General features: G+C 55.1%; 1 protein-coding gene across 4 annotated transcripts; it reads left to right on the top strand.

Moving 5' to 3' along the window:
• Positions 1–49726: 49726 nt before the first annotated feature.
• On the top strand, positions 49727–121837 carry PLEKHG5 (pleckstrin homology and RhoGEF domain containing G5). Of its 4 annotated transcripts, none has more exons than XM_077837357.1 (22): positions 49727–49877; positions 55538–55614; positions 97565–97694; positions 98178–98280; positions 99015–99075; positions 99684–99775; positions 100743–100879; positions 101793–101956; positions 112776–112961; positions 113702–113872; positions 114336–114431; positions 114921–114971; positions 116579–116728; positions 116825–116935; positions 117015–117164; positions 117544–117681; positions 117769–117888; positions 118154–118286; positions 118916–119031; positions 119773–119930; positions 120209–121147; positions 121484–121837. In XM_077837357.1, the coding sequence occupies exons 3-22, from the start codon at positions 97652–97654 to the stop codon at positions 121491–121493; spliced, it is 3129 nt and encodes a 1042-aa protein (XP_077693483.1). In that variant the 5' UTR covers positions 49727–49877; positions 55538–55614; positions 97565–97651; the 3' UTR covers positions 121494–121837. The 4 variants fall into 4 exon arrangements, with proteins under 4 accessions (XP_077693483.1, XP_077693484.1, XP_077693485.1 ...); XM_077837358.1 differs by lacking the exon at positions 49727–49877 and adding an exon at positions 50064–50254; XM_077837359.1 differs by lacking the exons at positions 49727–49877; positions 55538–55614; positions 99015–99075 and having other exon boundaries at positions 97596–97694.
• The last annotated feature ends 246 nt before the right edge of the window (positions 121838–122083 follow it).

The raw sequence follows: 122083 nt of genomic DNA, 5'->3' as shown, positions 1-122083 counted from the left end.
CCAAGTTAAAGGTATAGCCAAGGCTTGCTAGCAAAACAAGGGCGGGCAGGGGAGCAGAAAGGAAACAAACTTGCAGTTGTGAAAGGGACGTCTGCTCTGTGTCTATGATGTCAGAGCTGACAGAGCCTCATGTCTGAATGGAGGGAGGGTGGAACAAGGGGCACTATGCTGCTTCTCTGCCTCTGAGCAGCTGGGTTGCTGTGGCAACTCATCCTACTGCTGTTGTGATGCTCAGTGGTCTGTGGTTTGGGTTTTTGAAAGGGGCTGGGGCTCCGCTTCAGTGGAGGATGAAAATATCTGGGGGGAGCAGGTTTGGCGAAGTTCAGCTGTGAAATGTCAAATCCTCCCTACCTGGCAAGTGGTGGGAGGCTGTGCGGTCTGGAGGCTGATGGTGGCTGAACTGCAGAGGGGGAGAGAACGGTGGGGGGAGGGGGCGTTACAACTGGTGGAGAAGGGAAGTCAGGAAACCCAAATGAGAAGGCAAGTGAAGTGCGTGGCTCTGAGAAGCCGACACTAAAATATACAGCACCCGAGGGGCTCCAGGTCTGGGAAGAAACGAACTGGCAGAGGCCAAACACATGTTGCTTTTCGTGTCAGTGGAGCAGCTCAAGAAAGCAAGCTCTCTCCAGTGTGGGTTGGGGAGGAGAGCAGTGGAGTGAACTCTTCCTGCAGTGAGCAGATCCCTGAGCAGCTCTCTGGGCATCCGCTCTGCTTTGAGGAGTCTATTGTGTGCAGTACCCCTTACTGTGTTAACGGGGGTCCTTTCTCCTGCTGGAACTGCAGGAGCGTGCAGCCAGGGTCCCTTGCTGCCCCGCCACACACTGAAGACTATGAACTCGGTCTTGACCAAGTATGGTTCCCCACCTCGGAGCTGGCTCAATCTACGCCTGGGGATGAGTGAGTAAATTCTCTTCTGCACCAAAACCCAAAGCTCCACATATGCTCCGTGTGAGCAGCACAAGGCAGGGAGCTGCCATTCTCAGTAATACTCAGCTTGGACAGAGGTGAACTAATCAGTGAGCTGCTAATAGCTCAGTTTTCTCCAAAGGTGTGCTTGTTAATCAGTGTGGTAATGAGTTAATGGTGTAGGAGCTGAGAGCTTTGCAGGGCTTCAGAGGACTGTGAGAGGGAATTAGCAGTGATGTGCTAATGAGAAGGTCTGGCTCTAAATTATGGAGAACTTTTCCAGTAGGAAGGAGGGAAGCAGAGACCGCTGGTTTTGTTGCCGTTCTTAGGGAGAGAACAAAGCAAACCATAATTGTTAGTGCTTAAAGGCAGGCGCTGCCTTGTCAATGAGTAGTGCTATACAGTTCAGTGGAAGAGCTGAATTCCCAGCCTCCCAGTATATGGCCCCATGTCCGCACGCCAAGGGAAATCCATACAAAGGAACAAGGGGGAAAGCTGTGAGATTTGGGAGCCTTTGTAATATAGAACATCTTTCAAAAATGTTTCAAATTCTCTTGGCTCATCTCCTGAATGACCTTGGACTAAGATGCAACAACCTTCTCAGATAATGCATGCGCAGTGCATAAGGGAGAACTGGGCCTTATCCTGCATGAGCACAAGCCAAAATGGTTGCCCTTAAGGAAAGGCTGGGGCTGGTATATCACTTTTACTGATGATATATCTTGTTGGAGAGTCTCTTTCTTTGCATGGGTGGCAGTTGCATCTGCCTTTAGCAGGTCAGTAACTTCGACGTTCTTTGGATTCAGGGCAGGGATAGCGATTCAGAGAGAATCAGAATAGCAGTAGGGTGAATAACTGACAGAAGCTCACTTTTGTTGTTCAGATGGCCTGGTTAGTTCTATCCTTGCGTGCACTTTACCAACTTGTTTTGTGCTTAAAAGTTCTAGGAAAGCACAGACTATTCAGATCTTCATGTGCAAAAGTTGCAAGTGGCATTCTGATCAGTGAAGTGGGGGGGGGGGAAGGGAGCAAAGCTTTGCTTACACCCTCACGAACCCACTGCATGTGAATGTTTCCTTGATGAAAGGGCTACCTGGGGCAAACCTGTTTGAACAGACCTACAGATCACTCTTACTTACCCATTCATTGGGACGTTCATCCTAGCCCATCTAACTGGGAACACAAATGAAATGTGACCTACAAATGGACTGAGCAGTATCCTGAAGCCATGTAGCAACTGGGGCAGCACTAAGGTTAGTTATTTGACTTGTCATACCAAGGGTTTCTTCTGCACAGCCTGGAGAGCGGTGTACAATGCAATACTTCTCCACAAAGGCCTTTGGATAGAGGTCTTTGAGTCATGGTGGGGTTTTCTCTACAACCCAGGCCTGACCATAGATTTGGGATACACAAGCTTTTGGCTAAGCTAATGGTGTGGGATCTAATTGTGTATATGAAATGTTTTCCTGCACTAAGAACAGGCGGGCCCCTTTTCATCCTACTGCTTCCCCCTTGATAGCCTTTTTATTGAGGCCATTGTTCCAGATTTGGTGCCTAGTGACTAAGGGACAGATGGAGCCACATACATACTTTCTGTATCAGCAAAAAGAAAAGGAGGACTTGTGGCACCTTAGAGACTAACAAATTTATTTGAGCATAAGCTTTCGTGAGCTACAGCTCACTTCATCAGATGCATTCAGTGGAAAATACAGTGGGGAGATTTATATACACAGAGAACATGAAACAATGGGTTTTACCATACACACTGTAAGGAGAGGTTTCAGAGTAACAGCCGTGTTAGTCTGTATTCGCAAAAAGAAAAGGAGTACTTGTGGCACCTTAGAGACTAACCAATTTATTTGAGCATGAGCTTTCGTGAGCTATAGTTCACTTCATCGGATGCATACCGTGGAAACTGCAGCAGACTTTATATATACACAGAGAATATGAAACAATACCTCCTCCCACCCCACTGTCCTGCTGGTAATAGCTTATCTAAAGTGATCATCAGGTTAGGCCATTTCCAGCACAAATCCAGGTTTTCTCACCCTCCACCCCCCCACACAAATTCACTCTCCTGCTGGTGATAGCCCATCCAAAGTGACAACTCTTTACACAATGTGCATGATAATCAAGTTAGGCCATTTCCTGCACAAATCCAGGTTCTCTCACTCCCTCACCCCCCTCCAAAAACCCACCCCCATACACACACAAACTCACTCTCCTGCTGGTAATAGCTCATCCAAACTGACCACTCTCCAAGTTTAAATCCAAGTTAAACCAGAACATCGGGGGGAGTGGGGGTAGGAAAAAACAAGAGGAAATAGGCTACCTTGCATAATGACTTAGCCACTCCCAGTCTCTATTTAAGCCTAAATTAATAGTATCCAATTTGCAAATGAATTCCAATTCAGCAGTTTCTCGCTGGAGTCTGGATTTGAAGTTTTTTTGTTTTAAGATAGCGACCTTCATGTCTGTGATTGCGTGACCAGAGAGATTGAAGTGTTCTCCGACTGGTTTATGAATGTTATAATTCTTGACATCTGATTTGTGTCCATTTATTCTTTTACGTATAGACTGTCCAGTTTGACCAATGTACATGGTAGAGGGGCATTGCTGGCACATGATGGCATATATCACATTGGTGGATGTGCAGGTGAACGAGCCTCTGATAGTGTGGCTGATGTTATTAGGCCCTGTGATGGTGTCCCCTGAATAGATATGTGGGCACAATTGGCAACGGGCTTTGTTGCAAGGATAAGTTCCTGGGTTAGTGGTTCTGTTGTGTGGTATGTGGTTGTTGGTGAGTATTTGCTTCAGGTTGCGGGGCTGTCTGTAGGCAAGGACTGACCTGTCTCCCAAGATTTGTCTTCCCATCTCCTAAAGGATGACCCAACACTCTCACAAATCTTGGGAGACAGGCCAGTCCTTGCCTACAGACAGCCCCGCAACCTGAAGCAAATACTCACCAACAACCACATACCACACTACAGAACCACTAACCCAGGAACTTATCCTTGCAACAAAGCCCGTTGCCAATTGTGCCCACATATCTATTCAGGGGACACCATCACAGGGCCTAATAACATCAGCCACACTATCAGAGGCTCGTTCACCTGCACATCCACCAATGTGATATATGCCATCATGTGCCAGCAATGCCCCTCTGCCATGTACATTGGTCAAACTGGACAGTCTCTACGTAAAAGAATAAATGGACACAAATCAGATGTCAAGAATTATAACATTCATAAACCAATCGGAGAACACTTCAATCTCTCTGGTCACGCAATCACAGACATGAAGGTCGCTATCTTAAAACAAAAAAACTTCAAATCCAGACTCCAGCGAGAAACTGCTGAATTGGAATTCATTTGCAAATTGGATACTATTAATTTAGGCTTAAATAGAGACTGGGAGTGGCTAAGTCATTATGCAAGGTAGCCTGTTTCCTCTTGTTTTTTCCTACCCCCACTCCCCCCGATGTTCTGGTTTAACTTGGATTTAAACTTGGAGAGTGGTCAGTTTGGATGAGCTATTACCAGCAGGAGAGTGAGTTTGTGTGTGTATGGGGGTGGGTTTTTGGAGGGGGGTGAGGGAGTGAGAGAACCTGGATTTGTGCAGGAAATGGCCTAACTTGATTATCATGCACATTGTGTAAAGAGTTGTCACTTTGGATGGGCTATCACCAGCAGGAGAGTGAATTTGTGTGGGGGGTGGAGGGTGAGAAAACCTGGATTTGTGCTGGAAATGGCCTAACCTGATGATCACTTTAGATAAACTATTACCAGCAGGACAGTGGGGTGGGAGGAGGTATTGTTTCATATTCTCTGTGTATATATAAAGTCTGCTGCAGTTTCCATGGTATGCATCCGATGAAGTGAGCTGTAGCTCACGAAAGCTCATGCTCAAATAAATTGGTTAGTCTCTAAGGTGCCACAAGTACTCCTTTTCTTTTTACTGTAAGGAGAGTGATCAGGTAAAGTGAGCTATTAACCAGCAGGAGAGAGAAAAGCTTTTGTAGTGATAATCAAGGTGGGCCATTTCCAGCAGTTGACAAGAACGTGTGAGGAACAGTAGGGGGGAAAAATAAACATGGGGAAATAGTTTTACTTTGTGTAATGACCCATCCATTCCCAGTCTTTATTCAAGCCTAAGTTAATGGGGTCCAGTTTTCAAATTAATTCCAATTCAGCAGTCTCTCATTGGAGTTTGTTTTTGAAGGTTTTTTTGTGTAATATTGCAACTTTTAGGTCTGTAATCAAGTGACCAGAGAGACTGAAGTGTTCTCCAACTGGTTTTTGAATGTTATAATTCTTGATGCCTGATTTGTGTCCATTTATTCTTTTACGTAGAGACTGTCCGGTTTGGCAAATGTACATGGCAGAGGGGCATTGCTGGCACATGATGGCATATATCACATTGGTAGATGTTCAGGTGAATGAGCCTCTGACAGTGTGGCTGATGTGATTAGGCCCTGTGATGGTGTCCCCTGAATAGATATGTGGACACAGTTGGCAACGGGTTTTGTTGCAAGGATAGGTTCCTGGATTAGTGTTTTTGTTGTGTGCGGTTGCTGGTGAGTATTTGCTTCAGGTTGGGGGGCTGTCTGTAGGCAAGGACTGGCCTGTCTCCCAAGATTTGTGAGAGTGTTGGGTCGTCCTTCAGGATAGGTTGTAGATCCTTGATGATGCGTTGGAGAGGTTTTAGTTGGGGGCTGAAGGTGACGGCTAGTGGCGTTCTGTTATTTTCTTTGTTGGGCCTGTTCTGTAGTAGGTGACTTCTGGGTACTCTTCTGGCTCTGTCAATCTGTTTCTTCACTTCAGCAGGTGGGTATTGTAGTTGTAAGAACGCTTGATAGAGATCTTGTAGGTGTTTGTCTCTGTCTGAGGGGTTGGAGCAAATGCAGTTGTATCGTAGAGCTTGGCTGCAGACAATGGATCGTGTGCTGTGGTCTGGATGAAAGCTGGAGGCGTGTAGGTAAGCATAGCGGTCAGTAGATTTCCGGTATAGGGTGGTGGTTGTGACCATTGCTTTATTAGCACCGTAGCGTCCAGGAAGTGGATCTCTTGTGTGGACTGGTCCAGGCTGAGGTTGGTGGTGGGATGGAAATTGTTGAAATCATGGTGGAATTCCTCAAGGGCTTCTTTGCCATGGCTCCAGATGATGAGGATGTCATCAATGTAGCGCAGATGAGGAAACCCTTCAGTCTCAGAAGCCCCCTGGGCTAGTGTAGCTAAAATCTAGCTTCTGCAGTTGCTCTTGTAGGCACCTCCCTTTTTGTTCTTACGCTAATGCAGGAATTATATGCATTTTAAAAGTCTTCTCCGTGAATAATAGTGCCCTCCCATTGCATACCATGTCCCACATCTGGGGCGGAGGTATTAACGGGAAACCCTCTTTAACTTTTGAGGTCAACTCAAGCTTTATAAAGTACTGCATTAGGTATCTAGAGTGGTGTAGAGTAGGGACTCGTATCCCACTGGTGGTACGTGAGCTTGATGTTCCATCCATTCACTTCCCAACAGTAGTTTAAGAAGATGGGATGTGAACCAATAAAGTTTGGGTGCCACTGGCCTAGAAGATAGAGCACTGGATGGGAACTTGAGACCTCGGTTCAAATCCTGGCTGTGTCACTGGCCGCCTGGTAACACTGGGCAAGTCATGTTGCTCTGTGCCTCAGTTTCCCCATCTGTACAATGGGGATAGTGATCTTGACCTCCTTTGTAAAGCACTTTGAGATCTACTGATGAAAAGTGCTAGATAAGAACTAGGGATTATTGCTTTTTCAGTCTTCAAAATGAAGCAAATGCTGCTATTTACTTTTTTTCCAAATGAGAGTACTGTACTTAGTTTCTGTTGGCAATTTATCTCCAGTCCCTAAGTCTCTCAGCACATTCTGAGCATAATGGATGGAACCAATTCTCAACCCTGGAAGCTAAAGCCTTTCTTCGCAGGGCTGCTTCATGCCCATTAGCCTGATTCATGCTCTGTAATAATGTTCCTATGTTGTTTTTAAGGAGTCCTCCAGGCCGGACAGACTCTGCCCTTCATGGCTCCATGGCAGCTGCCGTGGAGTTCCCTGCAGCTTTCTGAGGGGGCTGTTCCAGGGAGACCTTTAAAGAAGAAAACAAAACCCAGGCCCTTTTCTTTCAGTGGCAGAAAGTGATCCATCTCTTAGACAGCGGTAACAGCAGTCTGCAGGTGTGACTCTTACTGACCGTGGGGTGAGGGCTCTGGGAATCCCAAGGTCTTGCCTACTCTTTGTGGATGGTCACTGTTGTAGGGCACTGTAAAAGGAGGGGTCTGTTCCAGTGACTTCAGCCAAAACGTTGCCTCCTTCTGTTGGCATGTAGCAGGTGCTGTGCTAGTCAGCTGCGGTGCTCCACCCCCCCGAGTAGCTGCATGTTGGTAGCACTGTTCGTCGGTCTGTTTCTGTTTTAACTCAGTCACTTTCAGGTGCTTGTAACTTTTCCAGGCTTGGTCTATCCCCAAGAGCGTGAAAAAAATGTCCCCATTTATCTCGACATAAACATTCTTGCATTAGTACCAGAACTGCTGGGAGGAGAAAGGCACTTGGCAAGGAACTAACCCATGATAATAGTCTGCATCTTAACTGTGCAATGGAAAATGTAATGAAGGCGCATGGTGCGTGAGGCCACAATTCCATGTAGGGCTTCTCTCCTTGATGGAAGTTGAGTTCTGTAACTTTCTACTGCATGTTTCACTGGCATCACTGTGTCTGGAATAGTAAAAGCTGGAATTGTATGCAGCCGCCTACAGATGTTAGCATTTAGGTAAGGGCCTCCCTCATGCTTGGGATAAATAGTATTGCTAATGAAAGCTGAGACACGGCGTGTTGCGTGTGGATAATCTCTGCAATGTATGAATCCCGGATGTGTACATTTTGGTGGTGAGGCCATGGAATAGCATTTGAACGTTGGACTGCCCCTTGTTTCCCAGCCCACTGGACTCTGGCAACACTCAGTTTTAACTCCTTGTCCTTTTCAGGGTTTTTTTCCCCAGTCCTGTATCGTGAACTTTCTTACCTGCGATTAAGTTGCTGTGTTCATTGCAACTCTGAAAACCAGCAGGAGCTACCAGTGGAGAAGATCTGTTCGATAATTTCATCCGCCTTCCAGCCCATGTAAGAATGTTTTCTGCAGTGTCGTCACAAGTGCTTTTCCATTACTGTTTCTAACTGGATTGAACAATGCAGCATCTAGTACTTTCCTTGCGGGCCTGATTTGAAGTCCAATAGGCCTCTCAGGAAACGGAAAATTCAGAGCCTGGGTTTTCCATTCCTCACTTCATCTCTTTGCTCCTAGTTGTACCTTCTTAGATGCACTTTCAATAATTAATAGATTCCAAGGCCAGAGGGGACCATCATGATCATCTAGTCTGACCTTCTGTATAGCACAGGCCAGAGAACTTCTCCCACAGAAATCCTAGAGCGGATCTTCTTTTAGAAAAATGTCCAATCTTGATTTAAAATTTGCCAGTGGTGGAGATTCCACCATAGAATCATAGAATTGGAAGGGACCTCTGGAGGCCATCTAGTCCAACCCCCTGCTCAAAGCAGGGCCAATCCCCAACGAAATCATTGCAGCCAGGTCTTTCTCAAGCCTGACCTTAAAAACTTCTAAGGAAGGAGATTCCACCACCTCCCTAGGTAACGCATTCCAGTGTTTCACCACCCTCCTAGTGAAAAAGTTTTTCCTAATATCCAACCTAAATCTCCCCCACTGCAACTTGAGACCATTACTCCTTGTGATTGTGGTAAATTGTCCCAATGCTTAATTACCCTCACTGTTAAAAATTTATGCCTTCAACTTCCAGCCATTGGTTGAGTTAGACCTTTCTCTGCTAGATTGAAGAGTCCATTATTCAATATTTGTTCCCCATGTTGGTACTTATAGACTATAATCAAGTCACCCCTTAACCTTCGCTTTAAGCTGAGTAGCTAGACTCAAGGAATTTAGTCACTATAAGGCAGCAGTTCTCAACCGGGGGTCCGTGAGCCCTTTCAGGGGGTCTGCGGAGCCCTGTTGCTGAAACCCGGTGCCCTGAGTGGGGCTGAAGTGAGGAGCAGTGTGGGGCTGAAGCCCCAAGACCCGATGCGCCCTCTTCCTCAGTGGGGCTGAAGCCCCGAGCTCTCCCCCTGCCCTTCCCTGCCGCCGGGAGTGGCATGGGGCTGAAACCCCGAGTTCCCCCTCTACGAGCCAGGAGCGGAGTGGGGAGGGCTGAAAACCTGACATGGGAAGAAACCTTGAGCCAGTGGGCAGAGTTGAGGGGGCAAAAGGGTGTTGCTTCCCCAAACTGCAGTGCCTCACCCAGAGTGGGGCAGTCCTCCTCCACATCCTCCTCCTCTCCCTCAGGTCCCACCCTCTGGCCAGGTCCCAGGCAGAAAGCTGGAGCCAGGCAGTGTGGGGCAGCTACTCCTCTGGCTGGTGGTGCCATGGAGTGGACAGCCATGGCATTCCCCCATCTGCTGCTGGTGCCCGGGGTTGTGGCTGCTCCTCAGCTCCCAGCCCCGTCTGACTGCTCACGCAGACAGTCAGAGCTGCCCGGGCAGCTCTGGGCACAGCAGAGCCCTTCGGGAGTAGTCACTGGCACATAGCCCCAGACAGGTGGGTGGTCTGCTCAGGTGAGCCAGGGGGTGGAGGTGGTGCTGCTTCCTTGGACCCCGGTGTGCAGAGCTGGCCAGAGCCCCGCCAGCCCTTGCCCCTGCCCCAAAATAGAAGTCAAACTATGCCTATGCCTCAGGGTCCCACGCATGGCCCAGAGCCCCGAGTGTTCCACCACCGCACCCCCGCTAGGCCCTGGAGTTTTTCTAGCATGTTGAGGGAGGCCTCAGAAAGAAGAAGGTTGAGAACCCCTGCTATAAGCAGGTTTTATAACCCTTTAACTCATCTCGTGGCTGTTCTTGGAGCCCCCTTCAATTACCAACATCCTTTTTGAACTGTGGACACCGGAACTGGACACAGGATTCTAGCAGCAATTGCAACAGTGACAAATACAGAGGTAAAGTAATTTCTCCTTGAAATCTTGTCTCTCTCTCTCTCCAACAGAAGTTGGTCCAATAAAAAATATCCCCATCTTGTCTCTCTAATATCTTGTGACCGACATGGCTACAACACCACTGCATACTGTCTACTCCTCCAGGTTTTCCTGTTGATGCATCCCAGGATTGCGTTAGCCCTTTTGGCCATAGCGTCACATTGGGAACTCATGCTCAGCTGATTAACCATACACCACCACCTCAAAACTTTACCAGAGTCACTGCTTCCCAGGATAGAGATGTCCATCTTTAAAGTAGGGCCTACACTCTTTGTTTCCATTTGTATCCATTTACATTTAGCCATATAGTAGAACCTCAGAGTTGCAAACTGATCCAGCACCTCATTTGGAACCAGAAGTATGCAGTCAGGCATTAGACTCCCCCCCAAAAGCAAATACTGTACAGGACAGCACTGTGTTAACATAAAGTACTAAAAAAAGGGGAAAGTTTAAAAAAAAAATTGACAAAGTAAGGAAAATACTTATTTCATTTAAACTAAGATGGCTAAAAGCATGATTTTTCTTCTGCATAGTAAAGTTTCAAAGCTGTATTAAATCAATGTTTAGTTGTAAACTTCTGAAAGAACCATAATGTTTTGTTCAGAGTTACAAACAACCTCCATTCCTGAGGTGTTCATAACTGAGGTTCTTTGTATTAAAATGCATATCATTTGTGCCCATCTTATGAAGTGATTCCTCTCCTTTCCTCGGTGTTTTCCTCTGAGTTCTTACATGCAGTAACCCTGTCTCTCGTCACACAGCTTGGCTAAGGACTGTGCATTTAATTCACCATGTCATTCTCCCTAAATCATTAGCCAGCGGATATATAAGCAGAAACGCAAAGACCTGCTACTCCAAAGCTTAGAAACCTGAAACCATTCTGGACATTGACTTATGTTAACTTGTGGTTAGTCAAGGTTTAAAAAAAAAAAGTTTAAAAATGCTGATGAGACAATATGAATATGCTACAGAATGACTCATTTTCCCCATTGGATGCTGGGTGAGTATATGCAAACTCTCACAAGTGCACAGATGAAATGTAGGGCAGTGTTGCTGAATTAATGTGCAGTCAGGAACACTAGCTAGCTTGGCTGATTTGAAGGTGACAGGAGTTAGTAATGGCCACACATAATCTAGCTATTATGTAAGCTTATGTGGTTTTATCCATAATCTGCCTTTGCTTAACTAAGTCCTTTTTCTTATCTGAATAAAACTTTCTGGTGTCTCTTTCTGTGTTCATAACAACCTGTGTTGAAAAGATGCTCTTTGCAAGGGCTGAAAAGATGACATGGTCCAGGTGTATATTCTCCCTGTGCACCTGGCTGCTGCTAATGGGGCAGGAGATGTGTGGGCAGTAGCCAGGGAAATGGAAAGAGCTTGCAATGATATAATTTTCAGACACTTAATGATCTTTACATTTTCTCTTGCACCATTTATTAATTTTAAAAAATCCCCAAAAACTAAGCCGTTAGTACCTCAGTCAGGCTCTCCATCAAGTTTTGGTTCAACACATTTATAATAAAACAGAGAGATCATTTAGAACTTTAACAACTTCTGTGGTGTAGTAAACTAATCAGTGTGAAATATTTTAGTATATATTAAGCTTAGATGAGAAATAAAAGTGGATAGTGATGAAGTTTGGGCTCCCCTTTTGTCAAACAGTACAGACAGAACAACAAAGCTATTCCAAGCATGTGTTCTTTCAAAAGAAAACAGTGGAGACGCTGATAAATTATCGAACTGGAACATTCTTCGCCCATCCCACTTTTCCTGCCAGGCTTTTTCCTATTTTAGGGAGCTACAGAGTTTTTAATGTGACTCAGGAATCCAGTTGCCTTAAATGTCTTCCTTTTAGCGATTTCAAAATAGGAAAAAATGAAATTTTCCTTTAGTTTATACGTGTGTGTGTGTGTGTGTGTGTCTCTACCTTCTGTTAGCACAAACTGCGAACACCCAACAATGTGAACGCTAGGACAGAGAGAATTTTGCCAAGGAGAGACTGATGTTGTTTGAACTTGTTTCTAGAGTCCTTGTGGGAAGAATTATTTCAGTGTTGTTATGATCTGCTTCAGGGATGTTGTGTTTTTTTGTTTTTTTTCAGATTGTGGCAATGTTTCAAATGTTGTTCCTTAAACACTAATAGAGTAAACTTCTCTCTGGGCCTTTGCCAGGCAACAACCGGGAGGCACGTCGAGTTACAAGTTGGATAATTTTTTAAGCTCCCTCGCGCTGTGTTCTGTTGTTTCAAGGCTTTTGTTTTGATTCAGGAGTTTAATTTGTAGCAGTGAGAATGGGACAATTGATCTTTTAGCAAAACCTAGAAGTGTTTGCCCCTTCTTTAACAAGCAAAAAAAGACAAAGGTCCCTGCAGTTTCGCATGAAAAGATGTTTCTCATGCAAGGTCTCTGGGGCCTGGCATAGACGAACTGATCTCTCCTGTCAACTGCAGCCACTTTCTCCGCAGAGCCCCCTCCCCAGCTTGCAGACGGCTCTCGGTGCTTGCCCTCTGGGGTGGGGGAGAGGGAGCAGGAATTGAAAGCAGCACCATCTGGTTTTAACTAGCAGGTGGATAAGCTAAAAATGAGAACCACTATTTTATTCTTTAAATCGAATTGTCAGCATCACCCACCCAGAGCACATCTTGATTCCTGGCTGCAGCCTGCAGAGCAAAGCTGCTCTCCTCCTCAGAATAACTAACAGACGAGAGGAGCAATCCCACCCTAGATGGGGAAGGGGCAGTGGTGGAAGTAGAATTTAACTCTTACCAGCACGGTGACTCATGGGAGGGACACAAAGGGGGGAACCAGCTAAGTGGGGGGCACTGTCCTCCCACTGCACCAGCTCCCCTTGGCATTTGGCTGCTCTTCCTAGTGGCCAGGCCCCAGAGCCACTCCTGGATGCTGCCCGGTGCAGCACAGCAGTACGGCACCGCACCGGGCAGCGTGGCTGGAAGGGGAGAGGCTCTGGCCCCACTCTTCCCTCTCCCTGCCTGGGCCGGTGGGGTCACTTGAGCCTGGGGAGGGGCACTTGCCCTTTGTGCCCCTCCCCTCCTTCACAAAAATTGTGCTGTGACTAGAGCCCTGTGCGGATACAGATTGATTCCTGCGGATGCGGATATCCACGGACAGAAATCGGTATCTGCCACACCGCAGCGGCGAAAGGAGCAGAACGTGGGGCCGCCGGGCAGCCCCACGCCAGCAGCTCCTCCAGCGTGGCTGTACTGCCCCCAGCCCTTCCACGCAACCCTCTCTCCTGTCTGGGGGCGGTACAGCCTGCCGGAGGAGCTGGTGTGGGGCTGCCCAGCGGCCCCATGTTCTGCTCCTTTCGCCACTGCGGTTCCTGGGAGAGCCCTGCAGTGTTCAGCAGATAAGGAATGTCTTCCCAGTATGGCGTACCGGCAGTAAATGTCTCAATGGTGCAGTGTACCTGACCGTATCGGCTTACTCGCACCACTGGGAAGGGAAGAAAAAGGTCTGACACGTTTACTTGTGCACTGTTGGCAGCTCTGCCTTTTCTTCCTTGATGGTTCAGGGATGACGGGCATAGAACATCGCTGTCTCTCACTAATCCGTCCTCGCAGCGGAGTGGAGGAGCAGAGCTGTCAGCCGGAATCCAAAATGGCTTTCAGGTGGAAATGCCAGTTCCTGTTTGTAATGCACGCTGCACTGGAAGCTGCTCCAGAATCTCTGCTCTGGGCCTGGTGCTGTGTGGAGTTTAGTTTCTGGGTGCTCATCTAGACTAACAGGGTGTGGCAAGATGGGGTGTAAATCTGTGGCGCTTGACTGTGCGTTGTCCACTAAAAGTTCCCTTGTGTGCACTGTTTCAAAGGGGAGGAGATCAGTGCACTTTAGGGAACTCTTGAGTGCGTGACAGCAGGTGCCACATAGATAGATAGTGTCCGGTGGGCTTGTGGGAGTTGATTTACAGCCCCGCCTGCTGTTTGTCTAGACAAGCCTTGACACCATGGTCCCAGCTACCTCAGTGTTCTCCCAAACTCCCTTTTGCCCATTTCCATTGGCTTCGTTGTCTATGTTCCTCGGAGCTGGAGTTGAGGCAATTGACTGATGTGTCCTCCTTGGGCTTACAGCTGGGATAGAAACAGCCCAGCCCTGTTTTCAGGCTACTTACCTCTCCCCTAAATGTCCCTAGAGCCTCACTCCTACTCAGTGACCCAGGTCAGCCCTGGTCTCCCAGTTTTCCTTTTCAAACCAGTCTCCGGGGCTGGACTCTCTCTGGAGAGCACATCTTTTCTCCACGCTGATTTCCTGGTGCTGCAGAGGGAGGGATCATTCAGTTATTGTTGCTGCTACCGTAAAAGCTCTTTTGGAAATCTTTGCCTTTCTGACCCTTGCAAGCACCATAACTCACCTTCCAGGCACTGCCCCTCCCCATATCACTCCATGACTTCCTTGCAAATGCCTTTCAACCTTTTGTACCCGAAACAAACCCTCTGTTTTAACTCTGGGTGTAAATTTCCACAGCTCTTTGGCCCCTTTAACTGGACAGTTTGGAAACAGCTCCTCCCAGTGGCTGATTTAGTGACCCTGGTGGCATTGCTGTGGGGAGCAGCTCCGTACGCCTGTCAGTGTTGGATGTGTCTACACAGCAGCTAGACACCCACAGCTGGCCCGTGCCAGCCAACTCCGGCTAGGGCTCTGGGGCTGCCTCACTGCTGTGTAGCTTCCGGGCTTGGGCAAGGATTAATGGACTAAAAAGCAGTAAAAACTGACTATGGTCACTGAACTCAGCAGGTAGGACTCTGAGTTCACCCACATGGAGCAAAGCTGTTTAATAAGAAGATGCTGTGTTAGTCTTCAGAATGGAAACATTTCAAAAATAATACCAAATCAATACAATAAGGTCTTCCAAGGTTGAGAATCATTCATGTTTGTGTGAAGCTGTGCAATCTGGGCCACTAAATCTGTCCAGGGTCCTACAGATTGAAGCCAGAGGAGGCTCAAAGCAGATACGGCTGTACTGCAAGATGCATAATTTAGAAGTTTTCCATTTTAAAAGTAATGTTGGCCTAGCTGGCGCCAGACATTCCTCTTGCAAAAAGGCAAAACACTGAAGGGCCATTTGTGCTGTTCATAGAATCATAGAATATCAGGGTTGGAAGTGACCTCAGGAGGTCATCTAGTCCAACCCCCTGCTCAAAGCAGGGCCAATCAGCTTTCGTTTCTACTGCTCTGGAAGTTTGGAAGAGGCCAGGGAGGTTTGACTCATGCACTTAAGCCTTGCAGTTAGGAGAGTGCTTCCTTCACCAGGTACTAGAAAACAGAGCCTCTCTCTAGGGATGAATGCATCAGCTCAGGTGAAATCGGACATGTGATTTGAACTCTTTTTTGGTGTGTGAGAAGGTTACAACATATTCAGTGTTCATAGCTGCATTTTCTGGCCGGGCTGGTGCTACTGACATGCCTGAAGGAGGCTATTAGCAAGGTTTGGAGGCTAGAGAAATTCAGGTAAACATCCAAACTTTGGGGTGCTTAATCAAAGCTTTTTGGAATTGCCTCTCACTAGTTGGTGTGCCCTCTGGCTCTAGTATACCAGAGAGTCCTTCAGGGCACTCCAAGATGTAAGCACTCCAGGAACAGAATGGCTTCCTCCGTGCTGACCAGAAAGGAAATGAGCCAACACAGTGAGGTGAGCAGCAGCCTGTAACTGCAGCAGGGTATTGATTCCCAGCTACGCTCTCATAGACTCATAGGCATTAAGGTCAGAAGGGACCATTATGATCATCTAGTCTGACCTCCTGCACAATGCAGGCCACAGAAACTAACCCACCCACTCCTGCAATAAACCTCTCACCTATGTCTGAGCTATTGAAGTCCTCAAATTGTGGTTTAAAGATTTTTAGGTGCAGAGAATCCTCCAGCAAGTGACCCGTGCCCCACGCTGCAGAGGAAGGTGAAAAAACCCCAAGGCCTCTTCCAATCTGCCCTGGAGGAAAGTTCCTTCCCGCCCCCAAATATGGCAATCATCTGAACCCTGAGTATGTGGGCAAGATTCACCAGCCAGATACCCAGGAAAGAACTCTATGTAGTAACTCCGATCCTGCCCTATATAATATCCCTGGTGCTCTTGGCTGCTGAGGAACTCTCTACAGGAGTGATCAGAAAAGCTTTTGCAAAATTCATGTCTGAGAAAACCCTCCCAAGGCCAGAAAAGCAGCTTCCTAACACCTGCGCAAGGCACTGTGCGGAGCTCCTGCTGAGCCATGCAGGACACGGGGACCTGACCAAGGTGGCTAAAGGCACAGACAAAGCTGGTCTTTGTGACCCAAGCAGAGCTCTGAGTCTCAGTACCTTTGTCTTTTTACTCTGACTGTCAAATCAGCCTGCTTCAGTGTGTTAGTGAACTGGCTGATGGATCTAATTAAAGCTATGGCCTCCCCCCCTTGTCTTTCTAATACCCTGGGACCAACATGGCTACAGCAGCCCTGCAAACAAAACAGATGAACCTGGGGAATGCATAAGCAGACTCCACTCAGCACCTGTTCTAGTCTGGCGAAGTAAATGCTGCCTTGGGTGGGATTTTCACAGGAGACAGATGCCCAGTTCCCTTAGCTGCCCTTGTAAATGCTAGGGCGATGCCTGGGCTGCACACACAGTCGCACCAGTACAGACCCTTGTGTGGATGCTCTTCAATAGGTTTAAGCCTGGTTTGTAGTGGTTTAGCTTAGACCTGTAAAATTACAAGAGAGAGAGATCCATATTGTCACGGAGTCCCCAGGCGATGCTCTGGAGCTGCTCCCTACAAAGCCAGTCAGGACTCTGGTGAGGTCTCCTTTCTGGGAGTAGACTGTCTGCAGGTCACACAGCTTCCACCTTCCTGGGTCTGACCTCGGAGCATTCAGCATCCTATGCCCCTCCGTGCGCTTCCCACAGCGAGTCCGCTCAGGCGGGGTCCTGGAAAAGCCAGCGGGTCCTGCCCCACAACTTCGCAGTCAGGCGGGACTCTCCGCCAGCCAGTAAAACAGAAGGTTTATTAGACGACAGGAACATGGTCTAAACCAGAGCTTGTAGGTACAGAAACTAGGACCCCTCAGCTGGGTCCATTTTGGGGGGCAGTGAGCCAGACAACCACATCTGCCCTTCACTCCTTGTCCCCAGCCAGCCGCCAACTGACTCCTCTTCCAGCTTCTCCTCCTCTGGGCTTTGTCCCTGTCCCAGGCCAGGAGGTCACCTGATTCCTTTGTTCTCCAACACCTTTAGCTCTCACCTTGCAGGGGGGAAGGGCCAGGCCATCAGTTGCCAGGAGACAGAGTTTCAGAGTAACAGCTGTGTTAGTCTGTCTTTGCAAAAAGAAAAGGAGTACTTGTGGCACCTTAGAGACTAACCAATTTATTTGAGCATGAGCTTTCGTGAGCTACAGCTCACTTCATCGGATCCATACCGTGGAAACTGCAGTAGACATTATATACACACAGAGACCATGAAACAATACCCCCTCCCACCCCACTGTCCTGCTGGTAATAGCTTATCTAAAGTGATCATCAAGTTGGGCCATTTCCAGCACAAATCCAGGTTTTCTCACCCTCCGCCCCCCCCCTCACAAACTCACTCTCCTGCTGGTAATAGCCCATCCAAAGTGACCACTCTCTTCACAATGTGTATGATAATCAAGGTGGGTCATTTCCAGCACAAATCCAGGAGAGTGAGTTTGTGTGTGTGGTTTTTTGGAGGGGGGTGAGGGAGTGAGAGAACCTGGATTTGTGCTGGAAATGACCCACCTTGATTATCATACACATTGTGAAGAGAGTGGTCACTTTGGATGGGCTATTACCAGCAGGAGAGTGAGTTTGTGGAGGTGGGGGGGCGGAGGGTGAGAAAACCTGGATTTGTGCTGGAAATGGCCCAACTTGATGATCACTTTAGATAAGCTATTACCAGCAGGACAGTGGGGTGGGAGGGGGTATTGTTTCATGGTCTCTGTGTGTATATAATGTCTACTGCAGTTTCCACGGTATGGATCCGATGAAGTGAGCTGTAGCTCACGAAAGCTCATGCTCAGATAAATTGGTTAGTCTCTAAGGTGCCACAAGTACTCCTTTTCTTTTTGCAGGAGATAGAGTGTCGGCCATTTATGTACACTGGCCCTTTGCTCTGCAACAATTACACCCTCTTATCCCACCACCTAGAGACTTAAGAAATAATCGGGGAAACTGAGGCACCCCCACAGTATTCAGAGGAAACATTAAGAACAGTCCCACTTCGTCACACATATATCCAGGTTTAAACTGATGAATATATCTACACCGGGTCTTGCACCAGTTTAGCTATATTAGTCCTTAAACTGACTTAAAACCAGTGCAGCTGCCGTGTGTAAATGAGGCCTAAGGCTGTTCCTACCACCCTGTAGGCCTAAAGAGCTGCTGATTACTGCTTCAGCCACACAGCTAGTTACGCAGCCAATGCTAGTGCTGATCAGAACTTCCCAACAGAAAGTTGTTCCATTGGGAAATGGTGTTTCATCGAAACGTTCCACGGGAATGTGGTGACTTCGACAGAATTTTGTTTTGAGGAAAAAATATTGAAGTATTTCAGTAAGTCAAAATGGAGCAATTGAACTACACTGGGATGGAGTGGGTTGGTTTTTTTCCATTTCAAAATGTCTTTTTATTTAGAAACGTATGTTCTAAATTAAAATAAGTCAAAATCAGAATGAAACATTTGGCTTGTATCAAAATAGAACTCTTTGACTGACACAAAACTAACTTTTTTCAAAAATTTCAACCTTCAAGAAATTCTGAATGTTCCGGGTTTTTATTCCAGTTAGAACATGAACTTGAAATGCCGAGATTTCTCTGGAGAGAAAATCCCAAGTTCTGACCAGCTTGACCTATCACCAGTCAGACCTAAGGTGCTGGTTCGTAAGATGTACAGTGAGCAAAGCCCCTTTCTGCCCCCCCGGGGGGGACACTGTAAATGAACATGGTTTCATGCAGATACATAAAGCTACAAGAATTCCCTGTTCTCTGAACTAGTGTCTCAGAGAATTCCCTCACCGAAGCAAGTCCCTTCAGTGTCCCATGGGGAGTTCAGGTAACACCCAGTTGGGGGTAACAGGTGACATCCGGTGAAGTGAGCTGTAGCTCACGAAAGCTCATGCTCAAATAAATTGGTTAGTCTCTAAGGTGCCACGAGTCCTCCTTTTCTTTTTGCGAATACAGACTAACCCGGCTGCTGCTCTGAAACCTGCCTTTCCCTTGTTCAGTTAAATCAGGCTTCTGAGGCAAGGAGGACAGGAAGACTAGAGACGCTTGTGTCACGTTGGAGGGTGTTTTCAGGCTGTGTGTTAGGTAACCTGGGCAGAAAGGAACAAGTCTGGTGTTTAAGAAACAGGAGGCTTTGCAGTTCCTGCATGAGTCTAGCTTGGCCCTTGCTGCAGGGTTCCCTCAGGCTGATTTTGATGGAGGTAGGCCAAAGGTTTTTATTTTATTTTAAAACCACTGTAGCATTTCCCAGTAAACTCAACCTCTGCTGTTAGAACTGCATGCATTTTCCATCAGTACCTCTCTTCTCCTGCGTTGCAGCCCTTCTGAGAGTGAGGATGTCAAGCTGGCTGTTCGTTGCAGAGGATTTTGTGTAAATAGGAGAAGGGCTTATTTGAGGAAACCATAGTTTATATAATTACAAATACCAATGGAGTGTGTTTATATAACTGCAAACGTTATTGTCACCCTGGTGTCCTCCTCGGTTCTTGGAGAACTCTCCACACCCCCTCTCTCTCACTCAAAAAAAATCCCCTTATCCAATATTTTGTCCAGATTGTGGCTTGATGCATAAACCAGAGTCTTCATGACCATTTTCACAGCCTAGTTGTACAGGGGCTACACTAAGCATTTTGCTTTTCTTTGGAATTTTTTATTGCTTGGAAAAAAAACGGATGGGAAGAATCCTGGGGACGAATGGCTCCACTTTTTAACACCTTTGTCAGGGAAGAGGTATGTTGGGGTGTCGGAGAGCCACAGAGCATCCAGTTTCCTTCTGATGTTTTGATTCCAACTGTTGCAGCACTCCCCATCCTGTTGGGTGGTAGAGGACACTGCTCTCTCATCCCAAAGCTCTGGCACGGCAGAGGTCTCCAAGGACTTTAGAAATGATAACGAGTGAAGCCTCACAACCCTCCATATAATCACAGGCATCCCACAGAGGCAAACTCTCAGGCAGGGAGAAGTGGCTTCCCACATGGCAGAGCTGTGATAGAACCCAGAAATCTTGACTTAAAGTTCACTGCTGTAACCATAAGCCCCCACTGCTTCTCAGATTGAGCAGGAGGGGGCACAGCTGGATGTCTGGTCGTGGTGAGGGAAGAAATGCCACAGGGAAAAAAAAGTGGGTGTCCGAGTGAACTGTTGCCTTTGATAACTGCCCTTCATCTTTTTTTGGTGGCAATGGTCTCTTTCTCCTAAGCCAACAATCACTCTCGGCCTAGGGGCTGTTCTGAAGCAGATAAAAGAGATTTGTAGCCTTTTGCAATAGATGAATCTCTGATTCAGGGAGAAGTTGTCTTTGATGTGGACCAGTGCCTGGTAACCTTTGAAAGTTAAACAGTAAAGGATCAATTCTGCCCTTACAGACGGACTGTCCCACTTGGCTTTGGAGGCGTCAGCATGTTGATATAATACGAATAAAGGCTGCTCAAAGGAGGGGTTTGTCAGTTTCCTTTTAAAGGATAATCTTGAGAGTGAGAAACAAGCATTGACCAGCACGAAGAAATGCAGTGTCTGGCTTCCAACAGAGAATCTGCTTCAGGGAATAACTTGAATGATTGGCAAAGGGCCTCTTTCTGTTGCAGAAGCTAGGCCATCCTCCTCCATACTACATTGATGGGACAGCCCCTGGGGGTCAGAATGAGCACTGGGAGTATTTATTTTGAGGAAGTGCAGTTGGGAGAGTCCTTTTCATTCAGACGTGGTCTACCAGGTGCAGCCTCTGTTTCCTTGGTGACGCCATTACGAACGTGTTCAGCCCCATTGATCTGATTTAGCTGGGGTGTTTCTCTAGAAGCTCTGCTCTGGGGAAGTTCTATCACCCTGTGATCCAGGAGGTCAGACTAGCATCACGATGGTCCCTTCTGCCCGTGCAGTCTGTGGTCAGCTGACTGGTCACAGGCCTGCCCTCAAGGAGAGGCCAGGGCAGGAGTATACGTTTCTAGTCTATAGCTCCCATGCAAGGGCACTTACAGTTTTCCATCATCTTATCTTGCTTAAATGTGGTGATTCACCTTGGTTTCTTTGATCCTGAACCCTGCCGGCGCGCTGATGGAGCAAGGACATGCTCAGTGGAGTCGCCCAGACTGGAAACTGCTGAGCGTAGGGTTCTACGCAGTTAAGTTAAAGGTCTTCTGAAGGAGGCTGTTCCTGGGCAGGGGGCGTGTGGCTGCATTAGGCACTTTGAATTTGATACTTTCTTCTTCCTATGTGGTCACAGTGGGTAACTCACGTCTCTGTCCCCTGAGAGGGACTTTGGCATAATTCCTGTGAAGTAGTGATCAGTTTGTCATATTCTGCCTCCCCTCTTCTTCCTAGTTCAGTTTCTCCTTGTGAAACTCGCCCAGTCTGTAGTTTCATAGTTAACAGCTTCGCCCGTACATTGGCCAGTCACAGCCATCTGGGACTCTACTTCACAGAGAACTGGCGACAGTCCAGAGCAGTACTGTCCTGCCAGGTATCCAGCTGTGAGAGTGGGGACCAAACTCCAGGACGGGCTCTCTGCTTAGCAGTAGTCTTCTCTTTGGTAAGCAAATAGCCTTAGTTTGGTTAGGGCCCCTGCAATAGTAGCATAGACCTGTGGTCATCAAACTCCGATTTTGGACTAGACCGTAGAAATGGAGCTCCAGCTGTGAACATTTCCCTGCTGATCCTGCACCTTCTCAGCAGTAGCCAGAGGGCTCGTTTACGGGCTTACATCAGGCTAGGACAGAAGACTGCAAGCTGAACACTAACTCATTTAACGCAGTGAGTGTGCCTGCTGGGGAGAGTCCTAGAACCACAGGGTTAGAAGGGACGGCAAGGATCATCTAGTCCAGAGGTGGGCAAACTACAGGCCACGGGACCCTTTTGCCCGGCCCCTGAGCTCCTGGCCCGGGAGGCTTGCCCCCGGCCCCTCCCCCACAGCCGCAGCGCGCCATGCTGCCAGTGTGGTGTATTAACCTGCTCCGTGTAGGAATGTGCTACTGGTAGCAGTTACGGAGAGCAGTTTACCACAGGACACGGGCGCAAGGCTCTGGGTGGCACCGAGCCACCGGTGCTCTGTGCTCGCGGTAAGGGGGCAGGGGAGTTCAGGGTGGTGGTCAGGGGGCGGAGGTGCGGATGGGCTTGGGGTGGTCAGAGGCTGGGGAACGGGGGTGGTGTTTGAATGGGGGCAGGGGTCCTGGGGGGGCAGTCAGGAAGGAGGGGGGATTGGATGGGGTGGTGGGGGGTAGTCAGGGGCAGGGGTTCCAGGGGACGGGGGGGGTGGATGGGGCAGGGGTCCTGGGGGGGCTGTCATGGAATAGGGGGGGTTGGATGGGGCAGGGGTCCGGGGGGGGGCAGGCCGTCAGGGGCAAGAAGCAAGGAGGGGTGGATGGGGGGGGGCACAGCCTCCCCGACTGACCCTCCATACAATTTCCGAAACCCGATGTGGCCCTCAGGCCAAAAAGTTTGCCCGCCCCTAATTTAGTCTAACCCCCTGCCAAGATGCAGGATTTGCTGTGTCTAAACCATCCCAGAGAGATGGCTACCCACCACCCACCCAAAACCTCCAGTGAAGGAACTTCCATGGCTTCCCCAGGTGTCCATTCCGTTGGCCGACTGGTCTTACAGTCAGGAAGATTTTCCTGAGATTTCATCTAAATCTGCTGTGCTGTAGCTTTAACCTATTTCCCCTTGTCCTGCCCTCTGTGGCAAGAGAGAACAACTTTTCTCCATCTTTATTATGGCAGCCTTTCAAGTATTTGAAAACGGCTATCATGTCCTCCCTTATCCTCTCCTTCCCACCCCCTCGGTACTTTGTTTTTCATCTTCCTGGGTGTAGGGCTTCACCTTAATTAGTTCAGGATCTTCCCTTGTTACTCTGCTTCTGCCTAACTCCTCCTGGTCGCTTTGTACTTTGGTTCTGTCCTTCTGGGTATTTGAACCCCCTGAGTTTGTGTCTTCCAGGAATTTGAAGATGCTTGAATTTACACAAGGGACACCCCAACCAAAGGCCTGAAGACTGGCTGAGACAATTAACAAATAGAGAACTTCAAGCTAAAAGAAAAGCTTGTGAAGTCTGCCTAGGCGGATTGAATTGAGAGGGATTTGGCTCTTTTCAGTGGCTGAGTCTGTATATGGAAAATGTGGTTTGATGGAGACAAACCTACAATAAGAAGTCTGGGGCAGTAAGCCAGAAATCAAGTACATTTTAAATGGAACAGCTATGCGGCATGGCTGACCAGAAAAGGGATATGAAGGTGATTATAGAAAAATCCTCAGAAGCAGCCAGGCCATGGTATGGTGGAAGTAAGAGAGCCGGATTGTGGGAAGCTTAAGGAAGGGACGGTGAATGGAAGGGGAGAGGTTTTGTTAGGAGTGTGGGTAAACTGTGCGGGGCTTCTCAGAGTCACACCTTCCAGAATTCCCATACTAACCCCAGACCTTAGGGGATCTCTTTCTAATACACCCCAAACTCCCCCCTGGCACATCCTCTGGTCTGGTAAGTCCTCTCTTCTTCCCTTTGAGTCACTGTGGGCTGTTGGCCATTGAGACCCTCCTGTGCTTTCAGGCTTCCTTGGGCTTGGCTGGGTCACAGAATACAGTGCAAACTCTGGCCTTGTGGGAGTGCTGGAGAACAAACAGTGAAGACCATAGCTGGCCATCCTGCTAGACTGAGGCCTAGTGAGACCTGAGAAGGGATATTAGCAAATGTACAGGTGAGGACAGAACCGACCTTGGCTTGGGGAGGAGGGATGCTTGTCAGAACTGATCTGAGTCTTAAGGACGAAGTGTCGGCTGTTTTCCAAAGTGGCTTGTATGTTGCACAGGTTGGTGCTTGGCTCTCGCCTCGTGTACAGTATTGTGTCTGGCTCACTTTGTCAGAGGAAGTTTCCTTACCCTGGGCTGAGATGGCACAGTGCAGGGCATGTGGAGGAGTTAAAAGTGAAGGAAAATCTAACTCGGCTGAGCTGATTAGCCTCCGAGACCAAATTAATTCCTCATTGAAGCTGACACCTTGTGTGTCCTTTCTTTGGGACTTATGTAAACTGCGACTAATCTATGGCTGTTTGGGAGTGACCCTGGTGATACTCTGGCTCCCCAAGCCAGGACAGCAGTGTAATGCACAGCTGATGGGTGTGCCGAAACAAGGACGGTGCAAAGATGGAAGTGGGGAGGCTCTTTTCTTTTTTTAAACATTTGGTTGTTTTTGTGTCTGACTCCCTCCAGCTGAAGGTAAGCAAATCCATTCACCTGCCCAGTAGCATTCAGAGTCTTGCCTTTGGTCCCATGCACTTTCTCTAAGATGAGGGTTTGGAGTTGGCACAGATACTGGGGCACATTACAGGCAGCACGATGAGAAAAACAGAGAAGATCAAGGAAGTGTGACTTAAGTTCAGCTGCAAGCATTTCAGCTCCATAGGCAATGGGTTTGGGGGGAGCTCTGCCCAGGTGTCGTGACAGGATGGTCTGATATTCTTAGGTCAAAGGCTGTTTTGGAAAACTGGCCTTCTTCCCACCTGAAACTTTCCAGGAATTTGTATTTTTTGCCTGCTTTTCATATGGTTGGCCCACAGCAGAGATGCCCAGACTTTGGCACTGAGGGCTGAATTGGCAGCTTGCCAGAAGCCAGAGGTCTGTGCCTAATTTACATGTATATGCATAATAGTCTTGAGCGCGAATAACTACATTTGCTTGTATGTGAGCTTCCTTGTTCCTGGATAGAAATTGCTTGTTGGCTGAGTCCCCGGTCAGCAAAAAGCTACAGCTTAATCAGCTTGGTATTTGCCCCGTGGTTATAAGGAGGGGACAGCTGTGGGCCTCATCTGGCCCATGAGCTACATTTTTAGGTAACCCTGGTCTTGGAGCATCTCTTCAGCTGCAGCCTTGGTTTCTGGGACTAGCAGGGATAGACGGTTACGTGTGCTTTGCACCAACTTCCCTTCCAAAGGATGCGCTCAGAACAGGCCCTGCTGCAGGTCGACCACTAACTGACGGAGCAGAGAGCTGGTTCTGCGTGGTTGGCTGCGAGGCGGCCTGACCGTCCCGATGTGCAGTGTCACTAGTACAAGACAGTCTCTCTGAACAGGGCTGTGGCCACCCCGGAGGGCAGAGCAGCTGGAGAGGAGCGGGGAGGGCAGTAGTGACGATTGCAGGATGTCGGTACGTGCTACGTGTCCGTCTGTGCCTGCCAGTCCACAGAGGACATGAGTAGGCTACAGCTCCCCGCTACAGGACGTCCTCCTGGAGCTCAAGCTGTCAATGCTCATGCTTTGAGCGCTGGAGGGCCTCCATCCAATAGTGGGTCACAACCAAGCGGGCCCTCGTCGCACATCACGCTCTAGACGTACGTCCTGGAGGCCTTGGATATGCTCATGAATCCTTTAAGCTTTGCTCGGGGTGTCTGCACACCAGGGACGCGCCAGCCCTTGTGATACAGCACAGTATTCTCTTCAGTTGGGGTGTTCACCTTGCACTTGTACTATCCTGATCACCCCTCGCCCCACAGGCGATTGTACCACGAAGACACACACGTTGCTCGGTTGCTTTCTGTTGCACTAGGGCTGTCTTGTGACCCTTCGTAAATCTTGCAATATGGAGCTGTAGGCGGGTAGGCATCTGCAAAAATATCTTTTCATTAAGCCGGGACTGGAGTTCTAGCGGCCTGGCAGTTGGTGCTGAGCTCTGCTGAACTGCTCAGCCCTTTTGTCAGATGCCTCGATGTCCTTCCCAGACAATGCACGCAGCTGGTATTGTGTCAGAGAGTCTCCTAGCTCTTGCCTTTCCTTGGGAGCAGGAGTCTTCTGGCTCCATTGACAGGAGCCTCTTCTGCCTTAGATCCCAGGCTGACCCTGTGCATGAGAGGTAAAGCTGAGTGAATCAGTTGCAAAATACCCTGCCCCTTGCAGCCCTGTGGAGCCTGTTCCCTCTGTACTGCTGCGGCACCCTCCCAATGGCCCAGCCACTCTCTGACCCGAGCAGTGATGCCTACCAAACCATTTATTTTTCTTCTGGCAACGTTTAAAATCTGCATTGACAGTGAAACTCGGGAAACCAGGGGAAATCCAGCATGCCCAGCAACAGCCCTGCTGAATGTGTGAGCCAGCTGCCAGACACAGGGCATGGCTATTGTGAAAGGGTAGGTGCAGGCCAAGTGCACTGTCCGATTATGCGTTCCTTGCTCACACCCACCTAGGAGGGAGCTACTGATGCTTGCAACGTGCGGAACTGGTCATTGCACTGACAAGCTATTCCCATCACGGCATCGCTAGGAGGGGGCTGTAGATGGAGTTCAGGTTTTGCAGGGTAGTTTTGCAGTGAAAAGTGTTCTTAATCGTTGTCAGCTACACTGCTCCTGTGAGTGGCTTGTTCCAAACCTTGCTCCAGCCCTGCTCCCCTTCTTGGTTCCTGGCTCTGGCCCTCGATGCTGGCTGACCACTCGGCCTGACCGCTCACACCCAGTCTGTGACCGTTGGTGAGCTGGCTGCTATACAATGGGCGAGGTGAGCCAAACAGCCTGTGTTACAGGTCCCAGCTATGAGGACTGTACCGTTGAATGGAGCAGCAGGTACAGTACAGTGCAATGCTTGATGATCACTTTAGATAAGCTATTACCAGCAGGAGAGTGAGTTTGTGTGTGTATGGGGGTGGGGGGGTGAGAAAACCTGGATTTGTGCTGGAAATGGCCCACCTTGATCATCATGCACATTGTAGGGAGAGTGGTCACTTTGGATAAGCTATTACCAGCAGGAGAGTGAGTTTGTGTGTGTGGTTTTTGGAGGGGGGTGAGGGAGTGAGAGAACCTGGATTTGTGCAGGAAATGGCCCACCTTGATTATCATACACATTGTGAAGAGAGTGGTCACTTTGGATGGGCTATTACCAGCAGAAGAGTGAGTTTGGGGGGGGGGGGGGGGGCGGAGGGTGAGAGAACCTGGATTTGTGCTGGAAATGGCCCAACTTGATGATCACTTTAGATAAGTTATTACCAGCAGGACAGAGGGGTGGGAGGAGGTATTGTTTCATGCTCTCTGTGTATATATAAAGTCTGCTGCAGTTTCCACGGTATGCATCCGATGAAGTGAGCTGTAGCTCACGAAAGCTCATGCTCAAATAAATTGGTTAGTCTCTAAGGTGCCACAAGTACTCCTTTTCTTTTTTCAGAGTAACAGCCGTGTTAGTCTGTATTCGCAAAAAGAAAAGGAAAAGGAGGACTTGTGGCACCTTAGAGACTAACCAATTTATTTGAGCATGAGCTTTCGTGAGCTACAGCTCACTTCATCAGATTCTCTGTGTATATATAAAGTCTGCTGCAGTTTCCACGGTATGCATCTGATGAAGTGAGCTGTAGCTCACGAAAGCTCATGCTCAAATAAATTGGTTAGTCTCTAAGATGCCACAAGTACTCCTTTTCCTTTTCTTTTTGCGAATACAGACTAACACGGCTGTTACTCTGAAACAGGCCCCTGAGAGAGGCTCACAGCCAGAGTTGGGGCAGTGTTAGGGAGTGAATCTGTCACATGGGGACTGTATTTTGAAAGGTATGCTGGCTTCTTGGGGCTATGCTTTCCGCCCAGCTCTGCTCCACCCCATCACATGCTCAGAGGGGCTCTCTAGAGCGCTTCTTTAAATTGCTTTTCCGAGATGTTTCTGGAGCATTGAGTGGTACAGAATACGTTTAGGTGTGAAGGGAAGGGTACAAACTTCAGGCACTCCAGAGATCTAAGGGGCAGTCAAAGGCTTTTAAGTGTGAAAATGACCCTACCTCTCAATTTCCATTTGAGCATCTTCAGATAAATGACCCTGTGACCTGGGATTCTTATTGCCTTGCCTTGTCACTTTCCAGGGGGTCTCCCTGCAGAAAGGTGCAGTCTGTGGACCTGAGTCTTTTTGTCTTTGCTGCTGCAGTTTTTAAACCCTGTACAAACCTCTCCTGTTTGCTCGGGTGGGGGTGGGGGAATTCCATTGTGTGCACCAGGGTGAATTGGAACAATTTTTTACCACAGTCTTAATACTTGTCTCGTAACCAGGTGTCTGAGTTCAGGGTGGGCATCAGGAGCGCTGGTGACGTTTGCTGGCTCCCAAAGCCTCTGGTTTAACCATTGTTCTTCCGGGTTCTCCCCATTGACAGTGACTCGCAAACCTGCACGTCTCTGCCCAGTGCCGGGCTGTGCCTGCCGCTGCCTTTCCGTCATCACGGCTGAAAGTGGTTATTTGAAATAACCTCACCCGCTGGATCTTCCATCCAGTGTTTTTCTTGGGGCAGCTTCGCGTTGCCATGAGCTCTTCCAATGCCCTGGCGCCTACTTGGGCAGTTATGACTTAAGGATTGTCAGTTTTTTCCACCATGAACCCGTGTTTGAGGGATTTAGGACTCAGCTGTTTCAAATTGAATCAGATGGCAGCTTGGCTTGTTATTTCTCACGCTACAGTATGTGTGTGCTATATTCTAGCTATGAATTTAATTGCCTTGTGTCTGAGAGTCTCCTAGCTCTTCCCTTTCCTTGGGAGTAGGAATCTTCTGGCTCCATTGACAGGCGCCTCTTCTGCCTTGACTGTTCAAACTCCCTTCTCAGTAGCTTCCGGCGTGTGCGCATATTGCTGCCTGCCTCACCTTACTGAAGGTTCAAAGGAATGGGAGCACGTCACCCTCTCTTTTAAGATATCCCTGCTGCCTCCTGGTTCATTTCAGGATCCATTTCAAAATGGCTCTCCTCACTTTTCAGACCCTCCTTGCACTTGGTCCAGCAGATCTCTCAGCCCTTGTCTCTGCTGGTCCAGTACTGACCTGCTGTCTGCCTCTCTGCACATTCTGACTTCGATGCAAGAGCTTTCTCCTCTGCAAGTCCTGCACCAGGGATAGCCTCTGAGCTTCCATTTCATCTTAGATATGCACCTCTTTACGGGATACAGCTTATATAAAATGGAAAATTCCTATACACTTATTTAATTGGAACAAATGTAAATTTATATTTAAAAGGTACCTTACAACTGAATTGTTCTTTTTAAAATGCAAATAGTCTGTAGTTTGCGATAAGATTCTGGAATATCCAGTTTTATTTATCCTAATGTGTTGTATGTGCAATTCCTTAATTGCTTGTCTGGAAAGTCTGAGCCTCATGAGGTAAATCTTAGTGCACTCCTGACACCTGTGTGCGTGGCCCCATCTTACAGAGGGGCACCGAAGTCACAGAGTTGTCCGAGGGTCGCGCAGGGAGTCAGTGGCACAGCTGTCATTAGAGCTCAAGGCCCACTGCTTCTCCTCTGAAAGACAAGCTGAAGGACAGATCTGGTCTGTTTCTGTGCCAGTCTGTATGCCAAGCTCATCTCCATGGTGTCTGAGCCCCAGTTGTAAGGGTGTCAGCTTCACGCTTGTTCACCAAAGAGGTGTAAATTGGAATGTTGTCAGGTTGGGACTCTGCATGACTCTGCCCCCCTTGCCTCCGAGGAGCCATTAGGAAATGTGTATTGCTGAGCTTCATGGTCCAGCAGAAAATTCAGCAACCAAACAAAAGCAAGAGGCTATGCTCCCTCCTCCCTCTCAGATCCTTCCTGAGGTGCTTTAACTGCTCAGATGAGCTGCGGAGAGAAAGGCACAACCAGAAGAGGGCATGGAACCAGTTCACCGGAGTGGAAAAGCAGGCCTGTCCCCTTGATTGTTCAGTTGCCTCACTGCTTGAGGTCACGGGCACGTTCTCTGCATGTCTCGATTCCGGTTGATCCCAGGCACCCTCCTTGTAGCCAGGGTGGGGCAGGTCTCCAGAGCAGCTAGTGGCTGATTCTTCTGGGATGAGCCAGAGGGTGAGTTATGCTAGAACCCCTTTCTCTCTCTCCAGAGGCTAAGCATGCTGTCTCCATCTGGAAAACCCTTTTGCTGGGAATCTGGCCATTTCAGTCACTGATGCTTCCATTAGTCATATAAGCTACTGCTTGCAGTCCACTAGCCTGGCACCAGACCAACTTTTCAAATCGCTGCAAATTATCAGTGATTTTTTTTTTTTTTTTTGCAGTGAAGCGGATGTCAAAGCTCCCGTTGTTTGTGCCCGTCAGGCGATGACGATACTGCTGGGTTTGTAGAGTGAGCTTCCTTTGAGGAAGGAAGGTGCCGTAGTAGGGTTTTGGGGGGGACACATTCTTCCCTTTGAAAACTTTTTGTAACAGCAGAATTGCTGAACAGCCCTGTTCTTTCTAGTGGTTAAAATAATCACAAATGTGTCTTGTCTCCTCAGCTGAATTTCTTTCATAGAGGATGGAAAGTGAAATTTGTGAAATGTCTGTGGGAGGCTCAAGAAAGGCCCTTTGTCTGCCCCACTTCCCAGAGCATTGGTCTGTTTCTAGGAGCACCCTCCGCCACCCCAGAATTCCCATTGCTCAGGATGAATGCGGCACTTGTCCTTATACCAGGACCTGCTCCTCAGAGCTGAAGCCTGGCCTCCTCCTGCTCATCCCACGAAACATGTTGCGGGCACAGTTCCACGCAGCTGAGCGCTAACCCCCTCCTGGTCACCAAGCAGTAAAGGCAGAAATACTGACTGCTTCAGCAGACCTCCAGGTTTCTCTCCAGTATGTTTCTGTACTGGAAAAAGCGGGGCGCATATGAGCTGGAAACTCTGCCAACTGCTCTGAAGGAGCTGGAGTATGGGGCAGTGGAACGTTTCTCCTGGAGCTCCACTCTGGATATTACTGAGGATCTTGGTGGTAGGTCAAATCTGCTGTGTGTGTGGAAGGCTCATGCTAGGCAGGGGCTGAGGTCACACAGCAAGTGTGTGCACCGCTGTTCTGATTGCGCACAGCCAGCCAGCAACTGTGCAGACATTTTTTCAGCTCACAGATGAAAAGATCACTGGGCAGGCTGAAAAGTAATGATGCTTTTCCCCTTCTAGGATGTGTCTCAGTGCAGTTGTAGTGGGGTGAAAAGTCCTAAAACTAAACAAGCTGGTTGCTGGGCTCATGTTACTAAACAAAGGAGAAGGGATTCTACTCTTGTGGTGATGCAGCAAGATCTGCCTCCCTGATAGCATGAATTCTGGCTAATGTTGGGAATACTCAGGCTGTTAGAGACCGTAAGCTGAGATGGGGTGGTGAGCCCAGGAGTTTCTGTCCCAGCTCTAGGCAGTGTTACTAATTCACTTCACTTTCTGCAGGTGTAGAAGTGTGGCTGCAGCTTGCTTCCCAACTCTTACGTCTTCTGAAGCTTTGGAAGGGTTGGGCGCGCTATAATCTGGGGAGGGCAAAGGTCACTCCCCAATGCAGGTCGTTAACATTGAGGGTTGTATATGGAGCCTTTCACCTCTAGGTCTTTAAAGCCAGTCTGGGCTCAGGATGGTCGAGGCAATCGTTGCCTTCTAATGGACTGATCGATGGCTTGTGCGAAGGGTGCGGGTTTGGCCCTAACGCGGTTTCTCCGTGAAACATCTCACATACTTGGTGTGTGGTGGCAGCGGTGGCTGTTCATGCGTCTCAGTGCGGTGGGCACAGAATGCTTCAGATCACGTCTCCTCAGTCCTCCCTTCCAGTCCTGGGCAGTGCAGCCTCAAACGGCAATGCTGGGCTAGCCAGGCGGCCTCGGTTCGGCGGGTGGAGGGGAAGGGAGAACATGAAATGAGGCAGCAGACTCATGCTGGAGTTCGCGAGTTTTTGCTGGGGTTCAGGCAGCCTGGAATCTGGAAACTCCTGCCCGGGATCCAGCTTGGCGCTGAAGGTGACCTGGTGTGCAGCGGCACGATAGGCATCCTATAGATACTGTTGGATGGAGCGATCTTGGTCTATAGGGTTTTCAAAATGACGTTTCAACTGCAAATAAAGAATGTTATCTCCAGAGCATGTGGCAAAGCCCAAAGGAAAAGGGAATGATCAGAAAATGGACTAACCTGAGTATTGATCTGAATCCGGACCAGGTCCATAGTGACTAGAAGCCAGTGTCTGTGTGGCCTATAGGAAAGTACTTGGAGTGTCTGAGCTGGAAAGATGTCCTGCATGGCAAAAGCACCATGGGTAAAATTCTCAAACCCTTCCTTGTCCCATATTCAAAAGTGACTTAGGAGCCTACAACCACGGGCAAGTGTTACTCCCTGGTGGTGGGTGAGGACGGCGGGGGAAAGCTGCAGTACCTGCTCTGAAGTGCCATGCAATACCTCCTCTAGTGGTAGATGGGGAACCTCAGTCTCCAAGCTGCGGGGACTGCACCTTTCCCGGTGTGCTGTAGGTTGTCTGTGTGCTGCTCTTCTTAGCTCCCACCTCCAGGCCCTCGTCCTGCCCTTGCTGTGTCCCCACTCCTCCAATCCTCTTCTCACTGTCGATGCCACGTAGTTGGCACAGACCTCTCTCCAGAGGCAGTGATAAACACAGCCATTCCCACACTTGGCTACTGTTAATAGAGACAGATTGCTCTTGGCCTCTGTGCCCGTCCAACTTGTTGCATAAATGTTCGCATTCGGTTCAAACAAATATTTAGCTGATAGTAAGTTATTGTTGTGTGCTGTGATGTAAATAAAGTTGGTCGTGACAAATGCTTTTGCCTCCCAGGGCAGCGGAAGGCCTGGCGCTCAGTGGCCCTACCATCGTTTCGCTGCTGAGTCACCAAGCCAGCAGGGGTGTGATAAAATAAACAGCCATTGGGCTTTCAAACAGTAGGTGAAAAATCATCATCCCTGGGACAGGAGTTGTATGACGGTGAAATGCTTTCCAGGTCACTGTGCTCTCAGGACGCATTCTGCCCTCGGTTAGTATTTAGGGATCTGCCCGCAGCCAGTGGCCATGCTTGTCTGTATCACCCTGGGTGAGGGGCTCTAAGTGGGGACCAGGAAAACCTCCTCTCCTGCCAAGACCGGAGTTTGGGGTTCTCTGCTCAAGCTCTGAAACAGTTTGTTATGATAACCAACAAACGAGCAGCCACCGGGACTACGGATGCTGTCTGGGATCTGAGAGGTCCTCTGCTGAGGACTCCTGACTGGAACTTGGCACGTGACCGACGCAGGGAGCTGACTTTTAGGGTGTAACGCCCTGTCCTGGTTGCACCCTGCTCATCCTGCTGACTTGGGATCATAAATTCATTTTCTAAACTGTTTAATAGTCAAAGTTCCTCTGTTCCCTGTAAAGCAGCAGAATTAAATCCCTGGGGTAGCAGGTGGCTGGGATGCAGGAAGGAAACTCTTTAATTTCCTTTCTCCTGCTCACAAGACAGAGATGGGTTAAAACAGGTCTCTGAGTCTCCCTGTTTATCCCAGGGCTGCAAGTTTTCCCTGTTCTTTGAGCAACTTTCTCTTAGCCATAGAAGAGGATTCCTGCCTTGCTCCCATCGTTATTCCTGATAGGTCAAGTGAGATGGTAATTCCGGTGGGCCAGCCAATGGAGAGGCTGTTACTAGGCTGTCAGAGGGCCTGGAGATGCAGCGTGCACAGAGCGGCTATTGTGTTCTCCGGGGAATGATTGCAAAGTGTGGGCAGCAAAGCTTCACAACAGACACATTTCTCTCATCCTTCTCAGATACAGCAATTGGACCGGGCCCCCTCAGCAGCAGTCTCGTGTTTGCTTGGCACTGAGGGCTTTGCACCTGCTGGCCCTAGTCCTGACTCCAGAGCCCCAAGGCACGTCCACTGGCCTCCTGTCGCCACTCCTGTGTGTTCCGTACCTTCCTCTCCCCTCCAGTAGCCACCGATGGGTGATGGTTCTGCTGTGATGGAACAAATATTTGGGCTCTGGTTTGAGGATGTGGAGCTCTGAGGACTAGAGGGAGCAGGGCAGGTTCTGGGTGCAGAGGGGAGTTGGTGCCGCCGCTGTAGGGAATGGGTCAGCTTTAGGCTGAACCACTGCTACGGGCCAAGGGCGAAGATGCCCCAGATTACTTCTTCCAAACAAAGAGTCCCATCTCAGAGATGCAATTCCGCTTAACAGTGCACATAACCTCTCCACACCCAAAGCAAACCCTGCCTGTTGGCATCCAGATGTGTCAGCCTCCTTGTTTCCCTGAGCTGACCCTGCTGCTAAGCCTCTTCAGAACAGTGTTTTCCTTGGGTCCCTAGGGACTCTCTTTCCATTGCAGAACTTAAGTCATTTCTGTGCCATTTTCAGCCCATGCTTTCTACTGGTCGCCGCTGAGAGGGGTGGGGCTTGGCGCTGTCAGAAAATGATCAATAGTCCATGCTGTAGTACCTTCCCTAGGCTGATTAGTTACATCTCCACAGCCTGGGAACTAACTACCTCTCTGGTTTCTATAAGGCTCATAACCGCCAGTTTCTAGCACCCAAGAGAGTATGCTGCTAATCTGTGACCTGAGCATGACGCTGTGCCCCTCTGCTGGCGGGAGCCAGCAAATCCTGTTTTGTAGTCTGACCCAAAGTTGGGCATATACAAATGTAATTTGAGGATTAACAGGTTCTTGTCCCAAGATCAGGCCCAGTTAGATTATTGTAAAATTAACATACAATTTGGGAACCCCGAGGTGCACAGGTACAACACTCACACCGTAGGGACTCTTTATATAGATAAATCTATGATAAAGATTTATTAATAATTTATACACACACTCAAACTCAACAAGGCAGAGAGAGATAATACAGAAAGTACATTGGGACTGCCATTCTTCCACCCTGGAATGTTAACTATTATCTTTCTCATCACCATCACCGTCCTCCTCTTCCCTGGTGGCTATCATTCTTGCCCCTCCCAAGGTCTACATCTCGCTGCTTGCTGCCCATGGGATGTTACTTTTATAGTAGGTTATGCTGACGTTACCATGTCCAATGCATATTCAATAGAAATCCTTATTTGTATTTCCTCCCCTTAAGGTGTCCGTTTTCTATAGGTTAGTATATATATGATGTTACCCTATTAGCATACACCTCAATTTGTTGCCATGGGCGCCTTTGTGGTTGGATGTTCTGTCCGGAACCTTCCAGATGCTGGTGTCAGCTCTGTTCTATGGGTGGCTGATGTTGGTATTCTAGACAAAATTCCCCCTCTACTTTCATGCATGCTACTTGCAGTTCCCTATAACTTATGAGTTACTTGCCTTTATCTACACCAAAAGTTATAGGCCTCAAGCCTCACGGTCTACTAAAGCAAAATCTTTAGGATAAAAGCCTGTAGGTTCCTTGCATTACTACTAAATATAATAAAGCAGAATAACAAAGCAATGAATATAATACAGGTAAGTTGGCCCACTGGGCTACAGTTTGAATTTTGCAGAAAGAGGATTGGCTTCTGACAAGAAGAGCGTAGTGCTTAGGTTGTGTTTATGCCTTCTTCCCCTCAGCTGTGGGGGATCTCTATGTGAGGATGCCTCTCTGAAGGAGCTAACAGGTGAGGGAAGGAACCTGAAACCCAGACAAAGCTAAAGGAGTTCCTGCTGCACCTTGCAAGCAAATTGTCTGGGCTTATTTATAGATGCAAATAGGGTTCTCAGCTCTCTGATAGGTTTCAGATTGGAAGCTGTGTTAGTCTGTATCAGCAAAAACAACGATGAGTCCTTGTGGCACCTTAGAGACTAACAAATTTATTTGGGCATAAGCTTTCGTGGGCTAAAATAATATATATTCTATAATATATCATCAGATGCATGGAGTGGAAAATACAGTAAGCAGAATATATATTATAGCACATGAAAAGATGGGCGTTGCCTTGCCAAGTGCGGGGTCAGTGCTAACAAGCCAATTCAATTAAGGTGGAAGTGGCCTATTCTCAACAGTTGAGAAAAAGGGGTGAATACCAAGGGAGGGAAAATTACTTTTTGTAGTGACCCATCCATTCCCAGTCTTTATTCAGGCCTAATCTGATGGAGTCCAATTTGCAAATTAATTCCAGTTCTACGGTTTCTCGTTGGAATCGGGACCCATCCTCGGCTCTAGGGTGACCAGACAGCAAGTTTGAAAAATCAGGACTGGGGTTGGGAGGTAATAGGAGCCTCTATAAGAAAAAGACCCAAAAATCGGGACTGTCCCTATAAAATCGGGACATCTGGTCTCCTGACTCAAGTCTGTGATGTTACCCTGCTGCCCCAGGCTGGAAACCGTAAACAAGCTCTTCCCACTGCGACAAAATGGACACAGGACTCTGGAGTCCTAGAAGCAGGCCTTGGCTGGGCAAAAGCCTGGGATCAGGGTGTGGCCAGCTTAGTCCTGCAGAGCAGGGGCTCTCAATCTTTCCAGATGACTGTACCCCTTTCAGGACTCTGGTTTGTCTTGCGTGCCTCCTGAGTTTCACCTCACTTAAAATCTACTTGCTTACAAAATCTGACCCAAAAATACAGAAGTGTCACAGCCCACTCTTACTGAAAAACTACTTAGGTTTTCATTTTTACCATGTCATTATAAAATAAATCAATTGGAATATAAATATTGCACTTACATGTCGGTGTATAGCATACAGAGCAGTATAAACAAGTCATCTGTGTGAAATTTTAGATTGTCCTGACTTTGCTAATGCTTTTTATGTAGCCTGTTGTAAAACTAGGCAAATCTCTAGATGAGTCGATGGACCCCCAGGCGTGCGTTGACAACCACTGCTGCAGAGGGCAGCTTGCCCTTTAAACCGGAAAGGTGCATGCTGTCCAGCTATCTCCTGCAGGCACAGTAATATTATTGCTAATTGTGGACTAAGTGCTGCAAGCCTGTGCTGCACTGCAACTGACTCAGGTATTTGTAAGTGCCTCAGTGTTGGGCAGGATGTTACTGTGAGACATGTTTCCTCTTGCTTCATCATGGCCATGGCAGCTCGTGGGGAGCAGGCCTTTGGTTTTCACTAGATAGCAGCCAGGTTTATGAACCCCACCCCTTTCTAGACAAGCAGTAATCATGCTAGTCTGACCCTCCTGAGGCACCCAGCTGGGAGCTAGGCTCCCATGTCCATCCCAGACTCGTTCCTACACACTGTGCTTTCCCATCCCTCCTGAAACTTAGTACAAGGCTCTGTAAATCTGAACAAACTGGGTCCTTGTGTGTGGCCAGAAATGGCCTTGCTCCTTGCCTCTCAAACAGGGGTCCCAGGGGATTCAGGCTGCGTGATGTTACTCAGAAAGCCCTTCTGGGAGGATGAGATTGCTCCCAGCACCACCACACCCCCAGGGAGCTGAGCTGAAGGATTTTCATACGTGACACAGACTCCCCACGGTGCCCTCACGGGAGTGACTGTGGCCTGTGACTCTAGTAGGCTGTCCCAGCAGCCTGTTCTGAGTCCATTCTTCTCTCCTCCCAGTCATGCCATCACTGATTGCAATGGCTCCTTCTCCGCAAGCCCACTGAAAGCTGCCTAGGAGCTCAGTTCTGCTCAATAAATGTATCTGCTCTGGGCCACTGGAGTAATTGTTGGAGGAGAGATGCGATTCCCTTTGCAGAGAATGGGAGGAATTCTGAGCTGCTGGCCCTGGAGTTAGTCACCCTCTTTTGTGTTCCGTTTTCCTAGCAGCCTCTGGAGAGACCTCAGTCCTTCGGGAGGACATTGTCTCTCTCTTGTTTCTTCTCTCGTTAGCATCAACGATTCCCTCAAACTTTATAATGTTATGATGAAGGCTAAATGAAGGAGCAATTAAATGCCCCTTTGTAACTGATAGAAGCCACTGCCCAAGGCATGGGCCAACATGGCAGGGCCTGAACAAGAAGCTAAGGGGTTTCCCTGGATACTGATTGCAAGTGCAGAGGCTGCGGCATTGTTTCTGTGATAGAAAGAGAGACAGACACATTAGGAAGCCTAGAGATGATGAGGTAGAGTCGTAGTGATGAGCGTGGAAGCTGGGATTCTTTTGGGCCCGGTATTCGCTGGAAAGGCAGCATGGGATTCTGAGCAAGGAAACCCCTTGCTGCCGTGTGTTCCTACTGTGTCCAGGAAAAAAGGACTTGATGTCTATGCTTTGTAACTAAACAGGATGGCACCAAAGAAATATCTGACTCATATAATCTGTTTCTCCTCCTAATGGAAACAACTCAGCAAGGCCCAGGATATTGGCTGACTGCTGGGGCCAAGAGGCAGCAATAGGAAAAGAGCCAAGGTAAGATTTTGTTCCTGCAGAGACCGACTTCTGGAAGGAGTCAGGTGTGCAAAGGTGGTGGATCATTTTCTTCCAATGAAATGAGGAACTTGCTCCTAATAGCAACGAGCTGAAACTTGCTCACAGGAACCATAGAGTTCAGAGCTTTCTTGTCCCTTTCAAGCCTGAAAATTATGCTTTTGCAGGGCATTTGGTTCATGCATTTTAACTACTGACTATGCCAGTCTTTTGGCTTAGGTGGACAATGATTGTTACTCCCGCGTGGCTCCCTCCATAGGAAGGGGCTACTTGTTCCCATTGGAAAAGGCCCAGTCATGGCAGCAAATTCCCTTTGAGAAATACATTTTAATTTTCCATCTGGAATCGGTGGCTGGTTCAGGCCTGTAAAGTCTCTTCCGCACCAATACCTAGCAACGATTTCTGAAGCTGTGTGCAGCCAGCAGGGCTACCCCTTCTGCAGAACTTAGGCGCACAGCTTGTCTCTCCTGAGTATTCATTGTTACATTTCCCCTTAACTCCCAGCACAGCTTTTCTTGAGAGAATTTACAAGTGCTGGATTCACAGCCCTGGGGCCACAAGTCCTCTGTCTGTTCACACTTCAGGGGCTGAATGATGAATGAATGATTTTATCTAAGTCTCACAGCTGTTGGAAGGCAGGGGTGTGGGGGGGTGGGGGTGGAGGGGGATGGATGGATCCTGCTAGTGGAAACTGCAGTCTCGGGTTTTTACTGGCTTCATACAGAGTGGAATGGTGGCCGCCTTTGGTTGCAGTTGTGCATATTCTGAAAGGACAAAAGGCAGTTTTTCTGCTGATGAAATCTCCCCCCGGTCTTGGCCCGTGTCCCGCTCCCTCTTGGCTCATGCAGAGTCCTGGTTTTATTGGTGAAAATGAAGGTGAACGAGGAGTTTGTGTTTTAGCAACATAGGCAAAAGAGGGGAAATCCCAGCAAACTTCCGGAATTCCTGCAGAATTTCAGGCTGTCCTAACTGCTGCCCGTGTCCCCAAATACTTCAGTGTTAACTGACACTAGTTAATCCCATGCCTCTCTGGGGTGCTGCTTCCCTTTAGAGAGGAGAGAGCTGCTTGCACAGATGGAGAGGTCTCCAGGTATGGGATGTGTGAAGTGGGAGGGGACTGGTACCTTTTTGGAGTACAGGTGTGAGGTTTCCAGCTCTTGGAGGAGCAGGACTTGCCCGAATTAGCATTGGAGGGGGCCCTTTCCCCAGAAAATTGGTCAGATTTGTGCCTGTCAACTGAAACAGAACAGGGATCTGTAGCAATGTGTGGGGCTGGTGCCTCCCGCCCACCCCACTAAACAAAATATACGGGGAGTCCTCTCCACTGCGCCATTCAGCTGAGTTATAGGAGAGTTCATCCTGCCACATGAACTTCCTGCTGGCTCCTCTCCCCGCTGTTTCCCAGGGGGTTAGGTATGTTCAAATGATCCTGCTCCCTTTCCGTGTCAACAGCAAAGCTCCCACTGGCTTCAGTGGGAGTCAGACTGGGTCCCACCTTTGCGGTTGCTATATCAGGTCCACATTTCTGCACTGAGCTTAGAACCTGTCCCTCCCTCTTGCTATGAGACAGGCACTTTGTATTTAGCTTTTCCCAGGTCTGCTACTTATTGCCATTGTTACTGTTTCCTCTGTGAGCACCGTCAGCAAACCTGGCACTGCAAACGCACTCGTGGGCACTGGGCAGGGAGTGCCGTGCGGAGGCAGCAGCTGAGGAGGAAAGACCAAGGGGAAGAGCCTCCCCAATCCATACCTGTCAGGCTGCGCAACCCCGTTCACAGAAGGCCTCATTAAACGGCGCTGTTCTGCGTGATCCCGGCTAAGTAACGGTGACACGGCTGGTTACTTAGGGTGATTAGTTCTGGGCAGGCAGTTTAACTTTATCAGCTCAGCCCAGATTAAGATTGTGCCTAATAACCCTAAGTGGCTGGCATGCGGCCCGCCTGACAACAGGTCTGAGTGTCTAGCGCTCTTCCGGTGCTGCAGTATGTGAGACGCCACTGGCCCGCCTTCCCCTCCACGCTGGCATAAGGCGTCCCTCTGCTGCTGGAAGCCAGAGGCAAAGCCCTGTGGCAGAGAATGGGGTCCCTCTGACCCTGGAAGGCTGGTTATGTGACATTGCTGCCCTGAGGAGCCTGCTGCCGCAGGCGGGAGAGATTTGCCTGCACCCTCTCCACCTCCACTAACACTGTCAGCGTTGGGCAGGTTGAGCCACCAGCGTGTGGGCAGGCTCTACTCAGGCTCCAGCCTGGCCCAGGGCACACCTTGCTGTTCCAGTACTGTGTCCTCTGCGTCCCACCGCCGGTGCCATCAATCCTGGCCTACTCTAGCTCTTGCTACGTCAACCCTGGCTCTTCATTGCAGAGCCTGCCGAGCATGGAATTCAGGCTGTCAGCACTGGGATCTCTCTCCCTCGGGCTTCCTTTTCCTGCCAGCCACATCCTGTCATCTCACATGGCCACCGAGTGACCCCAACTCCCCCTGGGCTGCTTTCCTGCTGTCCCATCAGCAGCAGTGCCATGAGACGCCACAGTTCCTTCTGCTTGGCAGGATTGAGGGGAGCGATCCCGGTGTGCTCTGGGTTGCAGCTGAGACGTTGGCCTTCTCAGGTCCTCTGGGGTTGGCTAGGGCAGCATGCTGGCGCTGCCAGCTGCTTGTTATGAGCTGCCGCTGCTCTTCCAGCCTGCCCTAAACCCATGTTAGCATAAGCCTCAAGGCTGATGCTGACAGGTACCCTGGCTGGCTGTCAGGATGTGGCAGGGACCTGCTATTACACAGACACATCATTTTAATTCGCCGCAGATCCGTGGTAGTAGGATCTGAGCAATACTGTGCATCCCCCTGCCCCTCCCACTGACCCACTCACCTCTGGCCAGTGTCTGGGCACCAGCTGAGCCAGGGGCAGCCTGCTTCAGTGTCTGAAACGACTTTATTTGGAATGAACAACCACAGAGCTGCCATTTTAAAACTATACATCATGGCGCATAAGAAAAGCTTCACAATAGGATTTGTCTTAAAGACCAGTTGAACTGCTTTGGATTAAAGCAGATTGTAAACCCATTCTGGGGCTCGCTTGCCAGTGGATTTAGGAATCTTTGTGTTACCCAGGCTTTATTCCTGGTGGTGAAATTCTTCCATCAGAACTGTGCGTGGGTCTCTGCTCCAGTGTCTGACTCCCTTATTCCCTGTACCTTCCAGAGGCAGCGCGAAACCCCCTCCGACATCCCCATTTGTCCCGCGTGCTGACAGCCATGTCTCTGATGGCAGTGCCACCAAGGCTGCAGGGCTGCCCCCAGGGGCTTGATTCCTGCTTGCCGACTCCATGGAGCCCTGGGAAAGGTCCTTTGCCTGCCCAAGCCCTCGCAGAGTGCGGGCCGTTTTGAGAGCGGGCTAGAGGGCTGAAATGCTGAAGCTGCGCTGAAACCTGTCCGAGTGCGTGGGCACTGATGCCAGGTCACCCCAACCCCTTCAGCATGAAACTCTGTGGCCTGCCAGACTGGCCTCTTCTGGCCTTAAAGTCTCCAAGTCTTCCTCCAGAAATCTCCCGCTGGCTCTGTACCATTATCTCAAGAGTATCTGGGCCCCTGAATGCTGGGGCATTTACTGAGCTGGTAGGTGGGCTGGTGCCGTACAGCCCAGGGGGTAGCCCGGATGGGTCTGAGTTGCAGGCGAGAGCCCCAGCCCTGGGACACAGATGTCGCTACATGACCTAGACTTGTTCAGATTACAAGAGTTGCTGTGTGACCTAAACTTCCTGGGAAGTTCACCGCCTGCCCCACGGCTCTGACAGGGATGGGCCAGCCCAGGGATAACGAGAATAACCAGAGTCAAAGCAAGCATGAATTTTGCCAGAGATCAAACCTCCTGCTTCAGGGCTTCAATCAGTCTCTAGCTACGAGGGAGTAGGAGGTTTCCTGCCCCTACCTCTGAAGCACCTGGTGTTGGCCATTTTACAGGTGGAATTCTGGGCTAGATGGGCCACAGGTCTGCTCCTTCCTGGCAGTGCCTGTGCGCCTCTCTCTAGCCCTTTGGGTGCTGGCATCCTCCAGCGTGCTTGGCCTCTGCTCTTTGTGCCGGTATCTTTCCTGACTTCCTCCCAAGCTGCTTTAAGTGGGTAAAAGCTTGTTTTCTTCTCCTCCTCCAGATCTAATGTGACAGCAAAGCCTGGCTGCCTCCTGAGCAGCCCATAGGCTGGGCTGGGGACCGGGCCAAGAGAATTGCATTCTAGCAAGTTACCTGGGCGCCTCCATGGAATCTACTCACTGAAGAGATTTCCACCAGAGGCTGGGGGGCCCTGATTCCTACTGCATCTTGCAGACACAAGAGCTGCGTTTTCCCAGAGCGTTAGCTAGCCCACTTCCTTGCTTGTTACTAGCTAATCGCCACTGTCCAGACAGTGGCACAAGCAGTTGTTTATTCTTGGGCAATTGCTCTGTGGCTCCTGGTTCCTGGCAGGAGAAGGTCATGGGCTGGGAGGAAAGAGGGATGGAGGGAGATGAAAGGGACAGATGGAGAAAGGAAGGAGGCCTGATGTGAATTGACCCTCTTAAGGAGCTGGTTTCATTATTTACTTAACTATTACTTTGGCAGCAGGTAGATCCCTCCGAGTATTTCCTGAGCTCCACCACCCCGTCTGCTTTGGTAGCTGTATTCAGGGCAGGCACATCCCAGTCTGGCCAAGTAACGAGACTCCGTTTGTATCTGCTTTGCGTTGCCAGAGCGCCTTTCATCCTAGCAACACAAAGCACTGTACAAACCACAGTCCCTTTTCCAGCAGTATAAAACTCTTGGATCCCTTTGGGCTGGAAGGAATTATGCCAGTGGGGTAGCAGAACAGTCCGGTGGAATCGGGACTGTTATTCAGGAGATCTAGGTTCTAGTCGCGTTTCAGCAGTTGACTCCCTGTGTGACTTGGGCCAGTCACTCTAGGCTTCAGTTTCCCCATTTGTACATGGGCTGTTGGTGCTAACCCCCCTGACGGGCATGGAGCTCTGTGAATGGAAAGTGCTACATATAAAGTGCCTGTTGTATTTATTGACTACTCGATGAAGGTCATTCCAGATGAGCCTGTCTTATAGCCTGGTTCCCTGCTCTCTCTGTTGCTAAGTCTCACAGATGGTCACTCTTTGTGCAGTGCCCACAACAAGGGGCAGGAGCTATTATTTTTACAGTTCTTAACTTTAACTTTTTCCATGTTTTGCTTCCATCTGAGTAACCCTGCGATGATCTCACCTCCCTCCCCATCCCTCGCTCCCTGCTCTTCATCCCGTCTGAGTTTAGATCGTTCACTGTTGGCAGCTGGGGCTGTGTTATTTTGCATCTGCCCAGCACACCACTGGGGCCATAGAATACAGGGTGATAAAGTCAAGAGGACCCTCAGGAAAGCCCCGTTCTGAATGGGTCGGTGCTGGCTTTGTGTATCTGAGCTGAACATGGAAATTTTAGGGGTGCTGCCTCCCCTGAACACACTTAGTCCTCTGGCAGGAGGGGATTCTGTCCTGGGACATAGGGGAAACCTGTGAGATCCACCAGAGCCTTTCGTAATGAGCAAAGCGCTTTCCGCAACTCTGTCGCTGTCCCAGTGCTTACTCCTCTCTCCGTCTGCTCCTGGCCTGGCTGACGCAGCTCTGGGGCCTCTTCTGGCCTCTGTTGTTCTGCTTTGCCTGTCTCTGCCAGGCTCAACTCCCTTCCAGCAGCCTGGCTCTTCACCTCACCTTCCCTAGTCGCAGACGCTGGACCGTCTCACTAGTAGCTGAAACCAATCAGTCGCTTCCACTTCTTCACCCCGTCTCTCCTGGAGACCAGCTGTCTGGGGTCTCAGACCGGGGCAGCTGCAGCCTCAGGATTGGTTTCTCTGCCCTGGCCAGAAATGACAGCATGTGCCTAGGTGGTTCCAGCAGCCCTTTGCTGGGAGATAGCGAGAGATTCATCGAGGTGGTGACAGTCTGATTACAATGAGTCTCCTGTGCATTCAGGGGTCCCATGAGATGATGAATTGGAGCAAAGCTTCTGGTTATGGAGGGTGTTCATCGAGGGTTTGGTTAGAGGCCCATTGTTATGGGCCATTCTTCCTTGTCGTTTTCCAAGCGACATGTGGGCGAGTGAGTGTAACCCAGACTGAATGTCTTTGGAAGTAGCATTTCTCCCGTTGAAGGGCAGAGATGTGGTGTGGGGGTGGACGTCTCAAAGCCTGGAGCTGGGGGAAAGGGGACAGAGTAGACCCATGGAGACATGCTCCCCTTTGCAGAGCCAGCTTTGTGTATTGCCCGGCACAAGTGGATTCATATGGAGAGCTTGTTGCTGTTAGTGGGACAGCTTCATTGATAAGCCTTTGTCTTTAGTGCTTTTCACCTGAGGATCTCACAGCTCTTTACAAACCCTGATGAGCTGAGCCTCCCAGCAAGGTAGGTAAGGGATATGCCACTGAATTAAAGTCACCTCTGTGGCGTAACACAGAAGCTGTTTGACGGTGCACAACATCACTGTGTGATGGTTCATGACAGGCAGTGAAGACTCCTGCATCCAGTAGAAGTGAAAAGGGATTTAGGTCAGCAGGATGTAATCACCTGAGCTGGAACTTGGCAAGGATGCTGGCACTGCGTCCACTTTCACATTGCAGCCTGAGCCACGTTTGACCACGGCTGACTGGCCACGTCCCTTTGCAATAAGGATGTCCATGTCTCGTTCTCTCTGGGCTCCTTTGTGTTCCTTAACCTGTGAGTAAATACAGATTCTCTGTACTGAGCTGTGGTTCCCACTGCTCTGCGACCCATTGATAAAATCATAGAATCATAGAATATCAGGGTTGGAAGGGACCCCTGAAGGTCATCTAGTCCAACCCCCTGCTCGAAGCAGGACCAATTCCCAGTTAAATCATCCCAGCCAGGGCTTTGTCAAGCCTGACCTTAAAAACCTCTAAGGAAGGAGATTCTACCACCTCCCTAGGTAACGCATTCCAGTGTTTCACCACCCTCTTAGTGAAAAAGTTTTTCCTAATATCCAATCTAAACCTCCCCCACTGCAACTTGAGACCATTACTCCTCGTTCTGTCATCTGCTACCATTGAGAACAGTCTAGAGCCAAATCTCCATCTAGAGCCAAAATCTCCATGTTAGGGAAGGTTTGCAGCTTTGGCCCATTGCTGTGTTTGAGATTATTGGACATTTTTGGAGCTGGGGCCCAGAGTGGCAGGTCAAAGGGAAATCCAAGCCACGGTCAAGTTGCGTGTACCCCGTGTGAAGCTGGCAGGAAGAGAGAGGCTGTAATGCACTTGGTTAGGTGCTAAATACAAACCTGCCCTGAACGCAGCAGCGCTGCCATCTGTACAAACAGCAGCCCTGTGTGCTCCGACGCACTGCGGCTCACCGAGCTCCGTGCCAGCAGTTCCCCCTGGGAGTTGGAAAGGACTTCTCTGCTCTGCTCCTCTCGGCCTCTTACTTCAAAATGTTTGAAAAACAGTTTTTCAGCCTGCAGTCAGATATTTCCTCCACCATCAGCTTGAGAGGAGAAGAAACGTATTTGTTTGTCTTGTTGGCAGAGGGGTGGGAGAGGAGCAGGGAGCTGATGTCTTGTTGGCCCAGGGGTGGGAGAGGAGCAGGGAGCTGATGTCTGGGTTTTGGAACCCTGCCATGTATGAACCCTGGGCAGTTCTGCATGCGAGCTGGTATTGCTCTCCCTGGGGAGGTTCACCCAGAAGACACTCAGTGTTCCTTAATGCCACTCTTCTAGTTGCACAACCTCTGGGTTTGCCACAAGCTGGAGAGAGACCTTGTGGGACTGTCTCTACAGGAGGTGGATTCCCTTTGAGTCCATGTTACTGTTCTGGGACTGGCTTCCCCCATGGAATAATTAGATCAACATTTGATACATCCTCTTAGAATTCTTAAACCTCAACTTAAACCTTCTGTAGAAAAACCTTAGATTTAGACTGCTGGCTTAACCCTTAAATCACTGGCTTTCCCCAGACTGCCAGCAAATGAATCCTTAGCATGCCAATCTCTTGATTTTGCAGCCTCTAAAGGATTAATGGAAATACAGCATGAATTCCAATTCCACTCACTCTGGTTGTTAGTCTGTATTGTAAATTGCAGTCTGACTCCGCTGATATTCAAAGCTTAGTTTCAGTGCACAGGAAATCTTGCTGCTTTTGAGGTGGTGAGATGCTTGTGGGCTGATGAGTTGACAAAGGTCCAGGAGACCTGGGAGGAGTTTTTAGAAATGATGCATATGAGGAAGAGCCATGCAAATACTCATTATAGTCTAGGACTGTATAACAGATATACCAGATTCCAGACAGCCGTTTCCTTTCCCTTCTCCTTTACTGCCATTCTTTCCATTTCAGAGAGTCCCTTTAGATCTGTTCCTACTGTTCCCATATTGTTTGTTTCTATGATGATTATCCATGCACATGTGTATATAAAACTCTCATAAACAGGATAAATTGCACGCGAATGGAGGCCCTACCGCTCCCTTGGAAGTTACATGGTCCCTCTTTCTCTCTGTTCTGTGTAACATGCTTTCAAAGGAAGCGTCTGGCCTTTCTCTCAGCCAAACGGAGCCTGGACATCTAGGCAGAGTGCCCAGGAGGCTAGTGGTCTCTGGAAGATACAAACCCAGATCCAGCTAACCAGCGAAGAGCTACTGGCTGCCACATCCCTATGCAGAGTCATATTTTTGCAGAAACTCTCCTCAACTGAAGAATCAGGCACCTACAGGTGACCCTAAAATACAAAACCAGACTAAAAGAGCCCCCAGTTCCCAGGAGCCACTCACTGCACAGCTCGGAAGCTGAGTTGTATCAGGGGCGGGTTTAGTGGGTTTCAGTGGATGCAGCAGCTCGGTAGGTTGGACCAGGGGAAGGACAGATTACCTGGATGGATTTGAATAATTCTCCTGTCTGAAGGCTCCTTGCCTCTGACTGCCTTCCCCAGTCCACGCTGGGCAAGGAGGGGGAGCGGCATCCAACACAGCGCATCTCCCCCAGACTGGCATTGTCGCAACCTCCAGCACTTCGTTCACACCTCAGGGTAATTCTGTCTGCCCCAAAGGTCCTGCTGCCTGGTAACTGAAACTCTGTGACCTCCCGCACGCACCGGGTGAGAAACAGAAGGTGCCGGGCTGTGCCAGGGAAGAAGGAGACACGCAACTCCAGCTAAGGCCACGTGCCCCTCTCAAACACATCCACGTGCCTCGGGGGCAGTGCTGTCTGCTCACTGAGCCCTGAGCCAGCAGTGCCTAGCTGTGGAGTTTGGCTGAGAAGAGCCACCCTGGTGCATTCACACAGGACTCTCTGCGGAGAACCAGAGATGTCAGGGACGGGAAGGGCCCCTCCAGTCCATTTCCCAGTGGCCAAGGGGATATTTCCTAGGGCTTTGCAGTGTTACGGTCCCAGTGACCAGGCATAGGCCCTGCCCCCAGGTCTGAGAGTGATTTAACCATCCCTCTCCCTACCTCAGCCTCCCCGTGTGGCAGCTAAACACAGGCTGTCTGTGCAGCAGCAGTGGGAGGGTGACATGGCTTTCCAGAGCGGGGTGTGGTTCTGTGGCATCCTTCCTCGCACGCCAGCCTGAGTCTGGGAGCTCGGATGAGGCTTGGTTTTCCCATGTGCTGTTCTGGGGAGAAGGGAAGGCAGCAGGTGCCAGTGAGACGGCCCTTTAGCGGAGGGGCTGGGGCCTGTTCGTCCAGGAGAATAAAACAGATAGCTCTGCTCTCAGCACGGAAGCGCTGGCCTGTCTGAAATGAGGAACTCGGGGGCTGTGCTGAGCACCATGCAGCTCGGCTAGCCCCTGGCACTCTGCAGCGGAACGGCGCTCACTCCGCCGGTTGCCTGAGCGGCCAGTCTCGCCACGGAGAGGCTGGAGCCTTTGCAAAGGCGAAGCGCTGAGCGGGCTGCTGATGGCACTAGCTGGAGCCGGGTGCAGTGTGGGCAGGTGCCAGGGACGGTGGGTGAGGCGCCAGGCACTGCACAGCCTCAGCCGAGGAACGCGCCTGCAGGCTGCGACTCAGCCGCGTCAAGCGGGCTTGTATTAAGCATTCCATTTGCTTGGGGCTAAATGGGAGGACGAAACCACGGGGCAGCTTCCGCTGTGTCGGGGGCAGGCCGGTGCGGGGGCTGCGGCATCCCAGGGGGATGGTGCAACCCTAGAGCATCAGGCCATGCGTTCGGGCAGCTGGTGCTCAGGCACCCTGTGTGAGCTGGGAAAGTGGAATCCTTGTAGAAGGCAGCTTACAAGGAGCTGATCTGGGATTTGCAGTGCAATGATCTTCCTGTCTCCCCCGGGGGAGCACCAGGGGTTTGGTGTGCAAAGCCTGAGGGGTGTGTGAGTCCCTGTCAAACAGCTGGGGGCACTCGCCTGGCCGCTTCTTTGAAGCAGGTGGCAAAAGCCAGCCCAGAAACTATGCTGCTGCTCTCGTGGTCCGTGACTGGTGCTGACGGGGGGGAGGGCCCGCTGCTCGGGTTCTGCCGTGATGCCAGCTGGCTGTCCTGCTGTCTGGACCAATACCTCCACCTGTTCCATGGGAATCCCGCTTCCTGGTGCTCCTGGCAGGAAGGTCTGGTCTCTGCAGGGAGGCTCCATGCGTTGCTGATACAGGACATAGCTGGATGGGGCTGGCCAGCTAAATGGGAGCAGCTCACCTGAGCCTAGCACTGGGTCTGGGGAGGAAGATCTGGTCCTTCCCACTTGTGACCCTGGTGCCCAGGAGCCCTGACTGGAAGTAGGATTTAATATAGGTCTAGCTTCATGCTCAGTCTTGCTGTGGGCCCAGGGTGGGCAAGCCCTGCTGTCACCAGCTTTACTGTCTCTAACAGCTGACTCCTTCGTGACCTTGTTCCTCGGGGAGAAATGGTCTTCAGTATCTTGCAGCTCTTCGAGAAAAGTCCAGTGTTCCCATCCCCAGGCGGGAGCAGTTCCAGCCCCTGAGCTGTGTCTCCTGGATACTCTTTCTCTCCCGCCCGTAACCCCCGTCACTTCCTCGGGCAGATCCCCAGCGCTGAGGCAGAGGTGGCAGGAGAGTGCCCAGCATTGCATTCCCAGACACCCGTCTCTGTCTGCGATAAATAAGGGTTTCCCATTCATCTTCCACAGACTGCTGCCTTGACCAACTGCCCCCGCCCTCCCCTGCCTCTCCCAGGGAGGCTTGTCTCCTCTAGGCCTGTCTTCTAGTCCCAGACCTAGCAAAGCTGGATGCATTTGAGCAGTCCCACTGGGCTCCATGGGGTGACTGTGTGCACCACCTTACTCCCCTGTGGACGTGTTTGCAGGATCGGAGCGGGGACTGTAAGCGCCTTGGGGCAGGGACTGGCTTTATTTGTGGCTTGTGATCTTGGAGCTTGTAGGTGGGACTTAACGTATTGTTAGTAATAGTAAAGCCTGGCCATTGTTCTCCCTCTCTGACGCATGCCTCTGTGGCTCCTTTTGGAGCTGCCTGAGCTTGGTGTCTCTTCTGAGGTCACAACCTCCCTTTGCTGCCTTCCTCCCCAGGTCTGTCACCCAGCAGAGCTGCACGGGGAGCCGTGGCTCAGTTCCTGCTGCTTAGTTCTTGTGTTCCCAGGCGCAGTCTGAGATAAACACATTTCCTCAGTGCACTGTTGTGTCTGCATCTCCCAGCTCCGCTTCCTCCTTCCTGACGTGTTCGGCTTGGAAACTCTCCTCCTGCTCCTTTGCAGCTCCTACTCAGTGCCCTGGATCAAATGGAGCAGGAAAGACCCCATCCCTACAGCTTCCTTCATGAGTGGGTGAGTGCTGGGCTCTTCCTCAGGGCTGGAAACAGAATAGTGGCAGCTCTCCTCCCGAGGAGGAGACAGGATCTGCCCTCGCTGCTGGGGCTGACACTTGGCTGCCTCTGCCACGTTTGTATAACAATACAAACTGCAAACCACGCTGAATAAGAAGCTGCTACTGCCTTATTCCCTGCAAAGCCTCCACTGAGGGAGGTTCTGTGGGAAAGGGACGCAACTGGAGAAACTCAGGGCACAGTACCGAGTCCCCAAAACAGTTTTGAAAAAAGTCTCTCTCTGCTGGCTTCGTAAACCCACCCAATGATCTCATTGCTATGGGGGTGCTTCACAGGGGAGCTGCAGCCTCCTGGAGCTTGGAGCGCCTTCTGGAAAAGGTTTGTGAAAGGAGGGTTTCTGTTTTGTCTTGGTGAGTGACCGAAATGCCTGCCTGCCTGTACTTCCCTGCAGCCCTTCTCTAACTGGGGCCCAGGACCAGTACAGCAGCAGGGAGTTGCTTTTAGCACAAGAGCTACCTAGATGGTATCAGATAAAATTTCCGGGGACCCTTCCCTGGACCCTACGCTTGGGTTCCATCCCCGTCTGATTTATCTGTAAAGATTCATCATGCCTAAAAGCAGAGTGTGTTTGCTCTCTAAACGAGCGTCCGAAGGATGAGTTGGGTACTAGCCATGGGTAATAATCCAGGATTTGAATCTCAGAGGACAAATCTCTGTGGAGGATCTGTAAAGAACGGTCATTACTTGAAAATGTCTGACAGTCACAAATGCCCAGTGCGTCTGTCTGTCCTACAGGAGACCAATCCTGTGTAGTCCAAGACACGCTGCTGCCCTGGGCGGTTTCCAGCAGCAAAGGCTGCTCACTGAGAGGTGGTCGTGTTGTTGTGTGTTTGGAAATCTCCTTGCCCTGGTCCCAGGGTGCGGGGTTGAGTGAGCTCCCGGGTCTGGGCTGCGCACTGCCCCGGGGCTGAGCTGGCAGTGTCATTGCATAGATAGCCCGTGGCATTCTTGGAGTGGGTTATAGCGAAGCTCTGTGACTTCTGCCAGGCGCGCCAGTGGGGTGACCTGCTCTGGGCAGTGGAGCATTGTTAACCACTGACCAGCAGCTGTAAGGTGGCACCTTTCCTGGCACAGTGCCAGGCTGCAGCTTGGAGGGGTCAGTGCTGCTGCTTAGCCCCTTGGTGTGTTCTGGGGAGTTGAGCACAAACTCAGACTCCCCCACACTCCCAGGAGTTGATGGACCTAGCGCGCTTCATTGGTCAGAGCGGCCTTTTGAGTCCCATGAAGCTTTACGCATGTGCCCTCAGTCCTAGCCCTGACCAGTCCGCAGCTGTGCCGGGCACCCTGACTGCTGCTGCGATCTCGCTGGGCTGTCTCTGCTCCCGCACAGAGGCCAGGCCTCCCTGCTCTGGGAGAGCAGAAGGGGTAACTGGGGGAAGGGGTAGATCTGGAACAGAGCTGGAGCACCTGGCTGTGCGACCATCATCCTTGCCACCTAACGGACTGGCAGGGACAGAGATCTGCCTAGGGTGTTTCTAAGGCCTCTGACCTCGGGATCTACCTGCTGGTCTACACCCTTCAGCAAGATCAGATTTCTACAGGGGACTCTGCAGCTGGGGTGTGGGGGGAGCAGAGACACGCATTGAAATGAACCAGAGCACAGTAAGGATGAGGTCTCTGCCCACCCCAGTGCACAGAAACCGTCCTCTTGAGGCAGGTGGCAGGGACGCAACCCCTGCCTGACTCGGCAGCAAACCCGAGTGAGGGGGCAGGCACGTCTGACAGTAGATGTTGGTGGCAGAGCAGAAGGACTAGGCTAACCGAGGCAGAGGGCAGAGCACAAACCCCAAGCAAAGATGAGTGGCTGTGTAGAGATTAGTGACAATGTGCAGAAAGGGACGATAGACCAAATGCAGAGGCTTTCCTGAAGACACAGGCATAGGGCCCCCTTCGCCCTTCTTGAAGTTGCTGGTCAAGATACCCACTTTCCCTTGGAAGAGGGCACTCACTGCTCCTTAGCTCCCAGCCTGCCACTTGGATACAACCTCCACCTAGAACGGAATTCTGAGCGGGAAAGCTGGTTGCGAAGCCGCTGGCAGGGGAGATTGTGGGGCGCGAGGAGAATGTTGGGGGCTAGGCCTCGCACTGCGGAGTAGGTGAATGGAGCACTAAGCCCAGAGATGGGGCTAAAAGGAGAAGGCGTCAATACTTCATCTCACTCCTTAAATGGGAGCCCGTTTGGCCACGGTCAGGGCTCTAAGTGGAGAGGAGCTGTGGCGTGTCAGTCCTTGCAAAACAGCAGCAGACGTAATCGGCTGCTTGGCCTGACGCTGCCTGTGGACCGAGGATAATGGCCTTTTAAACGCTCTTTGTTTATGGTATCTCGTCTCTGTATAATCAGGGGCTTAGTGTTGTAGCCAGTAAAGTCTCTGAAGTCAGTCAGCAATGAATTCTGAGGGTTATAAGCTGAATCATGCTCCAGTACCAAAGAGCGCCGCAGAGGGACCGACCTGGTGCAGCCTGTCAGCCCATTGCCATGTTGATCAAATTTTGCCACTTGGCTTCAATTTTCTGCATGTTGCCAATCTTGGAGGCTCAGAGCGAAAGATGGATTAATCTCTGCCCTATGAATTTGGGGAGGGTTGTTTTTCCCCAGTTACTGCATTGACAACAGTTGCCTTTGGAGCACAGTCCAGGAGCTGCAATCTGGACTCACTTCTGGGTATTGGGTGGTATGAAAGTACCCTGTGCTACAGTGATGGACAGAGATGAAGGTTTGGGAAGGCACAGGCTGCAGTTATACCTAATTAGCTGAGAACTCCCATCCTGTCGGCTCCCTGCTGGAAGTCAGGCTCAGTCCCACTAGCACAAATCTATCCCTGAAGTTATAACTGTCCAGGTTTGGGGATCAGGGTTTCTTCAGGTATGTTGGCAACAAGAAGAAAGCCAAGGAAAGTGTGGGCCCCTTACTGAATGAGGGAGGCAACCTAGTGACAGAGGATGTGGAAAAAGCTAATGTACTCAATGCTTTTTTTGCCTCTGTTTTCACTAACAAGGTCAGCTCCCAGACTGCTGCGCTGGGCATCACAAAATGGGGAAGAGATGGCCAGCCCTCTGTGGAGATAGAGGTGGTTAGGGACTATTTAGAAAAGCTGGACGTGCACAAGTCCATGGGGCCGGACGAGTTGCATCCGAGAGTGCTGAAGGAATTGGCGGCTGTGATTGCAGAGCCATTGGCCATTATCTTTGAAAACTCGTGGCGAACCGGGGAAGTCCCGGATGACTGGAAAAAGGCTAATGTAGTGCCAATCTTTAAAAAAGGGAAGAAGGAGGATCCTGGGAACTACAGGCCAGTCAGCCTCACCTCAGTCCCTGGAAAAATCATGGAGCAGGTCCTCAAAGAATCAATCTTGAAGTACTTGCATGAGAGGAAAGTGATCAGGAACAGCCAGCATGGATTCACCAAGGGAAGGTCATGCCTGACTAATCTAATCGCCTTTTATCATGAGATTACTGGTTCTGTGGATGAAGGGAAAGCAGTGGATGTATTGTTTCTTGACTTTAGCAAAGCTTTTGACACGGTCTCCCACAGTATTCTTGTCAGCAAGTTAAGGAAGTATGGGCTGGATGAATGCACTATAGGGTGGGTAGAAAGCTGGCTAGATTGTCGGGCTCAACGGGTAGTGATCAATGGCTCCATGTCTAGTTGGCAGCCGGTGTCAAGTGGAGTGCCCCAGGGGTCGGTCCTGGGGCCGGTTTTGTTCAATATCTTCATAAATGATCTGGAGGATGGTGTGGATTGCACTCTCAGCAAATTTGCGGACGATACTAAACTGGGAGGAGTGGTAGATACGCTGGAGGGGAGGGATAGGATACAGAAGGACCTAGACAAATTGGAGGATTGGGCCAAAAGAAATCTGATGAGGTTCAATAAGGATAAGTGCAGGGTCCTGCACTTAGGACGGAAGAACCCAATGCACCGCTACAGACTAGGGACCGAATGGCTAGGCAGCAGTTCTGCGGAAAAGGACCTAGGGGTGACAGTGGACGAGAAGCTGGATATGAGTCAGCAGTGTGCCCTTGTTGCCAAGAAGGCCAATGGCATTTTGGGATGTATAAGTAGGGGCATAGCGAGCAGATCGAGGGACGTGATCGTCCCCCTCTATTCGACATTGGTGAGGCCTCATCTGGAGTACTGTGTCCAGTTTTGGGCCCCACACTACAAGAAGGATGTGGATAAATTGGAGAGAGTCCAGCGAAGGGCAACAAAAATGATTAGGGGTCTAGAACACATGACTTATGAGGAGAGGCTGAGGGAGCTGGGATTGTTTAGCCTGCAGAAGAGAAGAATGAGGGGGGATTTGATAGCTGCTTTCAACTACCTGAAAGGGGGTTCCAAAGAGGATGGCTCTAGACTGTTCTCAATGGTAGCAGATGACAGAACGAGGAGTAATGGCCTCAAATTGCAGTGGGGGAGGTTTAGATTGGATATTAGGAAAAACTTTTTCACTAAGAGGGTGGTGAAACACTGGAATGCGTTGCCTAGGGAGGTGGTGGAATCTCCTTCCTTGGAAGTTTTTAAGGTCAGGCTTGACAAAGCCCTGGCTGGGATGATTTAACTGGGAATTGGTCCTGCTTCGAGCAGGGGGTTGGACTAGATGACCTTCAGGGGTCCCTTCCAACCCTGATATTCTATGATTCTATGATTCTATGATCACTTGTGCTTTGTGGACACTTTCTGGTCCACCTCAGTAGCTAAAGGCAGCTCAGAATCCTTACGTTGAGCTCCAAATACAGGAGCAGCCGACCGAGTTGTTTCAAGTTTCTGGAGGGTCTCCAGTGTCATTTATCGGGTTGGGAAGTGGCACTTCATAAGGCAGGATAATAGTTTCCATTGCTCCTGCCCCACTTTGCAAACTGCTTGGTGATGAGGAACAGAGCTCCCCGACAGGTGTACTCGTGCGTCTGGTTCCTTTTCTCCCCCTTCCTTCAGCTGCCCCCACCCCCTCCCTCTTGAAAATAAATGGCGTAAGCCTACACTTTCTAATGTGCCCACGAGTGTGGGTGCCTCTGGCCGTGGGCCCTTAGGAAGCGTGTGGGTGTGTAACTGTTACACGTTGTTCCAGTCAGCCAGTTCAGGGAGGTTTGCTGCTGCAGCTCCGCTCTTCCGACAACGTTCCCTGTGGGTTTCTGCTCCCTTCCTCCCAGTTCTGAGCAGTGACCAACGAGAAGCATAAGGTGCTTCCCATGCTGGGTTCTAGCTCCATTGTGTGAAGCACTCCCCCCAGGACTGCACCCAGTGTGGGCGCCCCCACTGCTGAGGGCGTGGGTCGCTGGGTTTGGCCACAGTGAACAGAGCCAGGCTCTGCTGGAACTAGTTTGCAAACGGTGGTCTAACCTCGGCCTATGTTTAAAGCCATTCTGCCTAGTCACTGCAGCACAGAGCCACGGGAGCTGGGCTTCACAGCACAGTCTCTCTCCAGCAGAGATCTGCTGTCCACAGGGGAGCAGTGTGACCCTTGGGGCTGGCTGGCTCCAGGGACCGTGACCTTGGGGGTCACCAGCTCTAATCCAGACTGGGAATGACTGCACAGCACTGCCCATTGGCTGTCCCTTCCACCCCGCTCTGTGATGGCTAACTTCCTCCTCCTTCTTCTCCAGATGATCGGACTCTAACAGAGGACAAGGTTCTGCGCTGCCAAAACCCTGACTGCATTGACAAGAGGCGGGCTCTCAAGGTACTATGGCTGGGGTGTGTGGGTGGGTGTGTTGGGGGGTTTTATTGGGGATTTGGGGGGGTTCCCCGGGAGGCAGGGAATATTTCTAGCTCAGAGCTGCCTTGATGCTCCATAACTATTAAAGTGGGTGCTAAAGACACAGCTGGCTATCTGGCCTCATCTCCCATCCCCAGCATAAGAGCTGTTCGTGCCCCTCCTGGGCGAGGTGGGCTGAGGGTGGAGTCACAGGCCACACAAGCATTTGGATTGAGGTGGGCACCTATGCCTGCGGCCGGCGTTCCCATTCCCAGAGATGGTGACGACACCGCCGGTTCCGTCTGGATGAATGGCTCCCAGGAGCTAGCAAAGCCCAGCCATCTTATCAGGAAGAGGTTTCTCCACGGAGATTTAGGGCTGCCAGATCATTCAGTGGCTTCTTACGGAGCTTAAGTGTTCTTGGCAGCGTGACAGAGGGAAGTGTCTGTCTCTATAACCAGTGAGTGCAAAGAGGAGTCTGGGGAGACAGCACTTACCACCCTTTCCCACCCCCTCTCCCTGCCTTGCAAACCAGGATGTCAGTGAGTTTTATGTGAGCCCCATTATGTCACTTTGTTCTTCCTTGTGGCCCTTGCCAACAGAATCGCGTTTCCAGACAGTCACAGGAGCCGGGCACTGGCAGCTGGCAAATGAGTCATTTCAAATGGGCTATTGAGTTTCTTTGGCTCCTTGTCTGAGGATCCTCTCTGGCTGGAGCCAGAGGGGCCCACAGAATGTTCGCACCGGGGCCGGCTGTCATTTTCCTTTTGCTTTCGCTTTTAAGGTGCCTTCTCTAAAATTGGTGATGGAGCTGTTTGACCCCATGTGAGTAGCTGGGTCTGAGTGCAGAGCCAGGGATCCTAGAGAAAGTGGAAAATACAGTAGCTCCAGGGTATCTGCTGCTGTACTTACCTGCTGAGACCCACGTCTCCCTGGCAGCTGTCTGATGCCGACTCATGTGACACGTCTCTCTGCCATGGCAGCATGTGCGGGAGAATGGGGTGGAGCAGGTGCATGAGACAAGTACCCTGAGGTCACACGGCTTGCCTCAGCCCAGCCTGAGTGTCTGGCAACAGCTGGACTCTCTCTCTCTGCTCCTGGGGCCCCTGCTGCAATGAGAGAGAAACTGCCTCAAACCATAAAACTGGTGTAGTGCTCTGGTATGGGCCACTGGCACCGCATCCACATGTGAGCAGGGACAGGTTGGCTTTTTCATATGTGCTCTCCAGTTTGCCTGCAGCAGGGAACCCCGTCTGGGGTTAGCAATCAGAATAAAACAGAGAGAGGCAGTGCAGACATCTTGGCTGGGGGTCTGAAGACCCTGATGTAATCCTGGCTCAGCTACTAACTTGTTGTGTGACCCTGGGCAAATCACCTTCCCAATCTGCAAAATGCTGATAGTGATACCAATCTTCCTCACCCTTGCGCTGCTCTGAGATCTGTGGAGGACAAGCCGTGTGTGTTTGTGAGATCTGTGGAGGACAAGCACTGTGTGTGTGTGTTTTCACACACTTTTTTTGTCCAAAGATGGGCTCTTTTCTAAAGCAAAACCTAGCACAACAAATTGTTGACATTATTGCTTTTCATACAATTTTCTACATTTTTTTAATCAACCGTTTTATTCAAGTTATTGTGGAAATGTTTCATTTACTGAAACCATATGCTTATGGATAAAGAAAAATTTCAATTACAATGTCAAAAACTTTCAATAAAAAATTCAGTTACAATATTGTGAAAAATGCGTCCACTTTACCTCTGCAAACCAGAAACAATTTGGAATTTTTTTGGCAGTGTCTTTCCCATTTTTTTCAGCCATCTCTTCTCTCTTGGGACTGGCCACTAAAGAGGAGATGAGCTCCTTGGGGCAAGACACTGTCTAAGTAGCTGGGCATCCTGAAGTGCTCTGGGTATGGGGACGGAAGGTTCTGTTTGTTGGCTAGAATGGGTGCATGGCAGCATTTCCAGTGCCTGGGGTTAGTACTTGTGGGACGCCACTCTGTGCTCTTGGCAGTGAGAGTTGTGAGTCTGGGGAGTTTCTTAGGCAGACACTTTGGTGAGCTGGTTTTAATTGTTGCATCTGGGTCTAGGGGGCTTTGGGCAACAGGCACATGCTCTTGTGTCTGAAAGTATTCCCTGCCCCTAGATACCTGCTCTCTGGAAATGTCCTGCTGGGCATTCAGCTCGTACACAGGGAATGGGCATTTTCCACCTCGGGGTGGGTTTTGCAAGTGACAAGGGGAGAGATTTTTAATGGCTGTATGGTCTGTAGTGCTGTCCCCAGTGTAGACTAGGCTGTGTCTGTCTGTACTCTCCACAACGAGGGGCAGACATCAGTTCCTGCACTTTCATTTTAGCTCTTTTAAGTCTCACTATACTAGTAAAGTTGGGGAGTAAAGCTGACTGGCCAGAAGCCATTTAACAGCTAGCTGCTGACTCTTTATAAATTAGCCATTTAGTTGAAAGCATAAAGCCAGGCCATTGGCTGGGGATCTGGGGCTGCTGAGACCACAGACTGCCTTTACGGTACTTACCTTGGAAACAAATGGTGTTCCAGACAGGGAACGTCAGCCAGGCTGCTAATTTTACCCTCTCAGCGAGGAGCACAACACGGCCAGCCACTGGCCTTCCAGCTCTCAGACACTCCATCTGCCGGGAGCTTTGAGTTGCATGTTCTCCCTGGAACCTGAAAGCAATCTGGGGTAGCAGCGGATTCAGTTCAGTGTCAGCAGCTCCCGTATAAATCCCCTGCCAAGCTCCCTTGTAGTGCTGCTGAATGCTGTACACAATCAACTACTTGTGAGCCGAGAGCCCACCTCGTGTCACTTACAGCGTTGCCCCAGGATGGGAAACTGCAATAGTCAGATGTTGGGCGTTGAGTGTGCGGGGACCGTTGCCTGCCAGGGGTGACGCTGCATCTCCTGCTCTCCTTCCTGGAACCCAGAGGTAGTTATCTCAGCTGCTGCACTGTCTGTCTGTCTGGTGACCTGCAGGCCAGGAGTGCTCTGTCCCTTAGTGACTGGGCCAGGGTGCCATTCTGCAGTGAGGAATGTCCCGTGAGGAGAAGGCCTGAACGCTCTGCCATGGTTGTTTGTGAGCCCTTCCTCTACACTGGCCCAGGGAAGCCGGCAGGGGAGCGTGGAGCAGCGCTCTGATTATGGAGCGCACCGCGCTGCCTTCCCTACGGTCCACAGATCCATGCCTCTGACTTTCCCAGCGGGAGGGAGGGGGGCGGCTGCCAGCAGCAGAGTTCAAAGACCTGGGGCCAGTGTGTCCCTCCCTAGGTGGAGTTTGCAGGGCAGATGGGGTGGTTTGGGTACCAATGGCTGTGATTTCCTGCGGGTTGGCAGTAGGAGCTTTCCAGTAGCTCTGACAGATGCCAGCCTGGCGCATGCAATGGGGATGGCAATGTGTCAGCAAGTGGGTTTCCTGCTCCGGTGAATTCAGGCCCCTAGCCCCCAGCACTGCGGGGCTTGTGTGCAGCAGTGTCAGGGGATGGGCAGGGTTGTCTCTGTTGTCGGCAGGGTGGGGCGATTGCTTGTCTTGGATGAGCAGTGGGCATGGGAGTGAAGCCTGTTTTTAACCTATTCTGCATAGCAGAATGATCGTGATTTTTTTTCCATTCCTTAGTTCCTGGGCTCCCGGTGGGTTGTTAATATGGCACATGGCCCTGCAGCTCCGTGGCTGGCATGGATTCGTCACGAATGGAGCTTGTTCCCAAGTCCCCAAAGAGGTGCCTGGGAAAGCTCCAGGTGCGCCAAGCTCTGTGCAGCCCCCCACACAGGGAGCAGAGCCTAGGTCGCAGGCTCCCACACACAATGGGATTATTGTGAGAGCCAGGGCCCCTCCCTCGGGGCTAGGTGGAGCTTTCGCAGAGGGCTGCTGCTTCTGCTCTGGTACTTACAGCAGCGCTAAAGAAGAGACTGGAAAATGAGCTAATCGTCTTTCGAGCATGCACAGGAAATCTCCATTTATCCACAGACTGTCTGCTCAGCACAGTGTGCGAGTTTTAACCAAAGAACAAAGGAAAGGGCAGCAATCAAAGGCACAGTATGTGAGATGAGGTCATCTGCTCTCTGCACAGGACGCTCCACCCCTGAGCCTGGCCGGGAGGAAGGCGCTCAGTTCTAGGGACAGGCTGGGAGTTCTGTGTTAATGCTGTCACCCCAGAGCCCAGTGGAGATGCCTAGGCAGCAGTCCCTAGAGGCACTGGAGGGCTGTGCTCGCTCTTCAGTGATTTCCAGCCTCCCTAGAGCAAGCAGCCCAAGGAGAGTCCAGCTGGGATTTAACTTCACCATCACAGCTGTTCCTGATCCGATATAATTCAAGCTAATCTAATTGAGCCTGTTCATCCTGTTTAGTTGCAGGGAAAGAATTAGTTTGCATGTTGACACAGCCTGCAGAGGAGGGACCTCTGGGAGGGTGGTGCCCCCTGGCAGACTAAAAATGGGGTGCAAGGTGCAGGAGTCTGCCTTGCATGGTGTCATGCCACCTCCAGTGGTCCTGGAACTAGGGGGTGCTGCTGCAGCCCCTGGCTTGAAGTAGTAATAACATACACCAAATACATGGTTCCCATCATCAGCACCCCCACCATACAAATTGTTCCAGCCTCCTGGCCACCCGTCTGGGCTGCTGCCAGCCGTAACCCATTCACAGGAGTGTTACAATCACTTGCAGCGGGAGTCTGGAATCACGCAAGGGGTCTGGAGTTAGCAGAAATGCAGCTCCATGTCTGCGACATCACAGGTGTTTGTCTAGATAGGCTCCATGTCTGTGTGCAAATGGGGCATGGGGCCGTAGTGGCCAGGTGTTCATGCAGCGTGTCAGAGCGGAGCTGGTGTGGGACTGCCAGGCTCTGTTGAGATGGCAGAGTCCTGCTCTGGGAGTGTGGGAGAGAACTGCTGATGGGGCAAGGGTCTCTGTCAGCAGCAGAGCTAAATGGTATGTTGAGGCTTGTTGCTTTCCCCATTTGTGTTTAGTTCTTGGGTTTATTTGGGCAAGTTGCAAAATTATTTCTGAATGTGCCAGTGACCTTTGCCCAGACAGTGGGGAGAAGTGAAGATGGTGTTATTAGGTATTCACCAGAAAGAAGTGTCCTCAGAAACAGATGGGGAACTGGGAGTGAAAAGCTCCAAAGCCCATTACCAACTTCCCAACCATTCCCATCCTTCATGGTGACCCTACTCCAGGGGCCTGTCACACTTCCCTAAGGCACCCCAGAAAGTCTCAAGGAATTCTCAGTCCAAACCTGAGACGCACACAGCCACAGTGAGCGACAAGGGCTTTAACCTCTCTACAGCTCATGATTCCTCAGATCCACCTCTCCCAGAGGCAAGGCCCTTATAGGCTGTTGGCCAGGAGAATTGCATAGCTGCATGTCTAGGAATGGCTTCCTGGAAGTTTACAGGCAAACTGCTCTTGCCTTTGTGCAGTGCAGAGCGGAGGCCGAGTGTAACAGCTGACGCTAACTGTGGAAGTGTCTTCACCATGAAACTTATCCCAGTGTGTCTTACACACGTCATCATCATCACCACTCCCTGAGCGTTTCCCAACTCCGTGAATGGGGCTGCTGCCTGCTGGGACCTAGAGTCACCGCTAACTGGGTGTGTTTGATACAGTGCATGCCGCGCAAGACGGTTTATGACTTTGCAGCTCTGCATTCTTCTTCCATCTCCTGGTACAAAGTCTCAGCCTGGGACAGCACAGCCCTGTCTCCTTGACCCTATGTCACTGTGCTGCAGAGGGGGAGTCTCTCTCTCTCCCTCTCTCCCTCCCTCTCTCTCTCTCCAGTGGGAGTTTGTGTTACACATTTAAACGTTTAACTTGCTCTCATCAGCAGCTTTCGGAACACATGAGTTACTGGTCCCGCATCCAAGTGGGTCTGGGAGAGTGGCCAGCCCAGTCAGTGCGTCGATCTCCACATGCCCATGCACAGAAATAGTTCTAGTGAGGATCTCGCCTCCTAATCTAATTGATCGTTAATGTAAAGCTTGAGTGGATTTAGGGCATCTTATCTCTTACTGATCAACCAGCTCTGCTGGTTCAGGAGCTTGCTCTGGGAATGTTCTGCTCCCCCTCTGCACTGAATCTACAGGCAGCTAAAATTTCCGCTGGCTTTTCAGACGTTGGCTATTTCCTGGTGACCGTTTTATTCCAGGTAAGTGTGGCAGGTTTTTATAAATGCATTCTAGGGAGCCCTGGGTAATGCTTCACTTGAGCAGCTGGCAGTTTGCTACTGATGCGGTGTTGGGCAGGAGCCCTGGAGCCGAGTGCTCCTTCTTCCCTCCCGCTACATCCTGAATTTCCTGGATTCTCGGATGATTTATGGGTTGACGTCCCCCTGAAGGTGATGGAACAATTCACTGCTCAGGACATTCCCTGGCAATTAGCACCCAGGTTTTCCAAGGAGCCTAGAATCTGTTGTCACTAAGGCTTGCGGCTCATTTGCAGTGGCTCCTGCCCTTTGCTGGAAGGGTGAGATGTGAAAATTCTTAAAGCCACAAGAGATATTGTTGTTTAGTCTTAAAACCTTGGCAACACCACTAGGAACTTTTGTTCTAAGCAGACGTGTGGGGCTGCTCTGTTTGCTGGAATTAGGTGCTGGATTTTGAGAGGAGCAAGACGAATAGAACGAAGCAATGACCCTTAAAGGGAGCTGCTCTTGGCACAGATTTCTGAGGATTTTCACTCCCCAGCTATTTTTAAGGATGAGTTTAAAGGGGGAAGTTAGTTACGTTAGTAAAGCAGCATTTGGGCAAGGGTTTGGAGAGGTTCCTGGCCTTTCACCTTCGCAGCATTCACTTCAGAGTCAGTTTTGAGGAGTGGAACAAGTGTGAAGATCACAACTTCCCCATGTTCATCCTCTTGCCTCATCACAGCCTGGCAGGACTGGCTGTTTCTACTCACAAGAGACCCAGGATGGCAAACAAGAGGATGGATGGCCCAGTGGTTAAGGGATGAACCTAGGACTTGGAAACCTGTGTTTAATTCCCTGCTCCACCACAGACTTCATGCAGATCAGTTTGTCTGTGCCTCAGTTTCCCATCTGCATAATGGGGATATCAGTACTTCCTTCCATGTTCTACAGTGGATTGTGAGGTGCTCAGGTACTCCTTAATGAGGGCCATGGGAGTATCTAAGCTAGGCTAACACAGCCAGATGGGTGCTGTATTGGCAGAGCCCAGAGAGGGGACACAGGCATGACCAGAACTGCAGGGGATGCTTGGACTTCTCTGCTAGGAAACAAACTGCCCTCTGCGATTGTGTCTGGTGGTCAGAGAGCAATGCAGGATGCGCCCCTTTGCACAGGCCTCGCTCTACTGCACAGTCAGCAACATTGTCCTTTCCCAGAAAGGTGGGTTCCAGAACAGCCCCCCAAAAGCAGGACCTAACTGAGGCCATCTGTGTGACGAAGTGGGACTGTTCTTAATGTTTCCTCTGAATAGTCTGGGGGTGCCTCAGTTTCTCCTAGGCAGTTCTTAAGTATCTAGGTGGTGGGGTAAGGGTGTATGATCATTGCAGAGCCCTAGAGGGCAGGTGTGTGCAGGAGTCTGGACACAGAGAATGGCCGACACCCTGTTTCCTGGCAACTGATGGCCTGGGCCCTTCCACCCTGCAAGGTGAGAGCTAAAGGGTTGGAGAACAAAGGAATCAGGTGACCTCCTGGCCTGGGAAAGGGACAAAGCCCAGAGGAGGAGGGGTTGGAGGGGGTTTCAGTTTGGGGCTGGCTGGAGACATGGAGTGAAGGCAGATGTGGTTGTCTGGCTCACTGCCCCCCAAAATGGACCCAGCTGAGGGGTCCCATTCTCTGCACCTACAAGCTCTGTGTTAGACCATGTTCCTGTCGTCTAATAAACCTCTATTTTACTGGCTGGCTGAGAGTCACGTCTGCATGCGGAGTTGGGGGGCAGGACCCTCTGGCTTCCTCAGGAGCCTGCCTGGGCGGACTGGCTGTGGGAAGCGCACAGAGGGGCAGAGGATGCTGAATGCTCCGAGGTCAGACCCAGGAAGGTGGAAGCTGTGTGAGCTGTGTGTCCTGAAGACAGGCTGCTCACAGAAAGGAGACTTCCCCAGAGTCCTGCCTGGCTTCATGGGGAGCAGTTCCAGAGCATCGCCCGGGGACTCCGAGACAACTGGTGGCAGAGGTGGGATGTACTGCACCCCGTGGACGGCGCTTCCTGCAGTAAGTGACTGGGGAGCAGTAAAACGAAGGGGGATTGATGGAGACCAGGTGTGCTGAAGATTCAGAGAGTGACAGTTTCAGGGGGCGGTTAACCCCTGGGAGTGTGTGACCAGCGAGAAGGACTGTGCAGTAATGGGGTCCCCCTGAGGACTGCAATGAGCAGTCTCAGGGGCAGAGGAGCCTGTGGCTTGGCCCTGGGAGAGAGAAGGACTTTTGCAGTAACAAGGTTCCCCTAGGGATTGTAGGGGATTGCAGGAGTCTGCAGTTAGACCCTGGCAAAGAGGAGGTGACCTCGAGAAGGGCTGGCACACTAGGGGTTCTCCCTGGAAACCGTGGGGAGCTGAGAGCACACAGGCCTGTGAGTCCACAACAACTTGGGAAGAGCGGAGTGATGACCTGTCACCGTCTCCTTAGGAAGGACACTGTAACCCTGTGCAAAAAGAGAGGGTTACACATTGGAAAGTTCACCAAGGCACAGTTAATCGTGCAGCTGGAGGAGGATGACCGCTCTAAGGAACAGATTCCTGACCCAAATGGGGCTATAGCAGGATCTGGGAGCAGCTGGAGTGGTAGCCAGGCATTGCCAAGACTCCTGTCCCCGACCAGACGAGGGTCTTCACGATGGGGTTCCCCATCGGGGGATCGGAGATGGATGGGATTGGAGCTGAGTCCGAGAGAGCAAGAGGACTGTGAGAGACTGTGAGAGACAGCGAGAGCCTGAGAAAGAGCTGCAGAAGCAGCAGCAGCATGAACTGGCGATGGTGGAGCGGAGAGGCACAAGGGACCCCCCAGGGGTGAGTGGGGATAGACCTGGGGGGGGCCAGTTCCGCAGGGAACCTCGAGACTAAATTGCTGCCCCTGGTTGAGGAGGGGAGGATGTGGATGCCCACCTGACTGCCTTTGAGCAGGCTGGAGATTTGAACCAGGGGGACCCTGCGGAAAAGCCCCGGTGTCTAGCTCCCTTGCTGGGTCCCAAGGCCATAGACTCCGTCAGCCCGATGGGTGGGGAGGTGGACAGGCTCCCACTCCTGACCCCAACCTATATGTCTGTGTGGAGTTTTGTGGGGCCAGGCCCCTCAGACCTCCAGTGGGAGCGGAAGGTGATGGTCAATGGGGAGACATTCCTGGGGTGGCGAGATCCTGGGACAGAGAGAACTGTTGTCAGGCCCTGGGTGGTGCAGCCTCAGATGCTGAGGGGCTGTGTGAGCTGGGTGAGGTTCCCAGGGACGAAGCCCCTCGCCCTGCCTATGGCCCAGATCCCTGTGCAGACCCAGGAGGGGTGGGGCTGGCTGGTCGAGTGGGGACACGGGTTGGATTTTGCAGCTTTTCAGTGTCTCTCGTCATGTCTCCTTACGATTCAGACGTGAGACCTGGAGAGTGAATTGATCACATGTTGGCCTGAGTGACGGGCTGCCAGGGCGCTGGAGGAGGGTGAGGGCAGGGTATGCTATTTGAGATGGAAGGGTGAGGTGATGGCAGCCCTGAGCAGTCAGAGTGCTGTCGCTGGGGGATATGGGAAGGTCTGGTTGGGCCACCCTGTGGATCGGCACGACTGCCAGCTGCAGCTCCCTCTGCTCTGTGTAGAAGTGTTGGGGATGCTGTGCCTCACCCCCAGGAGTGCCCTAGGCTTCCTGGGCATGCCATGACCCCAGAAGAAGTGCCAGGAGGGGAGCGATGGGATTCCTTTGGGAGCGGAGTGTGTTTCCAGGCCCTGGGGATTCCACGCTATGTGGGTCGTTCTTTCCAGCTCCTCCGTCCATGGAGAGCTCGACTGTGTCTTGTCTGGCAGCAGGAGCAGCGGGGAAGGGCTGGCCCGTCACTCTGCTGTCACCACCGCAGAGTGAGTTCTGCACCTCTAGGCTAGGAGGCCAGGCTCATAATAGACAAAGACCTACCAAATCCTGCTGCGGTTCACTGGAGGCACTGGTTGACCTGCTGCGGGTCTCACTGCACCTGCATGGGTCCATGGCGACCCTGGGCTGGGAGCACGCAGCGAGCATACGGTTCGGATGGGATTAGGGATCTGAGATCTGGGCTGATCCACTCTGTCCCCTGGCAGGCAGCGCTCAAAGGATAATGCAGGAGGTGTGGGCCGCTGGCACAGCAGTCAGCTGAGTTAGGCTGTTGTACTCTGCTGCATTCAGCAATTGAGACCATGAGCCTGAGTGAGCGGCTGCCGATGTTCTCGCTTGCCCTAGCCTGGGAGGAGGCTGCTCCTGGCAGTTGGATTTACAGCTGATTAGTTGCCACAGATGCGTAAAAGGCTCCCCCGCAACACTCTGTATCAGCCCCTTTCCAGACTCTCTCTGCATCTTCAGCTGGGCACCAACGTGATGCAGCGTGCGGGGGCTGAGCGAGCAGCCCACCTGAAGGTTGCAACAGGGCTCTGTTTATACCCGCATGGAAGTGCTGGACGCTTCTAGAGATGGGACTTACGGGGAGCAACAATGCAAGCTGCTCTGTGTGACATGCTGCCCTTCTGTGCAGAGCAAAATGCAGGAGGGCTCCTTACCAGCCTGTGCCGGGGAACTCGGCTACAGAAGCACCTTTAGTTACTAACCTGGCAGGGCTCTGCTCTCATCGGCCTTGAGGCTAGAGCCTGGGCCAGCCTAGGCTGAGGTTCTTTGGTTTGGAGAACAGGTGCTGGTGCCAGAAACCTGAGGAGACCAGCCTCTAGTGCCACCTCAGGCCTCTGGGCCTGCTCCTTTCTCAGGAGAGGCTAGTCCAGTAGACTCCCACGAGTCTCCTCCAGGAGCTGACATCAGGATAAGTGAAATAACCCTGCCCCTTTATTACTCATCCTACAGTTACTTGATCAAGTAGCACTAGGAGAACATGATTTGCAGCACCAAATCTCTGGCTAAGAATTAATCTGCCCGAAGAATGCTGACCCAAGTAATTGTTTACTTAACACTAGCATTTGCTTGCAGACCTGTCCTCGTTTTTCACCAGCTGTGCTGAACAAGGTTGTTACGAGACTTGGTAATTAAGAGTTTGCGGAAGTATCCACTGTTTAATTTGGGCACCCAGATAACATATATCGCTTGTGTTTGTGGAGTGTGAAGGGCAAGTTTCCAGAATGCTTTCACTCCAGAGGGGCATGTGATGATCATTATTTATATTGCTGGTGTGGAGGTGTAAATAAGTCGGGGAGGACCACACTGGGGGGCTTTTACAGATGGCGCTGGGCCTAGTCTGCAGAGTGTGTAGGCAAATTCTCTGTGTCACTTGTCAGGGATAAAGAGCTGAGAGCTGTAGCGAGGCGGGTCCTGAAGGAATTATCTGTGATGGGAACTTGGCAGCCCCGGAGAGTCGAGGGGTGGGAAGGATGGTCCAAGGTCCCCATCTGATGTACAGGATTTGTACTGAGAACCTCTGGAGAGTCCTGCCCTCTTTGCCAGGAGGAAACATGTGTTCTGCACAGGTGGCATGCACAGACAGGATAGGGCTCAGGGGTCACTGTGCAACCTGGTGAAACCATTTGGACGTTTCTCCTAATGGGAGGCTGGGGGTCTCATGGTTAAGGCTCAGATTTTGTCATGGTTGTTTTTAGTAAAAGTCACAGACAGGTCACAGGCAATAAACAAAAATTCATGGAAGCCGTGACCTGTCTGTGACTTTTGCTGCTGCAGCTCCCTAGTTTCCCCCACCACTGTGATGCCCAGGAGCTCTGGGGTTCCCTCTCTGCCCACGGCGGCTGGGAGCTGTACGGTGACTATATTTCCCAAAGAGAAAACGGGACACCCCCAGCCACTCACCCGAGGCGTAGGCTGTCGTCCATCCCTGGAGCCCTGAGGAGGGCCCCCTCAGGAGTCTGTCACCCATCGCTGGAACCTTGCAGGGGGCCCCTTGTTGCCTGTCACTGGAACCCTGCCAGGGCCCCGCTGGCTGCGAGCTGGAGTCCCTGGAGTCCCGCAGCCCCTGTGACTTCCATGACCTCGGGGACCTAACCTAGCCATACTTATGGTTAGGACAGGACCTGGGAGCCCAGACGCCAGGTCACTGACTCACGGGGGCATGTGCAGCCTCGGCTACCAAAGTGTAAAATGGGGTGTGGAGCCCTGCTTTGTAACCCACAGGTGACAGGCCCTAGGAAGGGGCCATTTCAGGGCGGACAGGGCTGTCCCAGGCCCCTGTAACTGCCACGGTCTGAGCCAAGCCTGGTGGCCACGCTGGGGTCGAGCTCCTCTCCTGCAGAGAGCAGTAAAGGAGACGGGGGGGCCCACGGTTTCTTTGCTGGAGGCTGTAGTGGACACAGGGTACTGCCCCTCCAGTGGGAGCCCCGTGTTGCTCTGGGTACCCTGGGGTGGAGGCAGGAGATGCGGCTCCAGACGAGAAGAAGGACAGAACTCTGACTACGCTGGCTGCTGTGTGCGCCGCGTCGCCTGCCTGGACCCCTTAGGAGCAAGCCTGGCCGTGGTGGCTGGGCAGTGGGGCACTGTGCCCCGGGTGAGCCAGCAGTAGGGACGGGTGAACTCGTTCTCAGAGTGGTTACGCAAGGAGCTGACCACTTGGCTGGCGCGGAACAGACCGCCAGCCCCACTCTTCCAGGGTGGTTGTATGCTTGGGACCGAGAGAGGCAGAAAGGGCTCAGTGGAGGTTACAGAACTCAGCTTGACAGGTCCTGGGCTCCAGCTCAAATTGGAGTGATGGAGATTAAAGGCGCCCTAATTCCCCTGCACTGTCGCTGTGCGCTTGGCTTGAGCGGCCTTGGGGAGGGTTACATGGAAAGTTTCCCATCTGTCCTGGCTAAGCAGTTAGAAACTCGATCCCCAGCCTAGGACGGCAGCTCCTCCCAGGGGCTGTATCCTCACGGCAGCCTGGCAGAGCTGTGTCGTGCATGATGCACAGAGCTGCTTTGCCATGGCAGGACCAGCACCCATCAGTCCATCGCATTTTTCCGAGCACAGCCTGCTCATTCTGCAGGGAGGGAATGGCTTCTGTCCATGCAGCTAGTGCCAGATGCACGCTGCTCCTGGCACGTAACTCCCTGCTAGCTGCTGAAATTGAGAACCAATAAATGTAAAACTGATCAATGAACATACCTTTTCGGCAGGACCTAACTGCCCACCCGAACTCATTGCAAGATTCGAAAAAGGACTAGCCGGGAATGTGGTTCACAAGAACTGCCCTGATTACCTTTGGGAAAGGAGAAGAGAAGGGCTGTAAACCTTCCTGCTTCAGGGCCTTCAGTGCCTGCCTGGGGTTGGGTATCTGGGGGGACGGGACATATCGGTATGTGGGCCGACACAGCCAGACTCGCCCTAGTAGGGTCAGTGCATTATTTATGTTTATATAGAAAGGTTGCCACTTCCTGCCCAAGGCTGGTGTGAAGGGGAGCCGCTGTGCGGATAATCACAGACGTCAGGATTGGTGCACGGAGGTACGCAGAGATGGGGGAGCACATGTGAGAGACAAGGAACAAGAGAAAAAACAGATTAGCCAAGGTCACAGAACAGAGGCAAAGGGCCAGGAGTCACCCCAACACAAGATGAGAACCAAGAAGAGGCAGCCGGAAAACCCTCCCACTCCCACCATCTGTCCTCTGTCAGGACAAGGTTCTGTCTGTCGGGCTGGAAGTAACAAAGAGCAATGATCTGAAGCACGGGGGGCAGGCACTGCTTCCCCTCTGAAATGCAGCTTGCAAACCTCGTGCAGCAGAGGGATGATTCTGTGCTGGTTGGCAGGACAGGTCCTACGGGCCCCTTGTGACTTTTCGGCAGGATTAGGAGTCCCCGCTGACTCGGCCTGCTCCTAGATGATGCAGTATGAGGCCTGTTGCAGCTCAGTGAATGAATTTCCAGCAGCATCCCAGCAGATGGCAGCGCTCGCTAGCAGCTGGCATGCAGGGCATTGACGTGTGCTGCCCCATCTGCGAGGAGCCCTGGTGACATGGCCCCTGGAGTTTCCTTGTCTGGGGTTGGGCTGGCTGCAGGGAGGCGCACGGAGCTCAGGGAAGCGTTTTGCTGGCACTGGAATTTTTCTGCGTTAGTCTGAAACTTCATGGCTTGTGCCCTCTAATTTGTGCTTCTGGGGGGCGGAGGTTGGGCTTGTCTCTCTCTGATCTCATCTCGGTGCCACCAGCGCCGAGTTCTTGCCTCTCCCATGGCAGACACCCCATTGTGCTGCTGCCCAGGGGGGTTGATTTCCCTACGGCATGGGGCCAGTTCCTGGCTGCCGGTGGGCGGCTGCAATGGGGCATTCTCACGCTGCAGCCCTGCCGGTTGTAGGGATCGATCCTGCATTGCTCCAGGGACATGACTAGAATCCTCCTCTCTCTTTCGCTTCCATGTTTCTCCTGTAACTTGGACAGCACCAGAAACTCCTGCAGGGGTTAGGCAGGGCTTGGCCAACGCGTCCAGGAGACTGGAGATGTTCCCCGTTGCTTGTGTCGCAGCCGTGCCCCCAGTCCGTGTCCGCACCCCATTGTGTGAGGCACGGACAACACTTGGGAAATGCACTTCCTGCTGCAGGCAGCTTCCTGTCTGAGGAGAAACTGGGGCGGGAGTTAGTTTGCTATGGATTTAACTAGACGTGACTTCCAACCAAAACTTCCCCAGGGGCACACTGCAGCCCCTTCTGCCAGCAGTGTCCTGGGGAAACGGGGCCGACAGGGGACTGGCAGAGGGTAGTGGGTTAGCTCCCTGGCGTGGAGGGGAAGCGACACGGTTGAGAAAGCAGGAGCGGAGCTGGGCAGGGGGAGAAGCTGGGGTGAAGGTGGAGTCACTAACCAGCAGGTTCTTTGCCTGCTAGTCCCAGTCAAGCAGCGCGGTAGCAGGGCTCCTGGCTGCAGGATGGGGATGGGTCTGGCTGCAGTAAAATCCCTGTGGCCGTGGTGGGGAGCTCAGTGAGGCAGTGGTACGGGGATGACAGAACCTCTCTTGCGTTGAGACTCTCCCCCCGGGAAGCATCGCTGGGTGGAGCAGCCTGGAATGAGCACCGCGCCGAACGGGGAAGGCTGTGCTCTGGGCACAGGGGAAGCTGTTTTCTCTGCAATCGGATCCCAAAGCGGCCAGGGAACCTGTGTGGCTGCAAGGCCCAGAGTGCTTGCCCCCCCAGTGATAGATTAGCCAGTGGGGCCCGTGCCTGGGGGCTGTGGAAAAATGGGCACCCCCCACCTCAACCTGCTCCCCGGCAGGAGTGCGGGGGGAGCAGAGGGAACTGCAGGCGGAAGGGGTGGGGAGGGGCCCCCATTTACTCCTGCCCAGGGCCCCACAAAACCGTAATCTGCCTCTGCTGCCCCCATGCTGCAGGGGAAGCTCAGCAGATCGTCTCTGTTTGTTCGTCTCGGGGCAGGGGGCAGATACAATGGGCGTCAGGGACAAGGAGCTGCATGTCCTGCTGGGAGAAGGGCCGTTCCAGGAGCAGGCACCTCGGGAATTCCCACGGGAATGGCTTCTGGTGGACTTTCAGCTCAGAAGCTCCAGCAGGCATCCTGACTTCAGGCTGTTTATCCTCCCAGAGCACAGGGTGCTTGGGGCGAACCCCGTGGGCTGCCTGCCCACAGCACGAGGCTGACTCCTGCACCCCAAGAGGCACTTGGCCAGGTAGTTAGCACGGGCTGGTGTCTCTCCTCTCAGTGTGCCTGGTTTTTCACAGCCTTCCAGGGGGGCGTGAGGGTGGGGATCTCCCAGCCCAGCTGCATGGAGCCCCTCGCTCACAGGTTTCTTCCCCCCAGATGGCGACTGCAGTGTGATGGGGCATGAGCCTGGATGCTGAGTCTGGTGCCCTTGTAAAATCCCAGGGCCTCCCAGGACTCACTGACCAAGCCAGCCTCAGCTGCTTCCTACTCCTTGTAGTGATGGGCACGGCAGCATCTCCAGGGACAGTGCAGGGGCTTTCTGCCTTGGGGGCGCAGCTCTCCTGCCCATCCCAGGTGATGTGGGGCGGGGGAACCTGTCTGGATGGCAGGGGACCTGGGAGGCCCCTCTGGGACAGGGGCCGTGGTATGGAGAGGGGGGAGAGCCCCAGCCTAGTGGCTGAGCACAGGGCTGGGAGCAGGGGGCTTTGGTTGCCTCGTCATGACAAGGTGGCTGTGCCGAAGGGCCAGGGAGCATTAGGTGGCGGGTATCTGTGAAGAGCTCAGGCAGTGAAAAGTGCAGCAGCTGGACTGCATCCCCGTTGGGCCATTCGGGGCTGCCGTTCGGGCTGGGAGGGGGCTTTCGCAAGCACGGGCTCAGCTGCTCCTTGCTGGCCTAGGGAACGTGAAGCCAGGTAATTGACATGTCATAATGCCAGGCAGCGTGCAAGGAGGTGGCGGGGGGAGGCAGGTCTTGAGATTGCAGCACGAGTTGCTTGATAGTCAGTGGCGGTTTACTTAAAGCTTCAGCTCCAGGAGGCATGTGACTAACCCCAGCATTTGTTTTTAAAGATATTTCCAAGCCAACCTTGTGTGGGTTTGGGGCAACAGGTGACTTTTGACCCCGGGGTGGCTGGAAGCTCTGCGGTTGGCTGTGAGCCTGGGGCAAAGCTCTGGGGCTGGGTTTGAGTTGGGGCTCGTCCCCAGTGACTGATTGAAGCTATAGGAGTCCAGCACTGTGCACCATGCCTGGCGTGCTGTGGCCTTTGGATGCTGCTACCACACAAACAGCAATGGGCCGGGGGAAGCCTGGGTGTCCCCTCCTGCTGCCCTCTGCCCCGACTCCAGCCACAGCGCTTGCTGTGGCTGCTGTTCCCTGCAGGGGACGTCTGGCCCAGGGACTTGGGTTTTGAGTCCGGCACTCCCCTGCCTGCAGCCGGAGGTGGGGGCGGGGGTGGCTCTGGGCAATGCACACTGGGCTCTCTGTGCGTTTCTGTGTCTCCCGGGCCCAGGGCTGCTCCGCTTGGCAGACTTGACTTCGCTCTGTGACACGGGCCTGTGTCTCTTTCCTGCCCTGTCATTGTGCCGCGGGCAGATGCCGGCGGATGAATGGTACATTCCAGCTGTCTGCCTCTTCCTGGGAGGGGGTGGTAGAGTCCGACCGCCCTAATTATCCGGCTGCCAGCTTTAGCATGGCTTTGTGTCCGCTGATTTCCCCTGCACATACGCCCGGGTGCGTCTGAGGGAGGGGATGCAGGGACGCCAGCCGCTGCAGGGCAGCACTGGCCCCCGGCACTCCGGACTCAGCCCCGCTCCGGACTCAGCTGCCTGGGGACGGCGCAGGGTCGGCAGCGAGCCGAGCGCTGCCTGCCAGACGCTGCAAAGCACAGGGCTGTGATGAGGCAGAGCGCGAGTGATGCAAGGGCCTGCTCGGAGGGCAGGAGCCAGGGGCTCCCCCCTAGGGATCCCACTGGACTGGTGAGTCTCTGAATGGCCACTGTTAGTCACTCATCTCGGGGCTGGAGCATGGGGCTTTCTGTGGGGCTCCCAAGCGGCTGGCGTGTGGGAAGGGCAGAGAGTGGGTCCTTGGAGCTGGGGGCATCCCTGCCACAGCCGATCCCTGGGCAGCACACAGAATGGGTCAGCTCCAGGGTCAAGGCGCACCATGCAGGAGGGAGCTCCTTTGACACATGCAGCAGCCAGGGCTTAGGCACTGGGTCCTTGTCCTCCCCTGGCAGGTGCGTAAGCTGGGCCTTGGCTAACACCACAAAGCTGGGGCAAAGGAAATGTGACCAACTAGATTCAATGCCTGGGGCCCCCAAGAGCCATGGGGCTGAATGCTGAGCATGGAGCACCGCTGAGCATGGAGCCCCGGCTCAGTAAATATTAACACTGTAGACTGTGGCTGGGAGGGACTTCAAATGTGGGTGAAACATACGTTCAGTCCAGCGGATTCAGGGCAACCGCCAGATGAGCTGCCATCAGCTGAGCTGTGGATTCTCCTTCCTTAGCCCCGTAACTGGAAATCCAGCCTCTGCAGAGAATAAAACCAATCTGCTGCTTCCTGCCAGCGGTTGGTGACAGCAAACTCCGAGCAAGTGGGAAAGCAGGATGCTGCGTTTCCGTAGGGCTCTCCCCGGTCCCCAGACTGCCCCTTCCCTTCTCCACCTTCCTTTCAGCAGATCCTCCTGACTAATTAGCAACAACGGGGTCTGGTTCCAAGTGCACAATTGATTTAAATGACAAGCTGCAGCTAGCTCCAGCTGGACTCAGAACCTTTGGCAACAGCCGACTCCTTATTTTTCTAGCCTGTTGTGGACAAAGCTTCCCTGGGCTGCGCTTGGGTTTATCAGGCAGGTCGTCTCCAGCGCTCTCGGTGTGTTGTGGCATAAGGCACCTTGGGCAGGTTGGCTGGATGTTCAGGGGCGTTTTCCAGGCTGTTCTTAGAGGTGAGATGCAAGAGGTGGCAGTTGGGCTGGTGAGCCTCACAGCTAGGCTGGCTGTAGCACCGTGGAGCTCTGGTCTCCCCGAGGAGCTTGCGGTCGGAGACAAGTCATACAGCTCAGACACACAGCTGCATCCACTGCAACCCCCAGCCCCCGTGGGTATCTGCATCTGCTTACACAGGCCTGGGTTGCATCCCCCTCTACTGGGTCCACTACCTTAGCACCAGGGATGTGTTTATAAATCTCATCACTGGAAAAGTCTGATGCAGAGACTGGTGAAGTGTGAAAGAGGCAGTCGCTGCAAGGCGCTCCTGCTCTTTGGACCAGACCCTGGCCCCAAGGCCAGCGCCGATGGTTTTCCCTTACAGGGTTTGTTTCAAGGTGCAAACACAACAACTGGCTCTTGCCACTCAGCAGTGGCATGTTCGGGGTCCTCAGGAAGCTCTGGAATTAGCAAGGTGGGTTGTGTGCTGGCATCAGGAGGGAAGTGCCGTACACCTTGTGTGCGTGGAGAGCGTTGACGCAGAGCCGGGCGGCATGAGAGAGGCTCGCGATTGGGCGGGGAGGGCAGGGTGTGTACGGATCAGTTTGGATGACCAGCTGCGTTTGGTTTCTTGGGATCATTCTGACCTGCTTGTTGGGATATTCTGTGTGTGTGGGGGGTGGAATTCGGGGCCTGAGCAGTTGATTTCTAAGTTGCTCTGACCCTCTGGCGCCGGTTCCGTGTGGGCAGCAGACGCGGCAGCACTAGGGTAAAGCAAGGTGATGCTTGTGGAGCTACAGGGAGCGTGCTTCCCACGAGCAGGGCACTGAGCCCGCAGCCTCTGCCCAGAACCCAGCTCGGCACAGCCAGCCCCTGCTGCAAAGCTGCCAGTCGTGTGTTCCCCCAGCTTCATGCAAGATTTCAGGCTTCGCCGCTGCCTCGGGGGAGTTCGCACAGTACAGCCACAATGCACATTGAAGCATTCCTGGATGCTGATGGGTCGCTCTTGCCAACAGCTTCTCCTACAGCTGGGGGAAGGGAGGGATGGGGGTTGCTGCATGCTGCGGCCAGAGACTCCAGGTCCCCATGCTGTGCCCAGACGCCTCCTCGCCCTTCTGCTGCCCGCTGCTTTCTGCGCAGGCTACACACGAGGCAGGGTGCCTGATGTGCTAAGCCCCACCGTGCAGACCTTGCCCGTGGAGATTTTCCATGCAGTGCAGCTCTGCAGCAAAGCATCCCTCAGAGACAGACAGGAGCCAGTTGGGAGTGTGCTCTCCCGCCCACTGCCTCCCTGGGCATGCCCAGAATGCAGGCTACTGGTAAACAGCCGGAGGTGGCCCCCTGCCCTAAGGGGCCTGACCTGTGCACTGCACCCCTGTCATGGAGTGTGGGGGAGTCCAGGCCCTGCACCCCGCTTCCTCTGAATCACTGTGACTCTCAGTCAGCCAGTAAAACAGAAGGGTTATTGGACAATAGGAACACAGTCCAAAACAGAGCTTGTGGGTACAACCAGGACCGCTCAGTCAAGTCCTTCTGGGGGGCAGGGAGCTTAGACCCCAGCCTTGGGGTTCCCTGCGTTCCTCCACCCAGCCCAAAACTGAAACCAAAACCTCTCCAGCAGGCTCCCTCCTGCAGCCTTTGTCCAGTTTCCCAGGCAGAGGTGTCCCCCCGGCTCGGGTTACAGGCTCTCAGGTCTCCCATCCCCAATGAAACTCCCCCGCCACATTCCCAGGTCAACAATCCCCCCTCCCCGCTGTGTCACACCCTTCCAAAGGGGCTCATGCTGAATGCCCATCCTCAGTCCCTGGGGTGACGTAACTGTCCATGCAGCCCAACCATGGCGTGTTTAATCCCTGAGAGAACAGGCAGGAGTCACCGCAAATTACCGTTGCTGGGACATTCCTAACCCCCAGCATCTGTGGTCACCGGGACGAGCCCTACGCTGGGACTGGATGGGGGCGATCCCGCCCCCGCACTTCCTGCACACAGCCAAAGCTCCAGAGCAGCTTCCTTCCAGCTGTGACCTGCGGTGTGGGGAGGGGACCGGGCCAGGCTCGAGGGACTGTGCGCCGAGAGGATCCACAGCTCTCCTTCACTGGTGCAGAAGCTGGAGATGGTGTCTTGTCCGCATGTCAGAGGGGAAGGATGGAGGGGACCCACGGCTAGAGAAGAGCAGTGCTGAGGGACACCCCGGGACATGCATGGCTCTCTCTCCATGTAGCACGGATCTGCACATGTCTTTCCACCACCGGATATGGTATCAGCCGCTCACACGCAGTGGGATTATTTCCCATCCCTGGCTCTTTGATTTGGCCTTGGCAGGCATGTGCTCCCTCTGTCAGTTTACCCTCGGGCCATCGCTTGGGCCCCTTAGCTCCTCCTGTGTGCTGGGTCATTCATGCACAAAGTGTGACAGCTGCTGACGTGGGCACTTGGAGGGCAGGCTGGCGCTGCGATCCCTAATTCCCAGCTGGCCCAAGAGAATGTGGCCTCCCCCCCCCCCCCCGGCAGATGCCGCAGTCCCAGCAGGGTGCCGGCGGGCCCGGTTTGTTCTGTTGATGGTGAACACGGTGGCTAGCTGCCACCTGCACAGCAGAGCAGCCTGTTGGGGGCTCTAGAGCCTGACCCATTTGGCAGCTGTCCACAGGGCTGGATACTGTCAGCCTAGGCTGGAGCAGCCGTTTCCTTGTCCAGCTGGACCCTGTGTCCTTGAGGCCACAGTGGCGGGTGTCTCTCTCTGCGCACCCTGTGTGGAGTGGCCGTGCAGGGGATTCCTACCGACCGCCCTGTGCAGTGGCCACTTCCGGAGTGCAGCAAAGGGGCGCTGGCGGAGGGACACAGGGCTGCCTTCAGCCAGCCAGGCCAAGGGCATCCAGCCCTCAGGGGCGGAGCCCCGCGGGGGCACATGCTGTTTGAGGCTGGGGAGCGTGGGCTCTGCAAGGCCCAGCCTGGGCTCCAGCCACGTCCCTCCCCAGGCACCCGCAGGGATGGGAGGGCGCACGCCCCACAGCTGGGAGCTCAGAGCGCAGCCAGTGAATAGAACTCAGATTGGTTCCGTCAGCTGAGTCCAGACTGAGGGGGACGGGAGAGAAGTCTGAGGGTTTGCTAGTCCCTGCCCGTGCAAAGCCCACTGGGTCCCTAGAGGAGGGGGGTGCACTGGGGGCAGGCGAGGCACAGTGGGGTGCTGTAGCTCAGGACGTAACTGCACTGGTGGTGTGAAGCCTGCCCCCTGCTCTGTCTCTGCTTCTGGCCAGCACTGCTATCTGGGGCTGCCTTGCCCGCCATCTTCAGGCTGTGTCTGGCCTCTCCTTGGGGTGGGGAGGAGGGGGGCCGAGTCTCGCCTGAGCAGGGGCCTGGCTGAGCCCTGGGGTCAGTTGTAACCTATCTGGGGCTCGTTCTTTCTGCCTTAGAGGGTGCTCCGGCAGACAGCAAACAAGTGCCCCACCTGCCCAGCGGCTGCACCCCCAGGAGGCAGGGACACAAGCTGACTGAGCCCTTCAGCAGGGAAGGATGGGTGGTAAGTGCTATCAGAGGTGGGGCAAGCTGCTCTGCCCCAATGCACACAGCTGGGCTGAGGCCCACAGTAGCCGCTCAGCAGCCTCGCACAGACAGGCCTGGCCAGCTGCTCCATGCCAGCATCGTGGAGCTCCTTCCCAGAGCAGTTCAGGCCACACGGAGCAGAGGGGGAGTCTCCTGAGGCCGGAGCTGAGCGCCTCTTGGGACGGGGTGCTTCCCAGCCCCAGCCGTCCTGCTGTGGGTTTATCATTCAGCTCGAGCCGGCTGGCCTGCGGTATCTGTTACAACATGCCTGTGGTGACTCAGAGAGAGCAGGGACTAACGAGCGTGTCTGGGCTCTGCCAGGGCTCTGGGGCGGGCCCCCGAGCAGGACCTCGGGCTCCTGGCCTGGAGAGGCTGTGGTGTCAGATCTCACCTGACGCCCGGGGTCCTCGCTCTGCGGGGCTCTCTTTCAGAGGTCTGTGTCCAAGGCTGGCTAGGCACAGAGGCCTGAGCGTGCCCAGCAATGGGGGTGCTGATCTGTGGGCGTGGAGGGACCTGGGCGAAGCCAGAGTCCATGTCCTCAAACACCTAGGCAGCTGCAGGCCTGCGGCGTCCCTGTTCCCTAATGAGGGTAGCTCCCACCGAGGCCACGGCACAGGCTCCCCTCCTGACGCTGCTGGCCACGGGTTTGTCCCTGGGGAGAGCCCCCCTCTGGGAACCTGCCTTTGCTTACAGGGGCACGTTTCTGCCCCTGCAGCACAGCCCCTAAGGGCCAGGGAGGGGCTGCTGCTACCTGCCACAGCCACCACCCGCTCAGGATGACGAGCGCTGGGAGTAGGCCCTGGCACGCAAGGCGGCCGTGACGTACTAGCAGAGCAGGCTGCCCATGGCAAGAATCCAGGTGCTCCCAAGCATATAGCCTTGTCTGTGTCTAGCCACGTGGGAGACAGTGACGCAGGTACCAGGAGGGCAGATGGCTGCAGAACTCAGGAGGGCGCAGGCCCCCTCGACCCCTGTGAACTACTTTCTCTCTGTGTCTCTGCAGCAGGGGCAGCCCCAGCTTGGCTCAGCCCCACAGACACAGTTACTGTTGAGCAACTCTGGGGGCAGCACTGACGGAGGGCCAGGGGATTGGGCTGGGGTGAAACCCCCAGCTGGTGGGCTAGATGGCCCTGCTTCTACCCTCGAGTCCCAGAGGAACCTGCAGAGCTCCCGCCTGGGGTGCTGCTGTGTGAGGGGCAGGCGTGGCCTGGAGTCGAGGGCTGCCCTGTGTGTAACGTGTCAGCAGTGTCCAGCAGCTGGGTGAGCTCCATGGGCATTAATCAGCAAAGCCTCCAGCCCAGGTGTGAAATCACCCACATCTTCCAGCTGGGGATGCTGAGCCTCACGGGGGACGGGGGGGCAGGGGAGTACCCAGTGTAGGCCCCAAGCCCATGTGCCCGTGTCCCAGCCTCTGCTGTAACCACCAAAGCACACTCCTCCCAGAGCTTACCCAGAACCCAGGCGTCCTGGCTCCCATTCTGAACCACTGGGCCGCGCTGAGGCCATGGCAGTGGGGCACAGCTGGGCTTTGGCTTTGGCTTTGCTGCCTGGGTGTGCGGGGGGAGGTGGTTCCTGCTGCCCTTATCTGGCTGGTCTCACAACGGCTGGCCTGGCCCTTAGCACCATGTGCAGCAGCTGCCCTGCGCATCTCCATGGCAATGGCTATGTGAGGCTCCTGCTGGGGCGTGAAAGGCTGAATTCCAGTGGCTGGTTAGTTGCTGGAGGAGCAGGTCTAGGCATTGCGATGGGGCCTGGCCTCCGGGGGGCATCTCTTGGAGGGGCCGCTCCACAAGGATTCCCGGCCATTGTGCGGGGCTGCATTCAGGGCTGCCAAGCTGCTCTGTGGATGCAAAGGAGAATCGCGAAAGGCCTTGGCAAGAGAGACGCGCCAGCTGATGTGTCCTGATCCCTCGGCTGGGTGTGCTGGGGCAGCCCTGGGGTGCAGGTGAGCTGCTGCCTGCTGGCACAGGCGGGTGCAGAAGAAAGGCAAGCAGACGGCCTTGCTGCTGCTGTTCTTGCAGCCACCTCCCTGCTGGGGCAGCCAGTGCCCTGCTCCCCAAGGGCTGTAGGAGCTTCAGGGAGGGGAGTCTCGTGGGCTCGGGGTGTCCTGCAGAGCAAGGTAAGTGACTGGAGGTGAGGGAGGGCAGGGTGGGTTTCATGTCCGACTTCCCTCCCCTGTTAGAAACAGGTCAGTGCTTAGTGAGTTCAGGGTGACTCCCCAGCGCCCAGGGACGAGCCACAGCTGGAATAATGCTGCATTATCAGGGAACGAACAAGTCTCCCTGCCCCCCAGCCTGGCATCCCATGGACCCTTGTGTGCTCCCAGCACTCGGAGGCAGTGTGCTGACTGGAAGGAGAGCCAGTGCGAGCGTCTGCAGCAACCACTGGGCTCTGCTGGGAGAACGGTTCCTGTGCCGGCACTGGGGAAAGCTTGGTGCAGCAGCTAGCGGAAAGGGGGGTGGGCATGGAACCTGCACAACTGAGAGAGAAATGGGTCCCTGGGAGAGGAGGTGGACGGTCTCCCGTTGGGGCTCCAGCCAGAGGCTCCCACCTAAGCTCTGTCGGGCTAGGTCTGTGAGCCGAAAGGGAGAATTCATGTGAAGGCTCCCACTGGCTTTGCCCATTTGCATTATACAATTCAGGGTTTGCTTTCCAAGGGCCCCAGGAGCTGGGTGAGGTCTGTGCTGGGGTGGGGGTGAGGTTCTGGCTGCTGGGGGCAGGGGTATGCTGGTATGCGGCTTCCTTCTGGCAGTGGTGTATTGATGTGGTCTCCAGTACCAACTGTGGGGACTTCCCAGACAGATCCCATTGTGTACCGACCACAGGGAGCGGAGTGTTGGCAGTGGCAGGGCCTTGGTGATCTTTGGCAGCATGTGATGCATTTGTGGAGCAGCTAAATCTAACGGCAAAGAGGGGCTGACGGGGGAAGGCCCAGCACATACCAGGCTCAGAGAGGCTGCAGGTGACATAATTTTGTCAAAAATCAGTTACCTCTGCCTCATAGATTTTTATTTCTCTGGTGTCTTCCCCATATTGGTGGTCTTTAAAATTCAGCTGTTTGGCCTTTACTAACTAAACCCTAGAAAGCCCAACAACAAGAGCGAATTGTCTCCACACGTGTCTGTCTCGCTAGAGCGGACCGGTGCTCTGCTTCTGCCCGGTGTCGGGGTGAAGTGAGCAGCGGGAGCGTTAGCAGTGAGGCTCAATCGCCTGCACTCATGTCTGCCGTTAGGAGACCGTGGCCCGACTCAAATGCACACGCAGTCCTTGCTCCCGTAACCAACCCCTCACTAATGACTGGGGGGCTCCAGGTCAGTTAGTCGAATGGACTGTGCAAAGGCTAGTACAATCCTCACAAAATGGGCTCAAGTTTACGTTTTCCCCTCTCTGGCTGGTTCGAGTTACCGGGCTGTGAGCTGGGCACTATACCGCGGGGGGTGCCCTGCAAGCTCCCTGCAGCCTCTCGTTCAGTCCTTGCTGCGTAGTGAAGTGAGAGCATCTGTCTGTGGGCAGGGTTCAGTGCGGCGGGACTGTGCGTTCTGGCTGTAACCTCTTCCTTCGGGCCATACGCCTGCAGCCGGCGTAGAGCGCCCCAGGACAGCAGGCTCAGGGCCAGTGCAAAGTGAGGCGACCTCAACTTCCTCCGGTGACATTGCTCCCCTCGGGGTCGTTGGTGAGGCTGTCAGTTCTCTGGGGCATGAACACGCCGGGTGTTTGTACACAGAGGCCATGAACCGAGGAGTAACCAGATCCCACTCAGTGGAGTCTAGGAGCGGGTGCCACGTTCAGACTGCACAGCAAACCAGACACTTGCCATGCATGCGGCTGTGCTGCAGCGTTGACCGTCGTACGCAGATGAGTGTGTCAGAAACCCGGTCTTCACAGGGTAGTTACTGGTGCCACAGCTCTCCTTGGAGGAGGTGTCGCTTGGCAGGAGCCTGCGAGGCTGACCTTCCAGCTGTGAGTGCAGGCTGACAGGGGTGAGAGGGAGTGAAGAGCGAGTGAAGAGCTGGAGCAGCGGAGGGCGTGGGGGCAGAGACTCAGACCCCCCCACATGCAGCGAGAGTACCGTACCTAGGCTGGGCTGTGGGCCTGGGAGTGGAAGCCTGTCTGGGCAAACAAGGAAGAGCAGATGGAGAGCACACTGAAAATCTTACTCATTTCAAATCCAAGAGGTGCCTCACCTGCTTAGTCACCATTCGGTCATGGCTGAGATTCCACCCAACCCTCCCGGAGAGATGAGTCAGTGGGGTTTGCGCGGAGGACACAGGCTGTCTGGCTGGCTCGGGGGACTGCGGGAAAGTCTCCGGCTCTGGAAGAGACAGGCGGCCCTGTGGATCGTGGAGCTTCCCTGTGGGGTGGTCGCTGCTGGCTAAGCTGAAGGTGCTGCGTTTGTTGCTGGCTGCTGTGGCCAGAGGTGAGTCTGGAGCCAGGGGATTAGTGGTTTGTCTTTCCATGAGCCCTGAGTCTGCCTTGGCAAAGGATACTCGGTTGCTCCTGCTGCTCGGGCCAGGGGCAACTGGCATTAGGTTTCCTAGTTGCTGCGAGCTTTAAAAATTCAGCAATGAGCTGGAGTTGCAGCTGCCTCATTCCCCCTGCTTCAGCCAGGCGGGGTTTGTGCTTGTCTCTGAGTTTCAGAGGGCTTAGACTTGCCGTGAACTGTGCCAGATCTGTGCTCTCCACCCTCTTGGCTGGAGGTGACACCTGTGTGCTGCCATCACCTCCTGTGTGTGTGTGTGTGTGTGTGTGTGTGTGCGTGTGTGTCTGGCCCCCCTGCAGAGACATCCCAGCCGCACTCAAACTCACATTCACTTCCTACAGCAGGCCACCTCCCTCCCTGACTCCCTTCCATCTGTGTGGAGACGTTCAGTGCTGCAAATACTGCATGTTCCCTGGCCACCAAACTGTCAGCCCGATCAGGGCTAATGTGGCTTCCTAGCTGCTCGCTGGGCTGACTCCCCTTGACTCTGATGACCCCAGCCAGATGCCTGGCCTGGCTCTTGGTGACATCCTGGAGCATGGAGATTGTGTTGTCTTGGGTATGCATCTGATGAAGTGAGCTGTAGCTCACGAAAGCTCATGCTCAAATAAATTGGTTAGTCTCTAAGGTGCCACAAGTCCTCCTTTTCTTTTTGGCAGAATGTTTAAATGACTTCCCTAGGGGCACACAAGATATTTGTGGCAGAGCCTGGAATATCACCCAGGAGTCCTGTGCTTTATCCATGTCCAGGTTTCCTCTTGCTACTGCAAACCCCTAGTGCTGCCCTGAGCAGGCTACAGGGGCAGGAGATCCCTGAGCATGCACACCGGTAACTGTGTGTGTGTTTCTGTGTGTGTGTATCACCAGGTGAGCTCCAGGTGAGCTGTGTGTGTATGGGTGTGTACATCAGCCCCCACTGTAACTCTGTGTGTATGGGGAGGTAACTGGTGTGCACACTCACAAGCCAGTGACCCTGGCATCAGATTGGGGGGGGGGGAAAGTAAATGGTGGTACTCTCCCAGGCTCTGCCCACTATCCAAGCTCCACCCATTCATGATGCCAAAATCATGTAGATCTTCTTTGTGTAGATCTTCTTACAGTGATTGTCCTTTCTTGCTTCAATCAGCAGAGAAAGAGTTAACAAATTTGACATTATAATAGCCATCATTAGTCTTCAGAATGAACAGAGGCAAATAGAGGCAGTTCTCATAGTAGGCTTTCTGTAGATATGGCTGGGTTAGTTTGCATTCAGTTCACATTTTGAAGGTTTTCTATACAACCTTGAGGGCTTGAGTCTTCATTTTTTATGAATGAAATGTTACATTCTGAAGTATAAAATGCAGCCACCAGGGAAAAGTACCAGATCAGCAGCCCAGCTGGGCCTCTGTGCTTGTGGTTTCCACTGTGCTGATGTGCTCACAACCCAGCCCCGCACCAGACAGCATGTGATGAGCTCCTGAGGCAAGTCCCCTGCTCTTTATTTGCAAGGGTTCAGTATAAGAACAGAACTGTTCAGTAAGGAAGAGCTGCCAAACCCTTATGACTTTGAATACGTAGGGATCCAGATTGGGAGCTCTGTTTGCACCCATGCTCTGTATTGCATGGCATTTTGACTGAGTAGCGCTGGCCTAGCTTACTTCCCTTCCAGCTGGTCTCCAAGGGACCAATCAGGCCTGATCTACACACAGCTTTTGCATCAATTTAACTGTTTCCTCCACCAAATTGGCGCAAACACCGTGTACAGACCATCCCAGAGGGGTGTTTTACATGCAGCACCTCCTGCTGGGAGCTGCATTTGTGGGCCAGGCTGGTCCAGCAGGACACAGGAGGCTCAGCAGTCTGTGGATACCATTTGGCTAACTCCAGGCTCTGATGCTTCTGAGATGTCATCGATTCCAAGGCCAGAAGGGACCATCGTGATCCTCTAGTCTGACCTTTTGGATAGCATCGGCCAGAGACCTGCCCCAACGCAATTCCTAGAGCAGATCATTTAGAAAAACATCCAGTCTTGAGTTAAAAATGGACAGTAATGGGGAATCCACCTTGGCTCTGGGTCAATTGCTCCATTGATTAATTGCTCTCATGCTCAAATAAATTGGTTAGTCTCTAAGGTGCCACAAGTACTCCTTTTCTTTTTGCGAATACAGACTAACACGGCTGTTACTCTGAAACTGGTAAAAAATTACACCTTATTTCCAGTCTGACTGTGTCTAGCTTCAAATTCCAGCCATTGGACCGTGTTACAGTTTTCTCTGCTAGACTGAAGAGCCCATTATCAAATTTCTGTTTCCCATGGTAGATACATATAGATGGTGATCAAAGTCATCCCTTAGCCCTCTCTTTGTCAAGCGATATAGATGGAGCTCCTTGAGTCTATCACCATAAGACAAGTTTTGTAATCCTCTAATCATTCTTAGGTTTCAGAGTAACAGCCGTGTTAGTCTGTATTCGCAAAAAGAAAAGGAGGACTTGTGGCACCTTAGAGACTAACCAATTTATTTGAGTAGGAGCTTTCGTGAGCTACAGCTCACTTCATCAGATGCATACTGTGGAAAATACAGAAGATGTTCTTATACATACAAACCATGAAACTAATCATTCTTGTGGCTTTTCTCTGACCCCTCTCCAATTTATCAACATCCTTCTTGAATTGTGGGTCCCAGACCTGGACTCACTATTCCAGCAGTGTCACACAAGTGCTGAATACAGAGGTCAAATCGCCTCTCTGCTCCTACTTGAAATTCCCGTTTCTGCATCCCAGGGTCGCATTAGCTCTTCTGGCCACAGTTTCGCACGGGGAGCTCATGTTTGGCTGATTATCCCGCCTCCCCAATCTTTTCAGAGTCGCTGCTTCCCGGGGTAGAGTCCCCCGCCCTGTCAGCATGGCCGGCAGTCTCTGGTCTAGGTGCACACATTTACATTGAACTGTGTGGCTTTCGGGCGGACTCAGCTGGAAGAGGTACTTGTGCTGAACATTTGGTTGCAGGCCCCAGTTCTGTGATCGCTTTCTCTAGTGCTGCTTTTCTCTGGTTTTAGCATCGGAGACCTGCCCAAGGCTCAGAGTTGGTCACCGCAGTGTGTAGCTTGGTCTTTTTATCTGAAACTACCAGGGCTGAGGTTTCAGTGACTCGCAGTCCGACTCTGGGGCCACTGACTTCAGGCTGTGGGCGCGTCTGGGAGCAAGGCAGGCACCCGTTTGGGTGCATGTGGTCGCTGGAGGTATCCGGGAGAGGCACTCCCAGTCCCGGCACAGGCGGTGCACAGGTGTGCTTGCCGCGGAAGAGGCCCTTGGCCGCAGAGGCCATCTGGCTGGCTTGTCCCAGGAGACATGCCGAGCTGCTCGGCTCCTCTCTCACCAGCCATGTGAGCTGACATGGCAGGGAGGGGCGGGACGAGCTGTACTCAGAGATCCTGCTGGGCTGTGTGCCTCGGCGAGGAGAGACATGCCCCACCCCAGAGCCCCAGTGTGGCGTCGGGAACCAGGCCCAGGTGCTGCGGGACTACTAACCCTGGCTCAGCCTCTGGCTCCGTGGGCTAGTGGGTGTCCCAGTGCAGGGCAGTGCTCTGCATCCCCCTTCCACCTCCCTCCTTAGACCTGTTGCTCTCTGGACGTAGCAGCACCTCTCAGGGTGGATCTGCACCCTGCAGCGGTGGGCTCTGTGGCACCATGGGGTGATCACGGGCCCAGAAGTGGTACCCACAGCCCTTCTGAGCCCGTCATTGGTGCGGATCCAGGGCCTGTGTCCCTTTGCTATGAGCCCATCGTCACTGGAGTGCAGTGAATGCAGGGCCCCGGGTTTGACCCTGGTGGGACTGAGTGCACTGCAGGGAGCATCCTGCGAGCTGCCTGCACTGACCTCCGAGATAGCCTAGTGCTTTCTGCTCTGTGACTGCACCTCCCCAGAACTGAGCGCCTCCCTGGTGCGCTGACTGAGGGTGGGGAGCATGGGAGCTGGGGTTCAGGGCATGGGAGCAGATTGGAGCTGTGTGGGAAGGCTCAGGCTATACCCATGGGAGTGCAGGCCAGGAGAGCTGATTCTCCAGCCGCACTCCACATGGGGCTGCTTGCCCCTGGCGGAGTCCGGGGAAGGCTCTGAGCTTTGGAAGAGCCTGGAAAGGAGAACTTGCGGGAACAGATGTTCATGCTGGAGGAAGAGACTTCAGGGAGTTGAATCATAACCCAGACCAGCTCAGCACCGTTCCCCTCCGGCCTAGCCTGGGGAGACGGCTCTTGGCCTGGCTCTGCTCTGTATGGCACCACCTTCCAACCCAGCCTGGAGGAGACTGCTGCTGGCTTGGCCCAGCTCCATGTGGCTTCATGCCCCGCCTGGGGAAGATGGGTCCTGGCCTGGCCCAGCTCAGCACGGCCTGCCCATCAGCCCAACACTGAGGAAGGCTCCTGGCATGGCCCAGCTCGGCCCTTAGAAAGGCAGCTCCCAGTAGAGAGCACGGTGCAGCTCCTGCTGGGGCAGGGCTCTCTGGACTGGCCAGCACTGAGTCGCACACCCAGATAGTCCAGGAAGCCCAGGGGATGCTCCAGGCTGTGGTGCCATAGAAGGGAGCGGACAGGATGCACCTGTCATGGAGTCCCTGGGCGATGCTCTGGAACTGTTCCCCATGAAGCCAGTCAGGACTCTGGGGAAGTCTCCTTTCTGTGAGCAGCCTGTCTGCAGGACACACAGCTCACACAAAGAAAAGGAGTACTTGTGGCACCTTAGAGACTAACCAATTTATTTGAGCATCAGCTGTCGTGAGCTACAGCTCACTTCATCGGATGCATACTGTGGAAAATACAGAAGATGTTTTTATACACACAGACCATGAAAAAAATGGGTGTTTATCACTACAAAACGTTTTCTCTCCCCCCACCCCACTCTCCTGCTGGTAATAGCTTATCTAAAGTGATCACTCTCCTTACAATGTGTATGATAATCAAGGTGGGCCATTTCCGGCACAAATCCAGGTTCCCCCCCCCCCCCCCCCCCCCACCAAAACCCACTCTCCTGTTGGTAATAGCTTATCTAAAGTGATCACTCTCCTTACAATGTGTATGATAATCAAGGTGGTCCATTTCCAGCACAAATCCAGGATTTAACAAGAACGTCTGGGGCAGGGGGGGAGGGGGGTAGGAAAAAACAAGGGGAAATAGGTTACCTTGCATAATGACTTAGCCACTCCCAGTCTCTATTCAAGCCTAAGTTATTCAATTTGCAAATTAATTCCAATTCAGCAGTCTCTCGTTGGAGTCTGTTTTCAAAGTTTTTTTGTTGAAGGATAGTCACTTTGAGTTCAGAAATCGAGTGACCAGAGAGACTGAAGTGTTCTCCAACTGGTTTATGAATGTTATAATTCTTGACATCTGATTTGTGTCCATTTATGCTTTTACGTTTAGACTGTCCAGTTTGACCAATGTACATGGCAGAGGGGCATTGCTGGCACATGATGGCATAGATCACACTGGTGGATGTGCAGGTGAACGAGCCTCTGATAGTGTGGCTGATGTTACTAGGCCCTGTGATGGTGTCCCCTGAGTAGATCTGTGGGCACAGTTGGCAACGGGCTTTGTTGCAAGGATAGGTTCCTGGGTTAGTGGTTCTGTTGTGTGGTTGCTGGTGAGTATTCGCTTCAGGTTGGGGGGCTGTCTGTAGGCAAGGACTGGCCTGTCTCCCAAGATCTATGAGAGTGATGGGTCATCCTTCAGGATAGGTTGTAGATCCTTGATGATGCGTTGGAGAGGTTTTAGTTGGGGGCTGAAGGTGACGGCTGATGGCGTTCTGTTATTTTCTTTGTTAGGCCTGTCCTGTAGTAGGTAACTTCTGGGAACTCTTCTGGCTCTATCAATCTGTTTCTTCACTTCCGCAGGTGGGTATTGTAGTTGTAAGAATGCTTGACAGAGATCTTGTAGGTGTTTGTCTCTGTCTGAGGGGTTGGAGCAAATGCGGTTGTATCGTAGAGCTTGGCTGTAGACAATGGATCGTATGGTGTGATCAGGGTGAAAGCTGGAGGCATGTAGGTAGGAATAGCGGTCAGTAGGTTTCCGGTATAGGGTGGTGTTTATGTGACCATCGTTTATTAGCACTGTAGTGTCCAGGAAGTGGATCTCTCATGTGGTGGACTGGTCCAGGCTGAGGTTGATGGTGGGATGGAAATTGTTGAAATCATGGTGGAATTCCTCAAGGACTTCTTTTCCATGGGTCCAGATGATGAAGATGTCATCAGTATAGCCCAAGTAGAGTAGGGGCGTTAGGGGACGAGAGCTGAGGAAGCGTTGTTCTAATTCAGCCATAAAAATGTTGGCATACTGTGGGGCCATGCGGGTACCCATAGCAGTGCCGCTGATCTGAAGGTATACATTGTCCCCAGATATAAAATGGTTATGGGTAAGGACAAAATCACAAAGTTCAGCCACCAGGTTAGCCGTCACAGTATCGGGGATGGTGTTCTTGACGGCTTGTAGTCCATCTTTGTGTGGAATGTTGGTGTAGAGGGCTTCTACATCCATGGTGGCCAGGATGGTGTTTTCAGGAAGATCACCGATGGATTGTAGTTTCCTCAGGAAGTCAGTGGTGTCTCGAAGGTAGCTGGGAGTGCTGGTAACGTAGGGCCTGAGGAGGGAATGTACATAGCCAGACAATCCTGCTGTCAGGGTTCCAATGCCTGAGATGATGGGGCGCCCAGGATTTCCAGGTTTATGGATCTTGGGTAGCAGATAGAATATCCCAGGTCGGGGTTCCAGGGGATTTGATCTTGTGCTTTTTCAGGGAGTTTCTTGAGCAAATGCTGTAGTTTCTTTTGGTAACTCTCAGTGGGATCAGAGGGTAATGGCTTGTAGAAAGTGGTGTTGGAGAGCTGCCGAGCAGCCTCTTGTTCTTATTCCGACCTATTCATGACGACGACAGCACCTCCTTTGTCAGCCTTTGTGATTATGATGTCAGAGTTGTTTCTGAGGCTGTGGATGGCATTGTGTTCCGCACGGCTGAGGTTATGGGGCAAGTGATGCTGCTTTTCCACAATTTCAGCCCGTGCACGTCGGCGGAAGCACTCTGTGTAGAAGTCCAGTCTGCTGTCTCGACCTTCAGGAGGAGTCCACCCAGAATCCTTCTTTTTGTAGTGTTGGTAGGGAGGTCTCTGTAGATTAGTATGTTGTTCAGAGGTATTTTGGAAATATTCCTTGAGTCGGAGATGTCGAAAATAGGATTCTAGGTCACCACAGAACTGTATCATGTTCGTGGGGGTGGAGGGGCAGAAGGAGAGGCCCTGAGATAGGACAGCTGCTTCTGCTGGGCTAAGAGTATAGTTGGATAGATTAACAACATTGCTGGGTGGGTTGAGGGAACCATTGCTGTGGCCCCTTGTGGCATGTAGTAGTTTAGATAGTTTAGTGTCCTTTTTCTTTTGTAGAGAAGCAAAGTGTGTGTTGTAAATGGCTTTCCCCTTCCTGGTTCTGACCTCGGAGCATTCAGCATCCTCTGCCCCTCCGTGCGCTTCCCACAGTGAGTCCGCTGAGGTGGGGCTCCTGGGGAAGCCAGAGGGTCCTGCCCCCCAACTTCGCAGTCAGACATGACTCTCAGCCAGCCAGTAAAATAGAGGTTTATTAGACGACAGGAACATGGTCTAACACAGAGCTTGTAGGTGCAGAGAACCAGACCCCTCAGCTGGGTCCATTTTGGGGGGCAGTGAGCCAGACAACCACATCTGCCCTTCACTCCTCATCCCCAGCCAGCCCCAAACTGAAACTCCCTCCAGCCCCTCCTCCTCTGGGCTTTGTCCCTTTCCCGGGCCAGGAGGTCACCTGATTCCTTTGTTCTCCAACCCTTCAGCTCTCACCTTGCAGGGGGGAAGGGCCAGGCCATCAGTTGCCAGGAAACAGGGTGTCGGCCATTCTCTGTGTCCAGACCCCTGCACACACCTGCCCTCTAGGGCTCTGCAATGATCATACACCCTTACCCCACCACCTAGATACTTAAGAACTGCATAGGGGAAACTGAGGCACCCTCACACTATTCAGAGGAAACATTAAGAACAGTCCCACTTCGTCACAGCACCAGCCTCTGGACTCGTGAAAGCACCTCAGCCCTGATGTCAGCGGGAGGGTGGGGGGTGGGGTGGGAACCTATGGGATCGGAAGGAGGGCAGGAAGTTGGGGTGGGGTTGGAGGTGTGTGGGGTGGATTCTTCCCCTGCCTTACTCCATAGACCCACAGGCCCCCTCTGCTTCCCCCCGGGGAGCCCTGCCTCAGGAAGATGGGACTGAGCATTCCTGCTATCCTGCGTGTTCCCAAGGGCCATACGTGTCCTCTGTCTGGCCCCTGCCTGGGCCTGCCTCCCTCGCTGCGTGTCATCTTCTCCAGCTGGCATGACGGGAGCCCCAGCGTGAACGGCTCTGAGGCCAAAAACGTCCTGAGTGGCCATGAATGTAAGCAGACTCCACCGCTGACTGCCTGACTCCTCTCCCCCAGGTGTCAAATCTGCATGTTGTAGTGAAGAATGGTGAAAATCCTGCAGCTCTCTTGTGAATTCTCGTGAAATGAAAGCTGGTGGCACTCCCAAGGCCTGTTGGGGGATCCCCCAGACAAGCTCAGGGTGGGGGAGGGGAGCAAGGCTGGTTGCAACGGGGACCTCCTTGCTTTGCAGGTAACTGGGCTGCAGGGGCTCAGACCAGCCCTACATGGGGAGGGGTCCCTCCGCCGAGGTGCAGCACTGGCCATAGCCGCAGGCAGAGGTTAATTTGTAATGAAAGAGGTGCCAGGGCTCATTACGAATGCAGCAAGCCGAGAGGTGCCCCGCGGGGCTCAGCCCTGCCAAGCCCTGGCACAGATTAAGACCTGACTGCATGTCCCAGACCTGGCACCCAGCCCAAAGGGTGACCCCTGGCCCTGTTGCAGGCAGGCCCCTGGCCCAGTCTCTCCCTCCACCGGATTCTCTTCTGAGCAGCTCTCTGGATATACCAGCGTGCCAGGGATTAACTCCATAGGCACAGGGTGCTGCTGGGTACCCCAGCCCTGAGCCTAGGCCATGTTCTGCACAGCCCCTTGCAGCCTTCCTCCCTACACCGGTCTCTCGGGCAGTGCCCGGGGCTGGAGGTGCTTGGGGGCTCGCCAGCCATATCCTACCCCTGTCGCTGCTGTCTGGGCTGAGCGGGGATTGCGCGGACAGCCTGACCTTGCCCGCAGACTGTGAGTTGTGTGCTAACGGCCTCCCTTGGCTGCAGCCGCTGAGGCTGTTCCTGCAGCTGCTGGCAGGAAGAGGGAGCTCAGCCTATGAGCCCGTCGCCCAGCGTGCAGGCCTGAGCCCTGTGTGCACCTTGCTCCACTGTGGGACGCCCTGGCATGACACGCCTGCATGCTGCTGGGGCTGTCCAGGCTGTGGCCAGTGGAGGACAGCCTGTTCCTGCTGCTCTGCTCCCTGTGGGGCGGGCGGGGGCAGGGAGAGATCCCACCCCACAGAGCAGTAGAGATGCCATGTGCGGCAGGTCGGGCTGGCTTGTCTCTGCTGAATGGGGGGGACCATGGGGCTGGGCCAGTGCGGACACCCGGCCAGTGGCTAGGGGGTGCTTCCCCAAGGAGGCTTGGGTGCTCGCTGGACAGCCCCCGGCAGGAGGGTCCTTGTACAGAGGAGTCCCTGGTTCTGAGCCCAAGCGCACCTTGAGCGTGTTAGGTGCCATGCCCCAGCGCTGACAGGCAAGTGAGCGCTGGCCCCGAGGGACCCGGACTGCGTGGCATGGTCAGGCCTCAGCCGTGTGTTTAAAAATAACCCCTCTCGCTGTGTCATGGCCCGAAGGAGGCTCAGGCCCAGCGCACAATCGGAGGAAATGGGTCGGCTCACGAGCATTGTTTCGTTGCAGACACTTGTTTCCTTAGTCCTGCTATGGGGACACCGATATTTCAAACACAAAGCAGCTTCCAGAGCGAGCCGGCCGCTGCTTCTGCGTGCTGGGTACATGGGATACAATAGCTATCGGCCCAGGAAAGCGAGGCTGGTGATCTAGGGCTTCGTCCAGCTGGCAGCATGGGGGGCGCCTGGCCCAGCAGCTGGGAGCCGTGAGTACGGTGGGGTGGGTAGCAGGAGTGTGCTGAGCTGTAGGCAGGGAGCGGGGCTGGGGTCTGTGCTGAGGGGTGAGATGGGTAGGTGCCACGGAGTCCCTGGGGGATGCTCTGGAACTGCTCCCCATGAACCCAGTCAGGACTCTGGGGCAGTCTCCTTTCTGTGAGCAGCTCTGCAGGACACACAGCTCACACAGCTTCCCCCTTCCTGGGTCTGACCTCGGAGCATTCAGCATCCTCTGCCCCTCTGTGCGCTTCCCCCAGCAAGTCTGCTCATGTGGGGCTCCTGGGGAAGCCAGAGGGTTCTGCACCCCAACTTCGCAGTCAGACATGACTCTCAGCCAGCCAGTAAAACAGAGGTTTCTTAGACGACTGGAACATGGTCTAAAACAGAGCTTGTAGGTACAGAGAACAGGACCCCTCAGCTGGGTCCAGTTTGGGGCTGGCTGGGAGCCAGAGGGGTGCAGGGCCTGGACTCCCCCACATTCCGTGACAACTGGTGGCAAGGGTGGGATCTACTGCACCCCATGGATGGCACTTCCTGCAGTAAGTGACTGGGGAGCAGTAAAACGAAGGGGGATTGACGGGGACCAGGTGTGCTGAAGGGTCAGAGAGGAGCAGTTTCGGGGGGCGGTTAACCCCTGGGAGTGTGTGACCATTGAGAAGGACTGTGCAGTAACAGGGTTCCCCTGGGGATTGCGGCGAGCAGTCCAAGGGGCGGAGGAGTTTGCAGCTCAACCCTGGCAAAGAGGAGGTGACCTCGAGAAGGGCTGGCACACTAGGGGTTCTCCCTGGAAACCGTGGGGAGCTGAGAGCACACAGGCCTGTGAGTCCACAACAACTTGGGAAGAGCGGAGTGATGGCCTGTCACCGTCTCCTTAAGAAGGACATTCATTGTAACCCTGTGCAGAAAGAAAGGGTTGCGCATTGGAAAGTTCACTAAAGCACAGTTCATCGTGCAGCTGGAGGAGGATGACCGCTCTCAGGGACAGATTCCTGACCCCAAATGGGGCTATAGCAGGATCTGGGAGCAGCTGGAGTGGGAGCCAGGCATCACCAAGACTCCTGTCCCCAACCAGATGAGAGTCTTCACGATGGGGTTCCCCATCGGGGGATCGGAGACGGACGGGATTGGAGCTGAGTCTGAGAGAGCAAGAGGACTGTGGGAGACAGCGAGAGCCCGAGAAAGAGCTGCAGAAGCAGCAGCAGCATGAACTGGAGATGGTGGAGCGGAGAGGCCTAGGGGACCTCCCAGGGGTGAGTGGGGATAGACCCCAGGGGGCCAGTTCCGCAGGGAACCTCGAGACGAAATTGCTGCCCCTGGTTAAGGAGGGGGGGATGTGGATGCCACCTCACTGCCTTTGAGCAGGCTGGAAATTTGAACCAGGGGGACCCTGCGGAAAAGCCCCGGTGTCTAGCTCCCTTGCTGGGTCCCAAGGCCATAGACTCCGTCAGCCCGATGGGTGGGGAGGTGGACAGGCTCCCACTCCTGACCCCAACCTATATGTCTGTGTGGAGTTTCCTGGGGCCAGGCCCCTCAGACCTCCAGTGGGAGCGGAAGGTGATGGTTAATGGGGAGACATTCCTGGGGTGGCGAGATCCTGGGACAGAGAACTGTTGTCAGGCCCTGGGTGGTGCAGTCTCAGATGCTGAGGGGCTGGGTGAGCTGGGTGAGAGTCCCAGGGACGAAGCCCCTCGCCCTGCCTATGGCCCAGATCCCTGTGCAGACCCAGGAGGGGTGGGGCTGGCTGGTTGTTGGGGACACCAGCTGTGAGACCCTGTTGTGGGGTGATTGTGTCTCTTTGGGACAGGATCCAGGCCTTGCTCCTGTAACTGCCAAGGGTTTGAATTTGAATCCAGGGAACCAATCGGTGGAGAGGGAAATGGTTAGTGAAAAGGCAGATGACCTGGCTGGCAGGGGGGAGGAGCGGCTAGGCTCAGGTACCTGCCTGCCTGTAACCGGACCCCTGGAGCTCCCCGCCCCCCTTGCACACCGGAGGGGGCTCAGGCTGGCTCTGATGCAGTGAGGAAAGCAGCGAGCTCGCTGCCTACCCCCACTGGGACAGCAAGGGCAGCGCTGAGCACAGGGGGAGCTGAGACCCCAGCTGAGTGGGGGGAGACACAGGCAGGGCAGGGGATCTGTGGAGAGTGGCAAGGTGCTTGGTAAGGAAAGTCTGGATGAGCCTAGGCAGCCTTGTGAGCTGAGGGCTGTGTCTAGTCAGCAGGGTGGGAAGGCCAGGAGAGTGGAAGATGAGTGTCCCTGGACCTTACCTGTTAGCTGGGTGGAGAATTGTGACAGTGAAGGAAACGTGTCTGTGTCTGTCAGGGGTACTGACTTCTCTATGGAGGGAGCTACCCTGGTCTCCAAGCAGTTGTCAGTGACCAGCCTTGTGTGCTGGGACAAGGGGAATGAGATCCCAAGCTGTGTGTCTGGGAAAGGAGAAAGTGTGTCCGGCTCTTCTTTGTCTGTGGAGCAGACAGAAGGGGCCTTTCAGCCTGTGATGGTTGAGGGTCGTGCAGTTGTCTCAGAGTTTGTTCTGGATTCAGCTAAAGCCCAGGAAGGGAAGGGTCCTAAGTTTGGGTCTGCTAGGGAGAATGGCCCTGTAACTAGGTCGCATCCAGTTAGTGTCTATGTAAAATCCCAGAGCCTAGACAATTCCGTTGCTAGTGTGTGGCTGGGAAAGGGTGTAGCAACTCTGTCTAATCAGGATGAGATCCTAGCCAGGACACAAGGAGAGCATGAAGATGATGTGATTGTGTTACCTACTGAGGGTGTGGAAACCTGTAGCAAGAAGGAAAAGATTCCTGAACTTGTGGGCGGCAAAGGGAAGGAGAATGCTTCTGACCTTTTATCTAGGAAGTCTGTAAGTTTGCCTGAAAGGGGATTGTGTAGGAATCCGCCGGATGGGCCAGAGGTAATTCTGGATGTAAGGGAGACCCAGAAAGAGTCTGTTGTTGCTCAGGAAAGTGTCCCTCTAAAGCAAGCCCTAGGAGAAGAGGGTAAGAGCAGAATTTCTGTGAGGGGTGAATTGTTGCATAGAAAAGCCCTAAGGAAAGGAATCCTCATGGAGTCTTTGCAAGCAGTTTACTGCAACTGAAGGGTGTGAAAGGGATTTAATCAAGAAAGTTTCAGTTCCTAACTGCCAGAAATTTTCTGTTGTGAATGGATCCACTGACTTTCCTGTTGAAAGATCCAGTGTGGATAGCTCTGAGAAGGTCTCAGATGGAGTGAAAGCTGTTAAGAAAGTTAAACAGTCCTATAACCAAGTGGCAGTGTTTGGCCAGCTTGTTGGGGAGAAGACCCAATCCCAGTTTGACCCCCTGGGGTTTTGGGGTGGCCAAAGGGCATGGGCCGCATAAACCTTTCCACATGCGGCCTGCGAGTGCTATCGACCACCCCCGACCTAAGGGAGGGCGTGAAACTGGAAGGGCCTGGTGTAACTCCTACCAAGGAATGGGAGAGATGCTGGGGCATCCATGGGAACGTTGGTGGCTTTGAACTTCCCCAGGTCACCGGCTAAAGTGACCCTGCTCAGTTCGATCTCGAAGGGGGGAGAGATGTGACGAAGTGGGACTGTTCTTAATGTTTCCTCTGAATAGTGTGGGAGTGCCTCAGTTTCCCCTAGGCAGTTCTTAAGTGTCTAGGTGGTGGGGTAAGGGGGTATGATCATTGCAGAGCCCAGAGGGCAGGTGTGTGCAGGGGTCTGGACACAGAGAATGGCCGACACCCTGTTTCCTGGCAACTGATGGCCTGGCCCTTCCCCCCTGCAAGGTGAGAGCTAAAGGGTTGGAGAACAAAGGAATCAGGTGACCTCCTGGCCCAGGAAAGGGACAAAGCCCAGAGGAGGAGGGGCTGGAGAGAGTTTCAGTTTGGGGCTGGGTGGAGGAACGCAGGGAACCCCAGGGCTGGGGTCTAAGCTCCCTGCTCCCCCAGAAGGACTTGACTGAGCTCTGTTTTGGACTGTGTTCCTGTTGTCCAATAAACCTTCTGTTTTACTGGCTGGCTGAGAGTCTCAGTGAATCCCAGGAAGAGGGGTGCAGGTCCTGGACTCCCCCACACTCCGTGACAACAGGACAAGAGTGCGATGGGCCAGCACTTCTTTTCCCAGCAAGGGTCTGTCCGCCTCCCTCCCATCCTCTGATCACATTTCTCCTCCCAGGGATGCTGGGCCATGGGGATGGCTCCTTGGTCTCACCCTCTAGCGCTGAGCGGAGCAGGGGCTCCGAGAGAGGGGGCAGAAACCAGGCAGCGTCACTTCCTAGCCCAGTGGCTACAGGAGGCACTAGCCTCTGTAGAGGGACAGCCCATGCCCTGCTCCTCAGTCTGTCTATCTGTCTCAGGTTCAGTGCCTTCGGGATGGCCCAGGCCTTTGCTTGGTGTCGTACGGATGGGCAGTTTCTAACAGCTCGGGAGATTTGACTGTGCAAGAGAGAAAAGTTCCCTTTGCCTGTCGTCCCTGCTGGCCTGTGAGCAGAGGGCTGAGCTGTGCCCTGATCTCCCATGCTGGCTGCAGGTGGCCTGGCCTGGCCAAACCCAACCTGACCCTGGGGGAGGCTTCATGTGAGTGTAGGCTGTGGGGGCAGACAGAGCTGAGATGACTAACTGCAGATGCCCAGAAAGCTCCTGTAGCTTGGTGTAAGTGGGCCTCCTGAGCGTCCCCTCGGGTCATGCTACAGGCAGCCTGCCTCAGTTTCCCCCCTTGGACTCATCAAATAAAACTTCACCCAGGATTTTGTGGTCAAAAATACCCATCCTTGGGGGCTGGGTTGATTAATATAAAATAAACCCCAAACCTAACTCCAAATCCCAGAACCAAGTCTGTCCATCAGCCCACCCCAAACAAGGTGTCTCTCAGGGCCCTTCCTTTGGCAGGCCACTCCCAGGCCCTACCTAACTCCCAGGAGGCTCGGCTAGCCCTGACTTGTTCCGAGCACACTCTCCCTTTGCTGCAGTTTCCTGCCCATTTGTCGGGAAATCACCTGACCTCTCCCAGGTGTGGCTCCTAGTAACCAGGGCTGGCTGGCCCCAGGCCTGCCACCCTGCTCCACTAGGGCGTGATGCTCCTTCTCTTGGGAGTGGCAGTAGGTGGCAGCCACAGGGGCCTTTGGGCTCCACTCTCATTGCCAGGCCCAGGAGCTGGACCACGCTGTGGGTTAGAACCGCTTCTGGGCTGTGCCTGGCTGCCCTGCCCCCGGGCAGGGAGGGGGCGGTAGCTGGAGCCCATTCTGGTCATAGCCTGGGGCCCGTACGGGGGTGGCACGGGGGTATGCCAGGGAAGGTGTCTGGCTCTGCCTGCCGGGGAAATCCCAGTGGTTGGATCCATTGGCACTGCAGCCCCTTTACTGCAGGGAGCAGTGAAGGGACCTGGTGTAACCAGCAGGCAGCCTGGTCTCTGGCTCACCCTGCATCTCCAGCCCGCTGGTAGCGGGTCAGGGCTCTGTCCAATGGCCTCTCACCTCTTGCAGGTATGTCACCACGCCGAGTGCCAGCAGGTGAACCACAGCAGTCCCCTGAACCTCTGTGAGGCCTGTGACCACAAGTTCCACGGCACCATGCACTTTGACGGGCACATCCGCTTCGACCTGCCCTCCCAAGGTGAGAGCCTTGGCCCTGGGGGTGGCTGGGGCCTGGTGAACATAACCCTCCTTCCCCGTGGGGCACAGTCAGCGATGGTGCTCCCTCCTCAGCTGGCCTCGTCCCAGGGGCTCCTCCTCCCCGCTGCGGGGATTTGCCCTGTTCTCGTCCTGGGGGCCTGTTCCCAAGGGCTCAGTCTCCCAGAATGCTCCCCTCAAGCCCTGCCACGCCAAATGCCCCTCCGCAGGGCTTCTTGCCAGCAGAGCACCAGGCAGGGGAACGGATCCTCGTGGATGGCGCGGCCTGTCAGCGGAGGGAGCAGTGATGGGGCTGTTGGCAGAGGCAGCAGGAGAGGCTTCCCCATGCGGCTGCAAAGGCCCCAGTCTCCCAGCCCTAGAGCTGCCGGGCAGGAGTGCTGAGCCTAGGGACTAGGGAGTCGACCTGTGCCCGGGATCTGATGGGGCTCGGTCTCCTGGGTGACTCATCCGTCATTCCTGGTTGCAGGTTCCATTCTGGCCCGGAACGTATCCACACGGTCATGCCCCCCACGCACCAGCCCTGCCTCCGACGTGGAGGAGGAGGACGAAGGGCTAGTGGATGGGAAAGGGTGAGTATGTTCATGTGAAGGGCTAGCGGTGGTGCTTCCGTCTCCTGGGCAGCAGACAAGATGGGTCCCAGAGGCAGCGGGATGCCGGGGCTCAAGGGGCAGGGGGACCTGGGTACGGGGACACTGGGCAGCTGCACTTAACAATCAAGACACCAGGTCTAAGGCTGCAGAGTATGGTCTGAATGCGCTGATGCCTCCCCAGGGCCGGGGGCTTGTCTCAAAGACTGAATGAACCACTGTAGAGCGCTGGCTATCTCTGTGCAGGGGGTCACCTGAGACCCTCTGCTCATTTCTCCAGCCCCAACTGCTGCCCTGCCCTGCTCCCCCTCCCTTCTCGCTGCCGCTGATCCCTAACTCGTGGATCCTGCGCAGTGGGTCAGAGCCCTGTGCCAGGGGCCGTATGGGACGTTACTCCAGGCGAGGGGGTTCGGCTCCCGTTGGCTGTAGCTGGGGTGACCATGGGCTGAAGGGGCCTGGTGTAATGTGGCTGGGAGTCGGGTTCCAGTGGCAGTAATAGGGAGGAGCAGCTGCTGCTTTCCCTGGGGCTTTGGAGTCTGCTCAGACCCTGGGTCCCGGCGTGGGGTGAGGGATGGGGCTCTCTGACGGCCATTGCTCTTGCCAGGCCCAGGCTCCGTGTGCCAGGCCCAGGCTCCGTGTGCCAGGCCCAGGCTCCGTGTGCCAGGCCCAGGCTCCGTGTGCCAGGCGATCCCTGTAACTGTGTTTGTGCCGTGTAGGGACAAGAAGAGCTCGGCGCTGAAGCTCCCCAAGAAGAAAGCCCGGCGCAGACACACGGATGTAAGGAGCCCGGCTTTGTCTCTTGCTTTGTGACTCATGGGGCCCTGGCAGTTGGCTCTGGGGACGGGCTGCTGGGCCTGGGCATGGAACCAGAGCCCTGGAGCAAGTGTCCCGTGCTGGGACAGGGGGGCCTCGCTTGGCTGCTGCCCAGAGCCGTTTGGGATGCTGTGAGGTCCGACGCTCAGCAGCTCTGGTTTGAAGGGCAGCAGGGGAGCGTAGCCTGCTTGCTGCAGTCTGTCTGTCTGTCCCAGCTCCTCACAGAGCCAGAGTGTGGGTGACCCCACCAGTGACAGGCCCCCATCCCCAATTCTAGCGAGGGCTCCATCCCCCGGATTCCCGCTGGAGCGGCTCTCACTGCATAGCTAGGCCTGTGCCAACCGTGCTGTCTGCGGGACCCCCTACCAGGGGTGGATTCCCCTGCCAGCTCTGGCACAGCTGTGCAAGGAGACAGGCCGGGACTAAGGAGGGGGCCATGGAGTTGCCCAGATTTGGGGGGTTGATGGTCAGGCAGGTGAAAGCTGGGGGCACCGACCCTGCAGGATGGAGGGCCGGCTCTGGGTCCATGGCTCTTGGGCAACGGCTTTGCTAACTCCTGCCCCCTACCCCAGGACCCCAGTAAAGAGTGCTTCACCCTGAAGTTCGATTTGAATGTGGACATAGAAACAGAGATCGTCCCAGCCATGAAGAAGAAATCCCTGGGGTGAGTCGTGGCCACCGAGCTAGACTGGCTGGGACCCTGGGACTGCTCCTGGGGAGGGGCACAGAGTGGGCCTGTGACTCCGGGTGCCGTGCAGAGGCTCGGGGTCCCAGGGTGGTCAGCTGTGGACTCTAACCCTGATCCAGGAGCTGATGTGCTCTTGGCACTGCCCAGTGCTCCACGCCTCCCCGAAGCTCCCTGCTCGCTTTGGCCTCTTGCCCTGGCTTCCCTGGGCGCAGGCGGGTGCTGCTGACTAGTGAGCACATAGGTGCCTGCCCAGGGCCCGCTGGCTCACCCTGCACTGAGCAATGGAGGGGCCCCAGGACTGGCACTGCCCATTGTGGAGCTTTGCTGGGGGGTGTCCTGGAGCTGCATCAGGGAGTTGTCACCCACTGTGCCTGTCTGGGGTGCCCGGGAGGCTGCTGTGTTTGACTTGGCCACGCGATCATGGAGAAACCTGCTCCGTGCCCAACCTGGGTCCCTGCCACCCTTCTGTTCCCCATGGGCATCATCTCTCAGAGCCATCTCCTCAGCCTCCTCTCCCAGGAGCAGTGACGGGTTACCCTGCAGAGTCCTCCGCCAGCTTCTCCCCCCATGTGCTCTGAGCCGGGTGTCTGTGGCTCTGGCCAGCTGCCGAGGCCGAGTAGCTGCTGGCCAGAGCCGAGAGCGGTGCCCTTGTGTGGGAGCGTGGCTGCTCCCCAGCCACCAGCTGAGCTGTGTGTTCGGCACAGGCCTGCTCGCAGGCAGGTTGCTTTGGGGAGAGCGTCGCTGAGCTCCCAGGCCAGCAGGGTGGTGAGTGGTGGCAGCAGCAGGAGCCCTGTGCGTGTCCCCAGCGCTGCCCGCCGAGCTCCTTCCCCACGCAGTGCGCCTGGCCAGCGCTCCTGTTCTGAGTGGGTGCGGGACCCTCTTCCCTGAGCCCAGCCCCAGGGCAGGGAGGAAGTTGGGCCGACGTCTCTTTCGCTGCCCCTAGGGAGGTGCTGCTGCCGGGGTTCGAGAGGAAAGGCATCGAGCTGGCGAAGGTGGATATTTATCTGGATCAGTCCAACACGCCTCTGTCGCTCAGCTTCGAAGCGTACCGCTTTGGGGGACACTACCTGAGAGTGAAAGGTGCGCCCCGCCCGGCCCCGTGTGTCCCATGGCTCGGCGGGAGGGGGGATGCCCCCACCGCAGAGCCCACGCACTGCCCTGCAGCAAAGGAGGCGCTGCCAGAAGTGGCTCTGGGGGGACGTTTGAATTGGCTCTGCTGCCCTCTAGGCTCTAGGTCCATGGCGTCCTGGGCTGCATAGGGAATGGGGTTTGGGACCTTCCCCTCTTGGGACGCAGGTTCCCATTCAGCCCAAGTCAGGGCTGGCGTGGTTCAAATCCAGCCTCTGCCCAGGGAGCGAGAGAAGGACTCGCGGTGCTGAGCTCCCTCGGGCCAGCGCAAGCAGCCTTTCCAGCCTGCAGGGTGGGGGCGGCTGAGATTGCACCTGGGGGAGGGGGCCAGGCCTCACTCAAAGTGGCTCCCGGCTGCACGTCCCCTTCCATATCCCCTGGGGGAGTCGGGGAGGAAGGCAGGGCATAGCGTTATTCCTGCAGTGTCCAGCAGGGGTCACCATCTGAACAGTGCCCCAGCGTCCGCACCTGGAGAGGATGAAGCCCCCTGGAATGCACTCTGCTTGTGTGGCAGCGAGGGCGAGTGCCCAGTGGGCTCCTGCCAGGGCTGGGCATGCTGTGCTGCCATCCGGCTAGGCTTCAGGCTAACGGACTGGGACAGACCTGGGCTTCCTGCAGCCCCCGGGGAGGTAGGAGGGTCTGCCACGCCCAGCCATGGTGGGGACCCGCTGGGACTGGGCAGCCATTGCAGCCTGCAGAGCCGTGTGCCCAGGATGTGCGCGTCTGGCACGTGCCACGGACACTGCGTGAGCCGTGCTCCCCTTGGGCCAGGAGCCACGGGGGTCGCTCCGCTACCCATAGCAATCGCTTGGGTGCTGAGGCTGGTGCCCGTCGGCTGACCCCCTGCCCTGTGCTCCCCTCACAGCCAAACCCGGCGATGAGCTCAAGGTGGAGCAGGCCGTGAAAGACTTCAAATCGCTGAGTCTGCCCATCATGCGCTCCTCAGGCTCCGCCTCCACCTTCCTCTTCACCCCCGCTGGCGAGAGGCTGGACCAGCCGCCCTTCCGCCGGGAGAGCGTGGACATCCTGGTGAGTTGGGAGGTGGCTGACCAGCAGCGAGGGCCATTGTGGCACCTGGGCGGCGGCCGGGCGGGGGGCTCAGCGGAGCTGTTGGGACCTGGGTGGGGTGGGGAGGTGACTGTGTGCGGCCCCGTACCAAGCACTTTGCTGAGACTAGTCCGTCTGATGTACTGAGCAGTGGGCAGCTGAATTCTAGGAGCTGATGCTGCAGGCGGGGCTCACCTCTCCGTGGACAATGGAGCTTCTCTGTAGAGCTGTGGGGTTCTTGCTGGGAAACACCGGAGTGGCCCAGCCCGTGTCGGGTGCTCGGCAGGTCATCGCGGTGGGCCCTCTTTGTCTCCTGGGGCCTGGGGTGCTGTGTCCTCTCTGCTGAACCTTGAGCACTGTGGCTGGGTCTCGGGGATGTCTCTCCCTATCAGGGAGCAAACCGATAAGATCAGATATAGACAATAAATGGAGCTGTTGATGGGCAATTGTTTGTTTGGCAAGCAAAGGTTTCAGCTTATCCAAAGCCTTCTGCCTGATAAGGGGAATCTCAGTCAACAAACAGCTCCTCCATGCAGCAATCAGCAGCATTTGTCCCCTGCCTGCCTGGCCCACAGGGCTGCATGTTGACTGGGGAGAGCTGGCCCTGCCCGGCACAGGGAAAGGCCCAGGGTTCCAGGCAGAGCTGGGCAGGAAATGGAGAGGATTGGAGATTTCAGACAAGGTTCCCAGTGGGAATCGGGATGGACTGTCAGAATGGCTGTGGCGCCTGTCGGTGGAAATGGGTTGCTAGGATTTTGACCTTTTTCATTTTTTGAACACTTTAAAAATTATGAATACACTTACGTTTCGAAACGGGACGTCAGTTTGAGCTGAAAACCAGAACTTTTCATTTTGAAAACATAAGGACAGGATCTTTCAGCAGTTTCAAAACGTCAATTCGTCAAACCTGACCCTGTCCAGGAAAATCAGCTTTTTCTGGTGAAAAACTTCTGGAGAAAATCTCCTTCCCAGCGGTAATGCTAGGTGTGTGCTGCTCAGGCGGTATGATGCTCACGTGGATCAGCTCATGGTTTCCAGGGCGCAGACACCTCCTGACATATGGGCTTGTTTTCCGGTCATTAACAGGCCTCCGCAGCCTCTGTGCACACTGAGCCCTGAAATGCGGCTGCCTCTGGGCAGGGATGCAGCAGCAACACGATGCAAGAGATTCCTGCTGGGGCAGGATAATGTCTCCAGCCGACAGCCATGCTGGGGCTGGGGAGGATGTTTGGGTTTGTGTGAGGTGCTTGGGACTTCTGCTGGGAATCTGGGGTACAGCTGAGCTGGAGCAGCTTCCTCTCCCTGCAGCCCAGAGAGGCAAGTGCCCAAGCTGGCTGCTGCCAGAGTTACAGTCCCAGGAGGAACCAGGTTGCTGAGCGAAGGCTCTGCTGAGAGGAGCCTGAGGCAGGCGTCTGCACCTGCTCCCCCTGCAGTGTGGGGGCGCTGCTGGGGAGCGGCTGAGGGGGCCAGTGCGAGTGCCAGCAGAGGTTCCCAAGTTCCAAGGGTGAGGGCAGGGCTGGGAGTGGGGCGGGGGGAACAGCAAGAGCTGGGGCACAGGGCAGGGAGGAGCCAGCCCGGCTCAGCCGTGGCATTAACCCAGCTGGCATTTGCCAAGCTGAGGAGGAAGCGTGCGCCTGTGGTCACATCCCCCAAGAGCTTGGTGATGCAGCTCCGTCTCCCCCACATCTGGGCTGGGCTCTGCCTCCTGGCTAGCCTGGGGCCCGTGCGGCACCGTGTGGTGCTGGGGCACACGACCGTCTAGGCCAGCGCCCCACTGGTCCGTGGGTCTTCCCAGCACAGCCTCCGTGGGGGGAGCACCTGGGAGGAGTGAGTCGGATGAGATGGGGGTGGGGGCCCAGTCCCAGCCATTCTTCCTGGCCACACTGAGACCTGAGTGTGTGTAATTTCTGCCATGTGTGAGTGTGACTCGGTGACAGGGGCATGTCTGACTGGGCTCTGCATGCCAGCCCAGCTGGCTGTGTGCCTGGTGTCCCTCGGGTTGTGGGGGTTCAGGCCTCTGGGGCAGCCCCCATGCTGGCTCTCCCAATCCCTGTCCAAAGCAAACCCCCCCAGCTAGTGCCACCTCCTCTGGGAAACCTGCACCCGGGAGCGGCGATAGGTGCATGCTCCCAGGGGGGCTGGAGTCTCCGTGCGCAGGATGGTGAGAGAGTCAGCCCAGCGTGACGTGGCTAGAGCCCGCTGGACGGTGCATGGCTCGGGGCCTGTTTCCCAGCACAGGCTGGCCCTGATTCTGGGAACTTTGCTTTCCCACCCCTAATCGCCCTATGAATAAACCCCAGCGTGCCCTCCCCCCCACCCCCCGCGGCTGCTCTGCACCTGACCTCAGCACGGGGCTGCCTCCTGCTCCTGAGCCTTGGACCAAAGCCTGCTCCTGGCGGTGTGATGCCAGTGCCCAAGGGGGGAGCTGTCCTGCTGGCTGGGGGGGTGAGGGAGGATTTCATGGGGAGGAGCCGTGAGTGACATGAATTGGATACAGTGTAAGGAGTTGGGGCAGGCTGAAGGGGCTATGGAGAAGAGGGGTTTGTCAGTTCACATGCAGCTAATATCAGCAGGTAGCAGGCCAGGCACATGCCCCTCTGGGGTGTTATTGAGACAAGTCACATGGAGCAGGGAGAGGGGCTTGTACTAAGTAAAGGGAGGAACCTGTGGGCGGGGTGTCCTGGAGGGGCTGGAAGTGGGGCATGGCACTGGAGCCTGCCCCTTCCAGTGCATCCCAGGCCAGCAGGGAGTGACGGGAAGTGGCTGCCTTCAGTCTGCCATGAGAGGTGGTCTTGCCTCTCTGTGCAGCCCCAACCACGCTACGTCTGGGCCGCTGATCAGCAGGCTCCATGGGGAAATCAGACAGTGAATTCCCAGGGCTGCGTGTAGAGGAATGGGAGAACATACGATGGAGTAAATGGGCCCAGATAGTCAAAGGAGGTAACATACCCAGTCACTGTCCCACATGAAACAGTGTTAAACTAGGTTGGCGTTTGGTATCAGGAGAGCTCAGCCGCTTGCTCCCATGGCAAACACCCCAGTGAACAGCCTTTAGCCCTTGTTAAAGATACAGAAGGGAAAAGAGGTAAAGCATTCAGCATGCTAAGTGTTAAATAAAACGGTCATTGTGACAGCAGCCCTGGCTCCCTGTCCTGTTAACTGGAGAGCTTTTAAAGGAACCCCCACCTGGCAGTCTCTCCGATGGCATTAAAGGTGGGATGACCATCCTATTGCGGAAAGAGGAGAAGTTAGTTGAGGTGGGCTGGAGCTGTCACTTCTGTTAAAGTCTGTTCCCATTTCCTAAAAGACAAACCAGACAAACCCGCGAAAGGGGAGACAAAAGTCCAGCAAAGAAACAAAACGCGGCTTCTGGCTCTGGTGCTGATTTGCACTCGCAGCCTGGCTGCTGGAAAACCACAGGCCCAGCCCACGGCCTTATCCACCCCTCCAAGCCCAGGCAAACTTGTACCAGCCTCAGGCTGTTCTGGGCATTGCTTTTACTTGCTTCTCTGGTCCCAGGTTTGCTGCGGGGTGCTAAACGTAGTCTTGGCTGACTGAGCCGGACTCGTGTTACACAGAAGGAAAAAGACGGGGGACAGGAGAGAACAAAAGTAAGGTGGGAAGGAACAGAACACACAAGGGTGGGGCGTGGGAATGACCGTCTCAAATCCCAGGGGGTATTCGGGATTGAGTGGGAGCCAGCGGAGGTGGTGATGTCATCTGGGTCCCTCTCTGGCCTGGCCAAATCATTTCTTAGGATTAGGATGACAAAGACGCAGGTGTTATGGGAAATCTCATGGTCCCAGGAGGCGGCGGGGATGGGGGTGGGGGTCGGTCAGCTCACGGCAGTGGGTGTCGGCAGACAGCTCCTTGGGCTAATCCCCCCACCCCCCAAGTCTTCCTTTTCTTTGAAGAGCTCCAGAAGGGAGGGGTGGGTGGACTAACCATCCCCTCACTATGCTGGTCACCAGGTCGATCTCCTTCATAACACACCACCAGGCGTGACTGGAACACAGCCCTGGAGTTCCGCCAGCAGCCGACTAATTCCATCCTTGTCTCCCTTTTCTCATCAACATTTGTTACAGGTTATTGTGACCTCTTAGGAACTTTCACTCCCTTTCTACAGCTGAGCTGCAATGAGGTTAAATTGATAGGCCCAGGTATTACAAAACATCTCCCGGTGGCGGGGCCACACCCCCTCAAGGGGAATGCAGTGGAAGTCAGGGTTGGTCCTGCTTTGAGCAGGGGGCTGGACTAGATGACCTCCTGAGGTCCCTTCCCACCCTGACAGTCTATGATTCTAAGTTCAGCCTGCAGGGTAATGCGCTATCACTCAGCACCTTTCATCGCCCCAACCATCACTGTGGGCTGGGCTCAGCTTATCTGCATGGCTCATGGCACACAGCCACATAAACCGGTGCGTGGAGCTATGTAAACCTCTGTGCATGCGTATGAGCAGCCACATAAAGCTGAGCGTGCACTGCCGGGGCAGGGCCATGCCGCAGGCGTGCAGTGTGCGAGATAAGCTGAGCTCCCGTGGGCCTCGCCGGGGCTGCTGCGGGCCTGTGCTGTGACTTCTCCTTGGTGGGCGTGCCCCGGAGTCTTGAGACTTGACGTAGGTCAGGGCAAACAGGAACTGTCTCTCCAGGTCTGTGCCCGGTTTTCCCAAGGTTGGGTTCGGTATCAAAGGTGAGCTGCACCCGTGGAGCTGCATTCCCAGCCCATTGCCCCGGCAAGTGAGATCTCTGTGCAGAAGGCTTGCTGCTGTCCCCCCTCGAGCAAGCATGTCCCAGCCAGGTGCTGCCCCTCCATTCCCAGACACGAGCGGCTAGTTGGTTGCTGCCACGGGGGACATGGATTCAGCCTGAAGATGTTTCTGCAGCTTGTTTTTGGGGCCTTTTTTGGAAAACACCTTGCTCCCAGGCAAGCCCTGCGTGTGTGAGCCAGGCGCTGCTCACGTTCTCTTGAGCCATCAGTCTGGGCACGACAGGACTCTCCTGCCTCTCCCTGCGGGGCCAGGCACCAGCAGGAGCAAAACGCCCTCGCACCTAACTCCGTGTTGAGCCCTCTGCCCAAGGCCAGGACCAGCTGCCAGAGAGGAGCTACCCCGCCCGCGTCAGCCCCCTGCGGACCCCGCAACCCAGAGAGCTGGCTGTGCCACCAGGGCTCGTGGCTGCGAGGATCCACCACTACAATGCTCAGCTGGGGGAGGCTCACCTCCCAGAGCCGATGGCCAGGCCACATACAGCCTGGCGTCGCCAGGCGCTGGCGGGACAGGAGGGGGCCGGGCCGGAGTGTCGCCAAAGCAAAGCCACTAACAAGAGCCCCAGGCCAGGCTGGAGGGTGAAGATGCAAGGGCCAGAGTCAGTGTGCTGCTGGACGGCTGGAGGCCACCTGGGACTGGAGGCCCCAGGATGCATGGAGAAAGTGAGTGACCACCTTGGGACCCAGCCCTGCCCACCTGGGCCAGAGGGTGAGCGGGTGGCTGAGTCCTGGCCCCTTCACCGGGTGTCTGCAGGAGCACGGATCCCCTGCAAGAGCCAGTGGCCAGTTGCTGACATGGGAGATGATAGGCAGGGGTCACACCCTAAATGAGGTTCTGCAGGGAGCTCACTGCTCCCCGAGTCCCCACTGAGGTCCCTGCAGGTCCCCCCACCCATGCCGCCTTGCTGGGGCTCCCCCTGCGGCATCCTCATCGCCTGCTCTCGCCCCTGCCACATCGCTGGCGCTCCCCTTCCACCTGCAGCACCCACTTCCCAGCCACGCCCCTGTGTTCTGAAGTGTGGTCCCTGCCCGAGGAATACCCCGCCCAGCTGCACCCCGCCCACGAGCTGCGTGGAGATTGTCAGTGCTGTCAGGAGCTCCGACTCTGGCTGAGACGTGCCAGGGCCCCGCAGCCCGGGGCCAGCCCCCTGCCACACAACCACACTTGGTTTGGTGGTTTGAGCAGGGGGCATGGGTCAGTGTTCACATCGTGCTCCCCATCAGTGCCCAGCCTGGGCCAGCGAAGCTGCTGATCCAACCAACGGACCAAATTCGATGAGGACTCCTGGTCACATGCCACCTGAAGCTAAGAAGTGCCCTAGCTGGCATGCCCTCAGCTCAGCCTGAGCGAAGGTGTCCCGGTGCCAGCCGTGTGCTCAGAGCATGGCCACAGGGTTGGATCTGTTCCCTGGGCCATGCTTTTTGGGGTGACCTGTTACAAAGGCGTTCACTGCCAAGGGACAGGACAGCTCCCTGATCTCCTGTTGCATGCCTTGGTAGAGCAACCTCTGGTAGGGAATGTGCTTGGGTGGGGGGGCGGAGCAGGGTAGAGGGGAGCAGGCTGCCCCAGTGCTGTGGTGGGGGGCCAGCTGCCCCGGTGACAGACCCGTGTACCGGCAGGCAGCAGCCCTCCCTGATCCCTGGGCGAGGAGGTGGCGTTTGGATCTTAGTTCCTGTGTGTGCCATTCATATGCGCCATGGGCTTTCCGCCAGCAAGCGGCTGGATGGACAGGTGCCTCGGTGTGTCCAACTTGTCCCGAAGGCTGGGAAATTCCAGCGGGCGCTGCTCCCCGTATGCTGCCTAGGTGTGGCTCTCCATCCTTTCTCTCACAGCCCTCGCAGCAGCTGAGAAGCTGCTGGGCCAGGAGTGCTGTGGTCACGGGGGCGCCCCGGCCTGGCTGCCCCAGGGTCCATTCTAGAGCAAGAAAGGACAGAGCTCCCCTGCCTGCTGCGACTGCAGGCCCAGGCCTGCACCTCGCTCCCTGGGCGGCTGTTCTCCCTGCAGCAGAGGCTTCTCCTGTCAGGGCAGGTGTCCCTCACCTGGCTGACAGGCTGATTGACGGGGTGTGGCTGTCAGAGGCAGCCCCGGCCCCTGCAGTTCATGCTCAGAACGGGTGGGTGCTGTCTGCGTGGGGTCGGGCTGCCGGTGAGACTGGCACTGTGGACCTGTGGCTGGATCATTTGCCCGTCAGGGCCTCCCTGGGCCTCCCATTCTGCCTCAGTGCTAAGGAGGGAGCCCTGGTCCCCAGAGGGGATCGTCTCCTGCGCTGCCTGGCCCTCTGCGTGGACTGGGCTGCCCCTGCCCCACACCGCTTGGCATGAAGGAAAAGCCCCTGAGCATCAGCATGGCCTTTGGCCGACTCATGGCTGGGAAGAGCTGGCCCCACCTGTGTTCTGGGAGTGAGAGGGACGTGGCCATTGTGTCCGTGTGCCCCATGGACGTGGGCTGCCAGGTGAGTGTCCGGGGCGGCAGGCAGGCAGGGTGCTGATGTTCTGGGTATCTGCCTGGATTTCAGCAGTGTCCAGCGCCGCAGTGACCCCAGCGGAGAGCCAGACGCAGCAGCAGCGGGAACCCTGCCCTGTGCTCAGGGACTGCCAGGGGGGAGGGTGGGCTCCTGGGGACTCAGCACATCTGGGTTACTTAGTCTGTAAGGTCTTTGGGGCAGGATCTCTGTGTGTACAGCCCCTGGTGCAAAGGAGTCCTGGGTCAGCCTTAGCCAAAACAAACAATTCTTCCTGGCTCTGCGCCGGGCTCCCTGTGACGTTGGGCGGCCCCTCAGAGTCCCAGCTGGGTTGTGGTGACACTCAGACGTTGTGGTGACGGGCACGTCTGCCCCAGGGGAAGGAAATGCAGCCAGCTGTCGTCAGGGGCGGGTTCCCCTGGCACCCCAAAGCCCCTGCAGGAGCATGGCTGTGGAGTGGTGGCAGGGCTCTGCTGAGCGATGCCCCTTGCTGGGTGTGTTGGCCAGGCTCACACCGGGCTGGCTGCAATGGCACAGATCGGGGTGAGCCGCCCTGATGGGCAGGGCCATGGCTTGAACGCCCCAAATTGGGGGTTGGCCCATGTGCAGAACTCTGCCCTGGGTCTGCTGTCACAATTGCTGCTGTTCGAGGGGCTGATCCAGGGCTTGGCTGGGCCTGTGTCTGCGTGCGGGGAGATGGGCAGGCAGCAGGGCTTGTGCAGTTACCGCAGTTGGCAGCCAGGCCCCAGGAGTGAACTGGCCCCCACTTGGCGAGACGTTTGGCTGGATCGTGCCCCTGTGGCCTCCCAGCACCAGACATACCAGGGCTGGCCCGGCAGGGACTGCAGGCTGCTGGAAGCTGCAAGAAACCAGCAAAGGGGTGGGTGGACGGTGGCTTTGCAGGGAGAGTTGGAGGGGGATAGAGAAGCTTGTGTACTTGGGGGAGCTGCAGGTCTAGCTTAGGGAGGTGGCCGGGACCGGAAGGAGCCTGAAGTGCGCTGGGTTGATCTGAGCTGGCTGAGGCTTCGTGTCTGGCCACTCGCCTGGCCCTGTGTCTAACCCCTGGCCTGTGCTAGGGCCGGGAGCCTGCAGCCTGCCAGAGTGTTGCCATCTCCACTGTGCGTGCCCGGGAGTGACGGCGAGCTCTGGGTGTCTCCCTTGGGCCGGGAAGGCGGCTGGGAGTCTGGTGCCCCAGAGGGGTTCGCTGTCAGCTGTTGCTCTGCACTGCGTGGGGCTGTCACAGATGCAGGGAGCAGAGCCCTCTAGGGAGCTCAGCTCATGGCTGCCGTGGGGCTTTAGGGGACTGCAGAGCAGCCCCCCATGCGCCACGCTGCTGGCTTTTCAGTGCTCCTCTGATGAGCAGAAAGCCAAGGCCAGGCTCCAGTCCCTGCCATGCCCAGAACCCTGCTCTGCAAGCGCTGCTGAGGTGCAGTGCCCCCCTTCCCAGGGAGTGTGGGTGCAGCGCCCAGTCTCCGCCCTGCTGAGAGCAGGGACCCAGTGAGCAGAGCCTACGACAGACTAGACCAGGGTGTTCACACAGCCAGCCAGCTGGAGCCACCTTACCCACGGCCTTCGGGTGCCTGTTTGGAGCCCAGCTCCGGCCGCCTGGGGCCTGGTTCCAGAGGGCTGAGCACCTGCAGCTCCCCGGGCAGCCATCGGGCATGCGGCACCTTCAGGCCCCCGGCAGCTCGAGTTGGGCTGCTCAGAACAGAGCTGCCAGAGGGTGATGAAAACATAGCCCAGGGTCTGGATGAGTGTTTGACTCCTCGGATGTACCCCAGGAGCAGCCGGTGTGGGAGCAAACGCACGGAACAGACAAAGCCCACCCGAGGATCGCTGGGGGGGGGGTGTGTGTGTGTGCACGTGGCCCCACACCCGTGCCCTCTGTGCACACGCATGTGCCCCTGCCCGTGTGCGCGTAGGCTCCTGTGTGCTCTGCTGCTGAGCGAGGGAACCGGGAGCAGACAAGGGGAAAGAGGCCAGGTCTGTTTGGGCACATGGGGTGTGCTCTGCGCAGGAGGCAGAGCGGCTGCCTGGGAAGGCCCCGCTGGCCACCCCAGTGAGGCATTCAAAGGGTCTGAAGGATGAGGAACCAGCTGAGCTTTCAGGGGTAGGGGGCCGATTTCCGGCTGAGCTCGCCCCCCTGTGTAGCCAGGTCCTGCAGCTGGGAGTGGAACCCGCTGGGGGCATTGGAAAGCCAGGCGGAGCTGGGCTCAGACATGGCTTGGCATGGGGAAGGGAGCCGGCTGAGACTCCCGGGCCCTACCGGGGCTGGCCCCAGGCAGTTTCCTTGGGGATAATCTCTAGGAGTTGATAGCCAGGATGGAGCCTTGCTTGAGACAGACAAGCCCTGGCAGCTCTTTTCTGGCTAATGATTGCTCAGGGCTGGTCTGAGCTAACTCCAGCTTTGAGAGGCTGGCTGAGAATGCACTGGGGGGGTGGGATGAACAGGGGTTTCCTAGCACCTCTGTCCTATGCCTGCAGATGGCTGCAGGCCCTGGCTTTCCAGGAGGTGCCGCGCCAGAGGAATGTCTCATTGCCGGGGCATCACGAACTCCCCACTCAGCAATGCAATCGCTCCTGACGACTGGAGGCTTTTTGCATACTGTTGACACAAGAGCAGCCCTCCCCCTCTCCCCACTCAGCCAAAGTCATGGGGCTGGGCATTCAGAGCTCCCTGGGCTGGCTCCCCCTCACCTGCTCTCTGGCCTGCATAGCTGCAGCTGCTGCTCTGGAAGGAACTCGGTGCCTTTGTCCTGCATGCGAGACCCTTGGGATGAGCGCAGGGTTGCTCCGGCCAAGGTGAGGCTGTGCAGCCCCTGGGCTGCTCGCTCCATGTCCGAGGGGTCTTGGAGCTGTGAGGGGCTCGGAGGGCCAAGCTACGCACTGGCTGACTGCGCAGACCCGAGCCCATCTGCTCACCCATCCCTCGCTCTGCTTTGTGAGCGGTCTCGCTGCCTGCCTTGGAGGGCCAGTTCCACCCAGTCCTTTCCCACAGCCTCATGGCAGCAGAGCTCTGGGGCTGGCTTTCTTCTCTGGCCCGTTTCTCTGCCCGGTGGGTGACTGGATTCCTGGTAGCGAATGCAGTTCCTGCAGGCTCTGGTCAGATGTAGCCAGTGTCCCAGGGCGCTGGACTGCAGCCACAGCCCCCTTCCCAGAGCCTTGGGATCACGTCAGCCCTGCTTGGCAGGACGCCTGGCTGTCTCGGGGCTGGTGCCCCCGCGCCTGGCCTTGGTGCAGGGCTCTGTGCACCGTCAGCCAGGGTGTCACTCAGGTGGCACCTGGACTGGACAGGAGCCCGCTGTGGCCATCCTGCTCCAAGACTAGCAAGGCCCTGCTGTGGGTTGGGGAGGGATTGGGGCAGCCCTGGGGGCTTTGTGCACTGCGCCCTCTTCCTGGCAGGCTGAGCTGCCGCCCGCCTCCTTCACCTGCTGCTGGAGGGTTACTGGCTCACCGAGGTGTGCAGAGGCCAGGCTGGTGGCCGGATGGGGCAGCTCTGGCCCCTGCCCGGAGCTGTTTGTGTGAGTTCTCCCCACTCTCAGCAGCCCCTAAGGTGTCTCTCTCTGGAATTCCAGGCCCCCGGGCGGAAGCGGAAGAACATGAATGAGTTTCTGGGCGATTCCAGCATCCCGGGCCAGGACCCCCTGCAGCACTTCAGCTGCTCCCTGCCCAGTAATGGAAGCGATACGTGGAAGAATAGGGCCGCCAGTCGCTTCAGTGGCTTCTTTGGCTCCGGTGCTAGCACCGGTCCCTTCGGACGGGTACGTCAGCTGCTTGGCACCAGGCTTGGGCCTGTCCCTGCTGCCAGGGGCTCTTGGCTCCCAAATTTCTGCTGTTGAGTGGAATTAGGAGCAGCGCCCCCCCCCCCCCCACTCCATAGTCTCTGCTGGCTGCCATCTGGGGCTGTTTGCCCAGGGAGGAATTCCTGGGCGCCAGGTTCTGCAGGGCAGAGCAGCAGCGGGGTCTGGAGCCCACCAGGGGCTGCTGCCTGAGAGCTCGGTGCTGCTGCTGAGCCGGGGCACAGCTGGGGAGGGAGTGGCAACTTCCCGTCTGCCTCTGCTCTCTGTGCCCTTTGTCCTCTCTGTGGCCTTCAGCCCCAGGGCTGGATTGAGGCAGGCTCCCGCAGGTGCCCATTGTGAGTCACTCAGGCCTTCTGCAGGGGCCTGCCGCTGCACGCCAGCTGCCTGGCCTGGGGCTCCTTGCCGAGCATCCTGGCACGAGGCCCAGTGATGGCCAAAGGCCGGGAATCCCCTATGCCAGGGCCTCAGCCGCCTGCCCCATCCTGTTAGCCTCCTCTCCTGCCTGGCCGGGCGGGTGCTGTGCTCCAGGACGCTGGTGCAGGCTCTGCAGCCCCTCGGCGGGAGGAATTCTCCCAGCGGGAAGCTGGGTCTGTGAGCTCCTGAGCGGGCAGCGCTGGCAATGGGAGAGGGACCCTCCGAGTGGAAGCAACCCCCTCGCCCACCGCTGTGCGCTCTTAGCCAGCTGTGCTCCCTTCCGCTAGGAGATGGATAAGATGGAGCAGCTGGAGAGCAAGCTGCACAGCTATAGCGTCTTCGGCCTCCCCAAGCTCCCCCAGCAGCTCCGCTTTGACCAGGACTCCTGGGAGGAAGAGGAGGACGACACCAGCCTGTGCCTGGAAGACAGCTGGCAGGAGATCATCGAGGGCCCGGAGGTAATGCTGGGCGTGTGTCAGGAGGGGGCTCTGGCTGGTGCAGAACATCCAGCAGGGTGCTGTGGTCCTGGGGTGAGATTTCCCAAAAGGCTGGGCTAGAGCAACTCTCCTACAGCCACACTGCTCCTGTTCCCCGCCACGGGCTGCTGGCTGGGGCCCACTGCACCTGTTCCCCCAGGTGGCCAGGCAGGAGGGAGCTAGACCTCCTCCCAAACACATTTCAGTGCCTTGGCCTCTTTCCCCCTTCTGGGATGTTGCCCTGTGGGACTGGGATTCTGCTGGGCCCATGAGACAGGGCCTCTCCTCACGTCCTGGCTGGGGGAGGCGCTAGGCTGCCTCGTGCGCGGGAGACGATTGCAGGCAGGAGGCTCGCTCCCTGTCCGTCCTGCTCTCGGTGGGAACATCGCACTGTGTCGAGGGGCCCCCGCAGCCCCATGGTGCTGAGCCTTCTGCCCTTCGCCAGGCCCTGACCCGCCGGCAGTGCCACCAGCAGGAGGCCGTCTGGGAGCTGCTGCAAACAGAAGCCACCTACATCCGGAAGCTGAAAGTGATCACAGACGTGAGTCTGCCCTGCCCGCCTCGTGGCCCTGGGAACGGGCAGAGCCAGGCTCCTGCCAAGCCATTGTGTGGGGCACGACAGGTGTTAGGCCAGTGACTCTTGAAGGCCAGGAGACTGTGACGTGCCCTTCCAGGGGCAGAGGGCTGAGCCAGGGGAGCTTTCACTGGCTCCGTCTCTGCCAGGAGCAGTTAGTTTATTCTGTACGCTGCGCTCACCAGTGCGGCATCCAAGAGCCCCTGGCTGGCTGGGTCTCAGCTGTGCCTGGCCATCGGCTCGCAGCCACAGCCTGGAGCTGGGCTGGGTCGGACTGGTGTCCGTCACGGCCTGCACATCATGTAGCCTCCGGCCCCCAGTAGGGCGGGACACCCCCTTCCAGGGCTGCGGCCTGTTGAGATCCTCCCCCGCTGGTGGCCCGGTGGGGCATGGGCGTGCGCAGAGGGAGGTCGGATGTGCCGGCTCTGCACTGCCTGCTCTCTGTTCTCTTTGCAGCTCTTCCTCTGCTGCCTGCTGAACCTGCAGGAGTCAGGGCTGCTGGGTGAGGTAAGGGCCCAGCTACCCCCAGGGCTCGGGGCAGCAAGTCCATCATCGCATGCAGGGTCCTCGCAGGCATAAGCCAGTCCCAGCCTCTGCCCCTCGCTCTGGGCCAGCGAGGGGCCCTGGGCTGCCGCGCCCCATGCTGAGAGGAGCTCCCCGGCCCCCAAGCGGCCCCGCCCCACACTGGGAGGAGCTCTCTGGTGGCCCCACCCCGCACTGGGAGGAGCTCTCTGGTGGCCCCGCCCCACACTGGGAGGAGCTCTCTGGTGGCCCCGCCCCACACTGGGAGGAGCTCTCTGGGTGGCCTCGCCCCGCACTGGGAGGAGCTCTCTGGGTGGCCCCGCCCCACACTGGGAGGAGCTCTCTGGGTGGCCCCGCCCCACACTGGGAGAAGCTCTCTGGGTGCACTGGGAGGAGCTCTCTGGTGGCCCCGCCCCACACTGGGAGGAGCTCTCTGGGTGGCCTCGCCCCGCACTGGGAGGAGCTCTCTGGGTGGCCCTGCCCCACACTGGGAGGAGCTCTCTGGGTGGCCCCCCCCTGCACTGGGAGGAGCTCTCTGGTGGCCCCGCCCCACACTGGGAGGAACTCTCTGGGTGGCCCCGCCCCGCACTGGGAGGAGCTCTCTGGGTGGCCCCGCCCTGCACTGGGAGGAGCTCTCTGGTGGCCCCGCCCCACACTGGGAGGAGCTCTCTGGGTGGCCTCGCCCCGCACTGGGAGGAGCTCTCTGGGTGGCCCTGCCCCACACTGGGAGGAGCTCTCTGGGTGGCCCCCCCCTGCACTGGGAGGAGCTCTCTGGTGGCCCCGCCCCACACTGGGAGGAACTCTCTGGGTGGCCCCGCCCTGCACTGGGAGGAGCTCTCTGGGTGGCCCCGCCCCACACTGGGAGGAGCTCTCTGGGTGGCCCCCCCCTGCACTGGGAGGAGCTCTCTGGTGGCCCCGCCCCACACTGGGAGGAACTCTCTGGGTGGCCCCGCCCTGCACTGGGAGGAGCTCTCTGGGTGGCCCCGCCCTGCACTGGGAGGAGCTCTCTGGGTGGCCCCGCCCCGCACTGGGAGGAGCTCTCTGGGTGGCCCCGCCCCACACTGGGAGGAGCTCTCTGGGTGGCTCCGCCCCACACTGGGAGGAGCTCTCTGGGTGGCCCCGCCCCGCACTGGGAGGAGCTCTCTGGGTGGCCCCGCCCTGCTGTCAGACTGGGGCTGACATGGAGCCCTAGGGTGGAAGGTGTCGTGTGGCGAGGTTGGGAGCCTGCAGCAGAGACACAGGGATTTCCCCGTGCACTGGGAGGAATTGGCCCTCTGGACCCTGAACCAGCAGCTCTGCTCGAGCTAATGGACGGTCCTTGAGCTGCGCGGTAGCCTGGCCTCACACCCACCGCAGGGCGTGTGGCGACGATGTGCCCAGGGCCTCCTGCAGCGAGCCCGTCTCCCCTGGGCAGGGCAACGTGGGCTGTGCCGCTCTGGGCAGCTGTCCTGGAGGCCCAGGAGCAGGGGATCCCAGTGCTGCATGGGGATCCCAGCCACTCTGTCTGGCAAACCCTGCCCCTGTGTGCTCTGCCAGGGCTGAACCGCCAGGGCGTCACCAGGGCCCCACTGCACCCCTTGCTGTGCTTACAGGTGGAAGCTGAGCGTCTGTTCAGCAACATCCAGGAGATTATCCAGCTGCACCGTGCCCTGTGGGGCAGTGTCATGGCCCCCGTCCTGGAGAAGGCCAGGAAAACCAAGGCGCTGCTGGACCCTGTGGACTTCCTGAAGGGATTCAAAATGGTGGGTGTGAGGCCGCAGGTGCGGCTCGCTCTGCCGTGGTTGTGCCTGGCGGGGAGGCGCCCTGGGCTCTGACGGGTGCTCCGGTTTGCCTTGCAGTTTGGCTCCCTCTTCAAGCCCTACATCCACTACTGCATGGAGGAGGAGGCCTGCCTGGAGTACATGCGCACGCTGCTGCGGGACAGCGACCTCTTCCGGGCCTACGTGACGGTAAGGCCTGGAGCCAGGCGCACCGGTGCCGGCCCGCGCCGCCCCCGAGCCGCTAACGCGCCCCTGTCTCTGCTTCCAGTGGGCAGAGAAGCACAAGCAGTGCAACCGCCTGAAGCTCAGCGACATGCTGGTGAAGCCGCACCAGCGCCTCACCAAGTACCCGCTGCTGCTCAAGTCGGTGCTGAAGAAAACGGACGACCCTTGCACCCGGGACGCTGTCATCACCATGGTAACCTGCCAGGGCGTGCGGGCGGATGGGCCATGCCCCCCCGGGTAGGCTGCTGCCGGCCAAGTCAGCGCAGAGGGCGGGCAGCCTGCGTCCCTGCCGTGCCTTGGAGCTGGCCGCGGGCTCCCGTGCGCCCTTTCCCCAGGGCCGGGGCGGCCAGTGCCCAGCAAGCAGCCGTGTCCCCAGTCTGCAGCCAGTGCTGGCTGTGCCTGGCAGGGTCACCCAGACTCTGCCTCCTGCCTCCGCAGGCTCCTTGCCAAGCCTGCTGGACCAGGGCGTGGGGCACGGGGCCTGGGGCAGGGCTCCTCGTCACGCCTGCTGTGCCAGGGGCTGCCAGCCACCAGTTTCCCCTATGCGCCTCTGACCGCTCCCCTTGTGGCAGATCAATTCCGTGGAGCGGTTCATCAATCACGTGAACTCGCGGATGCGCCAGCGGCAGGAGCAGCAGAGGCTGGTGGCCATCCTCAGCCGGATTGACTCCTACGAGGTGGTGGACAGCAGCACGGAGGAGGTGGATAAGGTATGGACTGTGTGGGCAGGGGGCGTGCAAGCCGGGCTGGCCCCTGCCCCATGCCCCCTGACTGCGTCCTTTCTCTCTTGCTGGCAGCTCCTGAAGGAGTTCCTGTGCCTGGACCTGACGGCCCCCATCCTGGGCACCTCCCCCGAGGACACACGGCAGCTCCTCCTGGAGGGGAGCTTGAAAATGAAGGAAGGTAAAGACAGCAAGGTGAGCAGTGCGGCCAGAGCAGAGCTCCCAAGCAGCCCCCGGGACCGGCCTAGCAGTTACCTCAGCCAGGGCTTCCTTTGCCTGATGAGCTGGGGGTGGAGGGTGCAGCAGGCGTCCGTCCTCGCCCCGCAGCTGGCTGGTCTTGGGAACCAGCTCCCGTGGGCATGGCTCGGTAACACGACTTCCAGGGTCTCACCTGCCCCCCTGCCCCAGCGCCTGGCTGCTCAGCAGGATCCCATGAGCCCTGTGCTGTTGCCTTCTCCAGATGGACGTTTACTGCTTCCTCTTCACGGACCTGTTCCTCATCACCAAGCCGGTGAAGAAGGCTGAGCGCACCAAGGTCATCCGGCAGCCCCTGCTCGTGGACAAGATTGTCTGCCGGGAGCTCAAGGACCCCGGTGAGCATGCGGGACTGGGATCCAAGAGCCGGGCCTTGGCTGTGTAGCTCCCCTGGGCTCCTCTCCTCAGAGCGTCTCCCCAGCCCCTCGCAGCCCCTCCGTGCTGGAGGAGCTTCCTCTCTCTCTCTTTCCCCCTGTCCTGCCAGCCTGTGGGCAGGAGACTGAATCCCGCTCCCTGCTGGCAGACTGAGGCTGCCAGGGCACAGGGCTCTCCCTCCATCCCCACAGAGACTGACCCCCTAGTGCTCCCAGCCCCAGGAACCCCAGGGCTGGGAGCGTGGGGAGCAAATGGCTCGGCTCCTGCCCTTCGTGTCTGGGCTGTTACAGCCTCTGCACCCTGCCCTCCTGCAGCACGACAGCACCGTCGCCCCCGGGGCTCTGGCGAGGACAGAGGCTGCAGCGTGATTTCTCCCTGGGGCCTGGGCACTAGGCCCCTTCTGACTACGCATGGCCAGACCCTGAGCCCCTGCTCACTCTGCTGCTCTGGTGCCTTCCTGGCCTTGTCCCGAGAGCTGGCGTGTCTCCTTGCTTCCCTGTGCTGGGCACTCACCGTGTCTGCGGTAACTTGCCCGGGCCGGTGGGAGGTGCCTTTGCTCATGTTTGGTTGCTGCCTCCTGTCCCCCTTGCAGGCTCCTTCCTCCTGATCTATCTCAACGAGCTGCGCAGCGCCGTGGGAGCCTACACCTTCCAGGCCAGCGGGCAGTCCCTGTGCCGCGGCTGGATCGAGGCACTGTACAATGCACAGGTGATTCAGGAGCAAACACTTGCCTTCCAGGCAGAGCACCTTTCCGCCAGGCCAGTGCTGAGCCGCTGCAGCATCCCCAATCTGAGAGGCGGTGGGCGTTTCATCTAGTGCCGGCACCAGCCTGGGGTTTCCAGCACCAGCTCAGAGCGCGTGCCCTTCTCTGAGAGGGGGCCAGACAAGGAAATGGAGACGCAGCCAAGGCCTGCCCTGTGCACTCCTAGCTCTGCCAGCAGCAGGCAGACCTGCAGAGAGACTGGGTGCACACAGGGACACAGGCAGCCCGACCGCTGCCCGAGGTGTCACCTCTCTCCCCCCAGGGTGACCTTGTCCCCAGGAGCATTTGAAGCACAGTCACTCCCAGGTGTTGGTTATCTCGCTGCAGTCTCACCACTTTCGGCAGTGGAGGCAGCCTCGGACAGTGCACGCTTCCCCTGGAAGGGCCAGTGGTGCAAGCTGTCATGCCCTGCAGTGAATCTCCCTCCTTTACCATTCCCCTCCCCGGGGGCTGCCAATGGCAGTGCTGCGTCTCTGCTCCACAGCCAGCAGACCCGTGTGGGCACGGGCAGCATGTCTCAGGCTGTGTGCAGGCTGCTGGGAACCGAGCCCACTGCCGGGGCAGTCCCGGTGAGCACACAGCCCCTCACCGGTGTGGAGCCCCTGGTCTGGGATGGGGATCGGCGCCCCAGCTGGGGACGGCCGTGTTCTCCCGTTCCTACGCTGTGTCCTGCCCCTTCCCCACAGAACCTCCTGCAGCAGCTGCGTCTCCAGGAGCAGCAGCGTAGCCAAGGGCAGCATCTGCAGAGCCTGGAGGAGGGCGAGGACGGGGAGAGTGGGGCCTCGGCAGCCAGCTCGCCCACCATCCTGCGCAGAAGCAGCAACAGCCTGGACTCCCAACAATGGTACAACCCCCCCCCCCCCCCCTGCCCCCCCGTCAGAGCTCAGGGGCCACTCGCAGTGCGGGCCAGGGGAAACTGTCCAGCCGGGAAATGCGGCATGCCAGGTGCTGCACGGCCCTGCGGGAGAAGCCTGGCACCTCGTGCCATCAGGGCCCCAAGCACACATCACGCCCAGTGCTGGCCGCTCCCCCCGCTCCTGCCCCGCCCCAGTGTGCCGCAGCCTGGAGCCAGCCGTCCCTCCCAGCCCCCATCCCTGGCTGACTGTCCCCTTGCTCTTGCAGCCCCTCCGGCGGCTCCACGGAGACCATCTCAGTGGTGGTGGTGGATGCCAGCGAGGAGCGCTCCTTCCCGGACTTGGAAGTGGGGCCGTTCAGCTCGCAGTCGGACGAGACCTCCATCAGCACCACCGCTTCGTCCACCACCCCCACCCGGGAGCTGCTGGAGGAGGGCGGGGAGCCTGCAGAGACACGCGCCCCCCTCAGCTCCACTTGCCTGACGCTGGATCCCAGCGGCTGCAGGTCGGCGTCCATCGACAGTGCCTACGGCACCCTCTCCCCCACCTCCATCCAGGAGTTTGCTGAGGCGCAGCAGCTGGAGCCAGGGGCGGAGGATGGGGGGCCCCCGCAGGCGCAGCGTGCCCCCTCGCCCAAGCTGCGCCGCAGGACGCCCGTGCAGCTCCTGCCCTGCAAGGGGAAAGCGCTCAAGTCCAAGTCGGAGGCCAGCCTGCTGCAGCTGATCCCAGCCTCGCCCCTCCTTGCCCAGAGCAAGAGCCTCTGCGACCTCTTCACGGCTCCGGGCCCGGCCACGTTCCTGGCAGGCCCCAGCCAAGGACGTGCACGGCGCGAGGCCCCGGCTGGCTGCCAGAGGACTAGCAGGGCGGGCGCCGGGAGCCAGCGTGGCCGGTCGGACTGCCGAAGCCTGGGCCCGAGCACCTGCAGCAGCAGCAGCGGTGGCTCCTCGTCAGAGCTCTCCGAGCCCGAGGAGCTGGCGTGCGCCAAGGGCTTTGCTTGCCCAGCCCAGAGCAGCGACGCCTCCCCTGCGGAGCCTGGGCAGGATGCTCCCCCAGCAGGGCCCGAGGGGGCTCCCGAGTGCTGCCAGGAGCCGCCCCTTGCGCACCGGACACTGTCAGACCCGCAGGCGGCCCAGCACCGCAAGCTGACCCTGGCTCAGCTGTACAGGATCAGGACCACCTTGCTCCTCAACTCCACGCTGACCGCCTCGTGAGTGTCACGGGGCTCGCTTGGCCTGGCCGGGGTGGGCGCGTGGGGGGAGCCCATGGGCCTCTTTGCACAGTCACAAGGACGCTTGCCGGGCCGCAGCCAGCTGGCGCCAGCAGCCCCAGGGGCTGGGCCATTGCAGATCTCCCTCACCCACGTGGCAGGGCACATGCATGGGGCAAAGTCTGGCTTTTCCCGTCAGTCTCCTTCCCTGAGTGGCAGCCCCGTGGCTCAGCGTTTCTAAGCTCAGCTCCCTGCGGTGGGGGGAGGTGCCCTGGGGCTGTGTGTGCTCCCGAGAGCAGCCGGCTAAGAGCGCCTCTGTTTGCCTGTCTCTTGCAGGGAGGTCTGAGAGCTGCAGGGGCTCCAGGAGAGGAGCAGGGCTGCCAGTTCCACCAACCCCCGACGATGGAGCATGAGCGCCCAGGGCGCTAGGAGATGTTAGGCTGCCGGCCCCAAAAGCAGCGGCCAGGAGCGTGTCAAGGCTGCGTGTGGATGGGAGAGAGACAGGGCACAGGTGTGTGGACATAGGGTGTGCGTGCGCGGATGCATGTCTCTGTGGGGAGTGTGCACATGTACACGTGTGTGGGGGGAGTGTGCACATGTACACGTGTGTGTGGGGAGTGTGCACATGTACACGTGTGGGGGGGCGCGTGTGGGGAGTGCATGCGAGTGTGCGGAGTGTGCACATGTACACGTGTGGGGGGGCGCGTGTGGGGAGTGTGTGTGTGTGGGGAGTGCATGCGAGTGTGCGTGTGTGTGGGGAGTGTGCACATGTACACGTGTGGGGGGGCGCGCGTGTGGGGAGTGCGTACGTGTGTGTGCGTCTATGGGAGTGTGTGCGGAGTGTGCACATGTACACGTGTGGGGGGGCGCGTGTGGGGAGTGCGTACGTGTGTGCGTCTATGGGAGTGTGTGCGGAGTGTGAACATGTACACGTGT

This window comes from Eretmochelys imbricata, chromosome 18 (assembly GCF_965152235.1).
Source record: "Eretmochelys imbricata isolate rEreImb1 chromosome 18, rEreImb1.hap1, whole genome shotgun sequence".
NCBI classification, from domain to species: domain Eukaryota; kingdom Metazoa; phylum Chordata; order Testudines; family Cheloniidae; genus Eretmochelys; species Eretmochelys imbricata.
Note: the sequence above shows the minus strand (reverse complement) of the source record. Positions and strands in the feature narration are given on the sequence as shown.

Coding starts and splice junctions, on each gene's coding strand:
- PLEKHG5 (XM_077837357.1), top strand. CDS start 97,652: ATGCACTTTGACGGGCACATCCGCTTCGACCTGCCCTCCCAAG. Junction 112,962..113,701: donor GCACCGGTCCCTTCGGACGG/GTACGTCAGCTG, acceptor CCCTTCCGCTAG/GAGATGGATAAGATGGAGCA. Junction 119,032..119,772: donor AGGCACTGTACAATGCACAG/GTGATTCAGGAG, acceptor CCTTCCCCACAG/AACCTCCTGCAGCAGCTGCG.